The following is a 112,484-nucleotide window of genomic DNA, read 5'->3' on the forward strand; positions in this document are numbered from 1 at the left end:
TTTCGACTCCTGCGGTTACCCCGCATACGGATGAATGTATCAAAAGCAATATTTAAACAAAGTATATGTAGTATGGAACATACCAACTGGTTCTAGTAGTTAGTGAAAAACAGTATTAAACCATCTTCTCTCTCTGTCTGTAATTTGCCTCTCCGTAGGTATCGCACTCAGCGGAGAGGTTAGTGCAGTTCTAGCTGCAAATTCATTAACAACATCCCTCAATCATTTGCTAGTATGTTTTTGTGTGTTTTTTGCTTATTTTCTCGCATTTCATCCTATTTTTTTCATGTTGAATGTTAACTAACTAACTAACTAACTAGGCTAACTAATCTAAAAATAATTTTCTTCAATTTTCGAACGAACGATAGTGCGTGATACCATAATTTCGTATATGTTTCGCATCCGGTCGCACCGTAGCGGTCGTTCAACCCGGGGCGATTAACTGATTAACAACACATTCCTATCCGAATTTCGTGCACTCAATTCTCCGCGCGTTTGGTTTCAGTTCCTCCTCCCTCGGTCGGCTTCACCATCGGATTACACTAGTTCAGGATTTACAAAATAATTTAACGAATTTATCTTCAGCCAACGTGTGTCGACGCTAGTGTTCTTTTCCGTTCCTGTTCGTTTTCGCTTATCGCATTTTCCATTTTCCTATACACTTACATGACTCACCATCACTCTTCTCGTCCCGTCCCTCTCTCTCTCTCTCTCGTTAACCAGAAAAACTCAGCAAAAGTAGTTTCCATTTACGAGTTCTTTACTTTACACCATCATTATTTACCACCGCCTTTATATGTTTTGTTGTTTTTTTTGTTTTTTTTTGTTTTACTTAAACGTTAATTATCACATTTCAACGCGTACCATCATTTTCACAGAGTGCTGGTCATTCGCGTTTCTTCGCGCTTCGACCATCGCGACGACTTGACTGGTCCGGTGCACCTTCGGAGAATTCCGTTCGTACTTCTTACTAAGGTAAACAGGGCTGGTGCCCCACCAGTGGCAGATTCCTTAGCCACCGATTGCGGCGGTTTAATAAGAGTGGTTTCCCGAGAACCATAGTTTTTTTGTGTTGTTTGAGTGGCAATACGGTGGACGTGGCAATGTGTGTAGTGTAGAGTTGAAGAAGAAAGTTGTAGAAACAGCCATTTTGGAAACGGCTTTCGAAAAACCAATCGACTGTGCGATGAATAGAGTTGATTTTTGGACCGCTTGGAAAGAGGGACCATCTCCTGCGTCACTGCGCACAACGCGGATGGGTTTAAACTGTACACTTTCGGGAGCTGGGCGAAAAGGCTACCGTTTTGACCAAGGGCAGGGCACCGACGAGTGCGCCCCCCCAACACTTCTTCTAGCTGCGTCCTGATTCCGTCTGAGATGCAAAACACTTTGACGTGAACGTGAATAAGGCGATCATGAAACTATAGCTATTTACAACATTCCAGTAGTTGTTCGCACTTAATGCGCTACACGAGCCCTGAGCAGCGAGGGCAGCTTTGAGATTGATCATGTTCGTCGGTGCATGCGGCAAAACACGAAGCTGGGTCCCCAGCAGCGTCGCCTTCCAGCACCTTCGACGGAGTGCTTTTTTCAGGCGTAGCAATAGTATCGCTGCTCTCTACTTCCACCAGTGCGCCGGAAGTGGTGGATGTTACAATCAGTTCTCGGCTACCGGTTCGTTCCATAGGGATCATGTTGATGGATACGGAACGGCACGATGAATCGGCACCACACGCTGCTGCAGGGTTGTCCTCGACGGTGGACGAAATGGCCCCTATCGCGGTTAGTCCGATCGTGTTGTACTCTTTAATACCCTTCTCGCCGATCGGTACGTGTCGTTCACCAATCTTCACCAACAGTATCGTGCGGTTAACGTTCGAACGGAAGTGATGATCCGGATGGTTCGGTTGCCAGTAGTGCACTACGTGACCTACCATGCCCTCCTGCGGGATCCACTCTTTCCACGAGGCGCGACCGCCACTGGCTCGGAACTGCTCGTTCGGCCACGTTACATCGATACGCCGGCCCAGATCAAGACAATCGTAGATCTGTTCGTAAAATGGAACGATATGATAAGGATAGTAGTTTGACGTTAAGATTCGTTTATCCTTACCTGTGACGCATCAACAATGATGACCTTCTTGTTCAGCCCGATCACCGGAGGCGTCTGTATCCACTGAAGGTTTGCCGCTGCCGCCTGAGCTTCGGTTGACTCCGCAGCAGTAGCCATACTGAACAGTGAGTAGGACGCATCGTCCGGCGGAGACAGTGTGAACGTTAGCGTTCCGGGAACTCCCGGTATTCGACTACCGACGGCCGCCAGACCACCACCACTGCCGCTGGCAACTCCCGGTGGCAACGCAATGCCGGTACCAACGGCAGAAAGCATCAACGGATGTTGCTTGTGACTGATCAGACCGGAAGCCGATTCGGCGCTTGCTTTCAGTGTCGAACTCGGACTCGCACAGGCACCCCCGGTACACTCATCGTCAGCTCCGGCGGAACTGTCGTTCCCACTGCCACCGGCGACCGCTGCCGCTGCTACTGCCTCCGCCAGCACCGCTTCTCGGTACGAGTCCCGCTTGCTAATCTGTAGCGTACCCCAATCGATGCGATCTTTGCTCGTGCTACTCACGTTCCGCTTCGCGATCGTACTGCGTTCCCGCACCCCTACCACGGCCATCGCCTCGCGCTCCGCATCCCGCTCGCGGTTCAGAAACCCAGCCAACAGGGTCGAGCTGGTCGGTTTGTTAATGCTGGCCATGCTGCCCCGCGGGGCAACGGCACCGGAGATCGACATGTTCTGACTCCCGTACGACAGGGTGCCCGCCGTCCCCGACAGGGTGTTGTTCGGTGTCGGCGTGTTACAGTACACACCCTGCATCTCCGTCATTTCGCCATCGACGATGGCGCTACCGCTGCTGCACCCCTCGCGGCACCGCTGCCGGATGCGCTTCCAGCAGCGGATCAGCATCTGTTGGATCTTCTCGGGCGTTATCTCCCCGCCGATGATGCGACACAGCTGTGCGTTCGTTTCAGCGTACGACGTAGTCAGCGGGGACACGTAAATCGGGTAGCCGATCGGTTGATCGCACGATGAGTTGATGATGTTGCGGAGCGCTTGCTTCGCGTTCTGAATGCTGCCCCGCTCGGGGTTCCGATTGCGCAGATAGATCAGCTCCTGCTGCTGGCCAGCCCACAATCCACGCACACACTCGCGGTTCAGTTTGATGACCCGAAAGTTTAGGTACCGCTTGCTGAGCCGTATCACGCGGTACTCGTCCGAACCATCGTCCATGACGTGGCGCAGTGCTAGTAAATTCGGTGTTCCCCGAAGCACCGCATTTCGCCACAGCGGATCCGCTTCGTGCGAAATGACCAGCTCCTTCGTGTGAAAATCAATCGCATTGTACAGGAAGCTGTAGTCATCGTACTCGTCCGGGCAGAGAAAGTGATCCTGGTGTAGCTTCAGCGACATCCGGACCGCCGGAGCAACCACACCGTGCAAAAGTTCCATATCGGCAAAGACCCACTCGTCGCGCGGGCACGTGATGCGAAAGTCCCCCTTAAACAGGGCGTGCAGACCGTGAAGAAAGAACTCGACCCCACACGACGAACTGTGACTGGCGGTGGCTAACGTACGCCGAGCCAGCAACGCCAGCGACATGCACAGCGAGGTCACCAACGAGTCACGGTTCTGTAAATCAGTGCATCATTAGATCAGTGCACTGTCAAAGCGGCGGACGGGCTTCTAAAAGACTTACCGAACTGAAAAAGTTGGATGTACCATTGGAGGAGCTTCCGTTGGAACCGGAACCTGCGTTCGTTCCGTCCGCACCTCCACAATTCGAGGACGTGGCTGCAGCGTGCGCTCCGTTATTGTTGTGCGTTCCACTCGACTCACCCTTACTGTTCCCAGCACTTCCCGGTCCGGCCCCTGTCGTCGTACCGTCAATCTCCGCCGTCGAACCGGTCGTCACACTAGTTCCCGGTGAAGCTTTGGCATCCTTCGTCGCGTCCGTGCTGGCCGCGTTTGCACCGTGGGTCTGAGTGGTCGACGAAACCACACAATTGACAACACTTCCCGCCGTGCCGGTAGTGCTTCCGGTGCTCGCCGGTGGAGTTTTCTTCGGCGTACTGTTACGCTCGTTAAGGGCCGCTTGTAGCTGCTGGCGCTTCTTGGTACTGCAGAACTGTATCCACTCGCCATAGATGCACCAAAAACTGGCCCGCGTAATGCCCGCCGTACGGAAATCGTAATCGTCGTCCAGGTTGTGGTTAAAGACCGGATCGAGATCGACAAACTGACGGTCCGTCGTGTGTTCGAGCGCTTCCTCGATGGCCTGCGATTGCAGCCAGCTCATCAGCTTCGGCGACCGCAGCGTGTAGTAGATGATGCTCTGGAATTGGTCAGAAAACGGATTTTAAAGATATTGGCCTGAATGGTCTGAAGAAGCTACAGTGGATGGCGAAAAGAAGTTTAGCTCCTGAACATTTGGAAAGTATGTGAAAATATGAGTACGTCTTCCTTTTGAATGGCTCTTTTGAGACGTTGAATATTAGGTTGAGATTCTCAGAGCAAAGTTTGGGCGATAAAATGACATTTAGATGTATATCTAGTAGACTGGTGCGGCCTTTTGTGGCCATAGGTCGAATTGAGCACGGCGAAAACAATTTTAGTTTAAGTTGGAAGCTTGAAGTTTTCAGTTTTTCACACCAACTTCCTTTGTTTTGCTCGGTAATAAAGCAACTAGAGTACATTTTTTATTTATGAGCAATAATAACGTGATATTTTATATGTTTTAATGTGCAAAATGCAAAATTAGGGCTGAGAAACGCATGGTGAAGAATTCACAAGAAATCTTATTGCTTCTGAACTTGCATTATGGCAGAACCCTCTAAATATCGCAAGGTAACCGATAAAGAGCGTAAATTAGTTATTAATTTGAGTATTAGTGGTAAAAATAATAAGGATTTTGCACGAATTTTCGACAAAAGCGATCAAGCAATCGACAAAATAATTTCTTGAAGTGAAGTGAAGTGAAGATTTCTCTGCACCACAGGATAGTGGAGCAATCTTTAAGCCAGAAGTAGTCATGCAGTATCTCGTGGATGTTAATATCAAAGTTTTAGGGTACTAACATCTTTGTCCAGACCAGCCAACCAACCTGAAAACATGTGGTTATTCATGAACTTTAGAGTGCACGTAAAGATCCCACTCAATTTAACAGAATTAGCTAAATTAATCAAAACAACCATTTAAAACTATCATTTACACATTTTATATATTGTTTTTGATTGACTTCTGGTTGATTAAAGCAAAATTTTCTTCCTCGTATTTGCTTAAATCTGTTGTGTTCTTGAACTAAACTCCTTTTCGCCATCCACTGTATGTCCATTAATTCGACTCGATCATCGGATCTAGATTTGATTCGACCTACCTTAACGTAGTATGAAATCAGCACCTTCCGAAACTCGAACACCTGCAGTGTGGCAGTGGCAGAATTGTCCGATATCGAGTAACCCTCGAGCACGTACTTGGACGCCATCACTTGCCACGCTAGCCAGCGCGTAGTGAACATGGCATTCGCACTCAGCATCCGTGGTAGGTGGCCTATCGTGCAGCAGCAGCAACCTGTGCCGGATATGAATGATTAGAACAGCTCTACTATGCCACTGTGAGAAAATGCACCCAAACCCAAAAACTGACCAATATTGTCTTCCACCTCTTCGGAGATTGCTTCAACCTCGCGCTGCTGGCAGTAGGTACCGCGGAACTCGAGACCACGCATCTGAAACGTGCACAGCCCGTTACCGAGTTCGATGATGTGCACGAGGCAGTTGAGGTAGTCCGACGCGAGCACTGCAAAGAAAGGTTCCCACTGTTGTAAATTGACCGTTGACAATCAAGCGCATGAGTACTGACCGAAGCAATCTCCTTGGCTTACGTTACCCCAGCGACCCATCAGTAGGTCACCGCACAGTGAGTGCTGCAGCGAGCGGGTCAGGTGCTCGTAGAATATGCTGTTCAGGTTGTTATCGTCCGCACCGAGATCGCGCTCGAGCTGCGAACTGAGACGGGTGTTTGAGTGATCGATCCGGCGGGTGTTGTAGTCACGCTCCCAGAACTTAATCGGGCGCACGTATGACGTTAGAAATATGGCACTTCCTGTAACCGATGCGAGGAAGAGCGTAAGCCAACGGTGGTACTATTGACAACAATGAATCACGCCGCTTACCAAGAAATGGATTGAGAGGTGTCGACAGGATTGCACTGATGGCCGTCTGCAGAAACAGCATCGCCGAGTGCGGAACACTGAAGGGTTGGGCGAACGCATGAAATGCCGATCCCCACGTGATTTGCCACGGTGCTATGTACGTTACGACGAATTGTAACTGAAAGAAGCAGAGAGATATATGTTATCAGAAAGACCGAATTCTGGGGCATCTACGCCTTCGCACTCACCTTCAGCAGAAACTCGGAAATCTTACGGTACAGGATCGAGATGAGAAAGTAGTCGAGCAGGAACGTTTCGCTAGACAGCTTGTAGTCCAACCGAAAGAACAGCACGGTGAAGATGAGTATAATGTACTGACTGCCGACGTCGGAGTACGAGTTTCGGACACCTGGAGCACAGTGAAAAACAGACAATAATTGACACCAAGCGGACAATAGATTAAAGCCAGTACTTACACTTCAAACTGCACACGACGATCAGCATGGTGCCGAGCGTGAGGCCAAACTTTTGCACAATCAGCCCCGAGTCAGCGGTCAGGGCACTGACAAAGATCAGCGGGTAGAGGATGTTGCGCTCAAAGAAACACAGCAGCACGTACATCGTCTCGAACCACATGATTTTCGACAACTTCTGCACCTCGAACAGCCCGAACTCGTCCGGTTTCAGAATCGGTTTCGCGATGCACAACCACGGCAAGTGCTTCCGGAGCTGCGGCACGACGTAGTGCACCAGAAACCCCACAATGCAGGCACCCGAGTGCAGCACGTGATTGATCTCCGGCTGGAGCACCGTGAAGACGGTGCTACAGTGCAGACTGAACATGGCCACCGCCAGCACCACGCACACCACACCATCGTTCTTCATGCGGGCCGTCACCGTATCCTGTAGCTTCCGCGGTAACGGATCGTCCAGTTCTTTCGTGTCCTCGCGTGCCGCCTCTTCGTCGAAATCTCGGTTCATCTCGTCCGTCGATCGGGCCGGCACCGATTGCCGCCGCTCGGCAGCACGAGCACCGGCCACCACCGTTGGCAGGTCCCCTTCCGCCCCCTTCGAGTCATCGCACGAGCCCGAGGACACCGAGCGCTTCGAGTCGTCTCTGGCCCCACTGGACGCGTCGTCATCGTCCGGGTGCGCCAGTAGCAGCGACTTGATGACCGCCCAAACGTACGTGTAGTCGCTCGCGCACCTCGACAGATGGTACGACACGGTCACGAGGAACGCGCAAAACATCGAGAACAGCACGTGCTGGGTACCGGTCTCGGACAGGGCACCGAAGGCGGGCCCGAACAGGAGCGTGCACGCCAACACGGACCGCAGCACGGAGAGAAAGGACGCGAGCAGACTGCATGAAGCGTTGCTACCGAAGAGGTGCATGTCCAGCTGCTCCAGAGCGTACATCGTGAAGGTATTGATCTGCGGGAACAGGCCGAGGCTGAACAGGAACGGAAACGAGAGGATCACGACCGACAGGATGCTTTGGCTGGACTGGAGAAAGGCGACGATCGAGATGCGAAACCCGAACAGGACGTGCGAGCCCAGAAGACCCTGGCCCAGCGGAGTGCCCCCCTGGCTCAGTTCCAGCTCGTAGTCTCGGAGCACCCGGTGCACACCCAGGAGCAGCGCGCAGCACAGACAGAAGTAGATCGGGCGCGAGTAGGTGACGGTTTTGTTGAAACCATGGATCGGTGAGGCCGCATCGGGTTGGACGCTCTTGAGCAGCGAGTACTGGCTGCCGGCAATCACGAAGCAAAAGATGAACGCGTACAGATCCTCGTAGAACTTCAGGTACAGGACGAGCGAGCCGAGCAGCGACACGAGCGTGCAGAGCCCGATGGCGAGCACGACCTGCGCCCAGCTGGTGTCGCGATCGAACAACGCCAACAGTTGCAACCGATTCATCGAGATGTTCAGATGCTCCCGGAAGCAGAGGAAGTTCAGCGGGAAGCGGTAGTACCGCTTCGGGCGCACCGTCTGCCCACCGTCACCGAACATCGAGTGTAGCACGACATCGATCGTGCTCTGGGCCCGCGAAAGGCTACACTCCGTCGACGCGACGATCGCTTTATCGATCGTCCCCACTTCCCGGCCTCCGGCGCTTCCACCTCCGGCACCACCGACTCCTCCGGCAGAATTGATGGACGCCGTGTTGAAGTCATCGCCGGTGGAAGAAATCGTCCCGATCGTCGTCGCCCCACCGACGCCACCGGATCCGCTCAGAACGCTTGCACTGCCCCCCGCCACACCAATGCCACCGATGCCCGACGGACCACTGATGCTGATCGCGCTGCTGCGAGGATGATGGTGATGGTGCATATGGTGCAGATGGTGGTGTGCGTGCAGATGATGGTTGAGCGCTCCGATCCGCTCCTTGATCGCGTTGGCCGCACACCGAAGCCAGCGATCGGAATCGTCGGCTACATAAAAATTCCAAGGCACCTCGCCGACCGATCCCGGCATCAACTCACCACCACCTCCGATACCACCGCCGCCGCCCCGTGTGCCGCTTACTCCTGGATGGCTGCCCGCAGCCTCCGACTGCAGACGCCCGGCCGTAACCCCGGCCTGCTGCTGCCCCCCTTCGAGCGCATCCAGACAGTAGTTGCAGTTGTTGTTATCATCGTCACGCCAGTAATCGTTCACTCCAACCGCACCGGAAGTCGTTTCACAGGCTGCCGCCGCCGTTGCTCCCGCTCCCGTCTCGCCGCTGTCAGTTCCTCCCTCGTCGGCCGATTTGAGGATTCGCAGGCGGCAGTTTAGCTGGCGGTACGACCGGGAAGGGAATGGAATGCCGCGCGATCGAAAGCTAAAACTTCCGTTTGTTTGCTGCTCCGATAGCGCACTATTGCCCGGCAGGTAGATCGGCGGAATTGGCACATCGGAGCGATAGTTGAGGAAGGTGATCAGTGGCGCAGTGGCAGCATTTTCCGGTATCCGCTCCGCCGATAGCCGCTGCGAGAGTGTCCGATTGTAGATCTTGCCACTGGTGCTCGGGTAGTTGTCTTCGATGCTCAGTCGCCGCGTGCTGAACCGTCCCTGGGGCGAGGTTTTGGGTATCGCACCGAGATTACGCTGTGCGGACGTAATACCGGAAGTGGTCGCGGTGGTATCGAGCGCTGTCGTACCGTCGGCCATCTTCCCACTGCTCCCCGTGGTTCGTTGTGTCGCCGATGGATCGCCGTGCTCTCCGGCCACCGATGGTGCCGCCTTGGGAGGACTGTCTTTTGCGATCAGCAAATCTTTGGAACTGGCACTCGCGTGCTCCCAGTCACTCGAAGAGAGACAACCTAGTTCGTCACCGAACGGTTTCACCGGCGAACGCAGTGTGTCGCTGATCGTGGGACTGGATGAAGTTTTCTTCACGTCCCCACCACTGGCCGCAAGGCAAGCGGTGTTCTTGGCCTCCACTATCACCACCGCTTGCTCGGAACCCGCCCGATGAGTGCGCGGTTCGAGAAGCGGCGATCGTGAGCCCGCATTGTTTTCCGTATCGGAATCCGTCGACTGAAGGCCACTGTCCGGCGGGTCGAGATCGGAATCGATCGCTTCGTCGCTCCGATCGTCACCCCCGTCACCCGCAGGTACCGCCGGCGGCCGATCTGCCGTCTCGAGCTGATGATCGAGAAGTTCCATCCGATCCCGCTGCTGATGGTGCAACCGACGGAGTTGATCGTGCAACGTGAGATCCTCCTCACTATCTGCTACCCGTTCCACCAGCTTTGGCCCGTCTTGGCCTCCCCGCACCCTTCCACTGCACTGATCCACGACCGCATCAACGTCATCCTCCGCAACCTGCACGTGCTCTTCGTCTACTTCTTCGTCGTCACTCTCCTCCTCATCCTCCTCGTCATCCTCGTCCTGCAGCTCATCGTCCGAATCAGAATGGAGGACACACCGTTGGATGACCGTTTTTTCGTCACTCGTCACCAATCGCACACCGTCACCACCACTCTTGATTGGTGTACTCTCGTCAGACTGTTCGGCGATCGGATAGACGGGATCACCGGCTGCGTTCGCACTGGGGCCACCATCTTCACCTGCTTCACCACTCCCTTCTGCTCCTTCCCGTGCGCCTCCCGCCGCTTCTTCATCACAACCCATCACCATCGTAAGGCTCGAGGCGGTTCCCCGGCACACGTCCACCAGCCCCGAGCCGCTGCTCCCTTCGTTCGACTTCGTAAACAAGTTCAGGTACGGATTGCGGGACAAACACTTGCTCGGCGGCGGCAGTACGGTGTGGCGTGGATTGCGCAGTGTTTGGCCGCCGATCACCTCCACGCTGTTCGGGTGGGTTGGCGTTAGGTTCGAGATCGACGCCGGACTGCACGTTTCGAGCGCGGCGCTCTTGATCCGTCGCACCGAAGTCAGCGATCGTGGCAGAGGCCGTCCCGTGCCCCCGTTGTTGCCCGTGGGATTAGTGTTCGAGTGACGCCGACGTTTGCTGCCTCCCGATCCCGAGCCGCTTCTCCCACCAGCGGATGGGCCATTAGCAGCACCACTACTGCTCCCGGCACCGACCACGGCACTACTGCTACCGCTAGCGATCGTTGGCAGTTGCAGGGCGGACATCGTGCTGCTCGAATCGCGCCGGATGGGAGTGGCCTGATGAAGAAGATACGATCCTCCACCACCACCACCACCCATAGTTCCTTTGCCTCCGATTGCGTCGCCCGCCGAGCTTTCGATCGCCAGCTGTACCGCAGATTTCGTGTAGCTGTGGTCCAGGTGGTACAGATCGGCCGGATCGTGATTCTGCATCGCCAGCAGATGATGATGGTGGTGGTGATGATGATGATGGTGCAGCTGATAGTGCTGATGATGCTGAAACAGGGAGCCGATCGATTTGTTGCTCTGATCGTCGGAACTCAGGTGCCTCTGTAGCTTCACTCCATCACCTCCGCTCGCTCCTCTGCTCGCGCTTTGCCGTTCTCCGGCAGCGACACCGCCCGAAACACCACTGCCGCTGGTGCTGCGTCCAAAACCAAAACCCTGTTTGCGTCGGTTACGGGCACCGTCGGTGACGCCGGCACCGCGCTCCTCTTCCGCTCCAAACACGCTGCTCCCACTGCCCATGGCGAGTTTTTCGGAATCGAGCGAAATCTGACGCTGCAGCTGACTGTTCATGAAGCGCTGCTTCCGCCTCGACTTGTACTGATGCCTCCGTAGCGAGGCATTCGATTGGGCGCTCATCATCGACCGGCCCGCTAATGGTTGCTGCTGCTGTAGCTGCCGCTGCTGTCGGTCTTTCGCCAGACCGCCATCGATTGCCACGATGCTGGTGCTTCCACCGGCACTGCTCGATCCACCGGCCGTTCCGAACTCGCCCGACATCTCACGCACCGCATTCTCTAGTGCCATTTCCGAAAAGCGATCCTGGTTGGGCGTCGAAAGCGATCGTTTGTGGGTGGCCGTACTGCACACTTCCGCCGAGTGCGTTTGCACTGTGCTGCAGCGTGCCCTCGCGTGTCCGCTCGCTTCGACACATGCCGCCCCATCGGCTCCGGTGCCCGTGGCGCCACCGCTCATCCCGCTATCGCTCGATTCGGAGCTGTTCTTGCGGTGCACGTCCACCTTCAGGTCGATCGTGCTCGTTACCTGTTCGGGAAAATCGAACGAAAGCGCACTGTTGGCGTAGCTGTGGTTTTCATCGCTCGGATGCTCCACCGAGGTACGGGATGAAGCGTTCACCGGTGGCGTTCCGACTACCTCAACAGTGCCGAGGATTTGCATCTCAATACCGGCCTCGTCGTCCTCGCCACCACCGCCACCACCGGGGCCACTGTTGGGTCCTCCGGCACCGGGCATCTTCGTCCCACCGCCGACGCCCGGTTTCTTCAGATTGGTCTCCGACATGGTGCGCGCCCGGTCGTACATCCGGTGCAGGGCCACGTTAACCATCTTGAAGAATGTGATGATGATGGCAACCAGGACACAGTATACACTCCATACGATTAGCGTTGTGGGAAAGTACTGGAAATGGAGCGAAAAAGGTTGGTAAATATATGCACATCATCGTTTTTATTGCGTAAGCCATCATGACTTTAAATTTAAGTAAATTTTACTGAATGTTCGACCTAAAGGGACCGTGTTTATGACTAGTTTTGCATTCGTCGCTAATGGCGTAGTACAAGCCCGAAACTAAGGTGCTAAAAAGGGTTCGAAAGAAGATAGCAAACTTGATAATTAAAGAATGGCAGCTAAGGGCCAAGCACCTGCAAAGAATGAACGCTATTACGAGGGCGGTGTACGTAACCTCTAACCAGTTCTAATGCACCTACTGCAGCAGCAGCTTTTATTATCACACGAAACGCCCATGTGACAGTGCTATTAACTGCACAGACTGCACACAGATCGCGTTTGCTCCAGCTTTAGGAACAGTTGAAAAGAAACTCTAATTCGAACGCGGCGTGGCGTTAAAACTTTCTGCACCACAGTGTCCTCGGCAAAAGGAAAGGACAAAAAGACGTAATTGAGGGGTCCATCGATCGCCCAGGCAGAGGATAGAAATTAATTGGCTGTCGGAACAAATGTGCGAATTTTATTTCCTAACCATGTTGCCGTCGTAATAAGGCCCGATATCAACAGATAACGAGGTGGCCCGGGGGTTCAACGTTCAAGGTTGCGCTGGTCATGATGAATCAACGTTTGTTTTCCAACGGTTCACCACTAAAATTCCACCCGGTGGGGCCCCGGTGCATGATGCGGTTATGATAGTTGAGCAACACCTTCTCCGAGAGGTGCAGCGAACGGTAGAAAAACCGGCCACTAACCGGGCACGGATTATACCGAATCGCAGCGAAGGTCAGGGCGTCAAATAACGAAAAACCGTGCTCTCGGGAGGATGAGTTTAAGCGTAATGCTTGCCTTAACACGTTCCCGTGTCCGGTGAGGGTAATGATAATAACGGCGCACAGTGTCCGGAATCTAGAATCTATTCTACCACCAGTCGGTTAGCTCCTGCAGTACAAAAAACAACCCGTTCGTTACATAAACTAACATGACCTAGTTCCGTTAGCTAAGATGCATTTTTAGTACGTATTGTTGAACTCGATTGATCCGTTTGCGTATCTTAAACCTCAGAAAATCTTATTGGGCCTTAGAAGAAGCGCTCACAGCTGGTGTCCCCAATTCACGCTCCCACAAGCAACGGGTTGTATCCAGCACATCCATCGTCATTAGAAAACAAGGCCATGGTCAAGTGCTAATGGTTCGGCGTTAGACCAACAGTCCGGCGGACTCACACTCGTCATGGCACTAAGTTGCCAAATGGGTTTCAATCAATCTGAAGACACATAGACAATGCCCGGAGTGGCTAGCCTGCGTGTCTAGAAGAGTTCGCGTTACGTGAGCAGCAAGAAGAGCGGCCTCGACGGCTCGTGCTGTAGTAGCAATTGACTAAAACATGCACAACATTGTCCGGAGAGCCACTTTTCTTTCGCATTTGCTGAGAGTGGCCAAAGTTCTATCAAGAAAATACCAGGGGATCTTTGATTCGTTCAAAAGCGTCCTACAAACGATCGGTTGGCAAAGCGTTTCAATCAATTGCCGTGCTCTGGGCGACAGTCGCTTGGCAACGCCGCTCAGTAGGTCGGTCGGTCACATTCGCGACTAATCTTCGCGATGGAGCTGGCTACATTGTTTGGCGCTTTGGCGGAACGCATGAATCATCGACGTCCTTGTGTCGCTTCGTCTCCGGACGGGAGAGCCCGCGCAACGACGCGCGCACGCACACTTACCATGTAAATGATGAACGGAAGAAACAACAGAAACAACCAGATGTACAGATGGACGGCATTGCAGAAGACATTCTGATGCACGTCGTAGTACCAGCCGCCGGTCAAACTGGCCAGCACACCCTGCCGCAGGATTTCCAACGTTTGCGAACCCATTGCTGCTGCTGATGGTTCATTTCATAGTACCGTTCGGTGACCACCGTTCTCCGTTGTCTGCTGCCTATTTTCGTTCGCTTGCACCAGCGGCGACTGCTGGAGACTTTGAACCGTCCCACCGCCGACGACGGTACGGGTTACCGGCAACACGGCAGCGGTTACCAGCCGTATGCTCATTCGTTGATTAAATCATGCCGTGGAATGGAATCGAGTCGGTTTCCGGATGATGATGAAGATTATGACTAAGCCACCTTCGATGTTTGCACGTTGCACTTTGACAGAACCTTAACTTTTTATCGGTGTCGCATCGAAAACAAACTATTGCAACATCGGCGACCGCGACGGCGACGACGACGCACAGGACACAGGTCACGCTCGTCGGTTGTATTTATTTTTGTTAGCCAAACACACGCGCTGCCAGCAATCGCTCGCTGCACTTTCTTTCCGATTGCACTTGTCTTCCCGTGAACACCCACAGTGTGGCGGTGTGCTGGTGTGTGAATGCGTTTTTGCTGCTCTCTTCTCCTTCTTTATGCCTTGGCCACAATCTTGGCCACTGGATTCGGGACACTACGGGTTTGAAACCGGACTCTCGAAACAGGCCACACAGGCTCACAGAGGTAGGGCCCTAACGGTGATAGCCACCGAGCGACGGCCACTATCTGTGCATCCCGTTCCGTTCACTTTCACGCCCGCCGTGGACCCACGGATTGCTAAAAGCCCACAGCCCCGACAAGACGCAGCAGGCGTAGAATTTCGTGGCCGACCGCTGCAGATGAATGTGAAATGTGTTGTAACGCGCCGTTGTGCTCTTTGCAACCAAGGCTGAACACTGCTGCGTGTGGGACAGTGGGTTGAAACAGGCCAACGAAACAGAGGTGTCCGGAACCTCTGCCGAACGCGCATACACCGAAGTGGGACCGAAATTCAGATTGTTAACATTCGCAAAATATTGTTGGGCCAATGGTTTGCACTCGGTCTCGCGTTTTTTCCCTGGCTTACTTTGCTCCTTTCTTTTCTTGAACTGTGTCTCTTTGAGACTTTTCTTCCCGTCTTCTCTCATGCACCTCGTTCGAACACACACATTGGCGTACGATCCGTTTTGACAGCGACCACATGACAGCTTGAAGCGGAAAGAGAAAAATAAAGAAATAACTGCCAAACGAAACCTAAATCACTTACAGTAGCGTGGATGACAACTCTTCGGGATTTTCCGCTCGTTTGCCTTTGTTACGTTCAAAATTCAAGTTGATTCGGTTTCAAGTCTTGTAGCACACCTACAGCAGCTTTTAGTTACCTTCCTGATGTCCTAAAAGCAAACAAGGCGCGTAAACCTGGCAATATTAGTTCGTGTGGTATGTTTCGTTTTGTTGAATCACACATAAAAGTTCATACCAAGAGCTAATCGCGACTATGCCGTAGTAAAATCTCCCACCAAACAACAAAGCGGATCGCGAATCAGCTGATTCATGGCAGCGCCCAAATGTAAACAAGTGCCGCTTAGTTCGCGGTCGCGCGCCGCACACCGCATATCAACAGCGGGTCGCCGCCCTGTCCACACCACACATTCCACTACGGGAGATTCAAAGTGAATCGACAATAAATTAAGAAGCTGCCGCCTCCTACCTCCTTTTTCGAGGTGACCTTAAGCATCGATCTACACACGCATCTGGTGCGCTGCGTCGTATGTGTGATCGTTTTTAATTTTATCGTACTTTTTATACCTCGGTGAAAGTGTAATTCGCGATTGCGGTGTTGTGCAATTATTAGGTTGTTCCCAATTTAGGGTGTCGCCGGTTAACCAGTTGCTTTTTGTCCACTGTGTGGTGCGCAGCGTCTGATAAGCGATACACTGCAGAGCGGTTTTTATCGGTCAATCCTGTTGCTAGCGACCCGAAGCAGAAAGGTACTTGTACAATCGTTTTATGTGTGTATAAAACTAATAATTTTTTATTTAATTCGTAGTGCATTTGTTCTAAAAATTGGGTTCGATCGAATAATTTTCACCCCACCACGGAACGATGCCGTCGGACGTGAAGGAATTTCTACGCCAAGCTGCGATGCAAGTTGGTGCCGGTGGTTCGGCCGGGTTCGTGGAAGTGTGCATTATGCATCCGTTGGATTTGGTCAAAACCAGACTTCAGCTGCAAGCTAGGCCAGCAGCAGGATTACCTGCATCGACCGTAATGTGCCGTCCTGAATGCCGATAGCTTCGATTTTCTTCAATGTGACTTCATTTTAGACCTACTACAATGGCGTGTTCGATTGCATACGCAAAATGGCCCAATCGGAAGGGGTGCTCTCGCTGTACAAAGGTATCCTTCCGCCGGTCCTAGTCGAAACGCCGAAACGAGCCGTCAAATTTCTAACCTTTGAGCAGTACAAACGATTTTTTCTGTTCGGTTCCGACAAACCAACGCCACTGGTAAGCCAATCCGTGGCGTTGATGCTGGTGAGCGGTGCACCAAATTAACCTGTCGCCTTTCGTAGACCTTTTCACTGGCCGGTTTGGGGGCCGGTGTGACGGAAGCTATTCTGGTCAACCCCTTCGAGATGGTGAAGGTAACGTTGCAGGCCAACAAAAACAAGTAAGTTACTGAGCGCCACTATCGGGACAATCCGTGTCGTGTGTCGAGAAAGTAACAGGTGACAGTAACAGTAACCCATTTCGTTGACGACTCGTTTGTGTTCCCAACGGTATATTGTTTGACTAAACAGAATGGGACAAGTGCCGAGTACGTGGGCCGTCACGAAGCAGATCATCAACGAGTCCGGCTTCGGATTGAACGGGTTAAACCGCGGCCTGACCGCCACCATTGGCCGTAATGGAGTGTTCAATATGATCTACTTCGGTTTCTATCACAGCGTCAAGGGCATTGTTCCGGAGTACAAGGTATCGGATATCAGTTGCATGCTATCGTAAATGTAAAAAAACCGTCGGTGCTTTTTCGCCATCATTTGCGCCACGACACACGATGTGCTAATTTGGCTAACAGTCGTATCATTTCCATCTGTTTCATGTTTCATGCGCTCTAACACAACAGCTGCCCTTTGGGTATGGTTAGGGGACGACCGGTAAGTGGGGGCCACCCTGTCTTCAGCGTCTACGGCATGCTACTTCTTCCTCTTCTTTTATCCCACCACATTGGCCTTTTCATGGGCACCCCTGCCTGGCGATCGCTCTCTAACACGTTGTTTGTGTCCGCTTCTTTGCTTGACTGATTTTTTATGGCCATACACTCACTCTTGCCTGTTCGGTTGTCTTGCGTAATGGGTTTCTAAATTACGGTGTTTGTGGGTCGCTTCTTCAACGACAACGCACTAATCCGTGTGGTCAACACAGTAAACAGCAGTCTGTTCGATGTCTTCCGACAATGGGCGCAAATATCATGTGATTTGTTCAACTCCAATTCCCTCCAACAGGATCCCGTGAAAGAGTTTTTGCGCAAGGTGACCATCGGATTCGTGAGCGGAACACTTGGTTCGATCGTGAACATTCCCTTCGATGTAGCAAAGTCCCGAATCCAGGTGAGCATTAGCAGAGACCGCTTTCTAGTTTGATGTGATATTTTATTTCCTTTTGTGCTCGTTGTAGGGCCCGCAACCTGTCGCCGGACAGGTGAAGTACCGCACCACCTTCGGCTCGATGGCGATCGTTGCCCGGGAGGAAGGGTTCGGTGCACTGTACAAAGGCCTCACCCCGAAGGTGATGCGCCTCGGGCCGGGCGGTGCCATTATGTTGGTTGTTTACGACTATGTGTACGAGTTTCTGGACGATTACTTCAAGTAATTACGCAACGGCTGGGAATGATGGAACCCGCAATTAGGAGAGAACCGTATTGTGAATCAAAACATCCCATCGGACCATTTCTGGACAGCGATCTACTATTCGCTAAGGAGTCCACGTGTGTCCCCAAAAACCATGAAACAGTGGTTGGTTGCATTTCTTTTCTAGCTCAAATGCATTTTGTTACGGGTATTTACGGGTACGAACAGTTTGTTTGGAACTTTCTTCCAATATTAATAGAAAATGAGTATTTCGGGTGCATGTGAAACATGCTGACGCCGCGAGTTCCATCTACAAAATTAATCCAATTTACAAAAGAAACAAACGCTTGATACCATTTTGAACCGAAACTACCTACTTCTACTTGTACTTCTTTGTCGTATCGAGTAAATATATTTACAAATTTGTTAGACGAAAATAAAACTGCCGTTTATGTACAAGGCAAACAAATATGTTACGACTTTCAGTTTATTTTGTGACTATTCGGGCAAAAGCGATTAAAAATCTCGTTTATAGGTTCAATTTGTTTAGGATTTTTGTACAACTATTTAACATCACATTCGACCGCAGCACAGGCGTGGCCATTACGTTTAGGTTTAACGCCCGATGATTCTTATGTACAGGTGATGTGACAATGGAAATGACGTGATAATGGGAAGATTCCATTCCAAGCTTGAACCGCACTTTTCAGTAACGGCGTGCCCGGAAGTTACCGAACGCCTGTGATTGGTAATTCGAAGCGGCCGTTTCCGTGTCGTCATGGTACGTTACTAGGTCATAATGATTATCGTGCAGCTTCACCCGACTATGCGACTGTGGCTGTGCTGCGGTGCCCGTAGGGTAGTGCAGTCTGTTGTCGTACAGTGGCTGACTGGTCAGATAGCCCTGGTTCTGTGGCAAAGCTTGCACAGGCTGTGCCTGGAATGGAGCCGCCAGTGGAAATTGGGCATGGCCAGGGAAGAATACGTTGTTGCCAAAGTATTGCAGCATCGGGTACGGGTTCTGGAAATGAGATCCTGGCCAGCTTCCCGTGTGTACATAGTGCTGATAGCTCACCAGCGGAGCCGGTGTGGGTTGGAAGCTCTCGTCCCGAACGTCGTTCCGGGAGCTAAGCCCGTTCACGTCGGCCGGATCAATAGCCGCCGGTTCGGTTGTTGCTCCTTCGTCCGATTCCTCCTGTGGAGATGCAGATTCACTCGACGTGGGTCCATTTTCCGTCAACCCGGAGGAGGCGGTCGTTGCATCGGCCGTTTCCGCTTCGTCCGCCAGCTCAGTCGGTTGGGCCGGGGGGTTTGTGGTCGTGGGTTCAGCTGTTGTGGTCGTGATTGGCGCTTCCGTCGTCGTGGTGGTAGTTTGCTCTGGCTCCCGGGTAGTACTCAGCAACGATACCCGTGTCGGCACCAGGTCTTCTATCTCCAGCGGTTCACTGAACGAGTTCGCTACCTTTTGCGGACGATCCTCGATCCACGTTGGCAGATCGTGCTGCAGCGTAGGTTCGCGATTCGATTCCACCGCGTTCGTCTTGTGGCCACTAAAACTGGACAGCTTTCCCGAGGAAGCCTTCAAAATGCTGGTTAGCGGACTCGCAACAGGTGCGTGGTCCTGCTTCGAAACGGCCTTCTTCGGAGCAGCACTACCACCGGCACTGAGACGGAAAAAGTTGGCAAAATGATCCACCAAAAGCTGCACGGTTCTCCGATTTCGGCGCAGCACCAGTTCTTGTTCCGCCGAATTCACACACAAACCCCCGGGAGCCAGAATAGCCACCACGGCCAGGATGCACACAAACGTCGCCGCACGCTTCATGATTTATCGGATAAATTATTCTTTCGCACAGCCTAAGAAAAGCACAGCCTCGTCATCTGCGGGACGGAAAGTACACACGATGGTAATCGCCCAATCACACGGATCACTGTCCGATCCGGAGCACGGTCACAGGTCGACTGATTAAGCGGCCTCCATCGCGCGTAGCTTTTTAGAACGGCCCTCCGGTGCTAGGTTCCCCTCGATTCGGATACGATCGGTGGTTAAGGCCCACTTTTAACGTTGCCACCCCTTCTCGACCGGTGACCGCTTTGAGGTACTTATGCTGCTGCCCCTACCCCGTGCCGGCCGGGCACAAATCTCGTGACGAGTACACCGTTTTGCATCCACCTGCAACCTGCCTCCGCCCCGACTGTCTCGAATTACTTTTATTGCTCGCAGTTCCTTCAGCTCTTTTTGCTCGGCTATTCGTCGGCAGAGCATATGAGACATGCTCGTAATGCATCATTAATCCAGCTGGTGGAGTGTGGTCCACTCTTAAGATGTCGCCCAACGCCCTACAGTCGTCTGGTCGGTTGGCGGTCCGCAGGTCGGTGATAGGAGGCAGACAAATTTAAAAAATTTGCACACTACACAAGCACATTGGGTCCAGGTTACCCATTGCACGCTAGAACCGACCGAGCGCGTAGGAACGAACTGGAAAGTTGTCCTGGGCCGGACGAGTTCTCGGTTTCTGCTCAGGCTGGTTTTCGTTCGCGTGCGCGTTGGGACGATTATTTTGAAATAGCATCAAAAATGCAACATTTCACGTTTTACGCAAGGCAGGATCGAAACAGGATTGCCCGAAGAAAAGGACATACCAACTGGGTTGACCGAGATCGCAATCATCGCACGAATCGTACGTAAATCGATACGCAGCACACGCCATCGGCTTGACCATCGAATAGCGAAACTATCTGATAACGTTTTGATTTTACATTTTTTTCGCAAAACCCATAATTGTTTCTCAAAATTTTTAAAGACAACAAAAAAAATCAAAGACAAATTTGTCTAAAACTTTATAACAGTACTTCAAACGAGTAACAATAGCAAAGCTGCAACGATCCTTTTTGCCATGGGCTTCAATACAAATAATTTAAACATCTTCAAATTGATTGCATGTTTTAAATACCAAAAAACGGGAAACAATTTTCAAAGGTGACCTTCCTTGGATGATTCAGTTTTAGGTGGAAATCGTTTTAAATGTGTGGTTTGGCACGTAATTGGCCTCATCGTCTCCGTGTAGTGAAAACTGCCGGCAATTGTAGGTCAGCATACGCATAAAACCGGCTTTACGGGATGCGTTTTTCTACCAATTCCCCATCCTAATTGCGTAAACAGTGCAAACGTGTTGAGTGTGCGCCAGAGCAACAAATGACTAAAAAGCGATTAACTAACCAAGTGGTACTTTGGCGGATTAGCGATAGATTTAAAAAGAAGATTTAAAATAAGGGGCGCCTACCAGGCGGCCTGCTTTGAACCCAAACGAAATGACAGCGAGGTACGGTGTCACGCCTCGATTAGGTCTCTTTTATTTAATTGCTGCTTGCGTTGGAGATAACATTTATGTTTCGCTGATACTCTGCAGCTCACGAAGCTGCTGCAAAAGGCCAGAGAACGATTAGTCGAGCAATTCTAACCCCAGATCGATTGATCGATCTTCTTGCGTTTAATTATGGCGGCCAAAACAATCACGTCCTATTCGCGCCGTAAACGGAGAACGTCTGTGAAGAGAAAAGTGAATGTAAGTAAGGTAACGCGCAGAGTAGAACGTGCTACTGCCCGGCGTGGTTTCAGCGTCGGATTTTATCTATACAATAAAAACTTAAATTTGAAATCGTACTGAACTCATAAGGGGTGCTGAATACAGAGTGTGTCGAATTTCTGATAGTATCATGTTTTTATAATAAAGTAATTAAATTGACGTTTGCGGACCATAGTAACAATTTGAACAAAACCATTCATACATAAATATATTTTTTTTTACATTTTAGCTAACGCAATATGGACTCTTGCGACACACTAAAATAAGAACAACCGAATACCTTTTCGATACACCCGCTCCGAAACAGACTTTGACAGCATAGTACACATGCAAGGGCGGCTCAGGTCGTGAGGCGGCAATCGCACGTGTGTCGGAGGCAATAATGCAGGCGTAGTGCATGCGGCGCCCGTTCACCGGTTTTTGGGGTCCGGCACCACGGATCCGGTTTTACGGTGAATTCATGGTCACCCACCAGACGCCCCACCCGGCACCGTGGTCTATCGCCGTCCGTTTACTGCTTTTCCTTCGGTTTTAAGAACCAATTTCGGTACAATGTATTTGATCGATGCCGGGAACTTGAAGGATTGCTTTTTTTCGTTTTGCTGTTTCTGGCACATTAATTTGGGTGAGAAGGGAAAAAAAATAATACTCCCAGAACGGTCGCTCTAAATAATGAATTCTTGCCTCCCGTCACCTGGCAAGGACTCGGTGGAGCTGTAGTTGTAACCCTGACGGCAGCGTCCCGTCTCTTTGCATAGGAACCACATGTTCCATGTGAGTCACGAAAGATTTTTGGGCATGGTTTGCACAGGAGGTCATGCTTCAGTCCAATCAATCGGATAGACTGGCGAAAGTGAAAGCATCCGTTTTTCAGCACCGGGGAACTAACTGGTAACACGATCCCTGTTGCTAGTGGTTAAGTGGACTTGAAAGTTTGACAATGAAAGCATTTCGCCTTGGCACAAGCCATAACTTTAAAAAAAAGTTTATTCTGCTGAAGCAAGAAAGCCCTACACAGGAAAGAGCATTTGATTTATTTTCATGGCTAATTACTATGTTCTTAATTGACCTGAACAGCCGGTTGAAAGGAACCAATTATTGCTGATCAGGTTTAGGAAATTGAACTGGCGATTAGATTTTACTAACTCCGAAAATTACAGCTCGCTTCTTTCTTCTTTTGCTCCCTTTCTCAAGCTAATCAATTTTCCAGGCACATCACAAACCAGAGAGAGAAAAAAACTCACCAAACCCAATTATCCGGTTCGATCGCTGTCGCGTCCGGATAGTTTAACCGAAACCGAGGTAATAAATAAAAGGCGTCTTTATGGTCGGAATATTTATCAGCCGAATCGCCGGACACTTTGGCCACTTTCTTTACCGCCTTTCCTTACGCAACTCCACGCGGTACAGAGGCACAACTACATGCACCGAAAGATGATAACGGATGATCGGCCCACCGACACCGATTTGCGGGTTTAACGTTTAACGACGGGCCAATCGCCCCAAACAAGTGTGCGGAATCAATTTAAATATAAATGACTACATTTCGCAACCGAAAAACAAAAGACCCAAACTGAAACGGGAAACCCAAATCGCCAGCTGAAGTAAACATCGGAACAACGTTCGGTCAAAATTGAAATGACCATTCAGTCAAACCGATAGGAAAAGCTGGAACAACAGCGCCGGCCACTTGGCGCCCGGGACTGTCAACCCGGACAAATGTTACAACATAGCGCTTTCAGCGCTGGTTACTTGCAGCGGAACGATGCACCGATTGATGCATCGTCCGTCCGTCACCGAGAATGGGCACCGGCTCACTTTCTGTTTTACGTCCGCAAAGGAGCGCGCCGGGAGCGTATCGGTGAAGTCGATCGATTATGCTACTGAAAACCGATCGCGGGTTTGGAATGCCAGAGGCGGTGCGTCGGTGTGAGGAAAGGCAACATTTCAGCAATCCCAAGCACGTCCAAAGTAACACCGTAAGGGTTTAGTTGGTGAAAATTTAGTCGAACCACCTGCAGCGCCGATTGCCGCTAGTCCGGTGCTCCGGAGACACACTTTGCATACGAAACGGTCGCTTCACGGCGGTGGTGGTCGTGTCCACTAGGGGAATGATCACTTTTCATTTCATTCCGTACCACAACACCATAGGAGGGCCATCCGGGGAAGCCTTTTGCCCCGCCTCAAGTGCGGAAGTAACGCCTGTAACGCAAGACCGCAGCAAGGCACGTGTTATGGCGGGTCAATAAATATGACCCACCGGGCCCACGGCCAACTCACTGTCAGGTTGGCCTTCGACTGGGTTTACGGGTCGATGCGGTGCTTCAATTGCTCAAGATAAGCCGGAACATATTGTGATAAGCGATCGTGGTGCGTGGGTGACTAGTGTGTGTGCGTGTGTCCCAGGTGTGTTCCCGTTTCTGTTTCAGTTCCAGCCAGCCAGGTTGCCATTCTCGAACGCGATGCAAAGAATAGCCAAGTGTGTGGCGGTGCTCCTGCTAGTGGCCCTGTTGGCCACAGACCAGACACTCGGATTGCAGAAGAAGAAGAAGAAACGTGGCATTTATCACGGTCTGCACGGCCTGCACGGCCTGCACGGTCTGCACGGCCTACACGGTTACGCTCTGCCGGCGGCGGCCGGTGGACTTCTGCCCCATGCTGACCACTTACACTATCTTAAGGGCTACCACCCCAGTCCATATGCCAAGTTCTCCCCGGGACTCCATAAATCGTTCGGTGGTGGGGTGCTACCCCCCGGCTATGCCCTCTTTCCCGGTAGCGCCAGTGTGGCATCGTACCAGCGAAACTTCCCGCGCTATCCGACCGTGTACAACGCGAACCCGTTTCTCGGCTTCGGAGTGGCCCCGGTGAAGCCGCCGACTGGTTTTGCATCGGTCGCCACCGGGCTAACACCATTCGCCCCGGCTCCAGTTCTACCGGCTCCCGTTCCGGCGCCTGTTCCCGCAGCATACCCGCAGGCCTTCTACCCGGTGGCCACCAGCGGAGCTAGCGCAGGCAGCACACAGCAGACCTTCTTCGCAACGTACCCTCAGAAGCCACTCATTCCGGTGGCGGTTCCAGTGGCGCACGAGCCCGCCAAGATACCGCAAGTCGTCGTGCCGAAACCTGTCTATGCCTCCTTCGCGACCAACGGGTTGATCCCGGTGCCCGGTAGCTACTATCCGAGCGTGGCCATTCCCAACGGACAGCCACAGTTCGTCGGGGTGCCGGTTGTCACCGGCAGTGCGAGTGGGGCGACTCCCAGCTATGCCACCACCCTCGGTACCGCAACGACAACAGTCACGCAGGCACCGCAGCAACCGTGGCGTCCTGTGGTAGTGAACCACCCGGCCCCAACGCCGGCACCACCCGCCAACGCATATCTACCGCCGTACGGGCCAAGTTCGCAGGGACAAATCTACATCAGCAGCACACCCGCTCCGTCCCTGCATGATCACCATCCACAGCAGTCACATCACCAATCGCTGCTGGACTACGATCAGGGTACCGTGGTGGCTGCCAATGGCGCTCAGAACAGAACAGAAACTTAACCCCGATCTCATTCTCTCGCTTCGCAGAAACACTGCACCATCCGGACGGAAGTGGAGCCTTCAATGGTCAGCCGTACGATGTTGCCTCCAACCACGGTCGGTACACGGGACCCTCGAGCTACGATGTCGACGTAACCCACAATGGGTATCAGAAGAAGAAAAAGTAACGGCCCGCTGGCCGTTGTAAGATTTTGAAATGTTTCTGTTTTGTTTGTACTAGTTTCGTGCCGTATGTTTAACAGTGTAATGTAATGCGAATAAATTATTCTCCACTCGAAAACGATCGAAACGTGACAGAATGTCAGTCCCCTTCGATGTCGCGGCTCTTGCCGGCGCTCAGTATCGAAAGACTTCGACAGCCGACACATTGGTAAGCGATGAACCCGCCCGAAAACATTCAAAAATTCGGCGGCATCACGTTGAAAACTGAGAAAGTACGTAATCGTACGTGATCGAAAATCTTTTCCCTTTTTTTATTGTCTACCAATATAAGCCAACCAAAAACATAGAGTTTCTATTGGTGAGTTTCTGAGTCATGTTTGAAGGCGCCAATGGTTGCATGTCAATTTATTGCTCGATAAGAAGCGGAAACCGGTAGATCAGTGATGCAGTGTAGCGCTACGCACTTTCCCTTGCAGGTTTCCACTGTTTATTCACCTGCAGCAGCATGGCAGATGGCTTTATGCGGTGTGGCCTGTAGCTTAAGCGCATTAAAAGCCTTCGCAATAAAGCGGTACGTCTCACATGGTCATATTGTATTGTATGTGTATACCCGGCCACTAAACCAAGGTTCGGTACGTGTTCCATGTTTCGGTTTTAGCCTTTTTAAGACTGTTAATTTAGCCTTTGTCCAAACGATTGCAACAATTTTTCTTTCGCATTTCATTTCTTGCATTTCTGCATTTCTTTTGCTCAGGTCTACTGTGTCCGTTTCTATTGTAGGCTTTTGGTACGACGAAAGCTTCTGCTTTGCGTTGCCTCTAGTTGCTGCATTTGCAGGTTGTCTGGGCCACAGGAAGCAGATATCCCGATCCAATTTCAGTTTAATGATGTTCCATTATAACCACCATGAAACCGAAGAGACAACTACGAATGAGAAATGTCTAGGATGGCGAAATTGTATCGACGGTGATGCGAGAGCGTTGGGAATACAGATTGGTGGAGCGGTGGAAAGATGTCCTTTTGCAGCCAAAGACGACCGCTCGGTGGGTGCGATGACCAACAAGACAGAAAAAGAGAACTTTGTATTGTACAAAATGTTTTACTCATGAAACAGACATTTCTTGAAGAAACGTAACGTAAAACCCAATTTTTGCGTTATTTTTTCATCTGTTCAACCCAACTCTGTAAAAATTGTCTAACTTCAAGTTTGGTAAAATGTTTTTCCGAAAAACGAACGATCCTATAAAATAAATCAATGGTGTATACATAATTTTTCAAAGCTACCCCTAACGGTGTATCTGATATGGGACCTGCCCACGTGCACTGCTTCAGGAAACTGCGATCGAAAAGGCCATCCACTATTGCCTTGCAAACTGATAATCCACGGGGCTCGCTGTCGGCACATTGGCGGGGTTCTATATATCCGATCGATTTGATCACCTTTATGACAAATGTCTTGTCCGTGGACTTGTGCTCCAGCTCTTCCAGACCAGTCAAGCTTTGCACTGGGAACTGAAACTGAACATCCGCTTTTTCGATGACGGCCAAATGTTCATCTCGCACGATCTGGTCCAGTTGTACATTCAAAGCTGCCGTTTCGGAAAGAACCTGTGTCAACAGAGCATGAATCAAATCTTTCCCCGATGAGAAATGTTCGTAGAGGCCATCAGTTTGCGTTGCCAATGACGAGGAATGTTTAGCCTTCTTCATTCTTCACTAGCTTCGTTTTTCCGATATGTATTTACAACCCAAAGCTCAACGGGTCCGAAGGTCGTCCCAAGAATGCACGCTTTCATGAATCGCTGGCCGCCCAACGCAGAGCTGCGTAAGAAACGAAACATAAGAATTATTTTAATTTTAGATACTGTCTCTGGCTATTGGCCCGTACAGTGTGAACTTTGGACAAAAGTAAAAGACGGACAAAAGTTTCCCAGTAGGCTCTTTCATCTCACTATTGTTTCGCAAGTGACAGGAGAATTGTTATCAATCTGTTTAGTTAAAAGTTCTATTCGTTCACCCAATCGTTCAACTCACAGTCGATTTAGCTATATGAAGCCTGAGCAATTGATTTTTCGGGGAAGTCTCGTTCATTCAGAGGCTTCCAAGTCATCACCAACATAGATCCGTGGTTTATCTCATTGTTATTCCTGAAACTGCTGAACCTCCTAGGGTCCCTCCTGCTGGCACTGTTCTCTGTGTTAAGGTCGTCGTCACGGTCGTCTAATGGCATCCGCTTGATTATGCCGTGATACACCAATGTTGTTCTGTAGAATAAACCTGATTCATGACGTTCATTTTGTAAATACCAATGCTAATGAAATACTCACGATCAAACATATAGATGAGCGCCATTCCGAAAATATTCCTAAATTGGCACGCGATGCAGCAGCAAATTGCACGTAAGGATCAAGGATTACCCGTTCAAGTGCTGCAATGTAGTGATCCTATACTAGAGATGTGTAACAAAAACAAACAATACGGAGCAGACACCGAACTGTCATTTCATTTCACGAAAAATGATATTCAGGACCCCATACATTCACCGAAATAAAACCATTGTTTTAATTATTATTAGAATGTACAGAGCCGCACAAACTTAAAATCTTGAACTCGAGTAATTAAAGTAAAGAGTAAATTAGTAATTAAAAGATAGCACTAAATACACATGTCCTATTGTTTCATTCAACCGCACAAAGTCACCCCGTAGCTATAGCGATAAGCATGGAGCACAAACACCAATAAAAAAGAACGTCTTTTCGCGCTCCTCTACATTTGTATCTCTACAGTCATGTAAACAAAACCACGCGAGTTCCGTCAAACTCCAGAAGTCCAAATCTCGTGTTGATTTTCTAGTGCCGGTTTCGACAGCTGTTTATTTTTGTGTACCGTAAAATGGCCCGTTTGCTACAGCGCCTTTCCGGCGCATTGCAAAAGTTAGAGTATTACCTGCTAGGTGGATATGGATTCCCACCAAGTAACGGAGGTAAGTTTCCAGCGTTCTCGGGGAGTTCCTTGTGGAGTTCTCGTATATTTACGTAACGGAACGTTCCCACATATTAACGGTCTTTTTAGGTGCGCTCGCGTTGGCCTGTTTGGACAATGTGCCGCACACTACGCCTAGAGCGGAACCGTTTTCGCTGCGCGATCTGCTCGGCGATGGTATATTGTGGGCCGTGCCCAAGCACCGGCGTACGGTGGAGAAGCGACATAAGCGCAAGTACGGCTCGCCGGACTACAAGCTGAAGATCTTTACACCCAAAACCCATCTCCGTACCTGTGCCAACTGCGGTAGTGACCACGAAGTCGGTGTACTGTGTCGTAAGTACATACGAGGACGATGGTGGCACTTGTTTCTTTTGCTTTATGGATCCCTTTCGTATTGTATCTTTCACATACAGCTACCTGCTACCGGCAAGTGCGCACCGAAACCGAATTGATGCAGGAGAAAATTCAAAACGAGCTTGGCCTCGAGCCGGTCGACAAGGAGGTCGTAGTGCTTTACGATCGCGAGAAAGTGGAGCATGCGGATGAGTTCTGGCAGGGCAAACGCATCGTCGAAATGGAAAAGCCGCGTCCACAATGGTTTAGTAAAAATTTGCTTCAAACAACCACCGAGCCGGCTTCTGAACCCGATGAGCTGAAACCGGGCGCGGAAAAATTGGGTTAGGCGTCTTTTTATCCGCAAAGATTATAACATAGTTGGGTAAGCTGTAGACCATTTAATTTCCTTTCGCACACCAAAATAAACATCCGCCATAAGACTTAGCGTTAAGCTAATAGAAACAGATAGAAATGAAAATGTTATTGAGTTAAATTTCAAATCAGACACAAATAAAAGTTCCAAACCTACCAACCGATAATATCTTATTATTTTAAATGGCGGTCTTTCAATAAATAACAATAAATTCGGTCCATTTACATTTTAGAATCGAAGAACGATGTGTATTGTTCGATTTCTTTTCAACTAAGTATTTCTTTGCGATTCAATGTGTTGTTTTGTTGTATACTATCCACACAATCTAGTGCCGCCGATGGCAGTAATTTAGAATAGACATTGACATCGCACAAAATACTTCTATAATCACTTGAGCGTTTTTCTAGTGCCTTTCCGTCGCCCTTTCTTTCCACCATCGAACGGATCCTCATCGTCGTCCGTGGCATCGCGCTCTCGGCTGCTTCGCTTCGCCTGCTGGTCCCATTCATGTTTCAGCTCTTGTAACATGGCCGGTGTGAGCAAACCCTGCGCCAGCAGGCGCTCCGTGAGTCGACCGCGCGTCCCGCTTGCTCCCGCCTCTCGATAATATTTACTCTTGCGCTGTCGCATCGCGAACGAGTCTTCATCCGGCGTGTTCGTTGAAACGGCCGTTTCCGAGTTCTTCAGCAGCTTGGTGATCTGAAACACGCCCTGCTGAATGATATCGTCCAGCTCACGCTGGATGTCGCGAACCAGCTTCTCGTCGGGGAAAAGGTCCGGAAAGCGGTAGCTTAGCCATAGGTACAGATCGAGCACATCGAATACGGCCTCTAGGTGTACCAGATCGATGATGGTACGGGGCAACTGGAACGGCCAGCCACATTGATTACACAGCCAATCGAACGTGACCGGTTCGTTGCGACTGTACCGCCGCGCGTACTTTAGGAACATTGAGCACACGAACGGCATGTTACGGTTGATCGGGGCGCAGCAGAAAATGTAGCGGGCACGCAGCGGTAGTGGCACGTGCTGTATCGTTTCAGCTAGGAATTTAAAATCCTCCGTGTTGCACATAAAATACAGCGAATCGTCGACCGTGCAGAGCGAGACGAAGATTTCCATCAGATTGCTGAGGGTCGCATTGGGCAGGTGGTACGCGTACAGCTCGATCATGTCGGCCGTCGGATGCAGGCCAGCCTGTGCCAACGGTTCCGGTGTCTGCCCAAGAATGGCCTTCAACGTCGGCAGATCCTCCGCCTTAAACGTTGTCACGTACCCCTCGTCCCACTTCATGCCGTAGCGTCCGGCACGGCCTGCGATCTGCAGCGCTTGCGAGACCGAGATCGTGTCCATCTCCTTTTCGCCTTTCTGGTTCATCGTCGGTTTAATCATCGAGTAGAAAATCACGCGCCGAATGCTCAAATTTAGTCCCATTCCGATCGCGTCCGTGGCTACCAGTACCTTGCAGCTGTTGTTAGGATCGTTGAACTTTGCTGCTTGTGCAAGCTTGGTACCAGGCGGAAGACCCCCGTAAATGACGGCCACTTCCTTTCCGCGTGCTTCAATCTCTCGCGAAACGGCGTAGATGTCGTTTTTGCTGAAGCACACGATGCAATCTCCGGGCTGAACGTTGTCCAACATTTGCAAAGCGTGATCCTCGACGTGCAGTGGAGTTAGGCGCTTGTAGTTTCGCACCTCCATCGACTCGTGCGTTGTTTCACATAGCTTCTGCAGCAGATCGGCCGTACCGGGTTCGCCACACACGTGAATCTCTTCGGCCATCAGTCCCAGGAATGCTCGCGTCCAGGCCCAACCCCGACCGACATCTTTCAGCAGCTGTATTTCATCGATTACCGCTACCTCATCTGAAAACGCAAAGTACGAGCGAACCCCGTCAGAGTGAGTCCTTCAACAAATATCCGTCTCCGTAGCACTCACAGGGAGTGTTGATCGACGTCATCTCCACCGTGCAGGCGACGTGCGATGAAGGTGCACCCTCCGGATTGGCAAACTTTCGCTCTTCGCCGGTCACCAAATCGCACGGCGTGCCCCGTTGGTTGCTTTTGTTGTACACCTCGCTAGCCAGCAGCTTCAGTGGTCCACAGTAGACGCCCGATTTTGCGGCCAGAAAACGCTCCATCGCGTGGTACGTTTTGCCCGAGTTGGTCGGCCCGGAGTGGAAGATCACTTTCCGGTTCATACCGCGCGCGTTCGGATACCAGTTAGCCGGCTGCCGGAGGTCCGATATTTGCTTCAGATCGTCCATACACTCCAGGTGCGGAAAGATCTGCTTAACGTGCCGCAGAAAATACGGGAAAATATCGTCAACGTGGCCAGCCCCCTGCAGAATATCGCTCAGCACCACGTGCAAGTCGGGCGGCAGCGCATCCGTCTCGAGGCAGTACTTTCGGAAGCTCACGAAGGCTTGTTGTTGCAGATTTGCTAAAATAAAACGCATTAAGTCCGTTAAAACCATGGCGCTGGAGTCGCCGAGCCGGAAACTCACAGTCGATGCCATTTTCGACGCAAAGGAACTTGATTTCTTTGCGGTTGCTAAATTTCAGGATCACCTTCAGCATTTCGGCTTTATCGAGCGTTCCGGTCAGTTCGGCACCAACGTTGATATCATCCGGGCTCGGACGAATCGGAATCGGTGTGAAAAGGCGGCTATCATCCTTCTTACCCCTGAGCGGAATAATTACCCCGGCATAGCCAGCAACTGGAGTCTGTTCAACGAAGACAGTGCCTCGTCGGTTTGCCCGCACCGAGTTCAGCAACGTCCGACAACATCGGGATAGCCCGTGACCCGTTTTCAGCATTTCACAATCCGATGCGCATTAACTGTTTACCCGACACTATTGTGTAATTCCATGGACGAAACCGGCGATCGAGTCTATTCAACGATCTCTGGTTCGCGAGTCTACTCAACGATCTCTGTGAACGCACATGTATTGACAACGCGAACTGTCAGTTCACTGAACCACGGAAGAACAATAACATAATTATTGTTCTTCCTCGTAGACGTCAGATAATCAGCAAAAAAATGTTATTGGAAGAAATATAATCGAAATTATTGCTGATTGTGCTATTTGTTAAGCTTGGTCGAATCAGCAACGACTTTCTTGCACGGGAAATCGAAGTACAAAAACATTATGCTCCTGTGCGGTTTACTGCATGATGTCACTTCTGCCGACAGGGCTCAGCAGCTGTCAAACGCATTCCTTCATCCCTTCAAACTCTCCCAGTGTGAATCATAACAAAACAAACGAAGGCTGTGGTAACCAGAACCCAGGACCAAGGTCGCAGTACTGCTGATTCAATTACTATTTACTACCGCACGAAGGCCATTCTGGGATTTGTTAGTTTTTTTCTGCGCGGACCACGCCGCTTAGTTATTCAATTTTAAGGAGCCCGCTACACACAGAGTCATGGGACTTTTCGGGAAATCGCAGGAACGAAACCCGAAAGATATGGTAAGTGAGCAAGGTGTGTGAGGCGAGTTTTCCTGATGGTGAATCGCACTCTTGTTTAAGGTACAAGAATGGACATCAAAATTGCGCAAAGAATCGTTCGCCCTCGACCGGCAAATACGATCGATCCAGCGAGAGGAGGATAAAATTAAACGGTCGCTCAAGGAGGCAGCCAAAAAGAACGACAAAGAGGTGTGCACGATCCTGGCGAAGGAGCTAATACGGTCCCGCAAGGCGATCAACAAAATCTACACTAGCAAGGCGCACATAAATTCGGTGCAGTTACAAATGAAAAATCAGTTGGCCACGGTGCGCGTGGCTGGTTCGCTGTCAAAGTCTACCGAGGTAATGCAAGCAATGCAAGCGCTGGTGAAGCTGCCCGAGGTTGCTGCGGCGATGCGCGAAATGTCGAAGGAGATGATGAAGGCCGGCATCATCGAGGAGATGATTGACGAAACGATGGAATCGCTCGAGGACGTGGAAGAGATGGAAGAGGAAGCGCAGAAGGAGATCGACAATGTATTGTGGGAAATCACGGCGGGTAAGCTGGGCGAAGCTCCGGCGACTCCGCTGGCCAATCCCACCAAAGACGAACCTTCCACGTCGCGCGTGGAACAGGAAGAGGAAGAGGAGGACGATATGAAGGAAATGCAAAGTCGACTGCAAGCGCTGCGTTCGTGAATGGCCGTGTCGCCGTTCGCCGTGTTAACATCTCGCTTAATTTTAAACACTTCACGAAAACACACACGGAACACAGTGATGCATCGAAATTCTCGTTGTGGTATTATTATTTGTCCACTCTGTGTAACCGACAGTCCTTCCCGGCATCGACGAATGTCCATTTTACGATCACTTAGAATAATAAAACACATCCTGTAAGGAGTTTCTTCCTCTAGCGAATGTTGAATCTAACTCAAGTAGGCTTTTTATTTCATTGTGTCTCAGCAGGATTGATAAAAATATTTGTAAAAATTTTAAAATCAATTTCCTGATCAGTGATCATACGTCATCATTTGTTACTTTGGCAACCTCCAATTGTTGGTAGATATTTAAAATTTGGGCAGCCACATCCGTATCTTTTACAATACATCAATGTGAGGTGAAAATCAATAAAGCACCAGCTCATAGTGTTACACTCAATGTACTTACGCTAATTATTGCCAAGGTCCGTCTTTCGTATAGATTCCGGTGCAGCTCAAACGGATAATCTTCTGTATAACCGTAAATCGAGTTAACAAGCAATACAAGTAATGTTGGTTTTTTCGTCATTTTTGTTCTTTTTATTACTGCAACAAATGCCATAAAATACTTAGTTTTCGTTTTTTTGTTGTCTGGATTTTCGTGAGTGAGTCGGTTGAGTTTCCGGTTTGTGTGAACACGCAAATCTAGTTTCTCACTTCTGCTAAGCAAAACACAAACCGCGCTCGGTCTGCGGGAGTACAATGCTCCAACTTCCCCTGCTAATCGTATCCTCTGCTTACTACGATCATGGTTTAAAACTGCCTTACGCACATTACGGCCTATCTGCATAGCATCATCGCATCTATCTTTCGTCCGCACTGTCCCTAAGTTCGGTTCAGTCACAGTGCGTCTGACTAAATCCGGTTGCTCGCTTCTCTTATTGCTTCTCGTTCGCTCGGCCGAAACCGCCCGGGGCCATCCATCGTGCGGAAGAAACAAACCAACTAACTAACCAAACAAATCAAGAACAAACATACACCCAGCTTGCTATATTTTCGTGCCTTAAAAGTGATACATCGCTTAATATCTTTGCGTACGCGCATTATACGTATATTCACAGTCCGCTACCGACAGAAACATAGTCCTCCCCGCAGCATTCTTCTAAACTAATGGCCACGTGGACCCGTTGCACATTGGCGTACACACACTCCCACTCACTTTCTTTCGTTTTATTATTCGTTGCGATTTTGGTATCCTTGATCAATCGTTTAAGACCGCGTTTGCCTTCTTTCCCTTCCGTTTTATCCACTCTAGTTTTGATTTTGATGTTTCTTGTTTGTTTTGGTCGTACTCGACCGTTTGCTGTTTGATCCTGTATTTTCTCTTCCGCCTCTCTGCTTTGTAACGTGCTTTGCAAAAACAAAACGCAACACAGATACTGAAACCTATCGCTACTGGCGGAGCGGAGCCATTTTTGTAATGCAGAGTTCCATCCTGCTTTTAGATAGAACTATTGGCAGGAAACCTAGCGTTACTATAAACGATTGTTTCCATCTCGCCATCATATATGTTCCTTTCTCGACAACCGGGGGCACATATAACCGTGGCTAAGAAATGTGAAATAGATTTAAAAAAACACACACACACAAAATCGAAGCAAAAAACCAAATTTTTAGTTATCTTCAGTTAATAAATATCTAATAATCACAATGTTCACTTTTTCCGCCTCCTAATCGTCCAGAAAAACCCTCCTCGCTTAGTTCCAGCATTCTTTTCACCCCTGGCCATTAGATATCTATCATTACACGCGATACTGCGCATACAAAGTTGCTTAGCTCCTGTTTTCCTGTGTTACCACCCTACAATCCAGCAACGATTTTTGTTCGATTCGCAGTTCCGTCTCGGCATTGCCCATTTTAAAACCCATGCTCAACCCATGTAAGCAGATCCTCTTTCTATGGTGAGTTCAGTCGTTCAGATAAAATCGATAACATGAGTTTGGCGCGGTGTTCATGTCAGCACCGGGTGCGCGAAGTGTTCGGAAAATTAGTGTTAGACACATGGGTGTGCACATCGAAAAGCCAAGAACTGAACAGGGATCGGCACGAATTAACTCGTGCCCAAGCTCGCTTTTGTGACTGTTGGCGGCCTTCCCATTTTACCCAAAAACAGAAAGAGAAACAAACGTGATAGGACACATCTTATGAAGATGATAGCGAGCGCGAGCTGTAGGCAGTTAAATGTTGGAGTTTTCCACAATTCGCGCGTTGAGTATTTTGCCATGGTTTGCATGCCGCTGCGAAGGCCGCTGTTGGAACTACCCTTTTTAACGTGTCGAGCAAACACGTGATGTGCGCTTTCGATGAGGAGAGCCAGTATATTGGAAAACTAGGCCACATGATCCATTGCTATGTAATGATATGTGTGTGGAAAAGGGATAACCAAAACAAATCCGGAGCCGTGAAGATAATCATCGGCACATCGAACGGTGGAACAACCAAGCAAGTATGTCCATTCCGTCTTATCCGTCGTCACCGTTCGCTCAACAGCAACGCCGTTTTCGTATGTCGGTCTTTTGTCGGTGGGAAAGCATTAAATAATTAATTTTTGTTCTTTTTACCACCCAACGTGTGCTTTTCGCTCTTCTAAAAACTCGCTCTGCAATTCTTCATCGGCTGGAAACAAAGATGCGACAAATTATAATTGTGTTAACCACATACACCAACACTGAAACACACTGAGCCTCCTCTTCATTGGACAAGATACTTGTCCATCACAACGGTAACTTCGTGCTCTTCGCCTGGAGACTCTCTGCTTTCGGAGCAGCAGCAGCAGCGTCATGGGATCGGAAAGCGTGAGCCACAGATCTGGGAACCCCGCTTTATGCAAATGCCGATGGAACAATAATCGATACCGAGAAGTAATATATGAAGATAAAAGTAAAGTCCGAACAAACGCCTTCCGTTTCTCTGATTCTGACACTATGATTATTGGTATTATTTTTAATTATTAGTATTATTTTTGTCCTGCTAAAGTTTCGCTGATGCGTTGCAAAGTATCAGACTCCTCCTTTGTATATACCGTCCTCCCACAAGGTCGCACGGCCGCTAACACCCCCTCTCGCTCGTTGTGTGTTCGTCCAAGCACACTGTTTATTCAACATCTGCCTCTCTCTCTCTGTCAGTCCTTAGTGAAATCATCACAAAGATCGATCGCTTGATCGATGGATCACGGCATACGATCCTTCCCCCCGTCGACACGTTTATCTTACAACAATACTCCACCGTTCACAACAGGTGGCTGCATTTCTAGCAGGGAGGTGGAAGGTTTTGGGGAAAGGGAGTTTGGACCAGCTTTTGTGGCATATGAGAGTTGTGTCGATAAACACAGGTGCACCTCCTACAGGCCCTTTTATATACAACTATCAGGATGTTGGCTCTGCTTACGCTTAGTCTTAGGTTCCTTCGGATGTTCTATCGACGGTCGTCGTGGGTTTCCTAACGTTACTAATGCACTTGCTACGGCAAGACCTGCCGATTGACCAGGAGGAGAATGTTGAAGGCCACCTACGGGTACGAAATGGTGGGAGAACGATTAGTAAAGCCGCAACAAAGGATAACGATCGGAGGCCTACCCGTTGGTAGCCGGACTAGAAGCGAGAGTACCGCCGCCCTGTTGCCCTCGCATGGCTCCAGTGCAATTGGGCTTGGTGAATCCTGTCAAGTATACAAACGAACAGCGTGTGGTAAAACACTAAAGAACTGAGATAAATCTTCTTCCCGTCCGTACCTTTTTACGCTTTCTCGGAGCGGCAGTAATGTTCTCCACCGCGGGCGAGAGTTCATTGTACTCTCTGCTCTCAATCTCCACCAGGACCTGAAAATGGAAGGTTGAAGGTTTGTTATTCCCACTGCCACCGCCATCCGCCCGTAACAGGCAACCAACCTGAGAAAATGGCCTCGAGGCCATCTGTTCCATCTCGACAAACAGTCGCTGTCGGCGCCGGAACATGTCGTAATGTTGCTTTATCTTCCACAGGATTGCCGCCATTACGAGAAGCAAAAGGAAACATCTGTGCGAACGACGCGGGGGAAGGAATGAGAAAATGGCCACACAACACTGGGGCGGGAACTGGGTTCGTTCGTAACTTACGTGGAGAAGGTGATGAAAAATTGTTGCAAATTCAGTTTCGGATACTGCGAGAAAGCAATCTGTATCCAGAGCGGTGGCTGAAAGTCGTACACGTACACGTAGAACGTGGACAGCGTCACGTTGTCCTCGATCCCGAACGGATGCTCGAGCTTCGAGAACCGGTACCGAAAGGTGGAACAGTTGACGGCCGAAAACAGAGGCTTCTCCATGCCGCCCGTCACCCGTACGGTGATGTTCATCCGGGCGGCCACACTGCACGTGATGCTAAAGTCCGCGTCGATGTCCTGCTTGACGGGCGAGTTGCGGAAGTTGATCTGCGTAAAGTGGCGATCCTCCTTCTTGGACAGATTGAACGTGAACTGATAGTCGATCGTGAGATCGTAATAGCACGACCCGCGGCTCGGATCACCGTGGTAGTGGTTGGTCGCGTCACACTTTTCGCAGTGATCCCCGGCCAGCCCTTTGGTGCTGCAGAAACACTTGCCCGTCTCACTGTGGCAGTACTGTGCCTGCCCGTTACACTCACACTTCTGGCACACTCCACCATTGACCGGATTGCCCCAGTAACCCGATTTACACTTTTCGCAATTGGCCCCAATCGTCAGGTGACTGCACGGTTGGAGGCAAGTTTTCGAGTCCGGGCACGTGCTGTGGCCGTTGCACTGGCAGCTGGGGCAGTGCGTAAAGTGCCACCGCTGGGCCGGACATTCGAGCTCTTCGTGGGCACCACTGTCGCCACCGGGCAGACACTTGCCCAGTCCCGTCATCGACCCGTCGTCGCACCAACCGCACGCCGGATCATCGCGACACTGGCCGCAGGTCCGGTAAAACCCGCACTGACTCTTGCCACTGCTTGCCGCGCGACACTTGTTCGACCCGGTCGTCCACTCGCGGCACTGGCCGTACGGGAAGCTGGCCGTGTACGCGTTCTTGTCCACACACCGCTGCTCGTTCTGGCACCAGATGCACTCTTCCTGGGTGCAGTTCCCACACGACGTCAGCCCGGAACAGGCCGGCGGACACGCATCGTTCAGGGCGTCGCCCGACTTGTTGCGGCTGTACTGGCACCGACTGTGCTCGTAGTCCCAGTGGCACACGCTGACCGCCGAGCACGCGTGGCACCCGTGCAGCTGTCCGCACACGTGCTCCTCGCCGTCCGGACAGTCTTTGAGGGCTTTCGTTGGGTAAAAGTCCGCCCGGTACGTGTACGAGACGTCGGGGCACTTCTCCTTCACGCAGATGCCCTTCCCGCTGCCGATCCCACAGAACATGCACCCGTACGCCGTCGACACGCAGCCCTGGCACGTCGTCAGCTGGCTGCACAGCTCATAGTCCGCCAGCACCTGCTGCGTCATCACGAGGCGGCTCTCTTTCGGGCACACCTCCAAACTTTCCTGGTCCCGATCGAACAGCCGCTCGCGCTGCACGTCCGCCACCGCCAAACACTTGCCCCGCTGGATGTCCCAGACACACTTCACACCGGGCCGCGCATTTAGGCACAGTTCCGAGCGGTTTAGCGACCGGCAGTCGCCGGGCGTAAACTTCAGCATATCGTTTATCATCTGCCCATCGAAGCCGCCGTAGATGTAGAGCGATCGCTCAAAGACCGCCGCCGAGTGACCGAAGCGAGCCAGATCGGCGTACAGCTCGTCCGGCATCGGCTGCACGTGCCACGAGTCGCACAGCACGTCGTACACCATCAGATCGCGGCTGTAGCACTTGGCCCCGAAACTGTGCGACGTGTCGTTGTGCGTGTTCCCTCCGAACACCATCATGAGTCCGGGCGTAACGAAGGACGCCGTGTGTAGGAAGCGTGCCGTCGGAGCCGTTTCCAGCAGTGTCCAGAGGCGCGCATGCGGATCGAAGCTGTACAGTTTGTTGCTTAACAGCTGCGAACTGTCGCTCTCGGACACGATCCCACCGTACACGAAGATACGCTCGCGCAGTGGATCGTAGGCCGCCGAATGGCCGTAACCACCCTTCACCGGGTAGCCGCGCGTGCGGACGATCTTCCATTCACGCGTGCCAAAGTTAAACTCCTGCACCGTGTTCAGGTACCCGAACTGGGGCGAGTGCCCGAAGATGACGACCATCTTTTGCGCGCTGCCACCACCGGCGACAGCTTTCTTCGCCCCTCCGCCCGTCCCCGTGGGCTCGTAGTTTGTCACGATCGTGGCCGTGTGGCCGGCGGACCGAAGCGGACCGCACATCTCGTACGTGTCGTTGCACTGTTCCGACTTGACCGTGATGTTCTCCCAGATCTTGGCGCTCACGTCGAACGCCCACAGCTCACCGCACACACCGCGGCCCTCGATCACGCCGCCGTACATGAAAATTTTATCGCCGAAGATCACCGTCGACGCACCGTACCGCAGTTCGGGCACCGGTTTGCTGTCACTGTGTGCCGTTTCCCACACCTTGCCGTTAAAGTCGTACATGTAGAGCAGCGCCTTGGCCTTGCCGTAGCTTTCGCCGGCCACCACGTACAGGGTGTCGTGGAAGACGGCCGCCCCGTGCGATGCACTGCCTGGTGGGGTGAAACCTTCCGCTTCGCCCGCATCGATCGCCGTCCAGAAACCGTGCGCGATCTCCTGCGAGCAATCGTTGCCGATAAAGCCATGCTTGCAGATGCACCGCTGCTGCTTCGTGTCGCACCACCCGCGACCCAGGTGGGCCGAACAGTAGCGCGGACAGCGCGGAATGTTGCAAGCCGCACCGGTGAACCCGTGACTGCAGCTACACTCGCCCCCTTGGCAGACACCGTTGCCGGAGCAGTTTACGCGCGAATCATTCGTCGGACAGGCGTTCACCTGGTACGAGATGTTAAAGCCCGACATATTGTACGCGTCATCGCTGAAAAAGTGCAGCAGGGCGGAGCCCGAGTGGGCAAACACCTCCGGTATTCGGCGGATGGTAAAGTTTTGCCGGTACATCAGCCCACTGAACACGGCCAGCAGGGGCGACTCGACCGAATCGCCATCGTACACGTACAGATGGTCCCAGCCGCACTCGGTCGCAAACTCTTCCAGGTGCAACCGAATAACCGAGCGCGGGGCCGGCGCTGGTGATACCTTATCGGTAATGCTGTTGTGATCGCGGGCATCGATTAACCAGCTGCACTTCACACCGATCGAGTAGTTGCCCAGCCCATCGTGGATGCTCCCCGACGCGTCGGTCAGTCTAAAATGGAACGGAAACGGAATGACGTTAGTGGTGGGACGGGTTTGTGAGTCGCCAAAATTTTGGAAGGTACGCCCTGGGATATTTAGGGACCGGAAACAGTCATCGGGAAACAACCACGCTCCAATCCATGCCGATATCGAAAAGCGGATTCTCGGAACGCCTTTCGTACCCAAATCAGAAGCCGCGGGGACACACTTCCGTCCTCTGCTCGGCCCATTCAACGTGTCGGCGTGTTGTTTGGCCAAAAAGATAAGAAGCAATCCCGTGGCCACACGGTGGTGTACGAAAATACACACGATGCAGCGTAATCTCCCAAAAAGGAAGAAAAAAGACAGGAAAAGCAGTAATAAAAGCATACATCAGCCTAAATTGAACCCATTTTCGTAATGCGCAGCGTAACGGGCCCGCGAGAGATACGGACATGCAAACAATGGCAAAGGCAGTCACAGCAAGCTGTGGTGGGCCCGTTTCTTTGTTGTCGCTAGGGAACACCAGTCAAAGTTTGGAGCATCGAAGATATCTTATCATTTTCCGAAACGGGTCTTATGCACATAGAGCATCGGGTATCAATTACCTGGCGCTTTTTCTTTATTAAAGTTCAACCCGAAGTTCTCGATTCGAAAGTCATGGCGTTCACAACTGGCGTAGGCGACCCATTTTATAGCGTGAACAGCTGGTAAGCTCTACCAGTTTTGAGTGAAAAGAGAGACTCAGGCGGACCGGATCGATACCCGACGTTGGACGTTGGTTTCGATCGGCGGCATCGGCGAATGTGTCTTCGTTTTCTGTTCCTTAATCTGATTAGACCCCAGCCGCGCTTATGTGGGCTGCAAATCCGTTTGGAATACAGGTCACTGGGACAGCGCGGAGGGGCCCGGGCAACCCGATTCGCTCTTCCCCCGGGGTGGCTGGCAGATAAACAGGTTTGCCGCCGCACCCGCACTTACCTAACTTTGCCGCCGCAGAACTGGCACTCCGAGCCCTGCCAGCCGTCCGGGCAGAGACAAGTTCCGTTCTTGCAGACTCCTCCGTTCATGCAGCGTACCTCCGCACACTTGCCACCCGTCTCGGCCAGTGCCGCCAGCCCTTGGCTGGAGCCGTGCACCATCGGTGGACGGAACTGGCACGACAGGGCGGCGAGCAGCACCAGCGACAGATGGCATAGCTCCTGTGAGTGGCCGATCCTACATTTTCTTCGGTACTTTGATTTGTGTAGCAGATAAACAAACATTTGCAAATATTCGAGCGGCATTCCGCTTCGGTGCGCTCCCGGAAGACCGCTCCACTTTCGACGGCAATCCAACGGATCGACGGATCAATCGCTCGAACGACGGTGCAGCGGCGGGTGCAGCACGACCACCACTCCACTCTCTGGATCACGCACACCGCCACCGGGCACACGCATACACGCACGCACGCACTCGCAATCGAATAGCACGATCAAACACGGTCCGCAGTCGACGACGTTCTGCGTGTCTCTCTATTGGTGCCAAAACAAAAAAGAAGGCCCTTCTCTTAGGCCAGTATCGCCCCACTGCTGTTGGATTTTACTATTGGCCACCACATAAATCCTGCATCGTATTGGTTCAGCTTTGAACGCGATTCACCAACCATCCGCACACATTGCACCACCATTCCTATTGTTGCGACTAGTGAAAGACACAAGGAACAGAGACCTCCTTTCGGTTCGGTACCCTCCTTTCTGCCTGCCACACCGTGGGAGAGGGTGGTCAATGATCAATTCCTCCTTCCTGTGGGGGCCGCACGCGGGGTATACGCTAAAGCGTCACATTCTCCTGTGGCAAACCGATGGCACACAGCTGTATCGCATACGAGGCCACCAGACGATACACGGATTCGTTTCCGGATGCGTTTTATGTACGTACGGGAGAGATTTCCTCCTCTTTCTTCCGTGTGACTTTTTCTTTTCCAGTGACAGTCCTTCTTCGCCTCGCCAGTCAGTTTCGCCTGTTATCTGTCAAACTGTGTCGTGGAAATATTTCCTTTTCGCCACATAAACAATCGGGCAAAAAGTCACTCCAAAAAAAAAATTTCTGAGGATGAGAATTTTTTGGAAAAAGTCGAGATTTGTTGAAAAAAAGCCGAGTAGCTAAACTGCTTTTTGCTTTCTATCATGATTATGCATATTTTTTTTCGGTTTGCCTCCGTTTTCGGAGTACAACGGAAACAGATGACGTTTCCGAAAAAAGGTAAGAAGAACATAAACAAGAAGCACCTGTCAAAAGATCGAGTCGCAAAACGAAAATTTTAAAAGTGTCTAGAAAAGTTCTAGATTTGCTTCATTGGCGTTTCCCAAACAAAAGAGGCCTGCAAAGTGTGGCGCATCTGATTCGCGAGTGCGTGCGTTCGTTTATCTTCGCGTTATCTTCGTTCGCTCTACACTAAAATTGGCGTCTTGCAAAGGACGACGGTGTGCGGAATGCGCATAACGCGATATTCGCGTTCCAGTGGCAGAGGGGCCTACTATTATCGTGCACCCACAAACCCGTACCGCCGACGTGGTGGTCCCCCTCACGATGGACCACCATCAGCCAGAGGATTCAACAACAGCCAGAGCCAGCAACCGTTCAGTGTGCGTCACGGACATGGCGATCGGCGGACTCGACTCATTTCACCGGATGATAGGTTGGCATACCGTGAGCGGATGATGCGGATGGTGCGAGACACGTTGGATCGGCGATCCAGATCCCGCGAACGGTACCGGGACGATTTGCGACGCACCAGCCGCAGCCGGGATCGGAGCTTGTCGTCGGTGCTGAGCGACATCAGCTCCGGCAGTAGTTGCTTCGGAGCAGTGCGTGCCAGCGAAGCCTACGGCAGTCCAGTGTACGAAGATCTCACCGAGGATGAAATCCAATCGTTGGAGTTGGAGGACGAAGAGGAAGACGAGGACGGGGAAGAGCAGACGTCGTCGTCGGCGGAAATGGTTGTAGCACCCCCGATGGTGAGGCACAAGAAGCGCAAGAAAGACAAAAAGAAAAAGGAAAAAGTCAAGGAACGGGAACGGAAGCGCGCGAAAAAGGAACGGCGCCGGCAAAAGGAGATTCTCGAAGAGCGCATCTGCCCGCCCGAACACGAGGTGGCCCAGTCGAAGGAGATTTTCGCCTCGGGCCAAAACATTCTGGTCAGCGTTAGTTTCATCGACAGCGAAAAGACCAGCGAGCGCGAGAAGTACAAGAAAAACAAACACCGGAAGAAGCTGAGAAGGCAAAAATTACGGGGAAAACTTACCGTCGCTAAGGAGGAAAAACTGCCCAAGGCAGACAGGGGAAGCTCGCAGGGGTCCGCGGACGGAGCAAATGAGCCGGCGGACGAGAAGAACAATGTGTCGCAAGGCAAGCTGCAGGAAACGCAGCACAGCTCACTGGAACACCATCAACAGCAACAGCAATCAATAATTCAGCCGCCTCCAGCAAAAAAGAAGAAACTGGACCCAGCGGTTAAGCCGGTGATGGTGATCGACCTGGAACGGTCCCCAAGCGGCCAGGTGATATCTAGCCCGCGAGAGGTTATCGTTTTGAGTGACGAGGAAGGCAAACGAGCGCGAGGAATAGAAGAAGCAACGAAGCCTAACGATATCGATCTGAACAATCGGGGCCCCAATACGCCACCGGAACCGGCTCCAAAATCGCCGGATTCGTACGATCCTTTCCAGCCCACTAAATCGTCACCACGATCGGGAATTTCTACAAACGATATAGGCAGCATATCAACCATAAGCTTCCAGGAACCCCGCCATCTCCATTTGGACGAGCAGAAGGATGAAGTGAAGGCTGAATTCCATCACCCGCACCATCATTTGCATCCTCACAGCCACCATCATCATCACCACCATCACCACCATGGCCAGCACCATCACGGCCATCCGGCTCAGGAACGTTTGCTCGCACCGACGGAGCACACGAGCGGTTCCGGTGGTTTCAACGATGACAGCATCCTCGACCTGCACCCCGAGTCCCCGTTTGACAAGCTGGACGTAAACAGTCCCCGAACGGTGGTCACGTCGGCGCACCATTTCCATCAATCCCCCATGAAGGCCATTATAAAATCGATGCCGAAGAAGCTGTTGGCCGCGGGCAACAGTCGCGATTCGCGGCCACATTCGGCAGCAATTAAATCAAACCAAACTGGAACCGGGGCAGGTGGTGGAACTATGGCCGCAACCAGTGGCGGTGTTCCATTCGAAGACGAACTGAACGACGGTGACATCTCCCCGTACTCCCCTCGGTCGAGCGATTGTGACGCGCAGCTCTTCGAACCGCCACAGGATGGCAATGGCGAGACGCAAACCATCGCCCTCACGGTGGACAATTTGCGTAGGGTGTTTGGGAACGATCCTAAAACACTGTACGGTGATCTCCGCAAAAGCTACCAGCACCGTTCGGTGATAGCCGTAGATGAAATGTACAAACGTAAGCATTTTCTCGCTTTCGCCCTTAAAGTTAGCGCTTCTAATAAGCTGCTGTGTTTGATTTTTGGATTACTTTCAGCACACAAAATGACCCTGGAAATGCTGGACGAAATTCCAGACTCGGCGGTCGATATGCAGGTCAAAGAGAAGGTATGCGAACTGTCGAATATCGATCTGTCGTACAGTAGTTGATTTATTGTTTGTTGTTTCCACTTCATTCCAGCTTATTAAAAAGCTTCAACGCCAAGAGCGGATCGTCGAGGAAGTTAAACATTTCCTCAAACCACACTTCAACAAAAAACGCATCGACAAAGATGAATATAAGGAAATTATGCGAAAATCAATTCCCAAGGTGAGTCCGAAGAAACGTCGTCATACGTCGGGATTGCGCCATTCCCTGGCACACCATTTTTGCAGTTGCTTAAACTCTTACCGAAAACAAAATTAGTGAAGCATTGCCTAGTCGATAAGATCAAACTTATGGCTTCTGAGTCTAAACAATCCGTTCAAAGAAAGCCAACGTTGCTTTGCCTGTACAAAGTTGAATAAACTTAAACTAAGCACTTTATTTGCAAAAGGTTCAATATCGTACATCAAACGCTCTAGTATAGAAAACCTTCATTTGTCTGTCGTTACAGATCTGCCACAGCCGTTCGGGAGAAATCAACCCTGCGAAAATACAGGCTTTAATCACGGCGTACGTGAAAAAAGCAATTGCCAAACGAAAATTGCTTGGCATTGAGATTGGTTCCTCGTCCGGTACACCGTTGGCCAACATCAGTTACGTACCATCGACAACAGCAGCGCCAACCATACCACCACTATCAGCATCCGAACCAGCACCGTCGGTGGTACTAATGAATCGTTGATAGTGAAATGTATAGCGAATGTGCGGCTAACGACAGCGGAGGTGCAGCGAAACTACACCGAAATGCAGTGTAGATGTGCTGTGGCCTGGCAAAAAGTCGAGGAAAACGGTAACATGAGGTATGCAATTGGGAGCGACAGCCGCGGTATCGTCAACCTTTTTAATTGGATGGCCTTTTAAGTTAAGTGATTTTCTTTCATGTGAAAACCGTCGGCCGCACCCGATTTTGTCGCGTGTGTGTTGTTGATTGTGTGACCGGTGTGCTGGGCTCGGCAAAGCAACAGAATGCAAATAGTAAGAGTATAAGGAAATTCGTTACCGACAGTGTGCGCGCCGCGTGTGTCCAAGGTGTGGAGAGGGTGAATAAAGAAGACGAAATCGGAATAATTTCGTTCGGAGAAAAATAATATATGGATGATATAGAATGCAATGCAATATAGGTGGTCCTGAATGGGCAACCACAAAGCAACCATAGGTGGTGCAGCAAAGCACCCATTTTACAAAGGAAAAGCAGTATATCGGCCTCCAAGAGGCTCTGGTCCCGGGTTTGTGTGGTTCGTTGCAGAGTGCGTTACGATTTTCGCGTCGTTTCCGGTGCACCTAGTTCTATAGTGCAGTTCCAGTGTGCCAGTGGAACAGTAAAAGTTCATGGGGCATCATAAGCCATGGAAGAAGAAAATATTTTTGTGAACCGGTTGCGACGAATGCAAGCTTCGAGGAAAAAAATTAAAGGCCGAAAGGAGCACAGGGACGGGCATAAAGTGTAAAAAGCATTGTGCTGTTTGGAAACACGTTCATCGTTTCGGTTCGGTCGGGCGGTTAGAAAGTTTCTTTTTCGTGTAATAAGTTTTCCCGCGTTTGTGAAGCCCAGTGTACTGGCCGCAGCATAAAGCAATCCTTTTATTAGTGTGTTGTGTAAGGTCATGAAATTGGCAGGGTGGATTGTGTAAGAATTTGGACGGACCTTACTCGGAATGATACCTTCGTCATCCGCAAAGTGCTGTTGTGTTTGGAGTCTTGTGGAGAAAGCAAACAAAATTAAGCATCTCACCGCCTTTCCTCGTTACGATCGTGCGATTTTTAGAATATTTGTAAGCTAATGGAAACGAATTCAAAGTTGGCGCACATCAAACGCTCATAAGATTTTGCGATCGACACTAATGCCCATCGCCATTAGTGAGTTAATGAATTTCTTGAAACCTTTTACAGGACAATACCGATCGGCCGTGGTATGTAAAATAGCTGAGGGGACAGACAAACACACACAAACACAAACGAGCGTCTGAAGTTTGGGTGTCCTGTCGGCCAGAAGAAGGCAAAATAAATCTGTAAATAGTAAAAGCGAACTGGCTACAAAAAGTACTCCCATTGCTTATTCCTTGTTGCCGTACATGTTTAAGGCAACGAAAGAACGACCGACCGGAGTAACGTGCAATCTGTGGTTGTCTTCAATGTTTTCTTTCTGTTAATTCATTTTCTCAAATGATTCTTTGGTTATGTTGTACGAAGTTTGCTTATTTCAACCATTGCTTCATTTAAGCGTACGTACGTTTCTATTTACTACTTTACACTTCTTGGACAATATTTATTCTGTTCCCCACCATTATCGATTCCTTTCTCAGATTTGCTTCATTTTTTTTTCCTTTTGTAATGCATTGCATTCTATCCATGATTTCTAACCCATTTAGTTGTGCTACTTTCTCCAACCTTGCGGAACACTTTCTGCTACCATTTTATTCAACATATGGCAGAATCGAGGTGTGACCAAATCTTAATGTATAGATGTCGACTCAAAAGAGCGAAATATTCTATTACTTTTTTGTGTTTGTCCATTGGTATAACAAAAAATTGATATGGATTTATGTGCCGTAAGATAATTCGTTACTTTTATTATACCTTCGTCAATTAAATAAAAAAATGCTGGGTGGTTAATATTTACATAGAAGTTAGTGTCCATTTGTTTGTGTTCTTTACCTAGATTACGAAGTACTCGACTTTGTGTAATAATCTATTTTCTGTCTGAGTGTTTTCGATATGATGCCTACACTCATTGAGTGCAAAACCGTAGAAAAAAATGTGAAAACGGTTCTCTTCCTTCGTTTTTCCTGCAAACACATTTTTCTTGTGTTCCTCTCTGGTCCTCTTTGAGAATAAAACGTATTTGAAGTTATCAAATCGTTAAATTTTTGTTTCGTAACGTGCTTAAATGTGCCTTGAAATTTTATTTTAGCTCTTAATTGCTCATAACATTTTAAGAATAAGCCAAAAAGCACATTTGCCTCATCGAGGCAATGCTTATTCAACTCGGTAACGAACGCATACGAACCTTCCGGAAAGTTCCCTTCCTAGGAATGTTCAATATTCGTTTTTATCGGAAGGTTTAGGAGAGAAGTGAACCACAGACAGTGATTCCAAACCACAAAACATTCAATCGTCGTGGCAGAAAATAGCAATATAAAAAACTCATTAACGGACGTCAATAGTAGAACAAAGCTACATACTTGTTCTGTATTTAGAGAAATCAGTGTGAGAAATAAATTTGAAATTATTTTTTCGTTAAACAATACCTCATTGGAAAATAACTAACTCTAAACACTGAACAATTTGAGGTTACAGACTGGGAAATTTACAGGTAACACTCGACAGTTTGTATGGAATTTGTTAATACGGTGGATGATTTTTTTTCTATTACATCTTTTTCTGAATTCGAATCGATACACTGAGTTATTAAAATGTAGCTGACGAGTAACAAATTTCGAATTCCTCTTTCAATTTTGGTTATGGAGGGATAGAAACAGCGTAAAGATGCTTACTTTAATGTATTTTAGAAATTGCTAGCGACTAGTTATGTTGCTGGGCTTACCTCGATTCACTAACGCATCAACGTGCACTTCGTATATACGAAGTTTTGGACCTGAACTTGACAAAATATTTTCCTTCGGTTATCTTATTACATTTGGTGAACTTTATCTTTTTAGTATCGTTGAAATAATCGCCTTTTTTGAATTTTACATAGTAAATTCACATTACAAGCATTCTACAGGAAAATCAATCTAAATAGTCCTTTTTCATGAGTTGTACGCCGATTTCGAGTCAATTTTTTGTAGGAGAATTTATTTAGCAAACAATGTCGTTGCAGTGTCGGATTCAATAACTTTAGCACCAAGTAAAATGATGTTGAAGGTTTTGGCACAATGCCATTTTTGTGGCATTTGTTTCTTAAAGACTGGCAATGTATCTCAACCTTTAGGTGAAAATTTGAAACACCTTATTTACAACTCTTCCTTACAGTGAATAAAATGTGAACTGTCTCATATGCCGAAACGTGGATAAATTCACTTCATACAAATACAATGCGCTGTACTGTCGTTATCAATCAGACTTCAACCCAGATTTTTAGCTATCAAGCTATTTATAAAAACCTGACAAACTTTCTTAATTAAGTACAGTTACATAGTTAAGTTTCTTTCTGGTTTTTTTAAGAAATTTTGACGCAAAATTTGGGCTTTCTCCCTTTTTTAAATGGACCGTTGCACTGTTAGCATATTGCTATGCTTACATCTACACGGAAACACGGAATTTCCTTTGCTACATTTAGGAAACACAAGATATTTGAACTGATTATTTCAAGAATTCGAGTTGTTTAAAAAAAGCTTCGCAAACATGTGTGTATACAATATAGTTCGTGAATGATTTATTTTCCACCAACCTGTAGTAGGACTTTAAATTTAACATATACCTTAGACCGAACACCAGTTTTCCCCATTCTTCTTTGCTGGCGTCCAACGCTACTGTTTCCGATAAGATTCGGTGATATGCTCGTAGCCGAGTTTCAAGAGGTACTGGAAAGATTTGCTCTTTGTCAAAGCGCCCAGCTCGGGGGCATTCAGGAAGCTTTCCAGTGGTGGAAGGAAGTTTTCGAGCTCGCCGTCCATGATGTAGCACAGATCAATCAGTTTGAAAAACAGCATCGTCTGCATTGTGTCAAGGGGTGCGCTTTGATTGTATTCTTCCCACGAGTCACGCTGAATGGCTGCGCACCAGATTTTCTGTCGTACCTCCATCGGCTCCTCGACAAAGTTGAGCAATGAAAGCGCGTACCGGAATTCCTTTTCACTCGCTTTACTGTATTCGTCGGCGATGAAGAGCTGTTAGCGGAAGAGAAGAGGGCAAATTAGAAACATCCTAGAACTAATTCAAAATTCATTTCAATCCACTTACGTCAACCATTTCCTCTGGCGTAAGAACCTTCACGTGCTTGGTGTCATAACCGTAAATGTCCAGCACTTCGGAGGGTATGTTTTCCTGAACCTCAATCAGCTCCAGCTCAGAGTTGATATTATCGAGCTGTACCTGATACCGTTCACCTTCGGCCGCCAGCAAACACAGTTTGGCCAGGCAGAGCATGATGCGCTTTCGGGTCAGTAATTCGCGTTCACGTTGCCCCAAATCGAACAGCACTTGCCCGGCTTGCGCGAGCTCGCCATTGAACACTAGCTGAATCCATGCCATCGAAGGGTGGTCGACCAGGAAGCGGGCAAGGGCGGCTTGGTTATTCTTGAAGCGGTGCAGTATGTCCCCCTGTTTGTTCTCCCGCATGTGCCAACTGATGGCAAACTGCGAAAAGTCGTGCTCCTTGTAGCGTTCGATGTACTCTTCCAGCCGCTCTTGGTTGTTGGTTTTGTCGCAAATTTCTACCAACGTCTGAAAGTCGAGGTACTTTTCCGCCAGCTTGGCGGCCAATTCGTACTGTTCTTCCTCCACTGTTTGGGATGAATATAAAGGAAAACAGATAATACAATTAAACACACTCTTGCTCCGACTCAGTCGTTTCCTCAATTTGTGTCATCCTTACCCAGTGGATAGATGAGATCGCTTCGCTGCGATTCGTACTGCTGGCGCAGAACGGCATACTTCTCTTCGTCTCGCACACTCTCCAGGTAATTTTTGCGACCATCCAGCACGTAGTCAACCAGATCCGTCAGATGTTTGAAGTGTTTGACCCGAAACTCCGGTTCCGCCGTCCCTTTGATGCCGTGCCGTATAGTAGTGGCGATCATGCGTAGCAAAACGTCGCGTAAACCCATCTTTCCCGGGGCAGCCGTCCATGGTACATACTCATAACGGTCACGAACTTCTTCACGGGTAACAAATTGTTCCGTTTTCCCTTCACGGTACTTTATCACCTCCTGCAGGACGGATAGCACGATCGTGTTCACTTCGACCAGAGCCGTCTGAATTTGCACGGAACTTAGCTCCTGGCGAACATATTCATCGACCAGCTCGCTGAGCACCTGGAACAGTTCTTCCAGGCGGCTCGTTTGGGCGTAGAACACATCCTGCGGCGTCAGGTTCGGAAATGGGACGGTGCGAGCGGTTTGCCGCAGTGTGAGTGCTATCGCTTCGTCGATCAGCCGAGTGTGACTGTTGTGCAGACACTTGAGGCCGATAGCGGCCACAATCTTTTCGCCAACGTCCGCCAAGCAGAGGGCAGTGGGACGAACGCCACCCGAACTGGAGTCCGAACGGCTGACCGCACTCAGGCGCTCCCAAAGACCGCGGTTGTGCAAAAACTCAATAAACTGCACGAAGGCAACATTTTTCTCGCGCAGCTGCTGTATGATCTGCATTGAGGTAGATGATCCAAGCGCGTAGCGATTGGTAACCTCCCAGCGTGGATCGGCCGCAGGTGTATCGTCAGCCAGATCGATCGCTATCTTCAGCACGACTCGATCGAGCATACCATCGACGCTCAAGTCTTGCTGATCGAACGATTCTAGCAGCGATCCGATTAGCTCATCCGCTGCCCCAGTGTTGCGCTTAATGTGATAAATGAAAGCAGCCTTAAGCTGATGGACCGGATCTTGCTGTTCGTCGGCCGAGGCCGCCAGCTCGTCCGGATCCAGCTCAAACAGTACCAGATTGCCCGCGTTTGTGGTAGCCGGTGCAAACATCATCGATTGCTGCAACAAAACGGTCGAATCGGCCGCCAGCGAAACGTTCGGAGTGAACACGTCCGAAGCGATGGAAGTGTTGAACATGTCGCTCGGGTCAAAATCGGATGGTGTCACTACCAGCATACCGTTGAGCCGTGTGAAAAAGAGCGGCGTGTTTTGGAAACAGTTGCCAATCAAAATCGTATCTTCGCGTGCATGAAACTCGATCTTTTCCACCTCCTCCGACGGCGGGCTCTCGCTGCCACCGGAACCGGTCAGTGCCACCGGAAAAATGCATCGCTCATTGTACACGTACGCAATACTTCGGTTGGCAATGAACCTAAAATCGATCAGCTCCGCCAGGCGCTCGGCACTGTAGAAGCCCTGGTAGCGCATGATGGTCGTCTCCTTGAGCGTGAATGTAGCGTCCGCTTCGAAGATGATCGTCATCAGCGCGTAGTGCACGTGCTGGGACCGTAGCTGGTTGACGGCGGCGGACAGAATGACAACACCCCGATCGGTGGGTTGCATGTCGAGCGCCCACAGCTCGATCTCCGACACATCCCGGCCATTCCACAGCTTTTGGTGGTAGAAATCGCGCATCTTTTTCATTATATCGGCATCCTCGGCCAGAAACCGCTCGAACGCATTGTGCGGCTGCAAAGCCCACCGTTGTATCCAACGATCTGCCAGCACCGTCACGTGCCACTCGCTATTCGAAATTTTCTCGCAACTGATTTTAACCAATTTCTACAAGGGAACCGCAACGGTTACTAGGTGAATGGGGTGTTTCGCCTACCATGGCCTACTTACGTTTTCCCGATCCTGGGTGCTGTGCATTCCGATGAAAATCGAAGAAAACCGTTTTCCGATGCCACCCAAAAAGCCGGACGGTGATTTCACCAGGCGTGGCACGATCGTGTACCGGCCGTTCTGAAGGTGCACATTCAGTCGCACCAAGCTGCAGGTGGTCGTGGCCAACACAAACTCCTGCCCACCGAGACCGATCAGTTGCTCGAACTCTTGGCCTTCCAGAATGTTGCACTCGTCGATCGATGACCCATCGTGGGCAATCGATTGCCAATAGCGCACATCACCGGCCGGTGAAACCGCCAAGCAAGACGCCATTTGGTGACCGTCATTCACGAACACCGTAACCAGTGTCGCCTTATGTCCGATGTCGCAGTGCGGTAGCGTCAACTGTCGGCACTGACTGGCGTACTGGCGTCGCGGTGTCGGGAAATGGTCGCTACAAGCGAAACCCCCTCCGACCGGTTTCTGGGCGGAACTTTGGTCCCGATACTGCCACACAAACAACCGGCGACCCTGCACCAGCCAAGCCCAACCGTTCGCGTTGTAGTTAACCGACAGCTGGACCGTTTTTTCGTTGAAAGTAAGCACTTCCGTCACTTGCACTGGCAACGGCAAGCCATACGATTCGAGCAAGTTGTACTCGGACTTTGCCACGACGCGCAGGCTGGACACATTGGAGCGGGATGACATACTGTAGCGACTGAAAAGAGCGAGGGGAGGATTTTAGGCGTGCAACACGATTGGGAATTATATTAATTTGCCTTACCCAGAGCCCTGTCGGGCAAAGGTGCTGGTGTTGTTTGATCGGCCACCACCAGAGAACAGCGAACCACCGAGCGACTGGCGCGATCTGGAGACGGAACTGTTTTTCATTGACGCCGCCGCCACGGGAACAGTAAACGACCGATCCATGGTGCAGTATGGCCCTTTAAATGGTACAACGTGACGTGCATGAACTTTGTGCGTTCGGTGCCGGCACCGACTGGCAGCTTTGGACCGCGCGAACAGCTCAACCAGGCGACCGCCTTCATAGACGGATCTGTCGTGTATGGGTCGGACGTAGAGCGCATGAAGTCGCTTCGCTCCGGTGACGGAGGCCGGCTCCGGATGCTGCGCACACCGGATGGGCGAGATTTGTTGCCCGTGTCCACCGATCCGGAGGATGGTTGCAATGAGGAAAAGATGAATGCCGCTGGCAAGTATTGCTTCGAGTCGGGTGACACTCGTGCAAACGAGAACCTCCACCTCACCTCGATGCATCTGATCTGGGCTCGACATCACAACAGCCTGGCCGCCGGGTTGGCCAAGGAGAACCCCGGCTGGGACGATGAACGGTTGTTCCAGGAAGCGAGACGCATTTTGGCAGCCCAGATGCAGCACATTACGTACAGCGAGTTCTTGCCGGTGATTTTCGGCAACGAAACGGCCAGCAGAATGGGCATTCTTCCGGATTCGGAAGGTGGCGACGACACGTACAATGCGTCGGTTGATCCGTCCATAGCGAACGTATTCGCCGGGGCAGCCTTCCGCTTTGCGCACACCCTGCTGCCAGGATTGATGAAGAGAACGCGCAATCCGGTGGGCTCCAGTTCGGGCATCGAGCTGCACAAAATGTTGTTCAATCCGTACTCGCTGTACGCAGCGACGGGGCTGGACGATGCCCTGGGTGGTGCCATTAGCACCGCACTGGCCAAGTACGATCCGCTTTTTTCAACCGAGCTCACCGAGCGGCTGTTTGAGAAGGCCGACGAGCGTTTGCTACACAATCATCCGTGCGGGTTGGACCTGGTGTCGCTCAACATTCAGCGGGGCCGAGACCATGGCCTGCCGGGCTACCCGCACTGGCGACGACATTGCCATCTAACGCCGGTCGATACCTGGGACGATCTGGAACGCATCACCGACCCATCGTCATTCCGGCAGATGCAAACAATCTACGGAGAACCGGCAAACGTGGACGTTTACTCCGGCGCGCTGAGTGAACCGCCGATAAAGGATGGCATCGTGGGTCCACTGCTCGCCTGTCTGCTGGGTGACCAGTTTCTACGCCTGAAGCAGGGTGACTCGTTCTGGTACGAGCGTCGGCACGGTCCGCAACGATTTACCGAAGGTACGAGCCTGGGGAAAACTTAGACACGACGAGCAACGGGACTAACTTTATCTGCTTCTCTCTCCCAGAACAACTCCGGCAAATCTATGATACAAAGCTGTCCAGCATCATTTGTCGCAACTCGGACCAAATAGCCCATTCGCCGGTGTATCTGATGAAAAAATCGGATGCAAAGGCAAATCCTGACGTCGACTGCAAACAATTGGATACGTTCGACTTTGCTCCGTTCCACGAGAACCGAGCACATCAGTACAGTAAGAGTAAGTTGGCCACGGATCGTATGAAGGTGCTGGTCCTACAACCGAAGCACCCGTCAGAAGAACCTTCCACCGATATGCCACAGGCGGAACCAGTTACGATCACCACCAGTGAACTACCCACAACCGTGAGTGAGGAACCAACGACAATGACAGTCCCTATCGCTACTCCTGCGGCATAAAAGGTAGGGAATGTTAATTAATGTTATGCTATTGTTTTAAACTATTGGCCATTGTTGGAAATTTGACGTATGCAAAAACATATGTTGCTATGTGTAGTATACATTTTACAATCATTTCCCATAATAGTCCAGGAGACTGGTCTAACAATACATGGACAAATAGACAGAATCAATGAACACATATAGTGATGATTAAAATGCTATTTTTTCAGTAACTATACTCATACAAAGTTTAAATTCTTTAATCTAAATCATGATCGCAAACGTATCACCGATTTGTCCAACCAATGAGTTAAGTGCAGGCATTTAATTACGTGCAAGAGGCAAATATTTGCGGAACTTCGATAATGACTGAAAATTAACGGAAGCTACTGGTTACTGAATTTAGCCTGGCTTAAAGTTTCATTCTTGTGTCTCAATTTACGAAACTTTAAACTCGTAGAGCGGAACTGCAAAAGATGGTTCAAACCGATGTATCGCTATGTGTTCATATCGATAGAACAACTGTTTGGAAACTCGGTTTGTTCTTCTTCAACCGATTTTTGAACAGAATAGAGTCAAAAATGCTACATTTTGATCCTTCGTTTTGCAGTCTTATAGTTTTATTGTTTATATTTAAATTTTTCACTAGAATTTATCACGCATACATTAGGACAGTTCTTGTTATTCTACATTTTAAATTGTACTTTTAAATCTGAATCGCACAAAATGGTATTGGAAAACCGAGGAACTGCTTTTATGAACTGAAGATAGATAAGTCATTCACATGTTTTGCGCACTTTTTAGGTGTATAAATGAGTTTCTACGAAATAATTTCATGACATCTCTTAACAGTCTTATGGTTCCACAAAACAGTGGTTGAGTCAAAAAACGTTGATTTATTAGAAAGATCAATTCCTGCCAGGGCGGCCTTATCACCGAATATGCTGCTGGTTGACAAACGGCAGATAGATAAACCCGATTGTTATTTTGTTTCAGTTTAGATTATCCTTCCGCGTGTCCTTTGCCCGCCGAGCCCACCCAGCAGTTGTTGCTAAAGTGCAATTATTGACAACAGCTTAAGCAATTGTTTAAAAATAATAAATAATAATAAACCAATTTATATCTCCAATTTGTGGCAGTATGGCGAGAACTCGTGCCAGTCACTATCTAATTGATTACTAAACGACCACAAATGGTATCACTTGTTCCCATTTTCTTCTGGACTTAGTTCGTTTTCCACAGAGGGTCGAGTTTTTCCCGCTACAGTCAGCGGATTCGCACACACAGGCAAGCGAGAGCACGTGGTGAAGCTTGCGACTGTGTTTGTAGCTTGGTTCGCTACTTCGAAGCTGGACACTGGAAGGGTATCGAAGCTAGACGGGCGGCGACTAATTAAAAGGACTGCCGACGCACACGCGCCTTAAGTCTCGTTGTTTCCGCTTTAGTCTGTCCCGCTCGCCCTGTCCCGTTCACTCTAATGAACGGCCGTTATCTTACATAGCACCGCTTCCCAGGTCGAGAAATCTAAACAAACCCGTACACCGTCTGCCGTACACCAGTCTGTGTGTGTCACCGTCTGCCGGAGCAGAGAGCATTTTCCCGAAGACCACCCCCGCGCGTGGGAGGTACATAGCGTCGGGCGCCTATTAGCTGTTAGAGTGGTCTGCAGCGGCACCGAAGCATCCCCGCGGGCGCCGCCCCGGATCCCCGCACAATTAGTCGTGGTTCGGTCGCAATTTTCCTGGCGACCTACTCGGCCGTGCTGGGCGCCTGGTCGAATGGCCGCTTAATGAGTGAGACTACGGCGAGTTGCCCGGGCGAGCGCACTCTGTCCGTTGCGGGATGTTGCCGCGAAGCAACACTCCTACTCCGCCGGATGGGGTGCGCTCTCATGCGCTGGAAGCGTAAGGAGGGGACATTCGGTGTACGGCTGCGTAGCACTTTCCCCCGTTCCCATTGACGTCGGTTGCTAGAGTGAGGGGCGCTCCAGCGAGGAGCACTGTGAGCATTAATTAATGCTCTGCTCTGTGGTAGGTGATGTTCCGGACCAAACAGACAACAGCTCGAGGAGTACATAACCAGAAGAACCAACGGACAGTAGTGAGAAAGAGCGAAGGAAGCGCGTATTAATTATTTTCTTTTTACGGCGCGAAACCAACCAGATCACAGGGGTTATCAATTTTCGCCGATAGATTAGAACTGGTTTATCGGCGGATTTTTACCTGACAACTTCCTGAGAGTGGGTTGGGAAAGAGTTTCTGCGAAATCAGAAATGTTACTAATCACAAATGGGTCCTTCTTTTATTTTCAGGCTCACCGTTTGACAGTGAAACCGTGCGATAATCGAGGTGACCAGGGAAACGGTGCGAAACACGTCTCGCGTGTATTCGTTGCGTGTTGTTTGAGGGAAATTGAAGGGCGACTCGTAAATAAACCAATGGTTCCCTGTCGAAAATGTCGGCTTTTTGTTTGACTTTACTAATTGATTCCAACACTGCGAAGTAATAGTTGATAAAAAGGCACATTAGAAATAATCAATAATATAGGGTGAGCCACGTAAGCTGCACTTTTTCGATTGGCTATATAAAAAAGGCTGATTATTTTTCGATGCTTAAACATTTATTTGAAAGGTAGATTCTTAAAATTTATGTATAAAATACTCATTATGTTGCAGAAAATTCTTTTGGTTGGGCAGAATGAAAAATTCATTTCCAAAGTGGTAGGTCGTCAACTCATTCGTCAAAAGCTATTTGAAGCTCATTTCCACTTCGTTGTCTATGCTAATAAGCAGTATTGTGGTTCAGAAAACCCACAGATCTTGCAAGAGAAGCCAATGCACCCAAAACGAGAGACTGTTTGGTGCGGATTTTGGCTGATTGGTTCCTAGGCGAAATTGAAGCTGAGAACTTGGACGGCATTTGGTTTCAACAGGACGGCGCTACGTGCCATACAGCGACAGCCATAATCGATATTTATGTTACGCGAACAAAACAGTAACTATTGACAACCTCAAAACCCTAATTCAAGTTGCTATTGCCGAAATAAGACCAGATACAATCGAAAATGTACTCTAGAAAAGGTCGACCGAATGGGCTACTGCCAAACCTATTGTGGTGGACATTTGACCAAAATTGTTTTTCATTAAAAAAAATGAAGAATGTATCTTTCAAATAAAAGTTCAAGCATCGAAAAATATTAAGTCATTTTTTATAGCCAAATGAAAAAGTGCAGCTTACGTGGCTCACCCTTTAATACTGAATTAATAACGAATTTAAACTATGTTGATTCTCGATAGTCATTCAAATTTCGCAACGGCCATTAGCCAATGTTGCTCGTTACTGTGTAACCCAAGTAGCTCCCCAAGCAGGTGTCCGCTTTCTTGATGGCTGACTTCTAACCTTGCCGGTTCTATCGGCAAAGTTCTCATGCAACGCACCATGAAAGCCCGCAAGCCTGCCGCCGGCATCAAGACTAATTAATTATTCTGCTTCTAATTAGTCATCGGCATGCCCTGCTGAAACGTACCGCGTTAAGACTGTGCAAGTGTGTTAGGGCCAAGAAATTTTCCCAGCCCGTTGTGTGTGTGTGTGTTAGTGCGTTACTCATTAAGTCAAGATTTCACCCGGAGCGCAGATTCACCAAGAGGAGAGCAGGTCGCCCGCTTCGGGCTGCGAGTACATAGAGGCCCAACCCGGTTGCCAGAGAACGAAAGAAGTCCTAGCGAAATAGCAGGCCACTCCGATGTCTCGGAAGACACAATTCCCCAACCCGCCCGCCGGCCGGCCAGCCAGTTCTCGAGTATGGCACCGTGCGTCGCGTTCACCGCTGATCCGATAAGATGATGCTTACCGGAGTCGTGTCCGCCTGAGTAAAAGGGGGAAAATCGGTTATGTACAACGACGCGCCAACGGCTGTCGATCTAAGAATGGGCCCCCCTCAGTGCTGCCAGGGTACATAGCCGTGCCGACCGTCTGCTTGTATGCGTTCCATGGCGACTGGTGGAGACATCTTCGGTTCGCGGTTTGGGGCGGTGGGGACATTAATTAAAACCAGGCCGGGGAGGCATGGGTTTCGGATTCGCAAGACAAAGACATGACTCGTCGTGTTTCGCCTTCGGTGTCCCGGTTCTTTTTCACCCGCCTCTTTCTTTTCAGTTATATCGATCCATGAAGCTGATGACGCGCCGATAGACCAGCGAGTCCGCATCGATGGCCCAGGTGAAGTCGAGATGGTTCCAGTTGGGATCCGACACCCGGAACAGACCGATCGAGTTGCTGATGGCGGCATGCAGCTCACGCACATCGACCACCGCCGCCAGCCAATCGTTGTCACCGTAATGGAGCGCCACCGGGGCGGTCACGCGGTTCAGCGGATAGTTCGGTGGGCTGATGGAACCGTAGCGGATGAGGTTGAGGGCGAGTCCGTAGTCGTACTGACGGAAGCGGCCCGAGTTGTAGCCTTGCGCGTAGTGGATCAGCTGATTGACGGAGGCGCCCGCCGGAGTGTGCGACAGAATGGTCGGCAGCATGGTGCGGTTCAGCTGGGGTGAGTTGAAGCCGCCAATCAGGAAGAGCACGTTGGCGCACACCTCCTGGAAGAGGGCCTGGTCGCGGCACAGCAGCTGGCCGCCGAGCGTCATCATGTCACTGCTGGGCAGAAATTCGTTCACACCCAACATACGCATAATCCACTGTAAAGGAGCAAATGGCACGGTATAAGTACCAATTCAAAGGCTTAACCCACAGGTTTGACTTACATCGAGCGAGTCCACGAAGGGGGCAAACGCACGCACGAACGGTGACCGCAGGTTGCTCATGAAGGCGACCGGGGCAAGGGCATGCATCGACCGGATACGCTGATTGTACTCCGGCCGCAGTGACGTCATGATGAAGAAAGAAGTGGTGCCCTGCGAGTGACCGGCGTACTGCAGCGACGTTTGTCCGGTGTGCCCGAGCGCGTAGTCGATCATGGCCGGTAGATCGAAATATCCGATCTCGTGCCAACTAAAGTCCCAGAAGTCCGTATTGCGCGCATCCGGATCGTGGAAGATGTGGCGCCGCGAGTTGGTGTTACCACGGGCGTTACCCAGCCACACGTCGTATCCAGCGTCAACGAGCATGTAAGCGAGAGCCTTGCCCGGCCCCAGAATAACCCAATCGGCCGACGAACAGAGCAGACCGTGCTGAACAAAAGCGACGTGCTTGCCGTTGCGTGGAGGATTGGCCGGACTGCCAGGGATGCGGAACATGGTCAGAATGTAACCATCGGCCGTCGTCACCTGGTGCTCCTCGAGGAGGTACCCATCGTTGACGACGATTTCAGCGGTCAGCTTGGAGATATCGAGCGGCTGTGGTCCGTTGCCGGCACGCCACGCAATCACGTCGCGGATCGTAGAAGCCTGTGCCAGTGCCAGCACACTGGCCAGGGCCACAATAGCCCACGTACTTCCACTGTTCAGCATCATACTCAGCGTGGTGGTCCTGCACTAACTGTGCTCGTCCAGGTGGCTAATCCTTCTTTATACGCCAGGTGCCGTAGGTTCCAATCACTGTAATCTCCGGCCCCACCGCAATCTGCACCCGAAATTAAGACCATTGCTACCTCACACAGGGAACTATCTTATCGGGCCCTATTTTCGTGAAAGCTAGTACAGTTGGTCTTTATTAATCCGCACGGTCCTATCAGCGGCAGACCCCCACCGGCAGCCGAATCGCCATTAGCAGATATCCGCATCAATTGTACCGATTCATGAAGCTAATCACCTGCTCGTAAACGAAAGAATTTGCGTCGGTACCTTAGACAAAGTCCAGATGGTTCCAGTGCGGATCAGATACCCGGAACAGTCCAATCGAGTTCGGTAGACGGGAGTGCAGTTCGCGTACGTCCGGCACACCGGCGAGCCAGTCGTTATCGCTATAGTGGAGCGCGACCGGCGCGGTCACACGGTGCAGCGGATAGTCTGGCGGGCGGACGGCATCGTATCGGATCAGGTTAAGCGGTAATCCAAAGTCGTACTGCCGGAAGCGGCCCGAGTTGTAGCCTTGCGCGTAGTGCGCCAACTGATTCACCGAAGCACCCGCCGGAGCGTTCTCCAGCAGGGCCGGAATGATCGAGCGGTTGAGTTGCGCTGAGTTGAAGCCGCCGATCAGGAAGATCACGTTGGCGCACACCTCCTGGACGGGTGCCTCGTCCTGGCAGACGCGTTGTCCGCCGAGAGCCAACATCTCGTTGCTGGGCAGGAACTCGTTCACTCCGAGCATGTTCATGATCCACTCGATCTGGTTGACGAAGGGCGACAACGCACGCACCACCGGGGATCGCAGGTGGCTCATGAAGGCAACCGGTGCCAGCGCTTGCATCGAGCGGATCTTCTTGTTGTAGTCCGGCCTCAGCGAAGCCATCACGAAGAAGGACGTAGTTCCTTGCGAATGACCCGCATACTGCAGCGACGTTTGGGCGGTGTTCCCGAGCGCGTAGTCAATCATGGCCGGTAGATCGAAATATCCGATCTCGTGCCAACTAAAGTTCCAGAAGTCCGTATTGTGCGCATCCGGATCGTGGAAGATGTGGCGCCGCGAGTAGGTATTGCCACGGGCATTACCTAGCCACACGTCGTATCCAGCGTCAACAAGCATGTACGCGAGAGCCTTGCCCGGCCCCAAAATAACCCAATCGGCCGACGAACAGAGCAGACCATGTTGCAGGAACGCCACATGCTTACCGACTCGCGGAGGATTGGCCGGACTGCCAGGGATGCGGAACATGGTCAGAATGTAGCCATCAGCCGTGATAACCTGGTGCCGCTCGAGCAAGTAGCCATCGCGCAGGATAATGTCGGCGGTAGAGTTGGCTGGCATATCGTACGGCTCCTGGGGAACGGCAACTACTGCAGTAACCGCACCGGCTATAAGAACCACCGCCAGTAAGGCAACTTCCAGTCGTGTCATTTGCTTTGCCCGATTAAAAACGATCTCTATTAAAGTACACTTTTTTCTCTGCCTTCGCCGGCGCTCGGGCCATGCACTTTTATAGACAGTCGCCCCCGGTCCGGTCGCATCCAACCACTGTCCAATTCCGCGCCAGCAGAGGGGCCCAAATTGATGGCAATCTTATCAATGCAGCTTCCTAGTGGATTACCGGAGCCTAAATATAGTTATGACCAGTAGTGACGACACCCAATATCCAATCTCATGTCCTCTCACAGCGACAAATAGACAGCCGCGACAAATAGACTCAGTATGAGTTAATCCGATAACCTGTAAACCGATATAACCAAAGAATTTGGAAAATAAACCAACTCTCGATTTGCTACCGAGTTAGACAACACGTGATTTCGAGCACAACCTATAATTAGCGCAGCCGTACGGAGTCGGTTGAGTGATAGTCTGTGATAAGAGTGGAAAAAACACGAACTTAAAAATCGTGATTAGAGTTATGCCGAGAAAATAACACAGTTATTTAATCATTCGCAACATGCAGATATTTTGTGGTCGTGAAATTGACTACGCTACACACGACAGTAAAAACAAAAACTCATTGCTCCGCCAGTGCCAGCACACTGGCCAGGGCCAGAATGGCCCACGTACTTCCACTGCTCAGCATCATACTCAGCGTGGTGGTCCTGTATTAACTGTGCTCGTACAGGTGGTCAATCCTTCTGATAGTAGACATCGACCTGAGATGAGAGTCGTTGATTAATAAACGAGAGCTACAGACGTTTATTCTAACTGTGGTCATAGAACCCCCAAACTTCTTTATAAAAGGTGGCGTCGGTCCAATCACTCTAATCTCCGGACCCACCGCAATCTGAACCCGTAATCAGGACCAACGCTACCTCACACACGGAAGTATCTTATCGGGCCTTATTTTCGAACAAACGCCACCAGCAGAGACCACAGGTGAAAGCTAGTACATTTGGTGTTTATTAATCCCCGCGGTCCTATCAGCGGCAGACCCCCACTGGTCATCAGCAGATATCCGCATCAATTGTACCGATTCATGAAGCTAATCACCCGCTCGTAAACGAACGAATTTGCGTCGGTGCCCCAGACAAAGTCGAGATGGTTCCAGCGCGGATCGGTCACACGGAACAATCCAATCGAGTTCGACAGATGCGAGTTCAGTTCGCGCACGTCCGGTACACCGGCGAGCCAGTCGTTATCGCTGAAGTGCAGCGCGACCGGCGCGGTCACACGGTGCAGCGGATAGTCTGGCGGGCGGACGGATCCGTAGCGGATCAGGTTGAGCGTTAGCCCAAAGTCGTACTGGCGGAAGAAGCCCGTGTTGTAGCCTTGACCGTAGTGGACTAGCTGATTCACCGAAGCACCCGCCGGAGCGTTCTCCAGCAGGGCCGGAATGATCGAGCGGTTCAGCTGTGGAGAGTTGAAGCCGCCGATCAGGAACAGCACGTTGGCGCACACCTCCTGGAAAGGTGACTCGTCCTGGCAAAGGCGCTGTCCACCGATAGTCAACATCTCGCTGCTGGGCAGGAACTCGTTCACTCCGAGCATGTTCATGATCCATTCGAGCTGGTTGACGAAGGGCGCGAACGCACGCACGAACGGGGACCGCAGGTTGCTCATGAAGGCGACCGGTGCCAGCGCTTGCATCGAGCGGATCTTCTTATTGTAGTCCGGCCGGAGCGAAGCCATCACGAAGAAGGACGTAGTTCCTTGCGAATGACCCGCATACTGCAGCGACGTTTGACCGGTGTGTCCGAGCGCGTAGTCAATCATGGCCGGTAGATCAAAGTATCCGATCTCGTGCCAACTAAAGTCCCAGAAGGCCGTGTTGCGCCCATCGGGGTCGTGGAAGACGTGCCGTCGCGAGTTGGTATTGCCTCGGGCGTTGCCCAGCCACACGTCGTACCCGGCGTCAACGAGCAGGTACGCGAGAGCACGACCCGGTCCCAGGATGACGTAGTCGGCCGACGAACTAAGCAGTCCATGTTGCAGGAACGCCACATGCTTACCGACCCGCGGAGGATTGGCCGGACTGCCAGGGATGCGGAACATGGTCAGAATGTAACCATCGGCCGTGGTCACCTGGTGCCGCTCGAGCAAGTAGCCATCGCGCAGGATAATGTCGGCGGTAAAGTTGGCCGGCACATCGTGAGCCAGTCGCAGGAACGGCTCCCGGGGGACGGGAACTCCTGCAGTAACCGCCCCGGCTAATAGCACCACCGCTAGTAAGGCGACTTCCAGTCGGGTCATTTGCTTTACCCGATTAAGAACGATTCCTAGTAAAGTACACTTTTTTATCTGCCTTCGCCGGCGCTCGGGCCATGCACTTTTATAGACAGTCGCCCCACGGTCCGGTCGCATCCAACCACTGTCAGCATTCAGCAGCAGCAGCAGAGGGGGCCAAATCGATTGCAATCTTATCGAGGCAGCTTCCTAGTGGATTACCGGAGCCTAAATTTAGGCCCAAAACAACCAAACGGCCTAGTCATGGCCGAAACCTTTGGAGCGTGCGGTTTTTTTATGAACCACCAGCTGGAGTTTACAAAATCCCTCATAGAGTTAGAATATCAACGATAGAATTACGATTAGTTGTGGTTACGTTAACTACGACTTTATTCTCCCAATTGACCCCATAACGGCCATCTCAATGTCGTTTCTTACGCACGCACCACTCTGTTTGTTTTGATTTTTAACTTTTAATCGGCCTACTCTGATCAACAGGTACGCTTTTTTTATTGGTTATCAGTAGCGCTTGATAGGAGCGCAATCGGGGAGAAGAAAAAAGCGTGCAAAAACTCTCCACGGCGGAAAGTGGAATCCGGAGCCCGTTTCTTATCTTATCAAACAAATGAAGTAAGTTGCTCGGTACCCTGGGGGCCTGGTAGTTGTTGTGGACATCATGGAACCCGCCACAGATTACATTGCGATAAGGCGAAGGCTTCGACTGTGTTCCGTGACGTGAGTCGACGAGATTGATAAGAGTTCTTCGGAGCACCTGGAGCAGCAGGTAACCTGCAACATTTGCTGCTTTCCTGTTCAAGAGATCTTGTTCGATATAAGGTATTGTGTCCCCGGTGGTATCATGCTATCGTGGTTCTGCGCGAATATTTAACATAAGATCTACATAATGGCGAAGATACGAAGAGAGTCTGCTGTGAGTCCCCTATGGCCTGATATTTGTACCTTAACGCACTACGTTGGTTTGGCATTCAAACAGTTCTCTAGAATCATTAAAATTCAAACCTTAAACTTTTTTGCCATTACAATATGGTAACGTATTTGTACGCAGGTTGATCTATCCTTGTAGACCTCACAGTTTGAAGGATACATTCGAGCAGCTTAAAATAAAGAGTCATCCTTTCGCAGCATGTTATTTTAAATCTGGTGACAATGAACAAAAGCTTACCCTCGCAAATAAGGTGCGATAAAACATAGAGATAAGGACAAATATTCGAGCGATTTAAAAAAAATAGTCATCAAACGATATAGGTAGCTCCTGTTTCGTTAACACATTATTGCAGGGAAACATATCTCATTCAGACGACCTATTCACAGATTTTTTGGAATTAGGAACTGTTTGCGATAGGATTGCGTAGATTTAAACGCGTCCACTTTCACACGTCGTCAGCCTCGCTCACGCGGTGCCCATATCGCGGCTAGTATCGCGTAATGAGCAGCGCGATTGGACAATATCTTATCCGATTGCCTGATGCTTGCGTAGGCCAGAGGCAATTGTTCCGCGGAATGATGGCCCTCGGAAAGCTCAGTAAGACTTTGGAACAGATGCTTACAACACCCAGCAATGCTGTGTCCGCTAAATCGCCCCACGGTAGGGTCGTATACCATTTTCTGTGCGTTACTTAGTCTCGTTGGGGTGTTGCCTGTAGCTACTGTCGCCCAGCTGACGGTACTGAACCAGATTCCGTACGGATTGCTGGACCATCTGATGCAGGTCTCGGCCACTTGGAATGCAACGAGCGTAACCGATCATGCTTGCCTCAATCAACTCGGTGTCTTTGCGGCATCGTTCGATTCGGGCGAAGCTTGGGCACTAACCAGTAAGTGTCGATCGAGAAGACAGACTGACCGGTCATACGGTTTTGATGCCTCACTCTCCGATCTCTCCGCTAGTGTTCGATTCGTGGGGCAAACATCCGGCTGGTGTGCTGTTCGGGAATGTGTTCGCGTTCGGTAACTTTGACCAGTGCCGCCGGTTGGTGCACCAGGGTGCCCTAACGATGGTGCGCGGTCAGCACTGCACGCTGTATGTGGATCTGAGCCAGGCCGGCATTCCGGTGCCGGCTCCCCTGCAGTATGGGGTCTGCATCCCGGACACGTGCGAACCACCGTTGGTGGCCGATCTTACCGGTGCGTACTTTGCGGCCAATCAGATGATGGTCGTGAATGGACCACAGCTCGATATGTTCTGCTATCGCGACGAGCACCGTCCCTTTCCGGCGGTTACAATCGTGGCGATGTAAGTAACTTCCGCGCAGCGAATTCACTTCCGGGGCCACGATTAACCGCGATCTTCTTCCTTTTTTAGCGTTCTTTTCTCGGCCTACGGCGCTTTGCTGCTGCTGGCGACGGTAGTGGAGCTCCTTTTTATTCACCACCGCCAGCAGGTACCCGGATTCGTGAAGCGCTTCTCGGCCTACACAAACCTGGGTCACGTGCTTCGCATAACGCCTCGGGCCGAAGGAAAGGACGGTGTGCTCGAGTGTGTCAACGGCATCCGGGCGCTGTCGATGCTGTGGATTATCGTCAATCACGTGCACGACTCAGCGCTCGGGTTGCCGACGTTCAACAGCCCCGTCCGTCAGGAGTACGCCGAGAGCTACTTCGGAGTGCTGTTCCACCGGCTGGGCGGTAAAGCGGTCGACATTTTCCTCATGCTCAGCGGCATGCTGGTGTCGATGAAGATGCTGCGCGAGCTGGAACGAGCGCGCCGGTTGAACGTCTTGGAACTGTGGTTGCATCGGATCGTACGCCTGACGCCCGCCTATGCGGCCCTGGTGCTGTTTGGCATTGCGTTCGTGGATTGGTTCGGCGAAGGGCTGCTCTATAAACTGGTCGCCAGTGAACTGCTGACGGCGTGCAATAAAAGCTGGTGGGGCGCCCTGCTGTACGTGCAGAACTACTCGCACTACACGTCGATGTGCTTCGCGCACACATGGTACCTTGCGGTGGACATGCAGCTCTATGTGGTCTCGCCGCTACTCATCTATCCGCTGTGGCGCTACGGTAAACGGTTCGTGCCGGCGATCGTCCTGCTTGCCCTGCTGTCGATCAGTTGCGTTTTCGCCACCTTCATGGTGAACGAATACCGGTTGAACCGTTCGGCTCCGCCGGGTGATGGACTGATGCCACGCAAAGCCTACCATCCGACCCATGCCCGCATGAGTGTCTGGCTGTTCGGGGTACTTTTCGGCTATCTGCTGCACCGTACGCGATCGGCACCGGTGAAGCTACCGACGGTGGCACTGGCAGCCGGATGGCTGCTGACGGCCGTGATCCTCGTCGTGACCGGATACGCACTGAAGCAGCTCTACATCGGTGACTATACGCGCATCGCGCTGGTGGCCGATGCGTTCTACGAGTCTCTACACCGCAGCTTCTGGGCCTTCGCCGTCATGTGGGTCATCTTCGTGTGCATCAACGGTCAAGGTGGGATCGTCGATCGGTTTCTTGGCTGCCCGCTGTGGCAACCACTTTCCCGGCTGTCCTACTCCATGTACCTGGTGCATATCGCCATCCAAGCGGTCACCCTCACGCTAGTCCTGCGCGACCCGGTTCACTTTAGCATCGTCAATCTGTTCTACACGGCGTTCGGGTTGATTTGCATCAGTGCGTTCGTCGGAACCGTGTGGTGCATTGCCTTCGAGTATCCTTTCTTCGGATTGGAAAAATATCTATTCAGACCGAACCGGGGTCACTCGAAGCCGGTTGCGACCACCGCTTCTTCTGGTGCGAACGAAGAGGAGCGTAAAGAAATGTGAGTGAGCGTACGTTTTTGTGAGTGTTTCTTTTTTATTAAAAAAATTACATTACTTTATTCGTATCCACTTGTGTACCTTTACAACGTTTTTCTACTATCATAAGGATATACGAGTTTTGTTGCTGTTTTTTTTCCTAAGACAAAATGAGATTCAAAACAAGAAGCAAAGAACCGAGGGGAGGGAAAATGCGTTTTGTGTTATTACAAGGCCGATCCGCCGACCGACTGTTGGACCGCCATCGGTTGGCATTTTGTGCAGTTATTTACATGCTTCTGGCTTACGATGCGAGCTTACTGCTATGTAACATTGTTCGGTTTTGGGTTTCGTAACGTAACAGCTCCGAATTTTTGAATCGAAATCAACGTAACGGACTCACATCGTTTCAACAAGTCTGATAGATGAATATTACTTTCTTCAACATGTTTTCTTCACAACAAAGTACCGATAATCGTCCTGTTGGCTGGCAATGTTTGTCTACAATCGCAACCATGCTCACTACTGGTGGTTCTCCAAAAGCAACCGTCAAAGAATTTGCTGATCCGGATATTGATTGTTCGTTTTGTTGTCTGCTTCTTTGGTTTGCGCCATAGCAAGGAGTCACACACTAAACATTTATCGACACCAACGAGTCCGTGCACGTTACATTCTTCACCTTAGCTTATTAGCATTTTACAGAACGTTTACATAGTTCGACATAGGCATCCTAAATAAATGGACTTTAAAGTGTGCGTTGTCCACCCATCGGCCTCCGGTGCTCGTCTTCTCTACGACAGACTACGGTATGAGGAACGACGGGTCAACTGATTCGTTAGAGCACCATCTCGCATCTCGCGACCTGTCGTCTGTGATTTAAATAACGATCTTATAAAATCTATTCACAAAACATTAAATAAGTAATTATCTCTTATCCGAAAAACAAACGGTCTCATAGTCGTAGTGTAAAGAGCAAACTATGACGCCGGCGAAATAATTTAACTAAAAGGCCAAAGAGGGACAAAACCTGTGCCGCCATCGCTGGGACGATCCCGCGGAGCTATCGACGAGGTTTACTTTCGTTGTTCAAATTTTTGCTGTAACGAAGCCACGTTCGATGCCTTCCCCGGCGCGGGCCGTGCAGCCGCCGATAGCAGCTTCCCATTACCAACGGGACCGCCTCCGGTGGCGGGAGACACTTTGGCCGTCGCCGCTATCGGTTTTGTCGTCAGTGGTTCCGGTTTGGCAGGAGTTTTAGGCTTCTGGCCAGCCTTCACCCCGGAAGCGACGGTACCGTTCGGTATCTGACCGTTACTGCTGATGGCTCCTCGAGGAGATGGGGTCCGGGTGCGCACGGTTTGAGTGGTCGGTTTCTTGGTACCCACCGTCGTCGGAGGGTTGCCGCTACTTGCGTTCGATTTTTCCGAAGCTATTTTGGCCTTCGTAGCGGCCACTACCGAGCCTGCGCGGGCCGTGTTCGATAGGACGCTGTGGTACGGTTTGTAGGACACCGTGCTGGCGGCACTCTGGTTTGTGGCAGGGACCGTCACCGTTTTCTTGAGTGGTTCCTTCGCCGTGGGACCTTGGAATTTGATGTGATTCAGCACGTTGTCGCCACCGTTGGCAGCCGCCGGTGCCGCGGGGGGCGATTTGAAACTACTTAAGCTATTGGCAGTGACCGAAGCGGTGTTGGTGGACGGTTTCTCGCTCACTCCGCTCCCGGCCGTCGACGGTGCTATCCGTGCGATCGGTGCACTATTGATGGCCGATGGTCGCAGATAACCGCTCGAGGTGGTGCTTAGCAAGGAACTACGGTTCGCCGGTGCGGGCCCCGATCCCGGACCAGCATCATCGTCCGCACTCTCATCGTCGTCCTCCGTTGCGTCGAAATCGTCATCATCGTCGTCGATAATGTCCGACGTGTTGACGTACGTCGGCTCATCGTCATCGTCATCATGCGGCAGTTCATCGCCAGCAGTTGGCCCCCCATTGGCGACCGCCGTCGGTTGACTGGTAATGGAAGAGGACTTACGGCTACTGCCGTCGCCACCCGTGCGTCGCAACGTCGATGCAATGTACACCGAGTCACCGTGACGGCTTTCGATCTCGTTCACGATTTCTCCCAACAGTCCCATGCTCTCCGAGCTACCACCGGACGAAATGGCCGACGCGGGAGGCGACAGGATGCTGGGCGGCGACGGTGACTCATCGATCACTGCGTAGATATTGTCCAATCCGTGTGGCGTTCCGTGAGTGGCACCACGCGGCACCTCAGCCCCGTTGCGGCAATCGTCATACTCGGACCGCGCTCTGGGAGGGGATACAATTTTTACTGCTTTCGGAGGCGGTGGATTCTGATAGCCCGGAACGCCGGGAATCTTCATGGCGCTGTGCACCAGTGTCTGTGCAGGAACCGGTGGTCTGGGAGGCGGAATCGTGGGACGCGTGCCGACCATACTTTGCGGTCGTTTCAATGCAACTGTAGGTTTTTTTGTGGCGGCCGTTTGGTCCGTACCGTCCGGTGTTCGATCATCTACAATACGAACCCGACGACCTGCCGGACTCGGGCCATTCGCTTTCGGATCTCGCATACTTGTCGCTCTTTGCACCGTGTTGTTGGCATCACCGCCAGCAGCAGTGTTCTTGGTTCCGCTCGGTTCGGCGGTCACCAGCTTGGGCATGCTGCGGGCCAGCTCTCCACCCTGATCGATCGGGATCGGTGCGGAGATGTCAATGTTGCGCAGTTTCTCCTTATCGATCACCTTCAGCTGCTTCGGTTCCGGTTTGCCGGATTTCTCCTCTTTCTTCAAGTAGGACGTAATGCGGTTCAGTTTGCTCTCCTTTGCCTTTTTTTCTCTACTGACCGGATTGATAAGAACCTCCGCCGGTAGGGATCCAGTGTCGGCCGGGTTAGACGATGAAGCGCCACCGGCCGGTGCCAAGGAAACGGTTTCCGTGCCAACCGGTGGCAGAGTCGGTGCCGGTCGAATGGGAACAACCGATGGTTGGCCACCACCGACGGTCGATGACGCTAGTTCGCGCGAGGTGCACGTTGACGACTCGAGGATGGGACTGGAGATGATGGGCCGTGCCGTTGAACCGGGGTTCATAGGTGGAAGGGCCGGGGCAGACCAGGAATCTAGCTGATGCTCGTGGTTGGCCAACTTGCAGCCATTGATGCGCTGTGCGTACCGAGTACCTGCAGGTGGTTTGGCGTACTTTACATTATCAGTGGGGCTACCTCCTTCCGTCGAAGGCTGCGCGCCTGCTTCTAGCGATTTAAGCGATTTGGGAACGGGAGGTGCGGCACGGGCTGGGACAGCGTTGCTGGTCGTGTCCTCGCTACACTTGGCCACGGGCTGCACCAGCGCTACCTTGGGCGACCGTTTGTTGCCCTGGGCGTTGGATTGGGGAAGTGGTTGAAGGGTGAATCCTTTAAATTTACCAAACATATTATCGTTGGCAACAGAGTCCGACTCCGGCCCGGCAGTGACCGGTGTCGCGACGAGCGTGGCTGACGGCCGGAGCAGGGCCGAGTTCATGTCCGAGTCGGGCGAGTTTGGCGACGAAGGTAGCATCGTATGTGTGGAGCTTGCCGAGTGCGAACTGTCCGGTTTGATGTGAATGTTCAAGCTGCAATGGTTTGGAAATGGTGAATTATCAACACAAATTGCCCCTACGATTGGTTTGATGGTTGAAAAATCAACGTGCAAACATGAAATAGTAAAAGTTATTGTTTCGAAATGGTGATTCATGCAATTGGTGGAAAAACTTAAATAAAATCTTTTTTATCACATTTCTAGTACACGTGGTCTAGGATGAGACATATTTGACGTTCGGTTTAATCTAGTAATCTACAAGCGGAAAATTGAACAGCACTGCCTGAGATTTGCATAGGTTACTACGCATATCTATAGAGGTGCAATCTAACGCCGTACTACGTGCAATATTGAATGTGTTGAGAACCAATTGAGATCTCCAAATTATACTATGATTAAAAATATGTTTGTAATTTCATTTACAATGGTAATTACCAGTGCTACCTATCCATGCGATTAAAACTAGACACCACAAACACACCAAAACACACAGGAGCGAAGCGTAATGAAGTAGGAAAAAGGTAAAAACAGGATCTACTATTATACAAATTCTACCATTTTTGGGTCGAAGATTAGTTAGCGAAGCGATAGAAAGAAACCGGCGTAAACTAACCAGACATTAGCTTGACAGCGGCGTGCAATACGAGCGAACGAACACAAGGGACCACACCACACAAACTACAACAAAACTAAAGATGCAGCTCGGTGCTGGCATTCAGCAGGTCCGGATTGGTGCTGGACACCAGACGCATGTCTCCGATGGTCACAAGTCGCTGACGCTTGGCTCCGGGCGGGAACGGTGCCTTCCTTCGGGGCGTACGCCCTTCGTACACCTTCACCGTTGCCCGTGCGGCGCCACACGGCAGCGATTCGTGTCGCTCGAGAGAAACTTGCCGGTGTCCTTCTGTTGACCGTTGACCACCACCACCATCACCATCAACGAGAGAACGAAAATCACTAGCAGAAGAGAAAGAGCGCGTGCGGGTGGTGGCAGTGGTGGCGCCGGACGAAGAATATCTCGGTACGTACATGTTGGTGGGCGATTTGCGTTTCTTGGCGAACGCGTTTCCTTCGCGGAAGTGGTACACCAGGAACACGAAGATGGTACAAACGGGAACCACGCCACAGAAGAAGATGTACATCGCTCGACGGAACCCGGCCGTTGCTGTGTGTGGAGCAAAAAGATTCGATGTTGGAATGGTACTTTCCGAGGATAATCGACCCTCCGGCTTTTGGAACTTACCATTTGGATCCGTCGCTGGGCCACTGTCAATCGAACCACCGTGCCCGGGAAGATTGCACAGGGGCGGTGCAAAACCCTCCTCGCAGTGGCAGTGACCCTCGCTGTTGCAAACTCCCTTGCCGTTACAGTTCTCCGGGCACGCCATTCCGTTGCCGCCCGCCATCAGTTTCTCCACCGACATGCACATTTGATTGAGACACATCTTACCCTCGCCACACTTGGCCCCGTCCGGCGTTAGGCCAGGGTCCACTTTCTGCAGCCCCAGATCGACGATCGCCGTCCGGCACGGTATCACGCCCCCATTGTGCGTCATGAAGCTGTGCGAAAGGATGGCCACCGACTCCATGCCAAACTCGAGCCGCTCGTTCAGATGCCGACAGTGCAGCATTCCGCAGTGTATGTCCGCCTCGTCGCACTTGACGTACTCGTTCTTCACCCGATTGTAGCCGCAGTTCCCGTGCCGGGTGCCTTCCTCGTTCTTCTTGTAGCACTGATCGGACGATTTGCCCGTCGGTCCCCACAGCAGCCGGCACTGATCGTTCTGCGATCGGCACGAGCCACGGTAGCAGTACGCTTTCCCCTCGTCACAGGTCTCGGTGTCGCGCTTGAACACGTCCCCCGGACAGTACTCGGACTCACCGGAGCAGTACTCCGGCAGATCGCACTCACCGTCGGCGGGGCGGCAAACGGTGCCACCGATTTTCGGTTTGCACGTCCGCAGATCGCAACACTCGCCCGTCGCACACGAGGCGTTCGAGTGTAGCATACACGTTTCCGGTTCGCAGCACGAATTGTCACAGAACTCAGGCAACCCACAGTCGCACTGTTCGCCGACCTCGACGAACCCGTTGCCACACACCGGCGACTCGAACAGGCTTTCGGGTTTGTTCTTCAGGCAGTAGTTCATGCCGTGGTTGAACGCCAGGTTGAGCTGATCGATGCTGCAACGGCTCCAGTGCTTCGGTGCGATCGACGAACTCGAAGCCGACATAATGCACCGCTCCTCCGGACACTGGCAGTCGGCCGTATCGTGCTCCATCCCGAAGTTGTGGCCCATCTCGTGCGCCACCGTCGTCGCCTGCACGCCAATGATTTCACTGTGGTACATCTCCACCCCGCCCGAGAACTCGTACGTACAGATTGGCCCCTTCAGGGCCTTGCCCACCACACCGCCATCGAAGTGCTCCTTCGTGAACAACTGCGCATTGTCGTTCGGGTGGTCCTTGATCAGCGTCTTCTTGCGGTAATGCAAAAAGTTCTTCAGCGTCACCTCGCCGTCCTTCGACATCTCGATCTCGTCGCCCTCGTTCCACACGACCACCCCGACCAGGCCGATAAAGATGTTGAGCGGTTCATACAGCGCGTTGATGATGTTCGTGATGTCCTTGCAGTACTTTTGCACCGTTTTAAAGTTTTCTCGCATCGACTTGAACATCTTATTGTCGACCACGATCACCAGCTCGACGTAGCTCGAGTGCCGGTTGGCGTTGTAAGGGCCACGAATCTTGGGCATGGCGCCCGACGATACTGCCCGCCGCGAGCGCTACAAAACACCGCAATCGGACAAGGAAAACGTTAGTCGTCAGTCTTCGGAGCACCGAAGGGCACCGTAGCGCCTTTAGTACCTGCATAGTCGCGCCTGCTGCGCCATGTTCCGCCAACTGCTGTCGATACAGTTCCGGATCGTGAGTGCCGTTAACGTATCCACCATCGTAACCGCATCGATGATGGCCCCCATCGACACCGGTTGGTCGTAAATCTGCATGTCTGCGGAGAAAGATAGTGGGCCGTTAAAAAGGGGGACACTTTTTACGATTAGCGGCGAAAGCTTTTCAAGGTGCGCCCCGCCGGCTACTAACCGATAAATAAAGTGTTCGCCAAGGTCAATTCGCGAGCGATTGGTGTCCGTCGACCGTTCAGCGTCTGTCGCCACCGGCAGTAAGCTTTCAACGTAGTACGTCTCGTCACGGTCCATGATAATCCCCCGGATGCCTTCGCACGTCGAAATCGCGGCACTCGAATCAGCTTTCCCACGTATTTTGCCCTACGGTGCCACAAACGGTATGTGTGAATCGATTAGCGGTCGAGGAAAACCTAGCAAAGCGCTGCCATATTGCTACATACCCGGTAGTGGCAAAGATCGACTTCCTGCGGACGGCTGTATCGTACGACGTGCTTGCCGGTACCGTTCGGCAGCTGATAGCTAAGGAAGTGGCCGTCCGGTATTAGCTGTTCGTTTAACTGTAAATCTAATATCACATCAGCTTCGTCTAATCTATAGGTTAAGGTTAAATGCGACGCATGAAGACCGTTCTGGAACGAGAGAGGAGCGAAAAATCGCATCAACCGGACCGATCTACTTCGGAACGCGCTGCCGCCCATACGTACCTCTTCTTCATGGGTATTCGTAAGCAATCGTTTATCACGCCCGTGCTGCAACTGTGGCCGTATTTTCGCGTAGTGCGAGAACTCACTGGAAGGATGCAACCGATCGTCATCTGCGGCAGAAATAGACCAATAAAGACATTGTTACAAACTCTGTATACTAAACCTGGGTGCTACTAAATAGAAACACTGTGAGAGCATAAAATGTTGTCAATTTTGTGATAACGTTTTCCCAATACATAAAACCCGTGCACACTTTCTTCTCTCTTGCTACAGTTCTAATCTTCCCAAAAGCGACGTTCGGCAGGATGGGCCCATTGCCCGGTGGCGTCACAAAGGCGGCATCGTAAACCCCATTTGCCTTATCTCTGCCAACAAGAAAAGTGAAGCCTTGCGGTCAACCGGAAGGTGGCATCGCGCAGGAAGATGTTTCCGGTTAATAAAATCAAAAGAGATCATTATGCCCACCAGTCAAAACATTGTTGTTGCGAAACAATGATGGCCCGCGCTGCGTAATGTTACGAATTTTGTGCGCAACTTTAATTGCCCATCCGGATGGTGCGTTGTCTTCGGCCGAACGGCCATTCCGTTTGCTTTAGGTCGGCAGGCAATGAACCTCGATAGACTGTCGACAGAAGAAGAAAGTGGTGCGGACCGCCCGAAAATTGGGTCGGATGCAACACAGCACAGGGGCCAGAACTTATTGCGCCGCACGTCTGGGTTACGACCACCGCCCGGCCCACGTGTTAATGCATGTGGAACGCCGCCGCCTACGGTGCTGGGCCCGTTCCCGTTTCCGAAACGGTCGGGGGAACGAATGGGAAGTAACCTGGAAAACCTGGCCGTCCGAAGAAATCACGGACCGTTTTCCAGATTAGATATGGGCAATCAATTTGCGCCGAAAAAAAGGTAAACCAATGGTCTATTAGAGGCGGGACAAGACGTGCAAGGTGTGTTACTAAGCGTGGAAGCGAGTGGATCGAGTACGGGGGGCATTTACGGTACTTTGTGTCTCTAAGAGAGTTTAGACTCCTGGAGTTAGGTGAACAAAATCAGGCAAACGCTCAACACACAGGAAGAAAGTAATTGAAAGAATGCAATTGAGCACCGCCATAAAACACGTCAATTCCGGCCCGAAAAGTTAGTTAGTATAGTGTGGATTTGAGTGCAGTGAGTGATTTGACATCAATTGACACGAGATCTGGTCTATTCAACTCCCCTGTATGGTTTACCTGTAATATATTTATCTAGTTTTGCATCCAAAATATTGTCAAGGTTTACCCCAAAATATTCAAAAATATTACTAGAACACACTAGATATTTGAAATAGATATTTTATAAACGTTTGCAAAGTTTCTCCCAATCCTGTGCGAACATTGTACAGATGTGCAGTGAATCTCAAAATCGCTAGCTTAAATATCGTACAATTTATTTGCAAATGCAGCAAAAAGAGTTTGCCAACAAGCAGACTCCTTGCCAGGCGGGCAAACACATCAACAAACATGATCCGGAAGCAGATCGCAGAGCAGTACGCCACGCTCGGATGAGCTGCGTACGCAAGACGATTACACAAGACGGGCTGGCTGGCTGTGTGAAATAATGGGCCCCGGCGCTTCGCGGTCGTGACTCCCGGGGTCTGCCCCAAACCGATGCAACCAAGATTTATCGTACGTTGTTTGTGCTAATCACACTTTCCAAACAGTTTCGATTTTCCAGTGGCGCTGGCGGTTTCGTTATGAATACTGACACAACTGACGGGCAAGATCCGTTACTGTCATCGCAAACATTTATCCCACGTTCAAATGTCGGCACATTCTGTGTCTCTTGCTTCCCTTGCTTCTGTGGTGTGCCAAGCGGCAGAACCAGATCGGCACACTGCGAAACGAGAGCGTCATCGGAACTAGTTTTTTGCGGTCCCACAAATCATAGCTGCATCCGGGAATGCAACGGAGAAGGGCCACAGCTAGCACATAGGTTCTGTTCTTCTCCTTTCGCGAATTTCCCGCTGCATCAGCTGCATCGTACGGCGCGGCTGCGAAATGGGAACAAGGGTGAAATCACACACAACACACGTTGATGCGCGATTCTTGCGCTAAGTAATGGGTCTGCCTGGCTAGAAACCAGGCTTGGGGGGGTCTGCTGCGTGTGTGTAGGTTGTTGCCATAATAAATAATAATGTCGCTCGTGGCGATGGCGTTCCCTTCAGCCACCGCTTGGGGCGGTGGTGCTAATCTCTTAACGAAGGACTGCCAGCTCGTGATCGTGGCAAGTGCTAAACACGGAGCCTGGCTCACACCACCATCGGAAGCGCAGGGTCTCTAGGTTCATTGCTTTGCGCGGCAGCCGTAACGGGACGTCCGCCAGAGACCAGAGACGCAGTTGCACTCATTTTACGTACTTTACGACGCAATGTTTGCACCGTCCCACCTAAAGTCACAGTTAAGTTTCGAGCATATCGAGCATTCGTTTGTTATGTTATCTATTATCATAGACAGAGCCCCACTATCATCAACTTAAAAGATCATTCAAGTTGTCGCCAAAAATTCGAACGGACCCAAAAAAACCCGGCCCATCGGGTGTAACGTTGACGGATGATGTAGCGAACCAACGGCAACGTGCTTGTGCTTGGAGTTGGGGACAGTTTTCGAACAATTCCTTACAACCTGCTAAACGATCGACTGTCGTCAACAGTCGAAAGATAATGAGGTGAATTCGATAAGCATAAAATAGTCGATTCCCCAGATGGTTTGCGAAATGCTAACTCTAAGAAGGGAACCGTCGTGCCTTCATTATTTTCTTTTTTCGATGTCAAACCGATGTTTATTACAACACACACTGACGTTCTGGCGTGATCGTTGGAAAGGTCAGAATGCGTTGATAATGAATCGGAACGGTTGATTGCACAATCGTTAAATTTATGATCGATCGGATTGAGTAAATAACTTTGCTTTGAGCTGCTTGCCTCTCGCTGCACCTTTTCTTTGTGGCTCTGTTTTCCAAACGTCAGCTAATTTATTACCTGTAACTTGCGTAGAAATTTTTTAAATTGTCCTTAGAAAAAAAAAAACAGGCGTCGAGGACTGTTGGGCGCTAAGCATCGTCCTTTTTGCATCATTTACCATCATTCGTTTTCAGCAAAAAAAAAGATTATCGAACAAAATACCCCGACCTGGGAACATCGCAAAAAAATGATCCACTCGCCCTAATTCATTTGGACCCCAATGAGCAAACGATGGGCGATTTTGGACACTTCTTTTCTGGGTCAATGCACCAAGAAGCTGGCATAAAAGCTTTCCAAATTCGACACATCCGTGGAGAGGGCACGCCGCGGGGCCGTGCCAAATTCGGTTTCGTTTCGTCCACCGGTGACGGGTATACGTATGGTTCCCCGTTAATCCCGTGAGGAGCCCGCGAAAGGCTGGTTCCGCGAAATTTAAACCCAATTATCGACCCCATCGAACCGTGCCGCCGTCGCTACATTTGTGATTTAAGGGAGAGGCTGGCTGGCTAGCTGACTGACTGGCGGGTTGGCTGACTATCTTACCAAACAAAATTAAGGCACATGCGCCACGGAGAAGCCGTTGTGGTGGTTTACTTCACTCTGGCTCTGGCCAAAAAAAAAAACGGATACCGTAAGAAGAACCGTTTGGAAGCGAGGAAAGCATTCTGGGTGATGGACCGATTTTTTTTCGGTGGGTCTAATCAGTTACGCCATATCGCGGCGAGAAAGATTGTGGCGAATTGCGAGGGGCGAGGACGTTTCAATATGCCGTTAGCAGCGAGCATAAAAATAATTTATTTGCAGGTAATGTACACGGCAGCATTATTACAAGGATGTGAAGGAGCACCGGTCTGTTGTGGATTTTTTTGTATCGTAAAATATCGACAGAAATCGGATCAAGTTCACTGCCACAGCATTCCGTTTCATTATTCTTTGCTGTGCAGGCTGCTGTTGCATAGCAACAAGTTGCTGGTTAGGCAGCTTGATCCCGAAGTTCAACTGCAGACCATCGTGGCCTTACTGCGGCTTCAATTGGTGAACAAGCGTTTTTTCGTGATTCACTGCGTTTCTGGGAAGCATCGGAAAACAGGCAATAGCGGCTGTGCGAATCATCTTCTCCGTCCGGCCAACGGCTGCTGATGAGCTGATTCCGGGAACCAAGATTTTCAATTAGATCACTCATCGTAGCACAGCGCTCGCGCCCGTTATGCAATTATTGGCGGACAAGAGTCATTCGCTAAATGGTGATGTTTTGTGTAAAGTGTTTATCCTTTTATGTTTATAAATAAAAAGAAACAAAAAAGTAGAAAGATCTTCGTTTGGTCGGTTGCAGACACCAACAGAAAAGACATTTACCTCCGACTCCGACATGCCCCGCTAAAATGTCCCGGAGCCCCGCTAAAATGTCCCGGAGCCCCGCTAAAATGTCCCCAGGACCAAGAGAGACCAAACGGTAGCACCAACCAGCTCGTTTATTGCACTGCAAATGTGCTGGGCCACCAACTCACATAACATAGTCGAGTGATACGGCCAAATATGGCATAAAAAGGGGCTCCACCATCCCGTGCCGCCGGAGACAATTATGTTGCGGTCAGCGCGTAAACCTTCCTTTTATAGCACAGCGGCCCCACAGGAGCAGAGCAGCAGAACTCCGTTCTCTTCGCTTTGCTTCGTGACTATTCTGTAACCGGCCTAAGCAACGCGTCCGCCATAGCTTAGAACATGGTTCTTCTGGTTCACCGGTTCTTCTGGCCAGCATCGGCGAGGTGTTCGGCACCGCAAAAGGGCGACATAAGCAGAATTGCAAACCTCGTTTACGGTGGGTCATGCCGTGTTCTTAGGTTTCCGGTTAAAAAATGTGTCCCGTCAGCAGGTCCCTTGCTCGAATTCCCAAAAATCAAAGGATCTCCTTCTCTCTCTCTCTTTCTCCATTCTTGCCAACAGTTCACCAAAATGGTACGAAACGGAAGTGAAATGTTGCGAATATTTTGGCCATAAAGCTGCATCGCGCATTCTATTTCGGGAAAATCTTGGCTGGCGTCAACTCACACGTTCTGCGGGAAATTGGAAATGTTTCGGTAACCTTGGGCTCCGTGCATGTCTGGGACCTTGAACGGGTGGTCGGAGTGTTCCAAGAAACATTACACACATCACGGGGGCCACCGCGGCCAATGGAGCAAATGAGTGGAGTGGTTGTCGATAAAACAACATCCACTGCTGTGCATTCCGATGCAGATTTATCCGTGATGGATTGTCTACCCTACCTTCCCGATCGCGGAGAGTCGGTTCTGCTTAAATTGTAGCCCTGGTTTCGCCGTCGCAGTGCACGGCGCAGCTACCCGTGGGGGAACTGCAATTGCGTTTTTGCGAAGATTTCAAACCACAAGCGATCACGGTGACGCCGATTCGTGCGCGCGTTGGCTTTAATAACAGTATTTGAAGACGATAAATTCTATCCCACACCGGCCAGCACCGCCACAGATTCAAGTTTCCTTATTCGTCGTCGTCGGAAAGGAACACACCGCGATACGGTCTTCCTCGCGTTGGAGTTGGAGCAAACGGATGGCTCTCGCCGGTTGTCGCCGAAGAACCATCGACCGCCCAGGCGTTGGAAATGTTTGGCATAAAATGCGTGAACGTTTCTTCTGGCCCTGGATTGGGTTGGTGCAGAGCACAGCAAATGGCAGTGGAAGAGAGTTTAAAATGGCCGAAACAAGTTCACGCAAATACACACACTTGAAGTGAAGAAGAGTTTTTCTCTGTTGACGGCGTATGAGCCAAACAAAAACATGCTTCGAAGGAAAACCTCTGCCGACCCTGGAAAATGCAAAATTTTAGACCAGGGTAATGCAACATTTTCTCATTTCTGCCAGTTTTTAGGCATTTCTCTTTATTTACAAAGTTTTTCGACGGTTCGCTATGGCTTTGCGCATGATAAAATAGAAAGCATTTCGTTGTACGTGACAAATAATTATATTCAAAAAATGGAAAACATGGCGCCTTGGGTCACTCCATTGGTAAAATGAGCAACATCTAGGAACAGTTTTTCAGAGCTTCAGTCGTGTCAAAGTTATGGTTTTTTTAATGATTTAAATTTAAATACATAAATCTAGTTATTAAACCATGTCATAATAAATACGAGCCGGGCCGTTTTTCTACCCAAAAAAAACCCCTATGATCTCCGTTAATAAACCCTATCAACTCTCTCAAACTGTAATTAAAAATCGACGATTAACAGTGTGTTTCTTTTGGCCAAGTTAAATTTGCACGTGTTTTTCGCGGACACTTAGTTTGTCAACATTACGCGCTCCCTTCGTCGTTCGTCTCCACAACCACCCAAACCCAAAGGATTAAATTTGCCACAGAAAAAGTGGAGTCAAATAGGATCCACCACACGACACAGCTGGTGGGCGCCATCCTTAAAAGGGCCGGGGCCCATTGCTTCGTTAGTTATGTCATCCGGTGTTTCGACGATAAATTAGGAAAATTGAGCCGAATGAAACAAACAGGAAGCATTTTGAAGAAAAAAAAACCCTGATTGCCACCAAAGGCCAGGGGTGTACAAAAAGTACATCATGCGGCTCAGAAGAGCAAGTGTTCCGCCCCGCGGGGCGTGGGTCAATAGTGACAGGTGGTGTTTCGCCAACTACAGCACCGGATGTTTGCAAAGAAAACACACACTTGGGAAGAATTTTCGCCATAGACAGCGGCCGCCGTGCTGCAAGGAAAGCAATTCACTTGGAGATGGCGGCCTCTTCGAGTTAGGTTACACGACATCCGAGCCGGACCCGGCTTGGGGTTATGTCTCTATGTTTAGAACTAGCTTTTGTTTGGCATTTGCATGAACGAGAACCATATGGGAGCATAGTTTTTTTTTACTTTTGTCGGCGAAGAAACTCGTCAGATGGCTAAGGAATACAAGTGGCGTGAAATTGGACAGTAATTAGTTGCGGGAAAATGGAACAGGTCGCCGACTGTATGTTTTTGTCTCCTGTTACGCTTGCAGATTTCGCTGTGCAACAATAATACTTTCGCTGAAAAATTTATACAAAATACTTGTAAATTGTATCCACCATAGTTTAAGTACTGAAAAAAAGGTTCGAGCTCGAGCTCGAAGAAATATCTCGGAACCAGTCGAAACATTCCACGAACAATCAGCGACATAATTATGTTTCAGCCTTTTGTCGATCAAATGCCAATAAAGAGAATAAATTGGCAGAATCATCCGCGAAAACTTGATGCCTATTGAACATTGAGCCTCCACAAAGTGCGACCCTTGTGAGAAAGATACCAATCAGCAAACGTAATTAAGCCCCAAAGGTATTCGCTACATGAACATGGCGCGGCGTTCCCCGTTCGAGAGGGAACTAATTTTTCCTTCCCCAGCCGATGGGGAGGCCGATGAGTCATTCGCCGTTTTCCACTACAAAATACAGCTGTGTCTCTAAGGGGACGCCCTCACGCAGTAGGGTGTCCAGCGTACTCACAAAGCGGCCCGATTGACGACAGAGAGAGACACAGGGAAAGAGAAACTTTGCCTTCCATGACTAGCTGAGCATAGGGAAGGCAGTAGAAGCCGGGTCGGAAGCTAGAGACCCAAAACATCTAAGAAGGAATCGATCGCGGGACATGGAAACCAATGCGATATCAAAAAATAGCATTATCCTTTTTGTTTTGATGATTTCAGTCCAGTGTTTAACTTTTATTTCTTCCTTCCAGAAGGTTTGGCATTTCAGCACCATGTTTGATCCGAATCGGGCCGAGTTGGAACACCCGGCTCTTGATGCGTTTTCCATGGGGCGCGTCAATTTACATTACAAATCCCCGGTGATGCGGAGCAGAACACATCAAGAACCACGCTCCGGCCATTGCGTGATCGGTGTTCCGACTGGGCGCCGTAAACTGGCAAACGTATCGGATTGGAAAACTAAAGAAAAAAAACCGAAATTGTATTTCCATAAAACTCGGGTCCGCGACCGGAAGAACCGGGAGTCGTTCAGTACAGCATTTAATGGCACCCCGACGAGAGCGACGGACGGTTCTCTGTTGTCTGCGGAGAAGAAGTGTTGTCTTCTTGGAGAAGTGAAAGAGGCTTACGTCAGCGCCCGGCATGACGACTGTCATCTGGGGGGACATTAGCATGCCGCCGACTAATCCAACGGAATTAGTCGCCAGGGTCGAAACAGAAAAAAAGCGCTGTCCGCGGTCTACCCGCCGGACACAGCGGTCGTGTGGGTCCACACCGGACTAGTGTCACCGTTGCGTCACGTTGAATCGCTTCCAGCGGGCTTCACGCACAAGGGCATGGTGCGCGCATTAGGACATCCTTAATGTTCGGCAACGGCCATTACATATTAAATGGATCCGGCGTACGGGACGGCGAGTGACATTGTGTATTTGTTCTAGGTTCGGAGTCGTTCACGGAGCGCGTGCTTTACTCTATGATTTAATGAAGATTGATGGTCAATGAACAAAAGTGGGCACTATTCGGTTTCAGTCTTTCACTTTCTTACACCTAAACGTGTTGGCGATTTTTGTGAAATTCCAAAACCTCATGCTATTTCGACGAACAGTTAGAAAGCAGACGTGAAACATTATAAAACGTAAGGCCCTAAAAACATTCTCCAAACATTTGTTTCGTGATAAATGACATCACTTGTGGTTAAAATTAATTTTAGAAAGCATAGACCACAGTCGAAATGAACGCTCAGGCGAGCCATTTTAATTTGGTAATAATAAATAATAAAAACTTAAATTCGTACGGCATTCAAGATCTAAATCATGCACCGGATAAAATATGTCACGGCCACGCAGCCGCGCCGGAACCCCCCCCTCCGGCGCTTTAAGGCATGCAAGCGAATTTGGCAAACCTGCAGATGTGTCTCGCGCGCTGGGGTTTTTCATTATAGAACCATCACGTTCCGGGTGTCTCGTGTGGTCGTCCGTCGCCGATGGCGAAGATAATGGCGCTACCAACCAGACCACGTCCCGTACTTCAGAACCTCTCGGGCTCCACAGTACTTCCATCGGGCGCGACAGTTCCACACCATCAACGACACTGGTGGCGGCCCCGCAATATCTGAACCACAGCAACAATGACAACAGAAGGGGAAGAAACGAAAAAAAAAACGTCAACCACTAGTCCACAATTGAGACATCCAGTTTCCAGTTGAACGAGCCACGCAACGGCCACTTTCGGGAGCTGATGATGCTGCGCCGCAGTCCAAAAGTACCGAGGTGCCGGAGTCGTGAACCCGTGACAAATAGGAACGATCCACCGAATCCATCGCAGGCATGGCACCCCTTACGAGCACCATCGTCATCGTCATCATCAGCCGTCAGGTCTTGGGTCGTCAATCACGTCGGTGTGCAGATCAACGACGCCGTCCGTACGCCAGAGAGGCGCGTCGCCGTCGAGGGGTTAAGTTGGAGTCTCCGACGCCAAACGACCAGAACCCCGCCGGCGGCGGAAGGTCGTTATGGTCCCCAGCGCCGCTTCTGCCCACCCAAATTGGCCAGCTTGTTTGTCATCGATATGTGCCCGGTGGCCCCCGGGTGTGACCATGACCCTCCTTTCACTTCTTTCACTCCCTTCAACGCCACGGCCAGCGGCTTGCTTCCGTGTGCCGTAACCCTTAAGGGCGCCAGCGGGCTGTGTTGAATCGGGTTTTGTCGGCAAAGCAGGGCGAATGGAATGATTTTGACCAAACAAGTGGAAAGATTAATTAATTAAATTGTCTAGGGTTTAAAATAAACCAATTATTCGAATTATTTTGAATGTTCCATCCTAAATGTACCTTCCACACCATTGTGATAAGGTTGCTTGAGATTTGTTATTTAAAAATTTATATAAAACGGATTAATTTTTTTCCAAAATCAGGAAATTGCCACCGCCGAAGGGTTAAACGATCGTTGAAGTGGTCTTCTAACCGAGCGGAAGCAATCCACGGAAAACACTTTGAATGATGTCAGCTACGATGGCCAGGGGCTCAACTCAGCGAAAGCAAGATTGGCCTTTAAGTGACTTCACACTTTGCACCAATTGGCGTGTGTTCTAAAGTGGACGATTGAGAGAGAGAAGGAGAGAGAAAGACATTGGCCATGGGCGGTAGGCGCCAGCACTCAACGTGAATAAAATGTAATTTCATTTCGTTGCGACAGCGTAAATTATGCTACGCGGCGAAGCTGGGCGAGTGTTCTGCGCCTGACTGGGCCAATCAATATAGAATTGCCCGTGGCCTTTGGGCGGCCGCTACTGGCCGGCATCTCGTGGCCTGGCCTGGCTGTCACGCGTGTCATTGTGCGCCAAGCGATTTATGTTTCCTCCTCAGCGGGCAGCACGCTAAATCTTAAACCATTTCACGGTTTCGTCAACCGACGGTCGGTTGCGTGAAGACGGGAATCTGTAAATCGCGTGAAAACCGCATTCGACTTTGGAGTGCCTTCCATTGAATGAAACTAATTCAGGTCTAGACATTAAATACCAATAGAATAAATAATAGAATAAAAAAAAAGAATAGGTAAATAGAATAAAAACAATTGGAAGCCAAAATTTGAAATTTAAACAAAACAAAACTAGCAAACAGAAAAGGAAAGAATGAAAAGCTATAAAGTCAACTACAAAACTGATTAAACTAACGATTGTGGAAAAAGTAAAGAGAATCAAATAAATAACAAAACAAGATAGAAATTATGAGATAGCAAGCAAAACAGAACAATACGCAAATATACCATAGTAAATGATCAATAAAGCAAATCTCTCTAAGGAACATAAAAAATCAAGTCCCATTGCTGGGAAATGTAGTGTAGGGTCATTCGCCTCCCCACACACTGTGGCCAGAAAGGGGAGGGTGGCCGACCGAAAACCCTTCGTTAATGCTATAAATAGCTCGCGCATCGGGCAGAATGCACTTCGTTGCACTCTCCGCATCAAGATTGCAAAGGGGCCAAGACAGAATCCCACCGGCGCCATAGCCACACCACCATCACTGACTCGATCAACTCGATCGATTCAATGCGTACGGTACCCGCCCCGGAGAGGAAGGTTACCGCAGAATACCCCTTCCGCGCGTGACACCAATGATGGCGATCACGAGAAATTAATGCTGTTTGCCTGATGATGCCTGTTGGGCCGTGCTGCGAATCGATCGATCATGTAAACATTTATGTATTCAAACTACGTAAATGCTTTTTTGTTTTTGTTGATGCTGCAACCAGAGGCGTAGTACTACTTAGCGTATTAGTCACACCCATTTTTAAACAGACTTTACAGGGTTTTGTTTGCATGATTGCGATAAGGACGGTGTGAGCGGCAGCAGCTTCATCATCATTAGAGATGCACGATGATGAGGGAATGCATCCGGCGGTTTTTTGTTTGTTTCGAGCTGATCCCTGAGACATCATCGTCATCCGAGCACGGTGTGTGGTTCGTCAGCAGCGTGCAATAATGTGGCACGCTGAATGAGTTTTAATTGTTTCAAGGTACGCGATGATGGATGCAGCCAGGCAGACAAAGTAATTCGCGCGAGCATTGTTGGAAGTGGCCACGACCGACCACGGTTATTTCCATTGGCCACAGAGACTTGCGCATCCTCACGGGGTGGTGATTAAGATTAACTATTAAACGATTGGATGAAGTGTGATGGCAAAAGGTTAACTCCCTCAGACGATGGGGCCAGGGATCTTCCGTTTTCTTTTCATCGTTTTGTGATCGCGAATGGAATGAAATATTTCATTTCGTTCTTTAATTTATTGTACCATAGTTCATGGCTTCCAGGTCACGTTAAAACAGATGTACGGTAGTAATTTGATTGAATTTAATTTGATGATAAGCTTCGAAAGCATATGTTTCACTGTTTGGCCCTCTTATCGACAAGTTCTGTCTCTTTGAACTTCCAGCATGTTTGTGAAAATATAATAAGCATAGATTAGAATTAAACTGCAAGCTGATAATAACCTTCTATATAAAGAAATATACGTTCGAGTTCCACTTAATTTTGACATACTAATTAAATCCCACAGTCGGAACGATAATGTTGAATGGTCTGTGAAGTGAATAACATCATACTGCTACATTATACTGCTACTGCTCAATCCACTATGTTATTCCATAAATTACCAATTAATTGGCCTTGATTCTGTTTCTCCGTCTTCAGTCTCAAAAGTTTCAAGTGTTGACAAAGGATTTAAGACCCTGAAGGGCGGGTCAAGTTTCTTCACGCACACAACGCTTCGGGGTACCGAAACGAAACAAAGGGAGTAGCCGTCCAGTTGCAAAAACCGAACCGCTGGCTACAGTTACCCCAGCCGCTACGAACACTGAAAGCTGACCCTTCACGCGTGTTTACGGGCACACCACCGCAAAAAAAGCTCTCTCGTGTAGCTCTTTGTGCGCCGCAAGTTGCAGTTGCAATTGCCAATTCGCCCTAAGCGCCTCTCCGTGCTGAGCGCATAACAAATGGAAACGGCACACAATGGCCACGGTGAAAAACGGTGCAAGGAAAAGTTACTTTACATTTAATTTGTTGTCCGTGCACGTGTTGGTACTTGTGCTTTGTCCCGGTTTCTCCACGTAACGCACGGCGGTGCAGTTGAACTTGGCCTATGGAATGGCTACGGAACTATCGCAGTCCATTGGTCTGCGTACTGAATGGCGCACTTTTCCCATTAACAGGTGGTTCCACTCCCACCAGTGGTTTCCATTTTCTTTCGGCCCAGAAAAGCCCACCAGTCAGTGTCAAGCGGTGCGCGGTGGGAAAAAATAAACATTCCCTAGAAATAGTTCCTTTCTTTCGTTCACTTTCGCTGAATTTCCACCAGCTCGCGGTTTCCCCTGGCGGCCCCGGGTCGGGGTGTTACGGAGGTAGAAAATGTCGATGTCGGTTCCGTTTTTCACGCCTCCCGTTCACTGTGCAGTGGCCGACAGCGGCGAGAGCGCCGTGTCTAGGAAAAGCTTGGAAGAAAATGTTCGACGGAAATTCCACCTTTCACTGTGCCTTATTTTCCCACTTAAGGGTCACGTATTTAACGGGGGGTTTCCGTCCATTCTTGTTCAGTATTCGTCACAGCGGGCGGCAAAGAATTCGGCCCCTCGAACCGATCACTTCGGAAGGAGCAGTTGTTCGGCACGGGTTTATACTATTTGAGAAAGATTGAGAGTTTCTTTAGCATTAAATACACCCCAAACCTGGCACAGCGCAGCGCTCTCTCCTACGCGTGGCCGTGCGGTCGGAACAGGTTCAACTTAATCCTCACCCATCGATTCGGGGAGCTCTGAGTCTAAAGCTGAACGTAGACTTCCCGACTAGACGGTATGCGAGGCGAACGTTTAACCCTCAAGCGAATGTGTCACATTAGTTTCAAATTAGTCAAATTAGGCTATTGATGCCAAACTTATTATTATTGGTTTGAGAAGTTGTCGAGGAAGTTAAATTAAGCTCTAGAATTAAAATTAATTATTGAGCAAAACAAGTAAAATTTAATGCAATTCAAATTAAAGAAAAGTATAAACTTATAAAGCGAGATGGGCCTTAAAGCCCTCTTCTTAATAGAGGTCATTTCGTAGTTAACTTTTAACGTGTTTTTTACGTGTCTTAGCTGTTACGACCCAAACCCAAAATCGAACAAGACCACCTCGCGTTGAGGGTTAAAACGACAGTCGGGCGACTCCGGGTCATGCTATATTTAAATTTAAGTCCACCAACAAATCCGCCTCGCGCTCACGCAGGTGACTTTATGCTGCTGTTCTAAGTATGCCACAGCACCGCACCACAGGCCCCCTATCGGTGTCCCACAATGCCGGCACCACCCCGGCGGGTTCTGCACCACGTGGGTGTAGCGAGTAAATCGGATTGAATCGAATTGAGTAGATCTGCTAGAGAACCGATAGGCAGCTTATGCGAGATCGGAAGACCCAGGCAGAGCTACTAATGCACTTTCGTTCGATAAACGATAAACGACGGCTTAAGCGTCTATCTTGTTCCCGGTTGACTCTCTCTCTTTCGCCGTCCGCGTCCGGAGAGGATCATTCCGAATAACACACTTCCGTTGCTAAATAAAAGGGTCGCTTTTCTTTCGATATCCCTTCAGCAGGAATGGGGACGGAATTTATTGGCCGCGTTGCCGCTGGAAATGACTATCCACATTAACGGGAAACTTTTAGTGCAGCGGCAGCCGAGCCGAAGACGAGCGGCACAGGCAAAGGTCCCGAAGCAGAAATGGGACCAAGTGAGAGTTGTCCGTCCGGCAGAGCGTTGTCCGGGGCCGTGAAATGGCGCCGTCTTCGTGTTGGGCTATTGATTTTTTTTACGACAGGATTGCACCAAACAAGCTTTCACATTGGACTGCACTTGCGTCGACGGCATGTGGCACTGTGTGTTGCGTGCGTTCCAGCCATGTTGGGGCAACTTTAGAGAAGAATCTGGAAAATAAATTCGAATTCGAATGTTTGCCCCCTTTTAAATACGAGCAGCCTTTTCATGATGCGGCCACGCACTCTCAGCATTAGCAGCGGCAAATGGGATAAAAGCGTTGTCAATCCTCTCACACAAATCCTTAAATGCGATTTACTGCAACCAATTGCGGGATAATAGATGCAGTTCCAATCCAATCACCAGTTTGCAACTTCCAGAGAATACTTATGTTCCCACACATTGGGAAACATCGTTCCCTCTGTGGCCGATGCCGCCACAAATTCATTGCAGATGCAAACGGATTAAAATAAGTCCCATTTGCCGGGTTATCGATTGCACATGCCGAGCACGTTAGGGAAAAGGAGCATACAGAATAATGTGCAGCGCTCATTAAATATGTAACCTGATAGGCTTTTACACGTTAGGCTGTGTCGCTGTTGGGTGCTTGGGAATGTGTCCTCACTCCTGTTGCTCTCGGTTCTGCCTATCGAATTCGTTGTGGTTGTGTTATGTCGTGAAGACCACACCCAGACTTCCGGTTTGTTCGATTCAACCTTGGACATTTTTTATGCTTTATTTATGCACACGTGGTGGCAACCTTTCCGCAAAAGTTTTCCAAGTTACGCTCTACAAAATATTCATTTTTGCTCCGTTGTTTAATATACTCGCTCAAATATGTAGCATTTTTGCCAACATATTCGCATACAAAAAACTATCACCAACCGCTCTGTCGAGTGCTCGCCTCGATCGTTTGGTGCATCACAACCGAGCTGCGATATCGCAGCCTCCGGGCGAGCGCAACTTCCCGCTTTTATCAACCGGAAGCCAATGTTGGCGAGAAGCGGCCTTCTTAGGAAGTGGCCGACAGCTAACAGTGGTCCACAACAATCATGCATCCGTGTTGGGTGTGTATAGGTTTGTGCATACTGAACTGGACGATTGACGATTGCACTTCGCGCATCGCGCACGACGCTGGCAAGACACGCCAGAAGTATGCTTGATGCTTAATTCGATTAAACGATTCTCACAAACGACTCGCGCGGTTGGCATTTCGAGCAAACCATGGCTTCAAATTATTGAACAATATTAACGTCTTATTTAGCGAAAGCTTCTTCCTAAATTGATGAGTATAAAAAATAAATAAAATATGAAACCATCGTTTCAAAACGAGACTACAAACGAGTGAAAAGTGTCATCCCGAGGCCCGAGGAAGTTACGATGCCTGCGTCGCTCCATTTAGCGGCAACAGCACAGCAATTTGCAATGATGCAGGCGGGTGTTATGCGTTTTTTAATGAAGCATATTTTCTCCTTTCATTGCGAATCCCGCCGACGACGGTGTTCCGGCACACCGGAGATGGCCGAAGCACGACTTAATAATACATAAGCAAGCAGCAGCCACTTTCGCGAATCATTTTCGGCTTGTAAGCAACTCGTGATCATTACCGCGGGCCTGGCTTTTGCGATGCGGGGGAAGATTAAGAGAAACAAAACGAAAAAAACACAAACACAAGGCCCAAAATACTAATCATACAGAGCTTTGCCCTACGCCCCGGCATATGAGCAAAAAAGGAGAAAAACTCAGCGAGAAAGGCAGTGCCGCGAACCGAGGAAGCTGAGCGTAAGTTAAAAATTGAACGAAAAAGTTTTCATTTCCTGCCATTCCGCTGCCTAAAGTTGGCGAAAAGAAAAGCCCAAAACCAGACCCCAAAACCGGCCACATACTAAAAAGGGGCTCGAAGCTCGAAAGTGTGACCTTAAAAGCAGTGACCTGCGTAGATCTGTTTTACTTTTTAAGCAGTGTTTTTCTTTCCTTAGCGGAGTTCGAAAGGCCGGTCGCGAATCGCGAAGCACGAAACCCGAAACATTTTCTCGGCCACGGCGGGTACAGCGAACACATAAAGCGATGCTGTCTTAAAGCTGATATGAGGCCCAAATCCAGGTTAGCGAATCGAAAGGCAACGGATCCAAAAAAAATTATAGCAAAAAAGTACAATTATTTTGTACGCCAGTTCTCAGGGCAGCGCCATGTTCGTCTGCGCTCCGTCACGCCGGCGTGTGTCGTGCAGCTGCGCCATCTTAGGGCACAGGAGGCACATGCTATGCAGTGTGCAGGGGTCATAAGCATTTAATATCCACACAATATCGAAGCCGCAGCCGCCGTCGGCACAGTCACCAGTCGCGCTTGTTTGTTTACACAGTGCGCTTAGGGCAAGATTTCGGGGCTCGTTGCTCTCGACCCGATCCGAAATTCCATGCGAAGAACAGCAAGCGCTGGGATGCAGTCAGACCAGGCCAGGCCAGACCGTCAGTCACGTAGGGCCCCATTAATCAAACATAATTTATTCAATTATACACATCCAGTCGGGCATGTTAAGGCGCGATGCAAGTCGATTTCAAACCCAAGGGTCCGGGAAGGCACACCGAGAAACAGATTGGTAATGATCGCTGAGCGGGGTATGTTTGCAGGGCCGCTGAGCGGTCCCCTCCGCGTCTCCGCTGAGGAGTGAAAATTGTGGCTGAGAATTTTCAAACTCTAGGCGCGATGCAACGGCACAATGTGCCACCATCTTGAGACGTTGATGAGTTTGGGCCACAACTGTTTACACTTGCCGCGCACGAAGGGCTGTTTACGGTACGGTTTACTCTCTGGCTTTGGTTTGTTTTATTGATTTGCCGCGAGGTTCGTGTTGAATCTAAGACACGCATACCGGTTTTAAGACTATTATCAACTCCAAAGAATATATAGAACTCTTATATAGAACTCCAAAGCCCTGCTGCGACGACCTATGGAAACATTTATTCAAAAAGACTTATAACCAGTTATCTGTATGTATTCGTACTATGATCACTGTTTCAAAGCCAACTGTTTTTCAAATCGATCGAGCCCATCAACCCAAACATTAAAGATCGTCCTCCAAAAGGAGATGATCGCTTCCTTGTTAGCAAAATGGTTGTCCGTCATTATGCTCAATGCACCGCAACGAAACGAACCAACGCATATTAAGGGTCTCGCAGGGGCGTTAACAACCGCGCCTAGCTTGTTATATTAAATTTTCTCATTTTCCTTAGCAAAAGTGGCCAGCAAATCGAGCACATCACGCCGTTTGGGGCGCGCTCTACTCGGACCATTCGACGGCAGGGGCGCGGTAGTAAGGAAATGTTTTGCCTCCCACAAATCATCACTCTCTACTTTTGGCCCCAATTAAACGCTTTTCGTCCATTACTCCCGCGCACGACCCACACAAACACGCACAGATACACGGGCCTCACACTTTCCATCGCCCAGAACGGACTGCACTTTAAAAACGAAACGGAACGGAAACGGAGCCATACACGAACGGAACGGATTGCTTGTGAACGGGGAGTCGAAGAAAAATAACAATAAAAGGCAACATCAAAACCCCGGAGAAATGGAGAGTGGAAGAGGGACCGCAACATAAAGTTATGATGATCTGGGTCCGCCCCGGTGGCGGAAGAGTTACTACTCTGGTCTCCGTCGATCCGGTCTCCGATTCTCTCACTCACTGGGGATTGAGTTTGTGAAGTCGAAACGAAACCGAGAGTTTCTGGTGTTGTCGATGGATGAAGCATAGCTCCGATGATGATGATGATGCGCTGCGCCAACCACTATCCAACACACGGGGCACGGGAAGCAGAGGTCAACAGCGGTCGCTGTGCAGTGCGATGCATTTCGGTGCGAGGCAACCCATTAATAAAGTGGTCGACGCGCGGTGCATTGCGGGGCGATGCACAATGGTGCGCTTTTCGTCCGCTTTCCGGATGCACAATCAACTGCACACGTGCGTGGTGTGCGTGGGCATTGAATGAAACGCTTTCGCTGTAGTGAATCTCCCACAGCGCTTGAGATCGTGAAATAAGACATTTCAACGGACCGCGATTGCTTCCAGTTTGACATTTACATTTATTCATCACAACAGAGAAACACGCAATCGAAAGAAACAATCATCCGAGCGGTATGCGGTGCTGATTGTGGTTTTATCGCCAGTCGCTCTCATGATAAGACTCCACAAGACGTGTTGCTCGAGGTTCACAGAGTGTCGGTCCCAAATGGCGGAGTCAAAGTAGGGGGCCGTTTTCACTTTTTCCCGGCCAATAGCAGCGATAACCGGATTTTATGGACGATAAAGTTATTTTCAATCATCATCTCCAGCGAATCCGGTAGGTTGTGGGTAAAATAATGGTCCCATCAGAAACGTCCTGACTCAAAGTGTCGAATAATGATAAATATAAGGCTGACTAAAAAGTAATCCATTATTTTTGGGTGAAATTCAAAACTTTATTTAAGGTACGAAGTTAGTTTACCTTCATATTGCCTCTCTTGTAGAAGGCATGGTCGTTATTGGCGAAAAACTCGAGCAATCCATTTTCACAATCCTTTTTTGATCTCAGTTTTTCATCACTCGGAAAATTTTGTAATGCGCAAAAAAGGTGCCAATCGCTTGATGCAAGGTCCGGACAATACGGTGGATGCATTAAAACTTTACAACCAAGCTCCCGGACTGTCTGGCGAGTCACTTAAGACGTGTGTGACATTTCGTTGTCCTGATGGAACACAATTTTTCTTCCGTTGGCCGATTCTGATCGTTTTTGGTCAATCACTAGCTTCAACCGGTGTAGTTCTTAATAGTAAAGAGCTGAATTTAGTGTTTGGCTACACGGAAGCAACTCATAATGAACGATTCCTTTCAAGTCCCAAATTGTAAAATGTAGCGAATTTTCTCTTTGGTGACTTCCATTGTTAACACCCTGTAGCTCAAAAATGAATGTATCAAACAAAAAACGCTGAAAGCATTTTTTTTTAAGTGTGAAGTATCAGCTTTAAACCGAGCCTAAACTTGAAACTATACGATCGACTTTTGGCGTGATATCGATCACTAAAGGCATCCATCGAGAAAATAATGGATTACTTTTTAGCCAGCCTTATAATTTTCTTTCAATTGAAAATTAATGTTACAAAGTTGACAAAGTTTCCACTGTACCATCAATCAATTTTCTGAATTTTTAGTTGACATTTCGGCGTTTTTGGTGTGGTTCCCATTTTATGAATTGTCGCCATCATTAATTCAAAGCCCTGGCCCTCGACCAAAACGCCGACAAGGTTGGTATTTATTTTTGACGCAACATAAACCCAATGCATGGCCGATGCGAAGTTGGGTAGTGGTGTCGGCGAAGCTCAACACGGTTCATCGGCGCCATACGGTGGCGTGCCGGCGATCCAGTGTGTGTTACGCCGAGTATCGGACGATAATTTCTCGTCTAAAAATGTCACCCAAACAGCAAACGGAAAAAGGAGGCGCGTTCGTTTCTGGGGAGCCGGTGCTCTGCCGGTCATTCACACATCTTCGAACGTTCCGTTGGCGTTCGCCCGACCAACACAAATTCCCCGTGCCCTGGAAGTGTCACCGATCGCATAAATATTCCCGTCACGAACCGGCCACGGAATCCGATGGGTGGTCACTAACGGGCCAGTAACGGACCTTACAATTCAATCGCGGAGTCCAAAAATCTTACGCAGCCGCAGAGGTGCGTGCCATTTGCGAAACCCAACCCCGTCGAAACGCCTTGATTTAAATTCAATCCACAGCCAATTTCTGGCATGTGCCGGCCCCGCATTGCGACTGAGGACCCCCACCATAGCAAAGCGTGCTATTTCGGGGGCCACGACCCAACAAGCCCCATGGTAGGTTGAAACCTTAAAACATCCACCAGTGAATAATGCCGAATAAGTTTTGATCGCGGGATTTTTAACGGCTTCCCTTAGCGCAAACATCTTGGGATCGGGGAGAGAACAAACGCAGAAACTCCACCGTGGGCCTGGCGCAGAAAAACAACTTCGCATGGGGCCCGAAAACACTGGGTCGCCACTCACAGGTCCGTGCTTCTCTACGCTCGATTGCGTGGACAACATTTTGGCACGCAGTAATGGCGCCTTCAATCCTACCGGAGGACCCGCGCGGCCCGTACCAGAGCGTCGAAAAGAAATCGGATCGCCACCCGAAAGTCCTCGCCGTCCGCACACCATGTCACCGTCATAGCCACCATCATCATCATCATCGTCATCATCACTATTATCTTTCTTGGCCGTCCAAAAGCCGGTTGATACGCTCCCCGGCATCGATTGTTTGATGTTCTTTTTTGTTGCGGCCGCAGGCATCGTTTGTCCGACCAGTGGGCAGAAAAAGTGAGCAGAAAACTTTTACCCCCCAAGACCGAAGGCGTAGTAATCCCGTGCCGATGGCTGCCTACCGTGCATCGATCGGACGGTTTAATGCTCCATTCTCACATCATTCGCCTGCATCGCTCAACATCTCTCATGATCATCGATAATACAAATGATGGGGTGGACCCGCTAAAGCAGACCCCAGGACATCCCGTAGTCCCGTAGTTGCTCCGTTGCGCCTAGAGGCTCCACAACACATCTGGTTTCGATTCTCCCGTTCAAGCGATCACTCAACGGCTGCGGTTTCTCAGCTTGACACGGACCGACCCGAGGCTCTCTGGCTCCCTATTTGCGTGCCATTCTTTGCTGGCGGGTTAGCCTAACTACAAGACATCGTTAATCTTTCGTCGCGCCCCCCCCTAGAAACTCCACCACGAAACTCCGAGTCCAACATACACATCCAGCTCCGGGTCCGACGATCGATAGTGGTTTCGTCATTTTCGTCACAAAATACACGTTACTCGCCACGCCCGGAGTCAGTCTCCGGAGCCGAAAGGGGCCTGGCTCTGTCTTGGAAGTAGGACAAAGTAGTGCGTGTGCCAAAGCATCCCAGAGGCGTTGGAACCGGGCAATAGTTTTGGTCGAAAAACAAAACTAAATGGTCGTTTTAGAAACAGGTTGAGCCGGACAGTCGTCGATTGTTGGAATCATATTTTAACAACCAAAACATTTAGCCACTCGACCACTAGTTGCGCCATCCGAGTGTTGCGAACATGCGAAGGATTTTGCCCAAGACCTTTTTGGGGTTCTGTTTTCGGTTAATTTTGAAATGGATTTAAGCTTTTAAACATCCGATTTTACGAAAACAGGGTTCGATTGTTGACAAGCCAACACCCTAATGAAGCCTTTAAACGCGTCACAGCCCATTTCTGGACAAGGAAAAAAGCTTAACCCAATTTCCTTGGTGACACGTAACCCACTAAAAAACGAATCTTTCAACGAAGGACACCCAGAGCGTCCTAAACCACCACGGTGGCCCACATTTTGGGTCTCCGCCGGAAGCCGGAAGAAGTCTGACGCATAATTCGAACTCTGGCAACTGGAAAATATTCATAAGCATGGCGACGACGACGGCCATTTCGAGGTCCGTAAGCGTGGAGAGAGGAAAAGGGGCATATTTTTCTTCGCTCGGTCGCCTTCTTCCGCCGTTGACCCGACTCCGATTCCGGTGGCGCGGTCCGGTGTAAAATTAAACCAATGAAATATCTCACACGACGCTCGCCTCATGTGCGCGAGTCGAGGCCCCTTCCGACGCATCCGGAATGGAGGAGCGTTTTGTACGGTTTTACTCATTTTTTGTGCCGAGATGTCATAAATCTTTTTCCATTCTATTCTTTTCTGTCCCGCGGTATGACTCATATAGGCGGTATTGTTATAGCTTCTGTGTCGTCACACGTCTCGCGGAAGAATTAAAGTTTCATTTTATTACACCAAGAGTCAAACGACACTTAAATACATCCGCACAACAGATATGAGTTGAATGCCAATTGTAAGAAAACTGTTGTAAATGTTTCATTATCTAATGCTGCCTGTATTGTGACACTCTTTTCAACAAACGGATGCATCATCTTAAAACATCTTTTAATAAAAGGCACATGGCATTGACCAGTAGGTAAGACTATACTATGGCCTTACGGCGCCCCGCCTTTTGACCCTCTCGTTGTAGACAGTTGTTAATAACGTCCACTTTTTAAATTACTATGTCCTTGCGAGGTTCAAAGCAGATAACTCAAGCGAACCATAATTGTTTCCAAACGACAGTCGCTGCAGCGGCCAAATTCCGCAACATAGTAGACTGTCTGGCGGCAGCGAACCGTCGTCGTTCTCCTTATCATGCTTCAGGTTTTTCTATGCTCAGCCCTTTCTGGAGCTGCTTCTTAAGTCATGCTCTTTCCTGTTCTTTTCATTCCATTTTGATATTTCTCTGGAGCCGGAACACGGCCAAACGAAAGCCGGGGACGTCCAGGGAAACACAAACAACACACACATTTTGTTTGTGTTCGCTTTCGCAAGTGTCATTATTGTTTGGTTTTTCCTTTTTTCAAACAAATTTTACTGCCACCGACCATCGGGGCCCACCGTACCCCCCGTTTATGGCCCGCCAATCGCCGCCAATCCGTCGAGGTACGTGTCTCGAACCAGGGTCATTCGGTTGCACCGTCTGTAAACAAACAGGGGATCTGCGGGCGAGAGAGCGGAAAGAACGAAGACGTCTGACGCCAATGTTTGCCACATTTTCAAACCGTTTGATTATTTCCCCCGTGGCTGGCCCGGCCTGGTTCCTAACGGGCGAGGTCAAACGTTAACCGGTGCTGATAATCTAACCAAACTTCCGGTCGTTCTCGAGAACCCGGCGAGACCGTTGCCCTGGTCGCGTCGGGCGGTGTTTGATGGCAGTCCCAGTTGACATTGACCATCGGAACACACATCCGACCCGCCCATCCGTATCGATTCATCGACCCGGCGCGTTTCGAGTGGATTTACCTGCTCCAGAGTTTCGCTGCCAGTCTGCACGCGAGGACCGCTGTCGAAGTCGAGGACCGGTGGGCGCAACAATCGCCGGAGAGGACGTCGCCGGTTCAAATAGGGCCAGCAACACTGGGACGACGCAGCACACCATCGTTAGTGTGTTGACCCAGCGGGGCCGCGCCCGACAGCGACCTCTGGCCATGGGCTCCTTTTTCTTCGTTTTCTTCTGGTCCTTGTCCTCCGGTGACACCGCAGCAGACCACAACCGCAGCGGTTGTGTCGATCCCATTTCCGTCGCCGGAGCAGCTGCATCCACCAGCAGCCCTGCTACGCCCTGCTGCTGTCGTCGTCGTTTGCGGTTCCGTATGCCCGCATCGCTCCGTGGAAGGTACGTCGGACGTGGCTGGTCCGGAACATCATACTCAAAAACGTCATTGTGGGGCATTGTTTTCACGAAATCGCAACACAGCTCCACCCGCGAACGCAGCATGCACTTCCGCCTCCGAATGCACCCGAATGCATCGGCCCACACGTCAGGGAATCTGCCTCCGGTTGATGCACCTTCTTCCGATCCACGTACACACACACACACACGCAGCCACACCGACGCACGGTGCTAACTCATCCGCCGCCTTGGCTCTCGTGCTGACTTCCTGTCGCCCACCGTTCTTCACGATGGTGTTGGTGGTGGGTGCATCGCTGCGATTGACCTTTATTTTAATGCCTTAATTTTATGTGCAACGAAGCGTGCGGACCGGTGGAAAATGGGCGTAGAGCCATGCCTTTACTCTTCACTCTCGCGTAAACAATCAGGCGCACCAATGCACTACACACACACACACACACGGACGGTGTCAAAACACGGGCGACGCTGATCTGCAACAAAACAAGGGATTCGCAGACTCGAAAAACGATGCTTGGGACGTCAAAATGGGATGATTAGGAATCCGATAGCGTCCCGGGGACAGCAAGTTTCCGCCACGCACGAGACACAAAGAGGCAAACGCGCACAGCGACCAGAGGACCTCCGAACGTTCCGACGGATTTTTTAGAATGAAAAACGCACGAACGTCGGCGGTGGCGGGAAGAGGCGAAAAGAAACCGTCCCACGACGGCGGAACACTTTTTCCGGAGCACACAAAAACTCGAGCTCGTTGTTATTATCTTTATTATAGAAATTTTGTACCAATGGATTTTTTGTCCTGCTAAACTATATACACGAAACGTCAAAATGTTGTTTTTATGAATTTTATGAATTTTGGAACCCAACTTTGACGCTGCGAACCTAACTTTGATGACGAACCTGACACCCGAGTCAACCTACGAAAATCCCGAAAAAACCCGAGTCAACTTGCGAAAATCCCGAACAACGTCAAACGTCAAATCTGTCAGCTGCGTTCCGTCTGTCAAACAAATTCAGTGTTCGCGCTGCCCTCAAGAGGGCGCTCGAGTGCCTAAGGAGAAAAGTTTCAAACATTCAAACACATATTCGATTATCCGTTGCGAGCGTTGCCTCGCTTCTTAAAGTGTTTTTCTTTTCATTTTCGGTTGGTTTGAGGTCCCATAAACAGTCTTTAGTAGAAACCGAATTTTGAATTTGAATTTTCTTTTGGTTCCATTGAATGCGAAGGTTTTTTGGGAAAATACTACGAAATAAGTATTGACTAACGTGCTTCTGGGTATACAATGTTTCTGGGTTTTTCTCCAGGTGCATATACCAACATATCTGACGGTTTTCCAACTCGTGAGCAGACCACATACCCTTTTTCCCGCAGACCATTTTCTGTGTTTAATGCACATTCTCGTAGAGATTGTCCCGGCGCCGATGGCACCTTTTACAATCAATAGTTGACATAGTGAGCGAAACGACGAATGTGTTGAAAGCTATTCCTAAAACGATTCCTTTCGAACTGTGTGCTGTAACCGATTTCAAGCCTGCTCAATGATTTCAAATTCAAGGCGTCCACAAGACCAAAATTGGCGCCCAATCATTCAGAATTGGGAGAAGCAGTTAATGAAATCAATGCTGTGGATAAAAATGTCACTGTAAAGATGTTGGCTGCAGATTTATACAAGTAAAAACACTATTTGAAGCGACCGAAAGGACGCTCGTGTAAAACGTTCAAAAGACATGGTTGAAGCAGCCGAAAAGGATAACAACTTTGTGAATTCAATCAACGAGGAATATTATTAAGAAGTATTGAAACGATTATGGCAAAAAATTTTACGACTACGATCTGAATACACAGTGGATAAGCAAATGATTTTGTTACACGATAATGAACTTCCTCACAAGACCATCCCAGATAAGTACCCAAGGAGCCACGATCTGTCGAATCGTCGGCGCACCGACGACACGGACACCAAAACGGACACTAGTCGTCGTTAGAGTGTCCCTTTTGCCGACGATACGGACTATAGTCGTCGTTAATGTGACGAAATCAGTCCGGTCGTCGGCAAAAGGACACTCTAACGACGATAAGAGTCCGTATCGTCAGCAGAAAGGACACTTCAAAGCTGACCGTTATAACAACGCTTATTTTATGGCGAATAAACTGACAGATTCGATTTGTTTGTTTACATTAGAACGGTGCACCGGTGTGTATGTGTGTTATGTGTGTTTGCCAAACATTTTACGCAGTTGGCTTCGACGGCGGGTCAGTGTAGTTCGTTTCGTTTATTTCGTTGGTTGTTCCGTGTTATGGGTCAAACTAATCGTTTAAATAATTCTAGTTTTGTGCACCGATTGATGTCTTGTTCTATTTCAGCTCCGTACTTGGTCCATCGACAAATAGTAAAAACGTCGTCAAGCGTACCCGGCCGAACCCCGCTGCCGCCAGATACATACACAGCGACTGTACCCGACGGCATAAATGAATGGTGTATTGCCATTCATTTGGTTTTGGAACGAGCATTTGGTGTGCGGCGATATGTTTCGAATCAGTTCAAACATTATAAAGGTAAGTAAGGTGTAAAGAAATGTATTTAGTGAAATGAGCATCCTTTTCGTTGCAGGTTAGACGAGTGCTGGATGACTTGGAATTGAATGAGAACGATGTGCGCAGCAACTGCCAGGGAATCCAGCCAACCAACTGGACAAAGAGGTATGACAAGAAAAGTGATATGCGTGGCGAGGGTGTTGCAGACATTCCTACACCAAAGCAACTGTACGGTCATGCGTGAGATAATCTATCAATCAGTAGTTCGGTTCAGTGGATTGTGAATCAGTGGATCAGTGGTAATGTTGCAGCTCACTGTGTGGGCCCTTTGCTGTGAGGTCGTTAGCGACGAAGAGGACCTGTTTTGAGCACTGATAGTGGGTTAACGCCAAAACGCGGTGTTCGTAACCCGTGACAAATACCCAAAAAAAAATGCTGCCAGCAAGCAATTATAGTTTGTTTAATCTGGTTTTTTTAGCGACACTCGTCGTTTGTGGGCCACATGGATTCACTGATCGTCAAACGTAACATTAAACTGAAATGGCCAACCGTAAAATGGTTTTCGTTTGATGTTCCAATTCCCCGTTGTAGCGCTAATGTTTATTGTAACTTGCTAATGTTTATTTACTTTATGTTTCGTTTTAGAACACAAGCTTGTCATGGTGGGACTGGACAACGCCGACAAGACGACCATTCTGTACCAGTTTGTGATGAACGAGGTGGTTCACACGACCGATCGGATCGAACGTGGAAGAGGTACGCACGCATTTTACCAGATGACCAGTGGCCACTTCGTAACGTGCACCACGCAGCTGTCAAAAGTTCATAGTCTTAACTGGTTGTTTGTTCTTTTAACGCGCCTCGCAGATCGTGTGGAAGAATATCCACTTTTTGGTGTTTGTAACCAATAGATTGTAATGCAATGCGTGCGTAGTAATAGTTAGTAATATTGTGAACCCGGCGATTGTGCGTTCGTCGCTGGGTAACGAACTAAGTTTGTACTTTTAAAATAAATAAATAAATAATTACATAATGAAAAATAATTTTACTGGTTTGCTATAATAATTTTGAATATTAGGCATGCGCTATAATTTCCAACAAAGCTTTGCCATAAAATGCCATAAAATGGGCCATTTTGACATGTGACGAAAATGAGTCCATTTTGGTGTCGAAAATGAGTCCACTGACGCTGTTTCGGACTGTCCAAAGGACTGTCCATTGGACACTCTTCGAGTGTCCAATGGACACAAAAACGGACACAAAAACGGACATAGTTGCTCCTTGGGTAGTTTTTGAACAAAAAATCAATTTGTCTCATTGACCACTCTCCGTATCAACCTGATCTGTCACCATGTGACCATTCCACCATTTCCTATTCTCTAAGCTCAAACTGGCCATGAAAGGGTCCTTTTCTAACGACATCCCAGCGATTCAAGCGGCTGTAACACGGTCGCTTCAGGATATTCAGTACTCAGGATTTAAATGAAAATAACTCCCGAACCAAAATCTAATTTGTTTTATTAAAGTTATGGAGGCCGTTTCAAAATTTAAAATGTATTATTTTTATTATTAAATTAAAAACAAAAGTTATTAAAAAGATATACTGCGTACGTTTCAAAATGAAATTGTATGTTTGCACTTATTCAAAATAAACACGGACTGAAGTTGATTCGAAAAATGGTGGTTCTTCCAAATGCCATCATCCAGTAAAAACGTCAATCCCAGTTTTTATGAATAAGTTGTCTATAACTAGGACTAGAAAAAATGTGGCGAATTTATTGCCACTTTCCTTGCACCGTACGATCGTTTCGCAGAAACGGTCAATTTTTTTGCGGCACACCCGCAACACCGTCCTTTTTATTGTTCAGTTCATTTGAGCAGTGTTTAGTTTTCTTTGGTTTAGCATTAAAATGGCCGTTGACGATTGATTGGAGCCGGTGGTCGCCATTCCGTGGCACAAAGCCGGTCCCCGGTGGAGCCGTGCACTGGGACCACTATGGGGTATTGAAGGGTGAGGTGCGGCTCGTGCGAGCCACCCTCAGGCCGGTTCACGACCGTCACGGCTATGATCGGCCGGAACTGCCGATCGTCGCTGATGTCCCGTGTCGACGAGTGGTACTTTGGCAGTGATATGGTATCGCGCGCAATGCACGGTCGATGGCTTTGGGCTTTGTGTGTCGTTGTCCTTGGACTAGTGCCCCGCACTTTGTACAACCGCCAGGGACGCCTCCAGTGAGCCAGTCGATGCTGGCCTACCGGCCGTTCAAACGGACTACGGACGCAAAGGATGAGCAGGACGATCGTCACGAGGCAGCCAAGCATCACCAGCGACCCGATGGTGAGGTATTGCCTCACGGGAGACGTCGTCGACGGCGGTCCACTGTCCAGGGAACCGCCAACTCCCAGATGCTCACAGAATGGTGGGTCGTAACCGGGTTGACAGTGGCAGTGTCCCTCGCTGTTGCACACACCACGACCGTGGCAATCGTGTGGGCAAATGGCCGCCCCCAGGCCCCAGGCATTTAGTCGTTCAATGCTTTCGCAGCGCTGCCGGTAGCACATCCGATCCTGACCGCATGGTGCCCCATCCGGGACGAAGGCTGGATGCTGGGCGTGTCCATCACCCAGATCGACGTACGCCGAGTGACAGTAGAGCCTCCGGAACGTCTCGTTACCCTTTGCCACGCTGTGCCACGTTTCACCATTGAACAGACCCATATCCAGCTCCTCGCCCTGGCGATGGTGGTGACAGAAGAGCAGTCCACACTGTACGTCGGCCGCGTCACATTTTCGGAACCGCTCGGCTGGGCGACCTTCGTACCCGCAGTTGGCGTACTTCGTACCCTTGGTGTTCTCCTCGTAGCACGCCTCACTTGCCGCGAGCCCCGACGGTCCCCACAGTGTCCGACATTGGTCCGTTCGCGTCCGGCAGTGACCCGCGATACAATGTGCCGCTCCACCAGCGCACACTTCCGTATCCCGCCGATGGACATCCGGTGGACAGTATTCGGACTCGCCCGTGCAGTATTCGGGAAGATCACATTCTCCCCCCGAAGACCGGCAAACGGTGGCCCCCTCACGCACCTGACACGTCGCCAGATCGCAGCACTCGCCCGTTGCACATTCGGCTCCCGGGCGAAGTCGGCAGGTCGACGCATCGCAACAGGGATTCTCACATGCCTCCTCCAGCCCACAGTCGCACTCTTCGCCGGGCTCCACGAACCCATTGCCGCAGCTTTCCATTGCCAGGCGCATCGGTCGGTTCGTCAGGCAGTGATGCAGTCCGCGTCGGAAGGCTCCCGCCAGCTGTACCGTGCTGCAGTTACTCCAGTGCTTCAGTCTCAGACCCGTGACCGTGCTGGTCATGATGCACTTCCGATCCGGACAGGAGCAGTCCCCGTCTTCGTCGTGCTCCATCGTGAAGCTGTGGCCCATCTCGTGCGCCACCGTGTTCGCCTGCACCGCCACGTCTTCCGTATGCACGCGCACGATCGCGCCCGAGCTCTGGTCGGAGCACATCCCGGCGACTTTCGCTTTTCCTATCACATTATCCCGAAACTCGATCGCCGTTAGCAGCTGCGCATGGTCGTGCGGGTACTCGTGAAGCAGTGTTCGTGACCGGTACACTAGAAAGCTGTTCAGTGTCTCCTCTGCGCGCGGAGAAACAGTGATCGCGTCCTTGTCCCGCCACATGATCACGTCGGTGAGGGCGATGAAGATGTTTAGCGGATTGTAGAGCTGTTGAAGATAGAATTATTGGTCTACAGGACTACGAATTCTTGTTCGACTATTGTGGTTCTCTTGGAGACTTCGGAGGCTTACCATATTGATGTGATTGACGATATTCGTACAGTAGTCGTAGACCTTCCACGCATCGCTGCCCAGCTTTTGGTACAGTGTCCGATCGACGACTAGTAGCAGCTCCACGTACCGCGAGTGACGGTTAGCCTGGTAAGGGCCTTTGATGGTCGTCAACTGGTTTCGTTTCACTCTCCGGCTAGTCCGACTAGGCCAGTCTGCTTCCTTCAGTCTGGGCGAAGCAATGGTGAACAGTGAGTGCAAAACAGTGACACACATTGACGTGTACGGTGTTACCTATGAACGAAGTGCAGTCCAGCGGAGGCATCGTACTCGAGCCGGAATATTCCGTCCTTTCGGTGGAAGGTTCCGCGGATGTGCCCATCACAGACGATCAGCCCGGTTTGGTCGTGACGGTAGTGTTGACAGCCGCTGGTCGACTCCTCATGGCTTCCACCAGGTTTTCGCGTGAGCTGTAGGACGGTGACCTTGCCGTCAAGATTGTAGGTCAGTGTTGCGGTGCCCTCCTTGCTCGCTGGCATCAGGATAGGGTATATCGGATTGCTTTCGTGAGCTTCGTGTGTGGACCTATGAATGTTGTCCGTCGCTGAATCGCATGACGACGTGGAGAAAAAGAAAAGAGAGAAATAAAGAGAAAGAGAGAGGAAGACAAAGTAGAAAATTTAAACAAAATTATGGAAAAGTACCAAGGATTAGTTTCTCCATACGAAGATCCTTCATACTCGCTTGCATCTGATTTTTTTAGCCTTCAGACAGTGTACATTTCTAGTGCTTGATAAAGCTACGTTTGAAGTAACAAGTTCTTCGCATCCTCATAAGCTTCACGGTTGGTTAGCCTTTGTTGGTCGTTGACATGGCCTTGGAAGCCTTGGAGCAAGCACGCTCAAATCATAATCAGAATTATGACCATCTACCGGTACTATCGGAGACCGGGACCGGAGAGGAAATAAAGACTATTCCTGTGAGTTTACCGATGGCATCCTAACCTTTGGAGCCTTTCAAAGGTTTCGAAGTGTTTTGTAACCGCGTAAGCGAAGCCTTTTTCAAGCAGCCATGCCCTTTATATGCCGTTACTTTTATTCTCACAGGAATGAAACTGTCTTTGAGAACCTTCTTACCCCTTCCCCCCCTTTCAACTTCTCTCCCGTCTACCCTTTTCATTCCTGTTTAATGTGTAGATTTACTTTAAATGGTTATTTTGTTTAGCTCCTTGGTTAGATTAACGTGGTTTCGGTTCATGTTTTCTTTGCTTTTCGACTCGCTATCTGGTCTGATGGTACGGTTTAGATATCGTCTAGCGGTCTAGTCGCTGGCACCGACGTATCAAACACAAGCAGAAAACTGAAGACAAGCCACTGAAGAAAGTACATGCACTGGCAACACCGGGGAACAATATACCCCTATCGAACTCCATCATCTAAAATTAGCTACTGGCTTCTAGGAACTTCCAGTATTGCAAATAAAAACATCCACATTCACCGATCTGCTGCAGAAAGCAAAACAACGGTGGCAAACCAAACCAGACAACAACAATAATACAACATCAGCCGTTATGCCCAATACACCATCAACATCTTACAGACGAGCCAGCCCGGGATAAGGCTATTCCGCAGTGGAGGAAATGCCAAATGTATCTTAATTTAATCTTGCTAAGTTAGATTCAGTTGGCTATAACGTAAATTTAATAAATACGGTACAGTCCGTTACTTAAAAAAAAGGTTTGAAGTTATACCGTGACTGTAGCTAGATATGATGCTACATGTTCAATGAATGGTCAGGATCTCTAGAGTCCTTTTAGTGAATCGGAAATGCTGACAAGATGCATTTCAATTAGATTCGATTCACTGTATGCTGTGAAATCAATCGCCACAAAAGACCGACACATTGATTGACGCTCCCAATGACAGGATCTTTTCTTGTGCCACCCATTCGATTGTATATTCAATTTGCCCGCCTTGAGGGGCGCCCACTTTGCGTTGACCTTCTAGTTCCTAGCCCAGTAGTACCGTTCACATGAGCTCCCTTGACAACAGCTTTGTGACTAAGAAAGAGATCGAAAGCCGATGGCAGCACGCAATGTCGACGCCAAAGGAACAATAAACCGTGGACAGAAAAAGGGTAAAGGTATTGGCACACGATTCTTTGTTGTCTATATCTGCACGGATCTTGCCGAAGAGGATGCGTCCGTACCCAGAGCGAGCGCCTTCCCGTGCCTGGCGAGCTTTGCGCTGGATTTTATTTCAATTCGATTGCATAGACGAAGCGTACACTCATTACACTAAATTCTCATGCACCCTGTCTAATGGACGATCTCGCTCTCTCTCCTTAGACACTGTGTGCATTACGAGCCATGAGGCGAGATAGTCACCCCCGGAGTGAGCTATGCTGATGATGTCAAAGAATTTCACTCAACCGTTCTACCACTTTCCATTTCATGGCGGGTCCAACCCGTACGGCCCCCTTCGAGCTACCCCCGAGCGGAGCAAGATAATTTCAAAATAACGGACTTCACAACCCCTTCGTTCTCTACTCGACGACGGGGGAGAGCGAAGCGAGTACTACAACAGCTCGCTTGCTGCTCTAGATTGCCATGGAAACCGGAGAGTGCGTCGTTCTGAGGCTGTGTGAATTTCGTTCTTTTTTCCGTTTGGCCCACCCAGCAGACGCTATAAAATCAGCTGTTCGTTCGGTAAAGGAGAAAAAGAGTCAAGGAAAATAGAGAGCGAGGGCGAAGAGCACGACGACGGCCACCCACACACAGAGAGACAGACCCGTGGTGACTCTGCGTAGTGGACGAGAAATGAGTACAAGCCATTGAGCGTAAACAAACCCGTAATCGGCTGGCCCGCCTGGCGTGGCTGCTGGGTGGATGCATCGGGTGCACAATGGCAAGGAACGAAGAGCATTTATGAATGCAATCCGATTGATTGGCGGAGGGAGCATACCGCTCGCGATTATGCTCGACGGGGACGCGAGCGGACCACATGGCCATAGCATGGATTCACGTGATTTGTCTCAATTTTTTCGCCTTTTTCCCCATTAAAGTCGTTAGGTCCTAAGTGAAGTGCATTTGCGAAGGGTGCAATGGGGCGGCTCCATCGCTGTGGATGCGATCAGTTTTTTAATGCTGCCGAGCTGTGAGATTTGTTTCCATTGCTTTGGTTTGGTTTATAGTTTTAGATTTTAAATTTTGTTGGTTTGAAACAGTTAATTTCAAACATAAAAACAGTCGACTGCATTGAAACTGTGATTAACTACCATATTTTAGTACGAGCGATGTCGAAATGAATGTGTAAATAAGAAAACAAAAGTTTCATAAACCAGATTCGGTTTAGGCGACATAGCACTTTAATGTTCTGAAGTCGTATAGAAACGAGAAATAGTGTTTGAGTAAGGTTCCATTAGTTTGTGAAAACTCATAAAGTGATTAAAGTAATTTAGATATTTCGCTATTTCGTGATCAGAGTTCCGCCCAACTCACGCACGTGAATCCCGCCTACGAAATGCTAAATCATGACAAAGGCAAATACACCCCAAAACCTTTGAATCTAAACAAAAAATGGATTGAAAAGAACTCGGTCCGATTTAAAACGTTTAAAGGATAACTCAGTGGCCCAAAATCTGCAACTCATTGCATGTGTTTGTTGAATCAATGTGTCTGGCGGTGGCCCCACCCACGTGGCATGTCGGCACGACAACAGGTGCCAACCCGTCCCGGGGGCACCGCGTGTCTAATGTCCTGAAAGAGCACCCAAGTGGGTTTTGTTTTTATATCTACAGTTGCAATGGCCAAAAACAAGTCGCGAAATCACTGCTCCGGGCTCCGGGGTTTGTAGCACGTGGACGCATCCTTGCATAGTAACACGGTCTCACGTGCGCAACGTGCGCCCCCAACAGACTGTGAGCATTGGCAGCCGTGGAGCGCTGGTGCCATGGTGTGGCTTTCGAACTTCGAAAATAAAACCTGCCAGCCAAATGAGTGGTCCGCGTCGGCGAGTGTTTTTAGTGATCCCCTTCTACCATCGCCGACCCAGGAGGCCAGGCGGCAAACGCCGGAATGCACCGGGCGCCTGGATGCGTTTGAGTGAAGTTTTCAGGATCGACACAATAACTGGCAACTTTGGCGGGCAGCTAGACACGTGCGTTTCTCGGTGACCGGTGGATGGAAAAATGTGTCAATGTCGATGGCAGACTGGCAGCGATGGCGCTGGACGAAAACTTTGCGTCCGTGGCCCGAGAACCTAGAATGAGCCACAGCTGAGTGTGATGGCCGAGGAGAAAGGGTTTCTGAAAAATTATCATTAATTGAATATTTCAAGGAATCTGTTGGCTGCTCGCTCAAATGTTCAAACACGTTCACCGATTATGAATTGCACTTTGGCATGATTAACGCTAAGTGGGCCTGCCGCGGCACGGTTTCTAAGTGGGGGTTTAAATTTAGACGCTCAAAGTTGGGTACAACATTACTGTTGAAGAAGCATTTTCTCTCATCTCCACCGACGTACGGAAACCCCTTGGAGGCGTGGCCGTGGTCGGTCGGCAAAACGACCAGCCAGCATTACTCATCGGGACAATCCCAACGGCGGCCAGAAACGCAATTCAGAGGAGAAAGAAAACTATATTAAGCAGCGCCAATATTTCCTTTGCCCCCGCCTTGCGCACCATAAACGATGCCGGAAGCCGGTGCGGTGGCGGCACATGACCGGAAGTTCCGATCCGCAAACTGGGAGCGCAAGAAACGTGCCGTACCGCCGTGCCGTGCGCCGTGCGACACTCTCGTCCGACGAAGATCGTTGACACTTTGTGCTCATTTTATCAACTGGCGGTTTACTGGCGAACGAGGAAATGATCTTGTTGTTCGGCCTGTTCCTGTAATTTGCTGTTTGCTTTGTCGTAAAGAGTAAGACGTAAAATCGAACCGGCGCCGGAGAGTTGCCGGCCCCGATTCGCAAACAATCGGGTGAATATTTTAAGGCAGAGAATAAGGAGTAAAAAATTAGCAACAATTCGGACAAACGGGATAAAGGTAATATACTCCTCAACTGTATTTAAAGTAATCGTTTCTTATCTTCATTAGAAATACATCTAGAAATATTGCTCAAGCAAGAACAGCAACTGCTATAGACTATGACGAGACGTGGTGCACCACAATACTTAAAAGAACAGAAGTTATTGTGGCATGATCAAACTATGCAAGAATTTTAAATTTGTAGAGCAATACAAGAGTGTTTAGCAAACATATTGATAGAAGCATATCCAACGTTTTCTTAAAGGTTAATTTAAAAAAAAATGGAAAGATAATGGAAAGAAGTAAACAGCGGGCACATAAGTCAATCTTGTATGGTTGATTGGAGCGATGCGAGATTGCAATAGTTCCTACCCAAACCAGTTACCCGAATTCGTGTAATTAGACCTTAGCTTAATAGACCAAAACATCGTATCATCGTGAGCTCCCAGAAATGGGACGGACCACTTTATCGCAAGCGGAAGCCGCAGCCGACACAGTGACACTATAAAAACAACATCTTACTAGAGGGCGGAAAAAAACCGACTGTCGTGGGTCCGTTGGTCCGGTCGGATGCTTACCATGTTGTGATAACGGATTTCCTCTGTCGATCCGGGCCTGACGAGGCTGTGCCAAGTGCTGATGCAGTTCACCGTTTTTTAATCCTTCCGAGGGGCCGACCAGCAGCAGGAGTAACAGCGGTAGTAGTGGATGGATCGCGGTGGCCACCGGCGGGGACCGGCCCGACAGCGCACCACCGAGTCGTGTCGCCATCAACAACACTCACTGCCGCTGAAACCGGGTCGAGGTCACTTTTTCGATCATCCGTGTGATGTCGAGCGGCTCGATCTGGATGTGCGTGTGTGTTGAGAACCGCCACCGCACACCTTTCGGCCTTTTCCTAATTTGTGACTCGGTAATTGGGATGTTGTTGTAATGCTTGGTGGACCCACGGGTGGGGGGACACTTTCACGGGCGTCACCCAAGCGTCCTACCCAACAGATTCACTTCACGCGACCGTGGCGTGCACCGGCAAGAACCCCGCGGACCTAGATTGCGGACCGCAGATCGATCCGGCCGGGTTTTGGGCCAAAAGCAGGTCCGCTTCGCCGACCCACGACACACACGCTACGCGCTGACCGCGATTCTTTTAATAAACCGTCACGTCGCCGCACACACCTGAATGTTGTTACGGGTTTCGCGTTGCCCGAAAGATGCGCCAGAGGCCGCTTCTACTTCGTGGCGGAATCCTTGCAAGGGTCCTTGGGGGTTTCACGAAAACTTCACAACGTGACTTGTCGCGGCCCACACACGTACGCGCTGGAACGGGTCACACGGGTTGACGACTAGCTCGCCAGGCAGTTGCCAGATGACTGAGCTGCGTCGTCGCTGGATATCGGAGACTACGGCACCGCGGCCGGTTCGCGATGCTCTTATACCGTGAGCTTCTCTCGTTCTTTGTCCCTTTCGGGGGCTGGCCGATGTGACTTTGCTCTTCGGTTACTCGCAGAAAACGGGGGTTACTTTGTGCACTACGACCCGAGCCGAGACGGGTTGAACTCTTCGAAGGGCCAAGAAAAAGGGTTAGATTCTGAAAACTATGCGGCGCCGCCATATCCGTGTCTCAATGTTCGTGTAGGCCAGTCGGCCGGTACCCCAGAGGCAACACCCGGCCAACGCACAGCATAAAACACGGCCACACGGAGACCATTAGCGAGCTGGCGAGATGCCGGTGCCAACGGGCCAGCAAAAGGATCAACAGTTAGTAGAGTAGCGGCCCGCTGAGCGTGTGAATGAACGGCGTTCTTCGCCATCGCCGCGAAACACGTTGTACTGCCTGTTTTTTTAAACAACCCAAACTTGTTCGCACACATCTGTCTTGTCTTGGGCCCCGCAGGTCATTCGCCAAACGCGGCTTGCGGAGGCATCTGAACATGACCAAAAGAAAACGACACCGGATGCTGCTGTGCGGGCCACCGCAGCGATCGTCGTGCGGTTACATGATGCTGCTACCCTTTGCTTTCCTTCTACGGGCTTGTTACAGTCAGCACGCATGATCACTCTCGGGCCGCTGGGAAACCCTTCACGGATGCAGCACGGAACACGCTCACCGCACAACGCGACTTAGAAGTTGACAAGGCAATATTTATTGTGTTAAAAAGCCCACGATTTGTGCTCTACGCCGTTCTCTGATTCACATGAAATTGCATTTGGTGATTCATTAATTGCGGACCACATGGTATCGGGCAGAATGGAAAAATTACCAAGTACACAGTGCAGCAGTGCAACAGCATACATGTGGATGACTGTAAACAAAATGGATAGCGTTAACTGTAATGATGATTTCTGGCTTTATGTATGGCAAAACTCTTGGTTACAGTCTTTTCATGTCTTGCGTGATGAAAAAGATCACCATAAAAAGTCAACGATGACTTGCAGCAAATTTTGCACATGTTTCCAATCTTTAATTTGGCTAGTTTTTT

At 49.9% G+C, this 112,484-nt stretch overlaps 16 protein-coding genes, 1 long non-coding RNA gene and 1 pseudogene across 18 annotated transcripts; 8 read left to right on the forward strand and 10 right to left on the reverse strand.

Moving 5' to 3' along the window:
- Positions 1–1,466: 1,466 nt before the first annotated feature.
- LOC128270363 (protein pecanex) lies at positions 1,467–14,125 on the reverse strand. Its single transcript, XM_053007763.1, has 11 exons — positions 13,973–14,125; positions 10,331–12,206; positions 6,695–10,243; positions 6,467–6,627; positions 6,240–6,396; positions 5,927–6,169; positions 5,711–5,863; positions 5,442–5,635; positions 3,765–4,400; positions 2,114–3,697; positions 1,467–2,048 (listed from the first exon to the last, which is right to left on the reverse strand). The coding sequence occupies exons 1-11, from the start codon at positions 14,123–14,125 to the stop codon at positions 1,467–1,469; spliced, it is 9,288 nt and encodes a 3,095-aa protein (XP_052863723.1).
- A 2,242-nt stretch (positions 14,126–16,367) lies between these two features.
- On the forward strand, positions 16,368–18,244 carry LOC128273094 (mitochondrial 2-oxodicarboxylate carrier). The gene is made up of 5 exons (XM_053011012.1): positions 16,368–16,550; positions 16,616–16,713; positions 16,844–17,031; positions 17,562–17,653; positions 17,721–18,244. The coding sequence occupies exons 1-5, from the start codon at positions 16,404–16,406 to the stop codon at positions 17,913–17,915; spliced, it is 720 nt and encodes a 239-aa protein (XP_052866972.1). The 5' UTR covers positions 16,368–16,403; the 3' UTR covers positions 17,916–18,244.
- A 355-nt stretch (positions 18,245–18,599) lies between these two features.
- Positions 18,600–19,718, reverse strand: LOC128270364 (mucin-5AC-like). Its single transcript, XM_053007764.1, has one exon. The coding sequence runs from the start codon at positions 19,716–19,718 to the stop codon at positions 18,600–18,602; it is 1,119 nt and encodes a 372-aa protein (XP_052863724.1).
- A 4,224-nt stretch (positions 19,719–23,942) lies between these two features.
- Positions 23,943–25,198, forward strand: LOC128270365 (uncharacterized). Its single transcript, XM_053007765.1, has 2 exons — positions 23,943–24,984; positions 25,059–25,198. Exons 1-2 carry the CDS (start codon positions 23,943–23,945, stop codon positions 25,196–25,198), a joined length of 1,182 nt encoding a protein of 393 aa, XP_052863725.1.
- A 2,794-nt stretch (positions 25,199–27,992) lies between these two features.
- Positions 27,993–28,944, forward strand: LOC128272739 (39S ribosomal protein L32, mitochondrial). Its single transcript, XM_053010607.1, has 3 exons — positions 27,993–28,176; positions 28,266–28,511; positions 28,592–28,944. Exons 1-3 carry the CDS (start codon positions 28,086–28,088, stop codon positions 28,858–28,860), a joined length of 606 nt encoding a protein of 201 aa, XP_052866567.1. The 5' UTR covers positions 27,993–28,085; the 3' UTR covers positions 28,861–28,944.
- A 191-nt stretch (positions 28,945–29,135) lies between these two features.
- Positions 29,136–31,753, reverse strand: LOC128271868 (ATP-dependent RNA helicase SUV3 homolog, mitochondrial). The gene is made up of 3 exons (XM_053009535.1): positions 31,394–31,753; positions 30,826–31,329; positions 29,136–30,752 (listed from the first exon to the last, which is right to left on the reverse strand). Exons 1-3 carry the CDS (start codon positions 31,704–31,706, stop codon positions 29,275–29,277), a joined length of 2,295 nt encoding a protein of 764 aa, XP_052865495.1. The 5' UTR covers positions 31,707–31,753; the 3' UTR covers positions 29,136–29,274.
- A 410-nt stretch (positions 31,754–32,163) lies between these two features.
- Positions 32,164–33,556, forward strand: LOC128272476 (charged multivesicular body protein 3). Its single transcript, XM_053010293.1, has 2 exons — positions 32,164–32,360; positions 32,421–33,556. The coding sequence occupies exons 1-2, from the start codon at positions 32,316–32,318 to the stop codon at positions 33,036–33,038; spliced, it is 663 nt and encodes a 220-aa protein (XP_052866253.1). The 5' UTR covers positions 32,164–32,315; the 3' UTR covers positions 33,039–33,556.
- Positions 33,557–36,275: 2,719 nt separating this feature from the next.
- Positions 36,276–41,625, reverse strand: LOC128271397 (attractin). Its single transcript, XM_053008892.1, has 6 exons — positions 41,321–41,625; positions 37,191–40,370; positions 36,984–37,110; positions 36,828–36,914; positions 36,673–36,754; positions 36,276–36,604 (listed from the first exon to the last, which is right to left on the reverse strand). The coding sequence occupies exons 1-6, from the start codon at positions 41,623–41,625 to the stop codon at positions 36,450–36,452; spliced, it is 3,936 nt and encodes a 1,311-aa protein (XP_052864852.1). The 3' UTR covers positions 36,276–36,449.
- Positions 41,626–42,799: 1,174 nt separating this feature from the next.
- LOC128271922 (uncharacterized) lies at positions 42,800–46,956 on the forward strand. The gene is made up of 4 exons (XM_053009607.1): positions 42,800–44,806; positions 44,885–44,955; positions 45,029–45,157; positions 45,444–46,956. Exons 1-4 carry the CDS (start codon positions 42,814–42,816, stop codon positions 45,672–45,674), a joined length of 2,424 nt encoding a protein of 807 aa, XP_052865567.1. The 5' UTR covers positions 42,800–42,813; the 3' UTR covers positions 45,675–46,956.
- Positions 46,957–49,454: 2,498 nt separating this feature from the next.
- On the reverse strand, positions 49,455–53,334 carry LOC128271457 (nuclear pore complex protein Nup133). The gene is made up of 5 exons (XM_053008994.1): positions 53,189–53,334; positions 52,423–53,122; positions 50,529–52,359; positions 49,895–50,436; positions 49,455–49,821 (listed from the first exon to the last, which is right to left on the reverse strand). The coding sequence occupies exons 1-5, from the start codon at positions 53,332–53,334 to the stop codon at positions 49,462–49,464; spliced, it is 3,579 nt and encodes a 1,192-aa protein (XP_052864954.1). The 3' UTR covers positions 49,455–49,461.
- Positions 53,335–53,355: 21 nt separating this feature from the next.
- Positions 53,356–57,401, forward strand: LOC128271458 (peroxidasin; the record flags this gene model as incomplete). The annotated part of the gene is made up of 3 exons (XM_053008995.1): positions 53,356–54,532; positions 54,601–54,974; positions 57,265–57,401. Coding segments are annotated over 2 exons (1,548 nt in total), but the record flags the coding sequence as incomplete, so codon positions are not given.
- A 1,702-nt stretch (positions 57,402–59,103) lies between these two features.
- Positions 59,104–60,417, reverse strand: LOC128272889 (lipase 3-like). Its single transcript, XM_053010772.1, has 2 exons — positions 59,710–60,417; positions 59,104–59,643 (listed from the first exon to the last, which is right to left on the reverse strand). The coding sequence occupies exons 1-2, from the start codon at positions 60,415–60,417 to the stop codon at positions 59,104–59,106; spliced, it is 1,248 nt and encodes a 415-aa protein (XP_052866732.1).
- Positions 60,418–60,685: 268 nt separating this feature from the next.
- LOC128270366 (lipase 3-like) lies at positions 60,686–61,900 on the reverse strand (annotated as a pseudogene).
- Positions 61,901–62,935: 1,035 nt separating this feature from the next.
- On the reverse strand, positions 62,936–64,165 carry LOC128270368 (lipase 3-like). The gene has a single exon (XM_053007766.1). It carries the CDS (start codon positions 64,163–64,165, stop codon positions 62,936–62,938), a length of 1,230 nt encoding a protein of 409 aa, XP_052863726.1.
- A 1,533-nt stretch (positions 64,166–65,698) lies between these two features.
- LOC128270369 (nose resistant to fluoxetine protein 6-like) lies at positions 65,699–67,914 on the forward strand. The gene is made up of 4 exons (XM_053007767.1): positions 65,699–65,744; positions 65,803–65,973; positions 66,047–66,392; positions 66,462–67,914. Exons 1-4 carry the CDS (start codon positions 65,699–65,701, stop codon positions 67,912–67,914), a joined length of 2,016 nt encoding a protein of 671 aa, XP_052863727.1.
- A 453-nt stretch (positions 67,915–68,367) lies between these two features.
- On the reverse strand, positions 68,368–98,683 carry LOC128270370 (uncharacterized). The gene is made up of 8 exons (XM_053007768.1): positions 98,254–98,683; positions 75,118–75,227; positions 74,854–75,042; positions 74,589–74,773; positions 74,355–74,496; positions 72,730–74,272; positions 72,516–72,651; positions 68,368–71,520 (listed from the first exon to the last, which is right to left on the reverse strand). Exons 1-8 carry the CDS (start codon positions 98,681–98,683, stop codon positions 68,961–68,963), a joined length of 5,295 nt encoding a protein of 1,764 aa, XP_052863728.1. The 3' UTR covers positions 68,368–68,960.
- Positions 98,684–100,805: 2,122 nt separating this feature from the next.
- Positions 100,806–101,881, forward strand: LOC128274173 (uncharacterized). Of its 2 annotated transcripts, XR_008269292.1 has the most exons (4): positions 100,806–100,895; positions 101,007–101,198; positions 101,254–101,342; positions 101,823–101,881. It is a non-coding gene; the product is annotated as an uncharacterized LOC128274173 (long non-coding RNA). The 2 variants fall into 2 exon arrangements; XR_008269291.1 differs by lacking the exon at positions 100,806–100,895 and having other exon boundaries at positions 100,906–101,198.
- Positions 101,882–102,972: 1,091 nt separating this feature from the next.
- On the reverse strand, positions 102,973–105,716 carry LOC128270371 (disintegrin and metalloproteinase domain-containing protein 12-like). The gene is made up of 4 exons (XM_053007770.1): positions 105,683–105,716; positions 105,273–105,582; positions 105,000–105,207; positions 102,973–104,915 (listed from the first exon to the last, which is right to left on the reverse strand). Exons 1-4 carry the CDS (start codon positions 105,714–105,716, stop codon positions 103,083–103,085), a joined length of 2,385 nt encoding a protein of 794 aa, XP_052863730.1. The 3' UTR covers positions 102,973–103,082.
- Between the last annotated feature and the right edge of the window lie 6,768 nt (positions 105,717–112,484).

This window comes from Anopheles cruzii, chromosome 3 (assembly GCF_943734635.1).
Source record: "Anopheles cruzii chromosome 3, idAnoCruzAS_RS32_06, whole genome shotgun sequence".
Classification (NCBI taxonomy): Eukaryota; Metazoa; Arthropoda; class Insecta; order Diptera; family Culicidae; genus Anopheles; species Anopheles cruzii.

Excerpts from the sequence above, each read along its gene's own strand:
- LOC128270369 (XM_053007767.1), top strand. The coding sequence starts at position 65,699 with ATGCTTACAACACCCAGCAATGCTGTGTCCGCTAAATCGCCCCACG. Across the intron at positions 65,974-66,046 it reads CGAAGCTTGGGCACTAACCA|TGTTCGATTCGTGGGGCAAA; the intron begins GTAAGTGTCGAT and ends TCTCTCCGCTAG. Across the intron at positions 66,393-66,461 it reads GCGGTTACAATCGTGGCGAT|CGTTCTTTTCTCGGCCTACG; the intron begins GTAAGTAACTTC and ends TTCCTTTTTTAG.
- LOC128270368 (XM_053007766.1), bottom strand. The coding sequence starts at position 64,165 with ATGACCCGACTGGAAGTCGCCTTACTAGCGGTGGTGCTATTAGCCGGG.
- LOC128270364 (XM_053007764.1), bottom strand. The coding sequence starts at position 19,718 with ATGAAGCGTGCGGCGACGTTTGTGTGCATCCTGGCCGTGGTGGCTATT.
- LOC128272739 (XM_053010607.1), top strand. The coding sequence starts at position 28,086 with ATGGCCCGTTTGCTACAGCGCCTTTCCGGCGCATTGCAAAAGTTAGAG. Across the intron at positions 28,177-28,265 it reads ATTCCCACCAAGTAACGGAG|GTGCGCTCGCGTTGGCCTGT; the intron begins GTAAGTTTCCAG and ends CGGTCTTTTTAG. Across the intron at positions 28,512-28,591 it reads CGAAGTCGGTGTACTGTGTC|CTACCTGCTACCGGCAAGTG; the intron begins GTAAGTACATAC and ends TTTCACATACAG.
- LOC128270370 (XM_053007768.1), bottom strand. The coding sequence starts at position 98,683 with ATGCCCCACAATGACGTTTTTGAGTATGATGTTCCGGACCAGCCACGT. Across the intron at positions 75,228-98,253 it reads GCAGCGAAACTCTGGAGCAG|ATGACGATCGGTTGCATCCT; the intron begins GTAAATCCACTC and ends TTTCTGCCGCAG. Across the intron at positions 75,043-75,117 it reads CGAATACCCATGAAGAAGAG|AACGGTCTTCATGCGTCGCA; the intron begins GTACGTATGGGC and ends CTCTCGTTCCAG.
- LOC128270363 (XM_053007763.1), bottom strand. The coding sequence starts at position 14,125 with ATGGGTTCGCAAACGTTGGAAATCCTGCGGCAGGGTGTGCTGGCCAGT. Across the intron at positions 4,401-5,441 it reads TGATTTCATACTACGTTAAG|AGCATCATCTACTACACGCT; the intron begins GTAGGTCGAATC and ends GACCAATTCCAG. Across the intron at positions 3,698-3,764 it reads CATCCAACTTTTTCAGTTCG|AACCGTGACTCGTTGGTGAC; the intron begins GTAAGTCTTTTA and ends ACTGATTTACAG.
- LOC128271457 (XM_053008994.1), bottom strand. The coding sequence starts at position 53,334 with ATGGATCGGTCGTTTACTGTTCCCGTGGCGGCGGCGTCAATGAAAAAC. Across the intron at positions 53,123-53,188 it reads TTTGCCCGACAGGGCTCTGG|TCGCTACAGTATGTCATCCC; the intron begins GTAAGGCAAATT and ends CGCTCTTTTCAG. Across the intron at positions 52,360-52,422 it reads GCACCCAGGATCGGGAAAAC|AAATTGGTTAAAATCAGTTG; the intron begins GTAAGTAGGCCA and ends GTTCCCTTGTAG.
- LOC128270371 (XM_053007770.1), bottom strand. The coding sequence starts at position 105,716 with ATGAAGGATCTTCGTATGGAGAAACTAATCCTTG. Across the intron at positions 105,583-105,682 it reads TATGGAGAAACTAATCCTTG|CGACGGACAACATTCATAGG; the intron begins GTACTTTTCCAT and ends CATGCGATTCAG. Across the intron at positions 104,916-104,999 it reads TCGTCAATCACATCAATATG|CTCTACAATCCGCTAAACAT; the intron begins GTAAGCCTCCGA and ends TATCTTCAACAG.
- LOC128271922 (XM_053009607.1), top strand. The coding sequence starts at position 42,814 with ATGCGCATAACGCGATATTCGCGTTCCAGTGGCAGAGGGGCCTACTAT. Across the intron at positions 44,956-45,028 it reads ATATGCAGGTCAAAGAGAAG|CTTATTAAAAAGCTTCAACG; the intron begins GTATGCGAACTG and ends ACTTCATTCCAG. Across the intron at positions 45,158-45,443 it reads TGCGAAAATCAATTCCCAAG|ATCTGCCACAGCCGTTCGGG; the intron begins GTGAGTCCGAAG and ends CTGTCGTTACAG.
- LOC128270365 (XM_053007765.1), top strand. The coding sequence starts at position 23,943 with ATGCAAAGAATAGCCAAGTGTGTGGCGGTGCTCCTGCTAGTGGCCCTG. Across the intron at positions 24,985-25,058 it reads GCTGCTGGACTACGATCAGG|AAACACTGCACCATCCGGAC; the intron begins GTACCGTGGTGG and ends CTCGCTTCGCAG.
- LOC128272476 (XM_053010293.1), top strand. The coding sequence starts at position 32,316 with ATGGGACTTTTCGGGAAATCGCAGGAACGAAACCCGAAAGATATG. Across the intron at positions 32,361-32,420 it reads AACGAAACCCGAAAGATATG|GTACAAGAATGGACATCAAA; the intron begins GTAAGTGAGCAA and ends CTCTTGTTTAAG.
- LOC128271868 (XM_053009535.1), bottom strand. The coding sequence starts at position 31,706 with ATGCTGAAAACGGGTCACGGGCTATCCCGATGTTGTCGGACGTTGCTG. Across the intron at positions 31,330-31,393 it reads CGTCGAAAATGGCATCGACT|CAAATCTGCAACAACAAGCC; the intron begins GTGAGTTTCCGG and ends GTTTTATTTTAG. Across the intron at positions 30,753-30,825 it reads GACGTCGATCAACACTCCCT|ATGAGGTAGCGGTAATCGAT; the intron begins GTGAGTGCTACG and ends TTGCGTTTTCAG.
- LOC128272889 (XM_053010772.1), bottom strand. The coding sequence starts at position 60,417 with ATGATGCTGAACAGTGGAAGTACGTGGGCTATTGTGGCCCTGGCCAGT. Across the intron at positions 59,644-59,709 it reads CCTTCGTGGACTCGCTCGAT|TGGATTATGCGTATGTTGGG; the intron begins GTAAGTCAAACC and ends GCTCCTTTACAG.
- LOC128273094 (XM_053011012.1), top strand. The coding sequence starts at position 16,404 with ATGGCCCAATCGGAAGGGGTGCTCTCGCTGTACAAAGGTATCCTTCCG. Across the intron at positions 16,714-16,843 it reads TTGCAGGCCAACAAAAACAA|AATGGGACAAGTGCCGAGTA; the intron begins GTAAGTTACTGA and ends TTGACTAAACAG. Across the intron at positions 17,032-17,561 it reads GTACAAGGTATCGGATATCA|AGTTTTTGCGCAAGGTGACC; the intron begins GTTGCATGCTAT and ends ATCCCGTGAAAG.
- LOC128271397 (XM_053008892.1), bottom strand. The coding sequence starts at position 41,625 with ATGCCGCTCGAATATTTGCAAATGTTTGTTTATCTGCTACACAAATCA. Across the intron at positions 36,915-36,983 it reads CCTCGAGGCCATTTTCTCAG|GTCCTGGTGGAGATTGAGAG; the intron begins GTTGGTTGCCTG and ends TTCCATTTTCAG. Across the intron at positions 36,605-36,672 it reads TCTAGTCCGGCTACCAACGG|GTGGCCTTCAACATTCTCCT; the intron begins GTAGGCCTCCGA and ends TCGTACCCGTAG.